Consider the following 144,179-nt stretch of genomic DNA (forward strand, 5'->3'; position numbering starts at 1 on the left):
CGTATCGTGGCGTTTTTGTATCGCGAAATTTTGTGGCACGATATATTGTTACACCCCTATATATATATATATATATATATATATATATATATATATATATATATATATATATATATATATATATATATATATATATATATATACTACACCCCTATATATATATATATATATATATATATATATATATGATGGAGAAAACTCCATTAACAGGCAATTATAATCTACTTTTGACAATAACTATTTACTCTACAACTCTACATAAATGATTCCCCTGACGTGAGTCATGTGACTAATATCAACTTTAGAGCGGAAAAACGAGCTAGCTAGCTGTTTAAGAAAAGAAAATTCATTGCGAAATTGATTTGGTTATTTCATATTTAACGCTAGTTTGACCTGATGGGTAAATTAGGGACAATAACGAATCCTAAAGCTGGAGATTGTAACGTTCCAGCTCGGCCTAACGTTACTCCTTCCACGTCTGACGAGGACAAAGTTTCATCAACCGTAAACATAGAGTTGATGTGCCTTACCAAAAAGCTCCAGTTTGGTCTCATCTGTCCAAAGGACATTCTCCCAGAAGCTTTGTGGCTTGTCAACATGCATTTTTGCAAATTCCAGTCTCGCTTTTTTATGGCAGATCAACTCTATGTTCATAGACTCAAAAACCAAGCATACGAAGAAAAGAACACTGTCCCTACGGTGAAACATGGAGGAGGCTCAGTAATGTTTTGGGGCTGCTTTGCTGCATCTGGCACAGGGTGTCTTGAATGTGTGCAAGGTAAAATGAAATCTGAAGACTATCAAGGCATTCTGGAGAGAAATGTGCTGCCTAGTGTCAGAAAGCTTGGTCTCAGTCGCAGGTCATGGATCTTCCAACAGGACAACGATCCAAAACACACAGCCAAAAACACCCAAGAATGGCTGAGAGAAAAGCGTTGGACTATTCTAAAGTTCCTTCCATGAGCCCAGATCTGAATCCCATTGAACATCTGTGGAAGGAGCTGAAACATGCCATTTGGAGAAGACACCCATCAAACCTGAGACAACTGGAGCAGTTTGCTCATGAGGAGTGGGCCAAAATACCTGTTGACAGCTGCAGAACGCTCATTGACAAATACAGAAATCGTTTAATTGCATTGATTGCCTCAAAAGGTTGTGCAACAAAATATGAAGTTATGGGTACCATCATTTTTGTCCAGCCCTATATCATTAGTTTGTTTTTTTTAATAATTATGTTAATCAACAATTCAAAAGTAACGGCTGATTTTGATTATTTAATTTTCAATACATTATTTATTGTTACTTTTGTAAGTTTCAAGTGATTTCAGTGAGAATTGTGGGTTTTTCCTTCTTTAACTGGGGGGTACCAACAATTTTGTCCACGTGTGTATATACACACACACTCTGGAAAGTACCTTGAGACAACATGTGTTGTAATGGACACTATATAGATAAAATTGAATTGAACTTGGCACAAAAAGCAAGGAAAAGTGTGTTTGGTAGATTATTTCTTGGTTGTAACAATTCTTTAAATGCATTAAATCTTACAGTTGGAAAGCCAGTTTATTTCTCTTTTAAATGGTAACATTTATAAGGATGAGCAGCACAGCTGGGTGTGGGTTGTGCCTACAGAACATTCTCCAAACAGCTTATTTTCCTGTTGCTTCCACTCTTTTTTGAGCTTCTGCTCCCCCAGGTGTTGTTTTTAATCCTTCTCCGTATATATTTCTGTGTCCCGGCTCAGCGTGCTGAACGGCAGGATATCAAACAGCATAGTGACAAGAGTTGACCCTTTCATTATCCACACTGACTAAGATTGCAGACACCAGTGCTGGGTATTCCAGAGCTGACGCGTTGCTATGGACTAATGATCTTCATGGAATCTGTCAAGGTTTCATTTGGGTTTTTTTATGATTCTGTCTGCTTTTCATTCATGGGTTCCAGTAAACTCCTTTCTTCTGCTTCAGGTTAATTTGGTGAACATTGTTGAAGCGCAGGTCTTTAAAAAGAGGACACATCCGTCCACATCTGCATCCTGGTTGGTGAATGGTTAGTGACAGATTACTTTACTCATTATTATCATTTATTAGAAATATGTCCATCACAGACTCCTCAGGTATTCTACCAGGATGTTCCAGCTCTGACTATCATAAATACATCACCACCTGCAGCTGGAGGACATTCTGCTGCCAGATGTGAATTCTAATGCTGGTAACAGGACTGTTGTGTCCAGGGCCGTGTATGAGTGGAGTTCATTTCCCAAACACATCACACAAACAAACAGAATTAGAACATTCTAATTATTAGTGAAGCAACATCTTTTGAATCAGTATAAGTAACAATTATAGAACATTAAAATAGAGATCACTGAAACAGCAGCTGCTGAGACTGATTGTCTGACCTGCTGGAAATGGAAACATAGTTGGTTTTGACTGTTGTTGAATGTATGTTTTTCTTTCTTTTTTCTGTATTAGATCAGTTGTGAAGTTCTAGACTACAAGTGAAATTGTGGGCGGCTTTTCAGACTTTTTGACGACCTCAGATGAATCTTAACTGTGCAGTGTTTTTGTTTTGTTTTGTGTTCTCGTTTCACTGTCTTCATTTTGTGGAATGTCTCTGCTTTTTTTGCAGAGTACTTTTTAATTTGATATTCTCTTTATCTAGTGGAAATTTATTTGGTTTGTTTTTACTATGTTATGTTTAGTACTGTATTATTTTTAAATGTTGGCGGATCCCAGGAAGAATAGCTGCAGTCCTGCTGTAGCTAATGGGGATCCTAATTAAACTATTCATTCATCTTTCTGCTCTTCAGACGTGCGTTACACACCCAACATGAGTGTTTGTAACCCAGTAATTACGACTCACTGACCCGACACTGCCTTTGGTGGACGGCCAGCGGCTCTGGAAACCATGGCAACGGCAAACTCCACCGTAGCAACAGCCATGACCAGGGGTCGGCAACGCCGCCCTAGTGGCTCCTGGAGCTTTTTCAAAAATGTTTGACCTTTTTTTCTTCTTATTTCCTTTCGACTTTTCCCTCTTTTTCCCTTTCGACTTTTCCCTCTTTTTCTTCCTTTTTCCTTTTGACTTTTTTCTTTCGACTTTTTTCTCGACATTTCGACTTTTTTCTCGACCTTTCGCCATTTGTCTTCATTCTAAGGCTGATACAAGACTTTTCATTTTTTAGCATTTTTTGCGGCTCCAGACATATTTGTATTTTTGGTCCAATATGGCTCTTTCAACATTTTGGGTTGCCGACCCCTGGTCCTGACGGCCGGTACCAGCACCACAGCTGCAGTAACGGGTCAACGGGGGATGTGAGCTCACTGAAATCAGTATTCAAATAATAAATAAATAGATAAATGACGGAGGCGTACATCCGTGCAGACAGCTCAGGAAAAGCCTTTTATTTGATGTGCACAGAACTTGCCGAGGACAGTCATAGACTGCACCAGATTCCATAATATTTCACTTAGCTGTACATATTAAAAAAAATACCACAACAACAGAGGTATAACGTGTAACTAATCAACTCATCTGCAAATCTGGACCCTAATAGTGAAATGACAACAAAACAGTTAGAGCGGTGAAAACAGGCCGAAGAAGAGGATTCAGGTGGAGTCCACTCTGACAGCAGCGCTGGATGAATCTGAAGTCTGCAGGAATTTCTGCAAGAGAAGAAGAAACGCCATCAGAATGGGAGATGCACTTTCATGTTGGAAAACTCTCCCCAGTAATAACTGATTAGAAGAGGCCGAGGCGATGGAGACTCCTGTACAGAGCTGAGTCTGCAGCAGCATGAACTCAACTCTCTCCAGCTCAAACATTCATTTACAAGTTTCTCAATAACGGAGCAATCACTGCGTTTACATGGGAAGTTTAATTCCTCTTTAATTCAGAATTAAAATTAAATCCCATTTAAAATGAGTAAAAATGACCATGTAAACACCTAATTCCGAATGAAAGTGGCCATTCTGAATTAAACTTAATTCCGGAGTAAGTGTCTGGTTTATTCTGATTTTAAATCTGAATAGAATAATTCCGTGATCATGTTTACACTCATTCCTCTTTAAATTAATTCCGGTCTTTCTTTCTGCTCGTTCCCTCCCCCGTCTGTCTCCATGACCTTATATTCCACGCTGGGCTGGTTTTCCAAACAAAGTTTCAAGATGCAGCACGCAGTAAACGCTGGTCAAGAGCAGAGACCATTTATTTAATAAATAGCTTGGAGGACCTGGAAATAATTAAAAGAACAGATGGCAGGAATTACTATTTCCATGTAAACTCAAAGGAAAATAGTTTAATTCTGAATTATTTAATTCGGAATAATTAATTCCGAATTAGAAAACATCATGCAACCGTGGCCAATAACGGAGCAATGTTTCTAGAAATATCTCCACACCCACAAAACTTAAAGGGGAGCTATTATGTCATCTAATCTCTATTTTAAACAGGCCTTGAATGTCTTAAAAACAAGCTTTTGATTGTTTTTGCTAAATAAATTAGAAATTCAGCCTCTGATCCATGTCTTTATCTTTCATTCTCTAACCTCATTCTCTATGCAGGATTCTGAGTGGGCGGGGCTATGATAATGAGGCTCTGTGCTGATTGGCTGCCTGAATGACGCGATACACCGCTACGGAAAAATGGAGGAAGCTCCGGCCGGCGGAGTTAGTTGTGGGCGTGGTTTCACGCATCGGAGGCCAACCTATGTAAATCACTCCCGTCGTTACGTAACGTCTGACTCCAACCCCCCGACCAATCGGTGGTCTGTAGTGTGATGATGTCAGATACAGCCGACTCAGCCACTTAGAACCTCGGCAGAATAGTTACAGGAAAGTATCTACTCAGCGAGTTAGACCCCTGGTGGGAAAGAACCAAACCGAGGAGAGGCGAGGCGAGTAGGTACTAGTGGAAAAGCGCCATTAGAGCGGAGCTTGCTTTGTGAATTGTAGCAGGACGAAAGCTGAAGACACCGTTTGTCTTCCTGCCTCTAGACCGGAGCCCTGCAGGAGCGCTGGTGTGGATGGCGGAGCTGCTCACCTGCAGCTGCTCGTAGTGCTTCAAGCTCTTGCAGTGGCTGATCTCGGCCAGCTTGGCTCCGCTGAAGAAGCGACTGCACACCTTACAGAAGAAGCCCGTCTTGGGAACCAGATACTCCAAACCTGTGGACACACCGTCACCGTGAACAAGCACTCGCCTTGGGAAGCTGAATGACGACAAAGGAGAGCGTGTAGTGGGAGCAGCTGGGGACCAATGACACAAGCATCTTACCGACAGCAGTGTGGGGGTCATAGGGGGGCAGGGGCTGCTCCGTCCTAGTGCTGCTGTCCATCCGGGACTCGTCGCAGCGCTCCATCGTCTCCAGCTGCCCTGTGAGACAAAACTGCTTTTAGAATCTTGGAGAAATTAGAAATACCGTATTTTCGCGACCATATGCCGCGCCCCAGAACGGCCTCCCGAACTGAACTCGAGCAGTGTTTTGTTGTTGGACTTCCGTGCTAGTCATGGTGTCCATAACGAACACCATGTTCAAGCATAAGGGTGTCCATCAGTGCACGTGGCACCAGGACACCCTAGGCCGGAGGTCAATGATCGACTTTGTTGTCGTTTCATCTGACCTTCTGCCGCATGTCTTGGACACTCGGGTGAAGAGAGGGGCTGAGCTGTCAACTGATCACCACCTGGTGGTGAGTTGGATGCGCTGGCGGAGGGAGAGGTTGGACAGACCGGGCAGACACAAACGGATTGTGAGGGTCTGTTGGGAACGTTTGGCTGAGCCCTCTGTCAGGGACATTTTCAACTCCCACCTCCGGGAAAGCTTCTCTCGGATCCCGGGGGAGGCGGGGGACATCGAGTCCGAGTGGACCATGTTCTCTGCCTCCATTGTCAACGTGGCGGCTTGAAGTTGTGGACGCAAGGTCTCTGGTGCCTGTCGTGGCAGCAATCCTAGAACCCGGTGGTGGACACCGGAAGTACAGGATGCCGTCAGACTGAAGAAGGAGTCCTACCGGGCTATATTGGCCTGTGGGACTCCTGACGCAGTAGATAGGTACCGGCAGTACCGGGGACAGTACCGCTGGAGTGGCAAACTTGGGTGGTGGTCCCTCTGTTTAAAAAGGGGGACCGGAGAGTGTGTTCCAACTACAGGGGGATCACACTTCTCAGCCTCCCCGGGAAAGTCTACTCCAAGGTACTGGAGAGGAGATTACGGCCGATAGTTGAACCTCGGATTCAGGAGGAACAATGCGGTTTTCGTCCCGGTCGTGGAACACTGGACCAGCTCTATACCCTCCGCAGGGTGCTCGAGGGTTCATGGGAATTTGCCCAACCAGTCTACATGTGCTTTGTGGATCTGGAGAAGGCCTTTGACCGTGTCCCTCGTGCCATTCTGTGGGGGGTGCTGAGTGAGTATGGAGTCCGGGGCCCTCTACTAAGGGCTGTCCGGTCTCTGTATGATCGGAGCAGGAGTCTGGTTCGCATTGCCGGCAGTAAGTCAGACTTGTTCCCAGTGCATGTTGGACTCCGGCAGGGCTGCCCTTTGTCACCGGTCCTGTTCATAATTTTTATGGACAGGATTTCTAGGTGCAGCCAGGGGCCGGAGGGGATCCGGTTTGGGAACCACAGGATTTCATCTCTGCTTTTTACGGATGACGTTGTCCTGTTGGCTTCATCGGACCGGGACCGGTTTGCGGCCGAGTGCGACGCGGCAGAGATGAGAATCAGCATCTCCAAAACCGAGGCCATGGTTCTCCACCGGGAAAGGGTGGCGTGCCTTCTCCGGGTGGGTGGAGAAGTCCTGCCTCAGGTGGAGGAGTTCAAGTATCTCGGGATCTTGTTCACGAGTGAGGGAACGATGGAGCGGTAGATTGACAGACGGATCGGTGCAGCGTCCACAGTTATGCGGTCGATGTACCGGACCATCGTGGTGAAGAGGGAGCTGAGTCGAAAGGCGAAGCTCTCAATTTACCGGTCAATCTACCAACCTACCCTCACCTATGGTCATGAACTTTGGGTAGTGACCGAAAGGACGAGATCACGGATACAAGCGGCCGAGATGAGTTTCCTCCGCAGGGTGGCTGGATGCTCCCTTAGAGATAGGGTGAGGAGTTCCAGGCATGTCCCTCCTCCCTAGGGAGGTGTTCCAGGTAGGGATGTTAATAATTAATCGATTTTCGATTAATTGCCGTTATGAAATTACCCGATTAAAATTAACGATTACAATTAATCTTTAAAAAAAAAAAAAAAAAAAAAATATATATATATATTTTTTTTATTTTTTTATCCCGGTTTTTTCCCCATTTTATCACCCAGTGCTCCTACCTAACAGTCCTGTGCATTGCCATCCTCTACCAACCCCGGGAGTTCCTGCACTGAGCTCAGGTCTCCTCCTTAACCTGAGGAGTGAGCAGGCCGCATCTTTTCACCAGACAGGGTGGGGTTTCTCCGGCCGGACGTAGCGCGTGGAAGGATCACGTTATTCCGGCCAGATCCTCCCCACCCCATCTGTTCCCCGGTTGGCCAGAGGGGGCATGTATAGCCCAGGACTGTGTGCATGTTTTTGTGAGGGTAGCTCCCATTAGCTACCCAAGGGAACACGGGGAGACTAGAACTTAAAATTTGCTTGACACAAATGACACCATTATGGCTGCTGCTACTACTAATAGCCTTGAAGTGCACTTTATATTATATTCCTTGTGGTACAAAAATGTCTTTTTGTTACTTTTGTATCAAATAAATATTTGATTAAGGAATACATTAAAATGTCCTTTGTATTTTATATAAGCAAAAAAAATTATGTTGGTATCTCAGATGGGGGAAAAACGCTGCTTATCAACTAATCGATGATCGATCGATAAGGTTATCAACTGTCAATTAATGAAATAATCGATAATTTGCATCCCTAGTTCCAGGCATGTCCCTCCTCCCTAGGGAGGTGTTCCAGGCATGTCCCTCCTCCCTAAGGAGGTGTTCCAGGCATGTCCCTCCTCCCTAGGGAGGTGTTCCAGGCATGTCCCTCCTCCCTAGGGAGGTGTTCCAGGCATGTCCCTCCTCCCTAGGGAGGTGTTCCAGGCATGTCCCTCCTCCCTAGGGAGGTGTTCCAGGCATGTCCCTCCGGGAGGAGACCCCGGGGAAGACCCAGGACACGCTGGAGAGACTATGTCTCTCGGCTGGCCTGGGAACGTGTCGGAAGAGCTGGAGGAAGAGTCTGGGGTGAAGGAAGTCTGTGCATCTCTGTTGAGACTGCTGCCCCCGCGACCCGGTAATGAATAAGCGGTGGAAAATGGATGGATAGATTGGAACATGATGTTTCCTGAATGATCTGGATGTGACTTAGGTGCCGAAGCCGACGGCAACAGACCCACAGGAACACACGCCTGCTGGGGTTCTGGAGGGCTGGTGCTTCAAGGAAAAAGCTCAGAAATGTGCTATTTATTATTCTCACCAGTCAAAGCATCTCCGCTGGAGCTCCTCTGATCACAACCCAACAACATAGCTGCTGCCTCCACCCACGGTGCTCAAGGGAACAAACGAGTCCTAATGCAGCTTACCTGCGTCTCCATCTGCATCCGTCTGGTCCTTGTTCTCTTCCTCCTGCAGTTTCTGGGACACCTCCGACACCTCCGACACCTCCTCGCCGCTAGCTGGAGTGGGAAGGCTCTTCATTTCCGCTTCCCTCTCAGCAGTCCCCCCACCTGAGGGAGGGTCAGGTGAGGCTGCAGGGCCTGGGGTGGAGGGAGGTCTGTCCTCTGGGGTGGAGTCCCGCGTGGTCGTTTCAGCCGTGTCTGGAAGCACAAGCACAACCAGATGTCAGGAAACAATAACAAGCAGAGAAGGGGTTTAATGATGTGAAGCCTCACCGGGCTCCAGGTTGATGCCAGGCGGGGGGGCTGTCCCCAGGGCTGTGCCTGGAGAGGCGGGCGCAGCGGATGCTGCGGCGTCGGGGTCCAGGCGAGCTGTGGAATCCGGCTCCACCGAACCGCTTGAATCCTCAGCTGCTGCGGTGCTCTGGCCCTCGGGCTCCGACCGCTGCTCGTCACACTCTTCCTGGGGCGTCGGGGCGTCTAGGGGCGCTGTGGCGTCTAGGGGCTCCGGGGCATCTAGGGGCACGTCCTGGAGGCACAAGACCAGAAGAGGAGATGATCTTACCACACCAGAGGAATTCAAGTCTCATGCCCCGTTTACACGTAGGAAAAACTGTGGCGTTTTCATGTGTTTTGGCCGTTCGTTTACACGAAAACGAAGCTCAAAGTCACCAAAAACTATCATTCTTGAAAACTCAGGCCAAAGTGGAGATTTGCAAACACAGTGCATCCTGGTCCAGAAGGGCTGCCTACATAACTGATGTCTGCTGTGTAGGTGGAAGGACATCAACGTCCACCCAATGCTGCCCCGTGAAAGTATGAAACAACATGACATGACAACCAACAACACACAGCGTTTTTGCCCGAAGTTCTCCTCCTTCGTTGTTCTTCAAGACCAACAAGGAAGACAACACGTTTGGTCAAGTTCCTGTTTATTTGCATATAAGGCAATGGACTGAGACCAGTTAAAGGGATCAGGAAAAATCTTTGTGACTTCACTTGCAGGTTTTCTGAAGAGTCCATTTGAAGCCACTTTGTTGTCTTACTGCAGGGGTCGGCAAGTAAGTTTGGCCTCAGGCCAAATTTTTTCGGAGCAACTGAATGGTGAGCCAGAACATCACATCAATCAGGCGAAACATGTTTTTTTTTCTACTAAACAAAACTTTTTTCCCCTTATCTATAGGCTACTAGTATTATTATACTATTATATCTTGTACAAAAAAGTAATTTAAGAAAGTCATTAGTTTAAATAAAGTAACTTGAATTTGCTACAGACTGTTATTAGTGTGTTATTACTGCTTTAGCGCGTCTGTGGCTGCGTTATGAAACCGCTTAGTAACTTGATGATAATAATATTATTTTCTGCCAAGCTACTAACAAATGCAGTCCTTCTTTAAAATACACAGAACGACATTAAACACATGAAAAACCCATGATATGAACAGTAGCACAGTAGTCAGTACGTGCACACGGAGCAGCAGCTCTCTGTGTCTCCTGAAGCGAGTGAGAGGATATGCAAATGAGGCGGATTTTCCGACTTATTTTTAGACATATAATGGACGTTTTACCATTTAAAAGACCAACAGCAAAACTCAAGGTAAGTTATCAGTTGTATTTTTCACAGTTTAAACCACAACAAATCACTTTAAAGCAAGCTAGCTTGCATAAAACGAAGATAGTCTTACCATTTCAACAGCTTCAGGAGTTTTGCCGTTGTGCCTACGTCACTCCTGAATATTTGTGTGCACCTCTAATTAAGGCCCCCCTATGCTACAGGTGACAGGGAACTATACAGAATTGTGTGCGTCCGGAATCATGAAGATTCTACTTTTATTTTATTTTATCTTTTCTAAATAAAGGCTTTGAATTCTCTACGAAATTGTTGTTTTTGTGATAGTAAATAATTAAATTAAAAAAAATAAATAAATAAATAATTATCAGATTTTCAATGTCATCTGCCCGCGGGCCGCCAGTTGCCGACCACTGTCTTACTGCATGATGCCCTGATGGAGGAACTGATGCTCTCCTCCTCAGTTAATCCAAAAATGTGCAAAAAGGTGGAACAGCCACTACACCAACCTCTAGTTTGGTTAACTAACTAACTAACTAACTAACTAACTAACTAACTAACGAAGGAACGGACGGACGGACGGACGGACGGACGGACGGGCGAGCGAGCGAGCGAGCGAACGAACGAACGAACGAACGAACGAACGAACGAACGAACGAACGAACGAACGAACGAACGAACGAACGAACGAACGAACGAACGAACGAACGAACGAACGAACGTCATTGCTCAGAGGTAAACCAGCTAAGGCATCGGTGTATATTCCAGCTAAGAACGTACCTGTGGAGCGTCCTGGCCCGATGACGGAGCGTCCTGGCCCGCTGACGGAGCGTCCTGGCCCGCTGACGGAGCGTCCTGGCCCGCTGACGGAGCGTCCTGGCCCGCTGACGGAGCGTCCTGGCCCGCTGACGGAGCGTCCTGGCCCGCTGACGGAGCGTCCTGGCCCGCTGACGGAGCGCCCTGGCCCGCTGACGGGGCGTCCTGGCCCGCTGACGGGGCGTCCTGGCCCGCTGACGGGGCGTCCTGGCCCGCTGACGGGGCGTCCTGGCCCGCTGACGGGGCGTCCTGGCCCGCTGACGGAGCGTCCTGGCCCGCTGACGGGGCACCGGCCTCCTCGCAGGTCTCCGTGGGAACGGTGGGAAGGTCGGTCACATCTCCTACCTCATCCAGCGTCACAAAGTCACTCATGTTGAAGGGGAAATCCTCCAGGTCGTCCTGGGCCTGAGTCACGGACACATGGGAGAGCAGAACAGATGAGAAGGGGTCGGCCGGCTCCCACCTCTCCTCTCATTAACATTGGAAATAACATATTGATACTGTATGCATGAAATGTATGAAGATGCTTGGTATTTTGAGAAATGTTTGTCCTTTTGTTCTTCCTTCCTCTCATTTAACTCTCTATTATAGCTTAATCTTCCCTCATCTTAATTACTGCAACATTGTTTGGGCTTCGACACGTTCAACATATATTAATAAATTACTGATAATTCAAAAAAGGTTTCTCAGAATGATATCACATGCAAACAGATATGAGCCATCTGCTCCCCTTTTCAGTAATTATTCATTATTATCATCAATCAATAAAATTAACATTTTTCAAACATGTTTATTTATGTTCAAATTTAAAAAATTATATACAAGATCTTCCTTCTTTTCATAATTTCTTTTGTGTTAATTCCGATATTCATTCTTATGCCACAAGGCTCAAAGATGATTTTAATTTACCGTTTTGTAGAACATGGAAACATCAATCTTTCCCCACTTGTGGAATTCACTCAATGAATCTCTTAAATTATCACCATCCTTTGCCAATATTCAAAAAACATTTAAATAACTTTCTTATTGTTTCATCTTTGTAGTGTTTATTGTTTAATCTGAGTTACATTTTCTTTTGTGTTTTTTTACTCCCCCTTGTGTAGATTTTGTCTTGTTTTTTATTCATATATGGAAAGGATTCTATTTAAGCCACCAGGCTTCTTCCTTTCCTTGCATGTTATTTCAATGTTTTTACATTTATTGTTCAATTTGTCTTATATTGCTAAATAAATTAAAGCTGCAAGCAGCGATGAACGGGCCCTCGCACTCATGGCCACCGCCCCATAAGCATATTAGAAATGACACCACCCATGACTTCCTATGTCAAACCATTCAAAAGTTATAGCAGAAAAAAGGGACAACCAATCAGAAGGGGCGGGGCTAATTCAGGCCAATGAAGGTCAAGGACTCAATACCGAGTCCGATGACACCACCTACATGTCTTTCTATCACAACCCGTTCAAAAGTTATGGCAGAGAAAAGTTTTCTAGGGGGCGCTGTTGAGCCATCTTGCCACGCCCATTAATGCAAACCATGAAATATCAAATGTATCGCCAGGCCTGGCTTGGTGCAAAATTTGGTGACTTTTGGGGAACTATCAAATATGGACCAATCAGATGAAGGGTGGGCACGCTTTTTGGCATCTAGCGTCGCCACGGTAACGCTTTTGAAAGAGAAAAGTAATGCGGATCGTCGCAGGATGGAGACGCACATTTTGATGTATAACACATCTGGGGGCACGTTGCGGTTCGGGCCGTATTAACTGCCGAAGGAATGGCATAAATTGCGCCAAAATGACGCGATTAATTCAAAATGTTCAAAATGGCCGACTTCCTGTTCGGTTTCGGCCATGGCGCCAAGAGACTTTTCTTTTAGTTGCGACATGATACAGGTGTGTACCGATTTCCGTGCATGTACGTCAAACCGTATCGTGGGGCTTGAGGCACAAAGTTTTCAAGGGGACGCTGTTGAGCCATTAGGCCACGCCCATTAATGCAAACCATTAAATATCAAATTTTTCACCAGGCCTGGCTTGCGTGCAAGATCTGGTGACTTTTGGGGCATGTTTAGGGGGGCAAAAAGGCCCTCATTTCGTCAGAAGGATAAGGAAAGAAAGAATAAAGAAAGAAGAATTCCTACAGATACATCAGGGCCCTGATAAACTAAACTCTCTTTGCTCTGCTCACCTTGGTGCTGTCCTCCTCCAGGCCGGACCAGTCCTCCCTCCAGGATCCGTGCCTGGAGCCCTCCGACCGCTGGTAAGACCTGTGCCCCTCGCCGTGACCTCTCCTCCTCTCCCTCCTCTCTTTCTCTCTCTTCTCCCACTCTTTTCTTTCCTCCTCTCTCCGTTCCCTCTCCCTCCGGGCCTTCTCTGCTCGTTCCTTCTCCCTCCGGGCCCTCTCCTTTTCGAAGGCCCTCCGTTCCCTCTCCCTCCTCTCCCTCTCCTTCTCCCTCCTCGCCTCCCTCTCCGTTCTCTCCCTGTCCTGTTTCTTCCCCCCCTCTTCTTCTTGGGCGGGGCTCTTGGCCGTATCTTTGGTCTTTTCTGTGGACTTGTCCCCCGGCTCCGGGGCCACCTCCTCCTGCTCCCCGCTAGGGGGGGCCGCGGTGCTGCTGGCGGTTCTGGTTCTGCACTCCACCAGCAGAGCGTTGACCATGGCTTGAGTCATCTGCTCAAAGAGATCGGGTTAAAACTCTGTCATATCAATGTACTGCCAGTTAGGGTGCTTTCACCTCTGTCCCGTTTGGAGCAGTTGTTCCCAAACAGGGAGCGTTTCCCCCTAAAGATCGGTTAGTTTGGTTTATGTGAACACAACAATCACGCTCGGATGTGGGACAAAACAAGCGAGCAGAGATCTCCTAGGAGATTAACAGCTTTGAACCGCTACAGACGGCTGCCTTGTGAACACAAACCCCACAAACCAAAAACAACTATCGATTTAGCCCCTGAATGGGAACAAAGCAAAAGGGCCACAGGTCTGAAAGCACCCTAACTCATCCTGATGAATGTTTTACCTTCGGGAGTTTGGGCACGGCTGCTGCATCATCACCGTCAGACGCTTTTGTCTCCCCGGCAGGAACCCCATCTCCGTCAGAGACACCGACTGCTGGCTTCACTTCTGCCGGCTCAGGCTCAGCTGCTGCTGCCGCCTCGCTGATCTGAAGTGACATTTTATTTGCAACATGAAACAGTAGTGAATACAAAACAAATCAATAATAAATAAATGTAAATAACAAAATAAACAAAAATATAAATAAACACATGCATCCACCATAATTAACATGCTCGAAAAGGAGTAGGAAGAAGTAAAAACGTATTAAATCCTACCCCCTAAATTATATTTCATTATTATCAAAATGAATTTAATTTCTATACAAAAGATGATATATATATATATATATATATATATATATATATATATATATATATATATATATATATATACACATATACATACACACACACACACACACACACATACACACACAAGACTCTGCAAAATGCAAAAATGTCATACATTCTGGATTCATTACAAATCAACTGAAATATTGCAAGCCTTTTATTATTTTAATATTGCTGATCATGGCTTACAGCTTAAGAAAACTCAAATATCCTATCTCAAAAAATTAGAATATTCTGGGAATCTTAATCTTAAACTGTAAACCATAATCAGCCATATTAAAATAATAAAAGGCTTGCAATATTTCAGTTGATTTGTAATGAATCCAGAATGTATGACATTTTTGTTGTTTTAATTGCATTACAGAAAATAAAGAACTTTATCACAATATTCTAATTTTCTGAGACAGTCCTGTACACACACACACACACACACACACACAAATGTTCTATATATCAATACTAACCTCAGTCCCAGGGTGAGAGTCTACTGTAGCACTTGGTGCAGCTGAGGGATCAGGATTGTCCTGCTCTTCCTCCACGTTGCTCTGCTTCTCTCCTGCAGATTCCTCTCCAGCCGTGTCCACACAGCCCTGGGCTCCACCCCCGTCCTGGTCCTGGTCCTGCAGAGGCGGCTCAGAGCTCTGCTCCTCCTGGGCAGCTCTCTCCTCCTCTGCAGCTCCTGCAGGCTGGCCGTCTTCCCCGTTGGCAGGTTTCACCTACAGTCAGGAAAACACCCACATCCCAGGTGTGTTCAGGTGTTCACACACGTACAGCCCTGGGAGGAGACGTGTGGCATCGTTGCTCCATCGCCGCTCGCCTACGTCACTCAGCGCGTTTACATGGGAAGTTTAATTCCTCTTTTATTTAGAATTTAAATTAAATCCCATTTAAAATGAGTAAAAATTACCATGTAAACACCTAATTCTGAATGAAAATGGCCATTCCGAATTAAACTTAATTCCGAAGTAAGTGTCTGGTTTATTCTGATTTTAAATCTGAATAGAATTCCCACGATCATGTATTCACTCATTCGAAAAATAAATAAATAAATAAAATAAAAGATTTTACAAAAAAAATAAATAAAAATAAAAATGAAATAAAACAAATAACATAAAGTAAAAACAATAAATAAAATGAAGGAACATTTTTTTAAATAAAATTTAAAAAATAAGATAAAGAAATAAATAAAAAAAGAATTAAAAAAAAGAAAGAAAAAAAGAAAAAAATGTATACACTCATTCCTCTTTAAATTAATTCCGGTCTTTCTTTCTGCTCGTTCCCTCGCCCGTCTGTCTCCATGACTCTTATATTCCACGCTGGGCTTGTTTTCCAAACAAAGTTTCAAGATGGCAGCACGCAGTAAACGCTGGTCAAGAGCAGAGACCATTTATTTAATAAATAGCTTGGAGGACCTGGAAATAATTAAAAGAACAGATGGAAACAGGAAACATCAAAATTGTGAGCTTTTTTTTTTTTTTGTGGCTAAGTTTAGTTTTCTTCCGGTAGTTTAACTTCCGGTCCCCCCCCTATCCAATCAGAACCTTCCCAACCCCCAGACCTGTAGAGGAATTGGAGAAAGACCATCAAACGTGTTTTCCATGTAAACCTCAATTCTATTTAATTACTATTTCCATGTAAACTGGAAGGAAAATAGTTTAATTGGGAATAATTAATTCTGAATTAAACATCATCATGTAACCGTGGCCACTGACCTCAGGTGAATCACAACACGCTGCGATGACTTTAGTCTGCAGGCGGAATTTGGGGTCCGGCTTGCGGCAGAAGAACAGGGGGTTGTGGTTGATGATGCAGGGGAATGTCTGGAAGCGTTTAAAAACGGAAAAGGCCATGGGGGGGGTGGCCATCTCACACACCACCTGAGCAGGGAGAGACAATAACACACGGGTCTTTACTGGGTTCACCATCCAAACACGGCAGACTCATCTGAGCAGCGGCACGCTGAAAACACGGCAGGCATTCAAAAAAAACACAAAAAAGAACATTCTAAATAAAACAACATATTACACAACTACATGGGTGCAAATGACTGAGAATGTGCAAAGGGTGCAGAATAGAGGGCTGCATTGGGTTCGGGTCCCGCCGGGTCCTGGGTGGTTTGAACTTTGCTGCGGGCGGCTAAAAAAAAACACTGCAGGATCAGGATGTAGTCTAGCGACAAGATGGACATCAATGACGTGGAAAATAAACCTCAAAGAAGGTCTTTACAAAACAAAGACAAAGCAAGTCAGATATTTGGAGAAACTGCATCTAGTGTCTGTGGAGCATTTTGGAAGACACAAGGGATTGGAACCAGCAGTCTGTCACAAACATTCTCTTCCTCCACATCAATGTAATGGCCAAGTGATTCATTTGTTAAATTCATTTGTTTCATACATTAACTTGTTTATTTTATGTTATTTATTAGTGTTATTTGAGCCTCTCAGAGCTACTCTCGTCTCTATAACCTCAATCACATAATTGATGCGTGTATGAAAGGTGAAATAGTTTGTGATGACAGTGATGGATCTGCATCTAACGTTCGGTCAGGTGACCTATGAACTGTCAATTATCCACCAAGCTCCACAATGATCATGTTAACATTAAATCAGATAGATTTGACAGGGATTGTCAGCCGGCAGTCCGCGGCCCTCTGGTGGTCTGTGGCGGTATTGCAGGTGGTCCGTGAAATTGTAAATGGAAAACAATAAGACTCAATTTATTTTCCATTTACTATTCATTTTTTGTGAATAATTTACCCATCCAAATTATTTCAAATGAGTGAGAGTGAACTTTGTAATATTATAAGCCCTCTTGGCTTCCTATTGTTCTTTTTTCATTGACTGTTTTTTGTTGTTGTTTTTTTTATAGCAAAAGGTGCAAATAAAAAATATACACTGATGCAAATAAATAACCTATATAGACCCGTACTCTTATTTAAAAGCAAGGTGCAAAATAAAACAAACAAAAAGCAGTTGGTCCCCGAGTTGCTTCTTGATTATAATGGTGGGACTGGGACAAAACCAGTTGAAAACCTCTGTTTTAGAAGCATAACGTCCTATTTTATGCATTATTATTGTATTAACATTTTTTTCTTTTACCTGCCTTGGGATAATGGGTGCAACTAAGCACCGTCCTCATCACATAAACTACCGTATTTTCCGCACTATAAGGCGCTACAGTAGAGGCTGGGGTTCCGTTCTGCTCCATTAGACCAGGGGTCTCAACCCGCGGCTCTTTCATCCTTATACTGCGGCTCTGAGTGGCTTGCGAAAATAAATTCCAAAAAAAAAAAAACTAAGTATATAATTGAAATGTATTTTATTTGTGTTAGTTCTTTAGAATAAATATATTTTATTGTTTTTCGTCGCTCAAAATAAACGTCATACTCGTGAAAGCCGGTATACCCGCCAAAACGCCATCCATTCATCGCGACTTTCAACCCCAGCAAGGCCAAGTATGGAGAAATGTAAGAAAAAAGAAATATCTGAAGAAAATGGAACATTCAAGGATGCCTGGGCAGATTCATTTGCATTTACCTCTGATGAGAGTGGCCTACCAGTATGCCTAACACCGTGTCCACACTGCATGCGACGCGAGCGAGCGTCAGCATCAGCGTCAAAAACAATTCCATTGCTTTATTTTGTTATTGCACTGTCTATACTGGTTGCATCGCGCCGTTTTAAGCTGGACTTTAGTCGCACTCCCTGTCGCTCACGTTGAAAGCCGGTTGAAAGTTGAAAAAAAAAAAAGTTGAAAGCGCTGTAGGAAACAGTCATTTCAATACAAGAACCTCAATAAAGTGGCAGCTGCTGGAGGGAGATCGCCAGGCTGGAAGGTTCTGATAAGATAAGATATAATAAGAATCTTATCTTAATCTTAGGGCTTAATTTGTGCCGGATCCTGCCGGATTTCTCGTGTCTTCTGCTTTTCCCCCACATCCCAGTAATGATCTGACATGCTGACATGTTTGCTGCGTTAACACCACACGCCGGTCACTCCACGCTGTTCGCTGTTTGATTGCGTCACCATACGCCGTTATTAATTGTTCGGTTTTTTCCCCACTTATTCCACCGAATAATAAGCTTGTTTTCTGTTTAGAAAACATAAACGTAGGAAGATTACAAGTAATCACCAGCGCACGGGCGGTTGAATAAAGGCTGATTCATGGTTCCGCGTAAAGTCGACGGCGTAGCCTACGGCGTAGGGTACGCGGCAACGCGCACCGTTGGGTGAGTGCGCCGCGTAACCTACGCCGTAAGGTCTGCGTTGGTGTAACGCGGAACCATAAATCAGCCTTTTAAAAGGCGAGTCTCAGCTGTCAATCAAAAGAACGTGGTAGAACGTGGGGCCGATAACGCGTTCAGTGTGGACAGAGCACGTCCGATGCCACACAGTGCGACGCGACGGTCGGACGCTCGCATGCAGTTAGGACAGGCTGTAATGTGTGGAGAAAAACGGTCTTACAATAAACGCTCAAATGTCGCAAGACATTTCAACAATACACACAGAGCCTTTGCTGAAAAATATCCACAGAGAGAAGAGACGAAAAAAGCTGTTTGGGAACTGATGCGGAAGGCTGATCTGACGAAAAAGTTCCGGCTCAATATTGATCCATATATTAGGCGCACCGGATTATAAGGCACATAGTCAGCTTTAAAAAAAATTTAAGGTGCGCCTTATAGTGCGGAAAATACGGTACATGAAATGAAACATGAAATGAAACGTGGGTATTCCCTCATGTGTTTCCTGGATTAAGGTGAGCTGTTTGTGTCCGGTCCAGCGGAGCAGCAGAACTCACCATGCCGGGGAGCGCCAGAGTCTTGATGACGGTGCCGAAGCGTCGCACCAGTTTCAGGACCTGGGAAGAGCTGGACGGCGTGTCGGGGACGTTCCTGATCACCAGGAGGGAGTTCCAGGACACCGGGGCCGCGCTCTCCTGCAGGGAGAAACATTCATCTCTGCTCTTTAACACATTCAATATAGTCGTCCTTCAAATCCATTATTCCTTCTGTTAAAACTGTTGACATGTCTTGAATTAGTGGAACCACAGAATTCTGCTAATTATGTGGAAAGATCATAAGAAAATGATGCCAATCAATATACAGAAAAAAATTAAAAAGGAACAGATATCTTTAAAAAAAATAATAATAATTCAGGACAGAATGAATGGAACGTTGTGTTTCTGTAAAAGGTATCAGTTTATGGAAAAATCTGGGTACAGAAGCCAAAGAATGCAAATCAAACATTACATTTAAAAGAATAATAAAAGCCAGTTTGATGAAGAAATATGATAATTGTTAAGTTAGGTGGGTTTTCTTTCTTTTCCTCCCTCTCTTTTTAGCACCACTCATATTTTTTTTCTTTGAATCAAACAATAATACGACTATCTGTGTTTGACGACAGCTATTTTGTGTTATTTTATAACTTTGCTGGGTTTTTTTTATTACGTTTATTGAAATTCGATTTTTTTATTATTACATTAATTGAAATTTGATTTCTTAGGAAAAAGGGACAGATAAAATAAGTTTAGTCTTCTTTCTGTTCCCTTTCATTCAAGGAAAGAGATTTGTTGTAATTATATTGAACTGTTGTGTTTTTCTTTTATTGAATGAAATAGAGAATAAAAAATAAATAAAATGTACTATAATAAACTTGAGCACATGACGAAAACAATATTCAAGTGCTCCTGCACTGCAAAAACTCCAAATCTTAGCATGAATATTTGTCTTATTTCTAGTTAAAATGTCTCATTTTTAGTCCAAAAAATATCATTACACTTAAAACAAGAGTCATTACTAGAAAAATAACTTGTTATTTGACAATGTTCACCTGTTTCAAGTAAATTTTCACTTGAAATAAGTAGAAAAATCCGTCAGTGGGACAGATTTAGATTTATCTTCTCATTACAATCACTGGCAGATTTTTTTACTTATTTTAAGTGAAAATCTACTTGAAACAGGTGAAAATTGTTGTTTTTTTTTCCAGTGATGACTCTTGTTTTAAGTGTAATGAGATTTTTTGACTAAAAATGAGACATTTTAACTAGAAATAAGTAATACAAAAAAAATATTCTTGTTAAGATTTTGAGTTTTTGCAGTGTGCATTTAAAATACCTTTACTTGCTCATCTTGAACAAAATACTGGTCGCAAAACAATCTTAATCAAGCAGTCAATAGATGAGTAAAGGGTTAATAAGGGGTGGACAACCAGGTTATTCTTATATATTGTCCATACTGCACAAAGCAAGAAAATCTAGTGAAAAGTGCACTCACCAGCAGAGCTGTGGAGCCCATGAGCAGGTTGTACAGCGCCACCTGCAGGGGAGACAGGAGAACAACACCACACTCACTCCACATCACAATCTGGAAACTTTGGACAACGAGGGAAACATGGGAATGGTGGGGAACGAGAGCGTACCGGCAGACGGAGGCCGACGTCCTGCTTGACCAGTTCCACCTTCACCTCAGCCCCGTTCACCTGGGCAGGTTTGAAGGCGGTGACTTTCACCATCTCCTGAGCCGTCTCCACGTCTGGCAGGGACACGAGGGCCTGCAGGGACACACACACGATTTGTTAGGGGTCAGAAACAAGGAAGAGTATCAGGGCCAGGCAGGAGAAAAATACAAATAAGATTTTAGAGGAGGAAGATTTTTTTCTTCATTATGCACTTGGAGAAAAAAGGAAAAGTCAGGAAAAAAGTGGAAATGCCGAGATTAATGTTGAAGTACAATTATTGTACTTCAACATTATTCTCAACATTTCAACTTTTTTCTTGAAATTGTCAATGTCAAGAAAAAAGTTGAAATGTCAAGAAAAAAGTTGAAATGTTGAGAAAAAAGTTGAAATGTCGAGAATAATGTTGAAGTACAATTTCAAGAATATAGTAAAAAAGTCTGTGAATAAAGTTGAAATTTTGAGAAAAAAGGCGAAATTTCGACTTTACTGAAATTGTACTTCAACATTAATCTCGACATTTTGACTTTTTTCTCGAAGTGCACAATAAAAACAACTGGACAGATTTTTTTGTGCATTGTTTTTTTAGATAAAGGTTAGTCAAACTGAATTAGTGCAATAAAAAAAACATGTTTTGGTAAAATTAAGCTACATGTCACTACTTTAAAAAAAATAAAATAAAATAAATAACCGGTACCTGAAACTACACAAATACTTATTCTTGAGCACTAAAAGCAATAAAAAAATAGCAATAAAAAAAACATGTTTTGGTAAAATTAAGCTACATGTCACTACTTTAAAAAAAAATTAAAAAAAATTAAAAAAAAAAAAAAAAATTACCGGTACCTGAAACTACACAAATACTTATTCTTGAGCACTAAAAGCTGAATAGATGCATTCTTTGTCATCTAAATCCTTGAATGTGATGTTTGCTACCTGCAGATAAATCAGAGTTCTATCAAATGGTTTCTGGAGGGTTGTTAAGAAAGGAAGTAGCACTATGGCACATCTGCTTTACACAATCCAGATGTTAAATGTTTGGGCTGTCAGTTTCTTTCACTGATTCATGTTTATTTGCTTCTTTTTTTCTCAATTCATTTACAGCAACTGACCACAGGTTTTTTAAGGTCTAATATACGAGGTGAGCACAAATGTGGCCAGTAGGCGTTTGTGTCAACCACGGAACTATGTGCATCAACACTTACTCACACACACAAATAAATCATTGTGTTTGCTCTCAGTTTGGTTTACATCACTCCCATTAGACGTTTTCATTCTCCGGCTTTAAAGTGCAACATTGTGCATTAATAAACTGAAGACTTAGCTCTGAAATTGTGCTAATAATAAAAGGAAATACATTTTTTTTTCTCCCAACCAAAGCTTCTTGTGTGTTTGTTACAAGATGCCAGCAGACAGGAATGAGTCAAACAGCACCTTTATAGCAGATAATCTCACAATATTAAAATAAAAAAAGCGGAATTATTTCACTTTACTGAATTGATCGACAGTGGTAAACCTTTCCATCCCTGAGATGCACACTTTAATGACAAGCCTGCATTTCTGGCTTGGCCTGTCTGGACATTAGAAGACGCCTGGCTGAACTGAATGTTGCTTTTTATTTCAGGAGATAGATATTAACAGACTACGACGGAGTATTAGGGCCAAACTAAGACAAAAAAAATTTGTAAATTATGAGCATGAAAGTCGTAATGTTACGAGCATAAAGTCGTAATGTTACGAGCATAAAGTCGTAATGTTACGAGCATAAAGTCATAATGTTACGAGCATAAAGTCGTAATATTACGAGCATAAAGTCGTAATGTTACGAGAGTAAAGTCATAATGTTACGAGAGTAAAGTCATAATGTTACGAGCATAAAGTCATAATGTTACGAGAGTAAAGTCATAATGTTACGAGCATAAAGTCGTAATATTACGAGCATAAAGTCGTAATGTTACGAGCATAAAGTCATAATGTTACGAGAGTAAAGTCATAATGTTACGAGCATAAAGTCGTAATATTACGAGCATAAAGTCGTAATGTTACGAGCATAAAGTCATAATGTTACGAGCATAAAGTCATAATGTTACGAGCATAAAGTCATAATGTTACGAGCATAAAGTCGTAATATTACGAGCATAAAGTCGTAATGTTACGAGAGTAAAGTCATAATGTTACGAGCATAAAGTCATAATGTTACGAGCATAAAGTCATAATGTTACGAGAGTAAAGTCATAATGTTACGAGCATAAAGTCGTAATGTTACGAGCATAAAGTCGTAATGTTACGAGCATAAAGTCGTAATGTTACGAGAGTAAAGTCGTAATATTATGAGAGTAAAGTCGTAATATAACGAGAGTAAAGTGGTAATTTCTGAGAACTCTAACAGGAAGAGCTTCTTCTCCCAGTGTTAAAATGAGGAATATTGAGCATCTTGTGAGGTTATATTTTGGTATCGGTTTCACAAATAAGGAAATACTTAATCTTTTGGCACATCAGCATCTAATTATTATCAGTATAAGGACTTTAAAACGATTGTGCAAACGACTGCGTCTATTTGGAAGAAGGAACCACAGACTTGGAAGAAACTGCGTCTTTTATGGAAGAGGAAAATCTTTATGATCGTCCTCATTGTTTCCTGAGAAACAACCAAACCTCTTTGAATGGAAGCAGATGGAACCACGCTAGCCTTGCAGTCACTACTACTATACTATACTACAGTTAAAAGCCAGTAAATTCGAATATTTTGAAAAACTTGATTTATTTCAGTAATTGCAGTCAAAAGGTGTAACTTGTACATTATATGTATTCATTGCACACAGACTGATGCATTCAAATGTTCATTTCATTTAATTTTGATGAGTAGAAGTGGCAACAAATGAAAATCCAAAATTCCGTGCGTCACAAAATTAGAATATTGTGTAAGGGTTACATTTTGAAGACACCTGGTGCTCAAAACACCTGCAAAGGGCTTTAAATGGTCTCTCAGTCCAGTTCTGAAGCCTACACAAACATGGGGAAGACTTCAGATTTGACAGCTGTCCAAAAGGCCATCGACACATTGCACAAGGAGGGCAAGACACAAAAGGTTATTGCTGAAGAGGCTGGCTGTTCTCAGAGCCCTGTGTCCAAACACATTAATGGAGAGGCAAAGGGAAGGAAAAACTGTGGTAAGAAAAAGTGTACAAGCGATAGGGATCACCGCGCCCTGGTCAAGATTGTGAAAAAAAACCCCATTCAAAAATGTGGGGGAGATTCACAAGGAGTGGAGCTGCTGGAGTCAGTGCTTCAACATCCACCATGAAGAGACGCTTGAAAGACACGGGTTTCAACTGCCGCATACCTCGTGTCAAGCCACTGTTGACCTAGAAACAGCGCAAAAGCGTCTCACCTGGGCTAATGAAAAAAAGAGCTGGACTGCTGCTGAGTGGTCCAAAGTCATGTTTTCTGACGAAAGCAAATTGTGCATTTCCTTTGGAAATCGAGGTCCCAGAGTCTGGAGGAGGACAGGAGAGGCACAGGATCCACGTTGCCTGAAGTCTAGTGTAAAGTTTCCACCATCAGTGATGGTTTGGGGTGCCATGTCATCTGCTGGTGTCGGTCCACTCTGTTTCCTGAGATCCAGGGTCAACGCAGCAGTCTACCAGCAAGTTTTAGAGCACTTCATGCTTCCTGCTGCTGACCTGCTCTATGGAGATGGAGATTTCAAGTTCCAACAGGACTTGGCGCCCACACACAGCGCAAAATCTACCCGTGCCTGGTTTACGGACCATGGTATTTCTGTTCTAAATTGGCCAGCCAACTCCCCTGACCTTAGCCCCATAGAAAATCTGTGGGGTATTGTGAAAAGGAAGATGCAGAATGCCAGACCCAAAAACGCAGAAGAGTTGAAGGCCACTATCAGAGCAACCTGGGCTCTCATAACAGCTGAGCAGTGCCAGAAACTCATCGACTCCATGCCACGCCGCATTAATGCAGTAATTGAGGCAAAAGGAGCTCCGACCAAGTATTGAGTATTGTACATGCTCATATTTTTCATTTTCATACTTTTCAGTTGGCCAACATTTCTAAAAATCCCTTTTTTGTATTTGCCTTAAGTAATATTCTAATTTTGTGACACACGGAATTTTCATTTGTTGCCACTTCAAATCATCACAATTAAATGAAATAAACATTTGAATGCATCAGTCTGAGTGCAATGAATACATATAATGTACAAGTTACACCTTTTGACTGCAATAACTGAAATAAATCAAGTTTTTCAAAATATTCTGATTTACTGGCTTTTACCTGTATACTATACCAGACAGGTCCTCTTCCACAAAAGACGTATGTGCTCTTCCTGTTAGTTCTCATAAATTACCACTTTAGTCTCATAATACTACGACTTTATTCTCATAATACTACGACTTTATTCTCGTAACACTACGACTTTATTCTCGTAATGCTACGACTTTATTCTCGCAACATTATGACTTTATTTTCGCAATTTTACAACCTTATTCTCATATAATGACTCTATTCTCGCAATTTTTTTTTGTCTTAGTTTGGCCCTAATACTCCGTGGTAACAGACAGACAAGACAATGCAGTTTTTGATGTGATGTCAACATGGTCCACGATGAGAAACAGTTTCCTCACCTTGCCCACGTCTGCTGCCAGGATGACGTCGGACGGCGTCCCGAAGGGCTGGACCAGCTGGACGATGTCCGTCTCCGACCAGCCGTCCTTAGGGAGTCCTGTGATCAACACTTTGCCCTTCTATTGAAAACAAACAATTGATATATGCCACATTAAACAAATAAATAAACTTTACCTGGCGAGCACAATCCCTGCCCTAGATGAGGCTGAATAAGGATGAATACCTGAAACGTGCTCTTCTCGGCCTCGTCTCCTGTTGGAACAAGGTGCAGGGACAACTGTTAATCAGAATGGTTTTTGGTTTTTTTAAACAATATTTTTATTAATTTTTCACTTTTACAGGTAAAGAATGGACACATATTATGACCCACAGAAATAACAAGCAAAGCAGGCAAACAAATAAACAGAACAAAAACAAAACATCAGCTCAGATCCATTTAAATAATAATAATCCCCTGGTTACAGTAAAAATGTTCGGTATGACCCGTCAAGAAAATCCCTGCAACGTGATATTAGAGACATCAGGCTCTACATAGTTCAAGTACGACTCACAAACTTTATAGAATTGCTCTGTTTTTGAGTGTAATAGAAATGTAAGCTTCTCTAATGGCACCAGATCAAACACCGCTAACAGTTGGTACTTTTTCATTGATCCACTGCAATCAAATATTCTTCCTCGCTGCGTAAGTAAGAATCAGCATGTTTTTAATTTCACAATGAGTGCGTTTACATGGGAAGTTTAATTCCTCTTTAATTCAGAATTAAAATTAAATCCGATTTAAAATTAGTAAAAATGACCATGTAAACACCTAATTCCGAATGAAAAAGGCCATTCTGAATTAAACTTAATTCCGAAGTGGCTGGTTTATTCTGATTTTAAATCCAAATAGAATAATTATGCGATGTTTACACTCATTCCTCTTTAAATTAATGCTGGTCTTTCTTTCTGCTCGTTCCCTCGCCCGTCTGTCTCCATGACGCTTATATTCCACGCTGGGCTGGTTTTCCAAACAAAGTTTCAAGATGGCAGCACTCAGTAAACGCTGGTCAAGAGCAGAGACCATTTATTTAATAAATAGCTTGGAGGACCTGGAAATAATTAAGCAATATGCATAAATATGCAATTATAACTGACTATAATTATAATTATAATTATAACTACTTTTTGGGCATAAACAAAAAAATACCAAAAGTTGTAATGTAATGATGGGGGGGGGGTGGGGGGCATAAATAAATCGATCTTTAGACATATGAATTCGATTTTTAGGAATTAATCGATTTAGGATTGGAAAATTGATTTTTTCAACACAGGCCTAGTTTAAACTAAAACCAAACATAAGCGTGGATTTACGGTTAAGGCGACCGAGCAGTTGCTATTGATTAGTCACAGTTGTGATCAGTTGAAGATCATTATTAACAACAAGGCTTATTATTATTATACAGATATCCTACCAGAGTTGTCCTGCTCCTCGCCAGGTCTGTAGAGAGTCAGGAGGGAATAGTTAGGCAGGGAAATTGCTAATGAGCATTCAGGTGTTACAGACACAAAGCTTGTAAAAAACATTTATTTTCACAAACCTGAAATCAGATAATTCCTCAAATTCATGCTTCTGCCAGGAGAAAAAGGAAATGAATACACGTGAAAAGAATGCAAGTTAAATCACATGCATATAAACCAGAAACTAATTTCAACAGCTGGGATTCCTAATACCAGAATACTGCAGCGGGTCTTAATAGGGCTCGGTCGCTAAAAAAAAGTCAAAATTTAGAGAAAAAAGTCGAAATGTCGAGATTAAAAAATGAAAAAGAAAAAAAGGAAAAAAGAAGAAAAAGGAAAAAAAGAAGAAAAAAAAGAAGGAAAAAAAGGTCAAACATTTTTGAAAAATCTCGACTAGGGCGGCGCTAAAGAGCCGCGGGTTGCTGACCCCTGGTGTAAACAAACAGCAGTGTGGTAGCACCAGGTGAACAGACGGAACACAAAAAAAAAAAAAAGTTAAAATGCCGGAAAGGAACTGGAATTTACCGGGATACCTTAAACAAGGAAGCCAGGGACCGGTATATGCAGAAAATAATGATTATTAACGGTTTGGATCCATATGAAATCCCTACTAAAGAGAGTGGAGCTCCGACGAGGACTTACAGCTCTGTGGGACCGGTGTCTTCGTTTGCGGTGTCTGCGCTTACACGTGGTTACCATGGGGGCTGAAGCTGTGATCTCCTGGTCTCGGATGCTCAGGCTCTCAGAGGAAGCCAGAGCCTGAGCTCCTTCAGCCGTCATCATGCAGACAGACGCCTGGAACACAGAACCACAATAACATTCACCAATAACACTCATCAATAACACTCATCAATAACACTCATCAATAACACTCATCAATAACACTCATCATGTGTGAGGGTGGAGAGAATGGCTGCTGTGGGACCTGAGTGAAGAAGACTGCTTAAGGCCCAATCCCAACACACCCCCTACTTTCTTCCACTAGCCCTCCCTCACTATCACTAGCCCTAAAAAAGAAGGGACAGATTTTAGGGCACTTGAAATCTTCCCAATACTCCCACTACTACTTTCAGCACCACCCCTAAAATCAGGAAGCTGAGAGCCAAAAGCTGTTTTAATTTCAGCTGTAGCGCTGTTAATATGCCACTTTATTAAGTTTTCATATTTTTTCAGGCGTAAAAGTAACCGTTAAGATCCCCAACCTGGGCTCGGTTTATCCAAATAACGCCTGTTAAGAAATTTTATCTGATGTTTTCAGAGATGATAAGAGCCGCCGGCTCGGAGCAGCAGCAGCAGCTCACGTACAGGATTGATCGCCAGGTCAACCTGCGCCGTCGTCTCGGGGAGAAACCTGCAGCTCTGTGGAGAATTACCGCTGGCTGAAATAAATCATTTAGGAAGATAAATGTTGGTTTCATAGATGAAATCTAACAGTTGTAGCTACGCCTTTTTTGCTCCGAAAAGTTCGAGATTTCTGCCTGCCGGCTCCGGAGCTGATTTATGGTTCCGCGTTAAATTGACGCAGAGCCTACGGCGTAGGGTACGGCGTGCGTCGCTGCGTAACCTACGTAGGCTCTGCGTTGGTGTAACACGGAACCATAAATCAGCCTTTATTCTGGCGAGGTTTGAAAAAGACTTCGCAACAACGAGCAAGCGAGTGATTATGTACATTCACTGAGTGAATATTATGAAAGTAAAATATATATTTCCCGCTAGAAATGTAATCAAAACGCATTTTTATGCAGAAACTAACTCAAAATATTGATTTTATTCACTAAAAAATGACAAATGTCCGCCATGTTTTTTTTTTTTTGATTCAGTCCGCAAATGACTACGAAAAGCATTCTGGGAAATTTTTCTGGCCCTAGATCAAACTAGTGAGGATCGGAAATCCCTCGATCCGTAGGGACAGATTCATATCCACTACACTAGTTTTCAGAACTCCCCCTAGGTGAAAAGAGGAATTGGGACACCACTACCCTCACGGGAATGCACAAAATTTAGGGGTAGGGATGAAAACTAGGACTAGTGGGGGGATTGGAACTGGGCCTAACTATTTTATCAAATACAGGGAAACATGAGAGAGACAAACGCGATAACTCATTCATTTATTAACGCCGACATTTATTTTATCGCGCATTAACGTATGTTGCTCACATGCTTTTGTTTTGAAAAGTCTTTCGCCGGCTGCTGCAGAACCGGATGAGAGTTGGCGGAAAAACATGCTAAAAACGGACTTGGAGGGCGTTAAAATTACAGGACTGTTATATGAACATTTTCATTTTAAAGTTCTCCCAGACGGCGGATTCCACCCCTGTAAAGGAAATTTCAATAGTGATATTAGGGACATTTGGTGCTGAACATAGACTGTAATGCTGCTCCCCGTTAAAAGTTTCTGCTGTTTCCTCACAAATTGCCTGTTTTAATGTCATGACTTTTTATTTTTCATAAAAAAAACAGGATGACATTAATTCCCTGGCAGTGGCAATAAGCTATATTTTACATTGTTACACTAAATATGTGTTTCTGACAAGTGCTGATGTTTGCACAACAAATGTTATGGCACTTTCATTCATACTTTTATAAGTACTAATAAATACTTTTATACTTCCAAGGTTGTTAACTGTTCAGGGGATTGAAATTGAATTGGTCAGTTCTTATAAATATCTAGGCATTCTGATTGATGACAACTTGTCTTTTAAATCTCATATTGATAACCTTGTTTCTAAGCTGAAACCTTTCTTTTTTAGGAACAAATCATGTTTTTTATTTCGGGTCCGGAAACATTTGATCGAAACAACTTTTTTACCCTTGTTGGACTATGGCGATCTGCTTTTTATGAACGCTCCTGAGCAGTATTTAAAGAAATTAGATACTGTGTATCATTGTGCTTTGCGTTTTATCACCGGTTGCAGCTTTCAGGTACATCGCTGTTTTTTGTTGCTGCTGCAATTGTCCTCCTTTGCCTCCGTAGACTCTCCCACTGGCTGACTTTTGAATGGATTTATAAATCCATTTTGGGACGTCTCCCTACATATTCGTGCGTGCACATGTGTAGAAACGTCAGCCATTATGAACCTGCGCTCACAGAACTTTATTCAAATGCAGGTCCTGAGAGCCAGAACTGAACTGGGTAAAAAGGCTTTCAGGTTTTCTGCCCCGTCAACCTGGAATGATGCGCAGAAGGACTTGAAACTGGTTGATCTAGTATCCTTGGGTAAATTCAAATCCATTTTAAAAGACAGATAAATTAGCTCTCTCGGTTCTTGTGACTGCCCCGTTGTGTAAATTTTACCATTGTTTTACTATTGTTTCCCTGGAATGTGTGACTGACTGTCTGTGTTTGTATGTATTGTTGGATTGTTTTTATGCTGCCATTTTGGCCAGGTCACTCTTGGAAAAGAGGTTTTAATCTTTTTTATAAAAATACATATAAATAAAAGTGCACTTTACACAACTCTTGAATTCATTATTTGATTTTGCATATAGAATGTGATTAATCAGGGAAATCATGCGATTAAAAATCTTAATCGTTGCCCAGCCCTAACACACACACACAGTCCTGAACGTGTACCTTCTGTCCCTGCTCCTTCTCACTCTCCTCCTCCGAACACGGCATGAGGGTGACATTATTGATCTTTCCGAACGATCCCACCAGGTCGGTGAGCTCCTGCTCCGAGGCGTCTGCAGGAATCCCCGTCAGATAAACCAGCCGGTCGTGGGGGGCCGGGATCACCACCACCTTCTTCTTCTGGGGGGGTGGAGCTTTAACAGCCTGGAAACAAACAGCAAAAGGAGCTTTGTGTTCACTCTTGATCAGGTCAGTGACAAGTTTAAATCGCTAAGAGCAGGGGGCGGCAACCCATGAGGCTCTTTAGCGCCGCCCTGGTGGCTCCCTGGAGCTTTTTCAAAAATGTTTGACCTTTTTTTTTTCTTTTTTCCCCCTTTTTTTCTCTTTTTTCTTCCTTTTTCCTTTCCTTTTTAATCTCGACATATCAACTTTTTTCTCGACATTTTTACTTTTTTTCAAGAGATTTCAAGTTTTTTCTCAACATTTAGCCTTTCACCATTTGCCATCATTCTAAGGCTTATACAAGACTTTGTATTTTTTGCAGCTCCAGACATACCGTATTTTCTGGACTATAAGCCGCACCTGCATACAAGCCGCATCCGCTCTATTTAAAAAAAAGATATACAAGCCGCAGATATTTATGTTGTTAGATTAGATATTTACTACATTAACAGAAGGATTTTGAACTGTAAATGATGTACATGTTTGTACCTAAATAGATCCTTTCCTAACAGTGTCTTTTAACACGGCAGCAACTTTGCTGATTAAAACGGGACAGAACCAAGAGAAAATAACCGCTATTTATTTATCTATTTATCTGTTTGAAATCTGCTTCTACTTCTATCTGCTAAAGAAGAAGTAGTGTATTCTTCTTTGCATTTATTTTGTCTTAGTTTTGATTCTAATTCCAGTAAGAGCGCCCCGAGCGCTGGAAGAAAAATCCACAGAACAGCCGCACCTTTGTATAAGCTGCACGGTTGAAAACCTATGAAAAAAGTAGCGGCTTATAGTCCAGAAAATACGGTATTTGTTTTTGGTCCAATACGGCTCTTTCAACATTTTAGGTTGCCACCCCCTGGCTAAAAGTATTTGATGAGGTTTTTTTCCTGTTCAACTGTGACGCAAAACATTCAGCCCTGTTTAAAGAAAATGGTGGAATTAGCTGTGAAATTAAAAAAAAAAAAAAAAAAAAAAGTGGTCTTTTGAGTAAAGCTTGAGGCGAATGAAGTGAAAACCAGGAGCGTCAGTAGTCGTCACTTGCCATCTTGGCTGTTTTGGTTCCGGGCTTGGCCGAGGCTTTGATGCTTTTAGGAAAGGGCTGGGATGCAGAAGCCTTGCTGGAATCATCGTGTGGCCGTTTCACACCCCGGCCAGGCAAACTTCCTGTAGGAATAGAAAATAATAAATAAATCAGACAGGCAGGCAGAAGGTGAGGCAAGGAAATGATGTCATGCTGACAAATGCGTTTACATTTATTCTTGAGTGGTTTTTCCATGTGCACAGTTCAACTGGACTTCACACAAACCTGTTTACCAAAATACTAAATATCAAAATGCTACATTTTAAAGTGATAGGGATCTAAATATAAAAGCAATTTAAAAAGATTTGATTCATTCAAATTAAGTTGTTTAACGGGAGGCCGTGGCAACTTTCTATCCCATTAAACTCCTCAAAAGGGTCTAAATCCAATCAATTCCTACGGAAGCGTAATGCTGCCACCCTAGAAAAAGAAAAAAAATATCAGCATCACGTTATAACGTGATAATTTATTGTTCTAACAATAAACTAGTCGTACGTGGAAGCAAATAGCGTCAGTGAGCCGTTTCCCAGGGCGCTTCCTCTCTCAAGTTCTTCTAGAGAGACTTTTACTACGTCATACAGTCAAAATTGGGGTTCAGGTCAATATTCCGGTTACTGAAATATTGGGAATAATCTGTTTCCATGCGTGAGCAAACAGGCTTATCCCTGTATACATGGTGATTAATCATTCAGGATATCTGGATCAAACCAGCGATGCACGGAGAACATCATGACGTCATTTCCACTACTTCTTCCTGAATCCAAAACAACAACAACAATAACAGCAGCACGGAGGATAATGAACAGTCCATTAGAAGTCGTTTTGTTTCTTGTCCCTGTAGTTCTCCTTTTCCAGCGTCTTCCAGCGGAGCTTGATCTGGTCTGGCGTTCCTACAAGTCCTGCTTCACGCAACTTTACTCCCACCTTCTTGTAAATCTCTCTATCCCGGTACTTTCTACCGTCTACAAATGCAGAAATGTTCATATCCTTCATTACATTTATGAAGTGATTAGTCTCCTCCTGGTCTTGTGTTTCTCCGTGTTTATAAGAACTTCCTGGACTCAAAAGACCAAGATTTTTTGTGAAAAGAACATGTACATAAAAAACATTTTCCTGTTCCTTTTAATGGGGATATTCCGTTAGACTATACATGACCATATATTCGGGTTAGAAAAGGAGTAACCCAGGGGTCATATTCGGTCATAAACAGGAATATGAGCAAATTCCGGTTATTCAAAGGGGTTATTGGTGTTTACATGGCCGTGCGCAACTGGGTTATTGCTAATATTCTTATTGATGCATTGAAACGTAGTCAATGTTGATGAAACTGCAGTCAGCAGCTTAAAGGAGTAAAAAGCCAATGCCTCACCTGCTGATTCGCGGCTGCTCCTCTCCGGCCGCGGGTCCCTGGACGACGCTGCCCGGGGCTTGTAGGGCGGGCTGTGCGATCTGGGGAGCGGGGATTCAAACCGATGGCTCCGCTCTGGGTTTAGCAACAACAGAAACAAGTGAGTTTAGACATGGGATCAGATGCACCGTAACCATGTTCTGGTCTGGGTCTCTGGAAAACACACACAACCTGGGATGTAACAGATGCTATAGAAATAAAACTGAATCTAAAAGGTTTTGAAACATGGAACGTACAGTGAAAGTATTCAGACCCTTTTACATGTTTCCCTCTTTGCAGCTATTTGCTATATTTCAGTGCAAGACATATGAAAGCCCGCATAGAGTTTGTCAAAAAACACACGAATGACTCTCAGATTATGAGAAACAAGATTCTCTGGTCTGATGAGACCAGAGATGATATTTTAAATCCGAATAGAATAATTCTGCGACCATGTATACACTCATTCCGCTTTAAATTAATTCCGGGCTGCGTCCGAAATGCCAAACTTCCACCCTAATGAGTATGCAAAATGAGTATGTGAGATTGTTTTAGTACGTACTCAATAGTATGTACTATCCATACTCATTCTGGAGAAATGTATTAGTGTGGATTGATGGACACTAGCTAAACAGAAACTTCCCACAATGCAATGCAGCGGTGTTTGGTTGCTAAGTGATACGTATATGTCATAAGTATAATATTAAGTATAATAATATTATTATATAATATTAATATTATAATATTTGTATATAATATTATATAATGTCATCTTGTTTCGGCCAAACAGAAAATAGCGGAGCGGAGCTGCTACCGCTGCTGTGACACGTCACTTCCTCCCAACGGCAGGAAGTGCCGTGTGTGCTCTTAATAGTACGTCCAAATTAATCACACTACTGATATTTACTCAAGTTGTGCCGAATTTAACTTTACTTTTTAGTATATACTGTTTAGTATGGCACTTTGGACAGACCGCCGGTCTTTCTGTTACGACCGATCAAACGTGTTTTCCATGTAAACCTCAATTCGGAATTACTATTTCCATGTGAACTCGAAGGAAAATAGTTTAATTGGGAATAATTAATTCCGAATTAAACAACATGATGTAACCGTGGCCAGTGAAAGACTGTTTATCGTGTACTTTTGCCCACCTGGGTAGGGCTGAGGCCGCGGGTGACGGTGGGGGGAGTACGACGCCCCGTCGGGCCGGCGGGGACGGCCGTCCGGCTGGTATTTGCCCCGGGGGGGAGTCGGGGAGCGAGCCAGAGACTGAGATCCAGACTGGAATGGAGAGCCATCTTCTGGATGCCACAGAGCCCGGCTGCCGTAGCGGCCACTCCGGCTGAGGGCGGGAAAACCACAAGAAACGCGCAGGATTTAGAACCGTTTTAGTAGAGAAAAAACACAGCACTGCAAAAACTCTAAATCTTAACAAGAATATTTGTCTTATTTTTAGTTAAAATGTCTCATTTTTAGTCATTACCAGAAAAATAACTTGTTATTTGACAATTTTCACCTGTCTCAAGTAAATTTTCACTTGAAATAAGTAGAAAAAAAATCTGCCAGGGGAACAAGATTTTTTTGCTTGTAATAAGAAGATAAATCTTGTTCCACTGGCAGATTTTTCTACTTATTTCAAGTGAAAATTTACTTGAAACAGGTGAAAATTATTTTTCTGGTAATGACTCTTGTTTTAAGTGTGATGAGATTTTTTTGACTAAAAATGAGAAATTTTAACTAGAAATAAGACAAATATTCTTGTTAGGATTTTGAGTTTTTGCAGTGAGGGCTTCAGGTGCAACCAGTGAAAGGATCTCTAACAGAGCAATAGCAAATGTTAGAAAAAGGGCTGTCAAAGTTAACGCGTTAACTTAACATCGACAATTTTACAATGTTTGTGAAGCATATGGTTCATTGTTTTACTTTGAGCTGCTTAAAAAAACCTAAGTGAGTCTTTACAAGTGTAAAGTTGGGGACTACTACTACAAGCTTTTTTTTGTGGAGAGTTGAATAAACATTGGCATAAAGCAGCATATTTGCCCTTTCTCATGTTGTTAACAGTATTAAAAACATTAAAAAAATACCTTAAGGTAAATTAGAACAGCAGAAAATGTGTGAATAAATGTGCGATTAATCGAGAGTTAACTATGGACAACATGCGAATAAAAAAAAATTAATCGTTTGACAGCCCTAGTTATAAACTATGACACAAAAAAGGAAAGCAGCTTTTGCTATTAGTAATAGACGACTGAAATGCTCACATTGCTGAGGCGACTGACCTTGGCAGATTTGGTTTCCAATCAGGGAACCTTCAGACAAAACAAACATTGTTCAGCAAACACTGCAAGGAATCAACTACCACATTGATAACAGTTTCTAAAATGTTGCCACAAACATATCTAAATAAATGCACCAAATAATCCAATGGATTTTTCAGCTTTATCCGAAGGGTGATGTAAGTGATGTACATCGTTATGATGCTCATCCGAAACAAACAAACTAAATAAATGAGATTAATTCTCATTCACACGACAGAGTATTAGGGTCAAACTAAGACAAGAAAAAAAAAAATCGGAAATTGCGAGAATAAAGTCGTAATATTGCGAGAATATGGTCGTAATATTACGAGATTAAAGTCGTAATATTACGAGAATAGAGTCGTAATTTTACGAGAATAGAGTCGTAATTTTATGAGAATAAAGTTGTAATTTTCCGAGAATAAAGTCGTAATTTTACGACAATAAAGTCGTAATATTACGAGAATAAAGTCGGAATTTATGAGAACTAACCGGAAGAGCACATCCGTCTTTTGTGGAACAGGAGCTGTCTGGTATAGTATACGACTTTATTCTCGTAATATTACGACTTTATTCTCGCAACATTATGACTTTATTCTCATACACTACAAAAACTCAAAATCTTACTAAGAATATTTGTCTTATTTCTAGTTAAAATGTCATTTTTAGTCAAAAAAAATCTCATTACACTTAAAACAAGTCATTACACAACATAACTTGTTATTTGACTATTTTCACCTGTTTCAAGTAAATTTTCACTTGAAATAAGTAGAAAAATCTGCCAGTGGAACAAGATTTATCTTCTCATTACAAGCAAAAAAAAACTTGTTCCACTGGCAGATTTTTCTACTTATTTTAAAGGAAAAATTTACTTGGACCATGTGAAAATTGTCAAATACTCATTTAAGTGTAATGAGATTTGTTTGATTAAAAATGATACATTTAACTAGAAATAAGAAATATTCTTGGTAAGATTTTGAGTTTTTGCAGTGTAATATCATGACTTTATTCTCATAATATTATGACTTTATTCTCATAATATTATGACTTTATTCTCGTAATTTAAATTTTTTTTTTGTCTTAGTTTGGCCCCAATACTTCATCGTACATTCATATTTGTGTTGAATTGTATGTTTTACTTCCGTTTCCTACTAAAGGGCGGCAGGTTAGTCCTCACTTGTTGCGCAGGTCTCTGCAGGCACAGGTGTGGTTGACCGTGTTAATGTGGTCAACCAAGTCCTAGAGTTCCAGAGAAAAGGAAAGACATAGGAAAGGAAATCGTCACTGAGATACAAACGGACACAATCGACCAAAGACAGCATTACAACTCGCAAGTATGGACATTAGGGGGGAGAGATAGACTAAAAAAAAAAAAAAAACAATTAGTCTCATTCTTTCTCAGGCTTGATATATTCAGGGCTCAGTGCTTGAATCTCCCCCAGAAATACAACACAATGCTTCATCTTGCTCAGGTCAAATCAAAAGTGTCCTTTACAGACAAGTTGTATATATCTTTATCTTTAGTCTCAATAGGACAATCTTCACCATTAATACAATATTTATCTCTGTACAGAGAAAAGAAAAGTTTTTTTAACATAAAATTCTGAAGACAAAGGCTCTTTTCCAGGTCTGAGGACATGAATCTTTGCTCATAAAACAAAAAGTTAAGTGGTAATTACTGATGCATAACAATTCCATAAGACAAACATTTTTTTTAAATATTTATAAATATTTTAAAATATGTTCAAAAATTCTAATAATGAGAAGAGTTAGAGCTTTTAAACCTTTAAACAGACCAGAACACACTGCAGGATCGTGGCATAATAAAGATTAGCATTCATTCATAAACTTGCAACATGTTTAGATCATAAAAGAGAAATCAGTCTATTTAAAATGTAAGCAGTGACTTGTAGTTTTATGAGGTTTTGCATATACACTCAACTATTTTGAGTAATTACAAACTATAGTACTGCGATTCTAGGTGGTATGAGCCATTGTAGAAACAGTTATTCTAGCTTAAAGTCAATCACAAAGCCATTCCAGAAGAAACCCTTCTACAAATCCTGGAACCAGAGGGTTGGCTTTTCTGGGGAATTTAGGAGCTTATTGAATAGTAATTATTACCGAAAGAAGAGGACATTTCTATTTTATCAGTTTTTAACATTTTAAATTAGCTGTCCAGTATAAATGTTCAGATTCACATAAGACAAAATATGTGCACCTAAGATTTAAGGAGCTTAAAATTCCATTTCAGCAACATTTAATGCCAATTTTACAAATGGCCTAGTTACAGTATGATTCATTAGTCTGTATAAATAACTAAAAATCCTCATTATCAACCTCCAGCAAAAAAAACATACATCAGCATCATTTTTACAAATGATAACCACAGGATTGTTTTATCATTTTCAACCTCATACCTTTAAGTGCTGGTTATGTCCAAATACAGTTTTTCAGCATCATTAAATTTTGAATTAATATAATGGGAACTTTAAACAGAAGCTTAATACATTACGTTATACTTACCACAGAAAAAAAAAGTGAGTCGTTTCTATAAAACAAGAAAATCTTTGATTCACAAAGCCCTGTCCCCGTCACGTGCTCAAGTAAAACTACTCACCAGATTTACAGATAACTACTCTTTGCTTTGAAACTGTACTATTTGGGGAAAAAGCGTAATTATTGTGGGATTCCAGAAGTTGTGTCTTAGTTAAGGATTATTCCTCCCTGAATTGATGTCTTAGTCTCCCCAACAAGGAAACATGGCTGTGGCATCTCACATCATTCATGTTTTTAGAAGAAACGTTAAAAAACCTGGTTGCTTTTGCTCTCTTAAGCATTCCAAACTGACCAATGGGGAGAAAGACTGAGTGGTGCTGTGGTAGAACAACAATTCAGCAATTATCTAATAGTGATAAACCAAGACTAAAAGCATTCAAATGAAATCTGAATGCCATTTATTACTCTTAATCAGATCATCTAAAATAAACATAGCACAAAAAGTGAGGATGTGTGTGTTTGGTAGATTTATTTGTTGTAACAATGCTCCTTGCCATTAAATCTTATACCGTTGGAAAGCCTGTTTTTTTCCCATTTAGATGGTGCCATGTTTGTGAGGAACATGCATTTGTGGGATGAGGATGTGCCCATGAAAAATTCACCAAATCTTCTCTGCTAATGCCCAACAGCTTATTTTGCTGTTGCTATTGACTCTTTTTTGAGCTTCAGGTGACTCCAGGTGTTGCCAGTCAGGTGCCTGATGCTTTGCAGGACAATATGCAGGTCTCCCGGGAGACCTGCCATGACTGCCGTTCTCCGTCAGACCTGTCTGCATTGCTGTCAGCAACATTTTCACTGGAAATTATGTTCAGTGATGAGTCCAGATTCTGCCTACAGCAGTTGGATTGTAGGGTCAAAGTGTGGAGAAGACACACTATGGCCCAGTCCCAATCCCCCCCTAGTCCTACTTTTCAGCCCTACCCCTTAATTTTGTGCGTTCCCGTGAGGGTAGTGGTGTCCCAATTCCTCTTTGCATGTAGGGCTAGTGGGCATAACGAGGGCTAGTGTGTATGAATCTAGCCTTTCACAGCGAGGGATTTCAGATGCTGACTCGCTGACCGAAGGCCAGAAAAATTGTGAATGTACATAATCACTCGCTTGCCCGTTGTTGCGAAGTCTTTTCAGATCTCGCCAGAATAAAGGCTGATTTATGGTTCCACGTTACCTACGGCGTAGGCTCTGCGTCGATTTAACGCGGAACCAGCTGCTGCTCCCAAGCCGGCAGCTCTTCTCATCCCCGAAAACATCGGAGCAAATTTCTTAACAGGCGTTATTTGGATAAACTGAAAAAATATTAAAACTTAATAAATTGGCATATTAACAGCGCTACAGCGGAAAATTGCTTTTAGCTCTGGGCTTCCTGATATGGTGTGACGTATGTGCAAACGTAACTACGCAGTCGCTTACGTACCCGAACGTAAACCATGCAGTGATGTAGCAAATGGTGTCCGAATCCCTAGGGAAGATTACAAGGGCCCTACGCCTGTGGCTTCATTTTGAGGGTGAAGTGGTAGTGAGTAGGGTGAACATTGGGATTGGCCCATAGACCCCCTACAATCTACAATTTTAAATTTTTTTATCCAAATGTTTTTCCCCATTTTATCCCCCAGTGCTCCTCCCTAAGTCAGTCCTGGGCATTGCCCCTCTACCCAGGAGGGGGCAGGTAGAGTGAGCAGGCTGCTGGGCTCAAGTCTCCTCCTTACTTGATGAGTGAGCAGCTTCTTTTCACCAGACAGGGTGGGGCTTCTCCGGCCGGACGTAGCGCGTGGAAGGATCACGTTATTCCGGCCAGATCCTCCCCACCCCATCTGGCGCCCCGGTTGGCCAGAGGGGGCAGTATAGCCCAGGACTGTGTGCATGTTTAGCTACCCAAGGGAACACGGGGGAGAACATGCAAACTCCACATAGAAAGGCCCTTTCACCAACCCCACCTAGGGTGTGGCCGCTGAAGGCATGAGGGAAACACGCACTCATCGTCCACAGCGTCCCCGGCAGGAATTGAACCCAGGACCTTCTTGCTGTGAGACTATGCTGCAGTGATGGAGTGACATGGTATGGTGGAGGCAGTGTGATGGTGTGGGGCGGCCTCTCCCTCACTGGAGGAACGCGGCTCATCATCATTGGAGCCAATCTGAATGCAGAGATATCAACATGAGATTCTGCAGCCAGTGTCAAACTCCATCCTCCAAGATCAAACCGCCCCCCACCACAGAGCGGGTTTATCAGAGACCACCTCCAGAAGTTGGCTGTGAAATGGATAGAAGGACATGCCAGCAGTCTTCAACCTCTTTGAGGCTGGGATCAGCTTGATTGTGCCATCCCACGGCATGAGGGGGAGGGGCCAGGCTGTCGTGGTTGTGTATGGTTCTTCCACAGACTACTGGGGCTCCTGATAGATATATGGATAATTTTTTTAATTGCCAACATGTCAAACTTCTATCATCCAAACACCAAACAAGAGTCAATGGTAAAATGAGCTATTCGGCATTGGCAGAGAAGATTTGGAAGTTTTTTCATGGACGCAACCCACATACTCAGCTCCACTGCTCGTCCAACATATGCATGATCCTTACAAACATGGCACCCTTTAAAAGAGAAGAAAAGAGGCTTTCCAACAGTATATGATTTGTTGCGAATAACCTAACACAAATTCCCTTATTTTTTGTGCTAAGTTTATATCGCTAAATTCACGTCTAAAGAAACATTTAAAAAGAAGCAGACAGTGGTTTTCTAGCTGCTGCCTTTCCAGTAACAGATCCTTTGCACAGCAGACATCTGGAAATATAATGGCGGACGAAGCAAAAAGGGGATTTTATCATTTTTCTTTTCAGTACCACCCCATTTCCTTTAGCTTTTCTTGACATCTTGTAATTCCATGTTGTGAATTTAATATTTAAGTTGTCTCAATTCAGTTAAAAAAAAAGAGAAAGAAAAGTTCTGCAATTGTGTTTGCTACCTTTCACCATGCTGCTGCCAATAGAGGGAATGTGCATGACGTCACAGATGCGACTTCACAGCGGGTTACGCCCACTGAGTGGCAGAAAGACTGAGTGGCAGCGTAAACTTTCAGTTTGAGCAACTCGAAAACTTCTAAAATGGGAAAGAGCTGTTGTGCGATCGACTGTACTCAAGAAATCTGAGTTATCGTTTTACAGACTGCTGAAAAATAAGCTTAAGAGAGACAAATGGATCACTGCAATTCACAGAAACAACTGGATTCCAGGCACCGAAACGTGGATTTGCAGTTCCCATTTTGTATCAGGTAATGTTGGATTTTTGGGTAGCTAAATCATAAAGTTCAGTGTCCTCATAACTTTAATGTCACCAACAAATCCTGCCTTAAATTAGGAAAAAAAGACTTTTGTATGCCTTCAAGCTTTGCTTCATGTATTTCCTTGGTGTAGAAATTAAGTACAAATATCAGGAAATTCAATTCGTGGTCAAATATTAATGTCCATGGACCACTGGTTCTTGGGGTAACTGTACGGGTCACTGTCAAGTCCAACTGCCTTTAGTTTAAGCCGATAATCTTTGCCGACGTTTTACCACTCAGTGAGAGTAAGGGGGCGTGGTCCAGTGGGAAAGTGACGCCAATGCAGACCCTCTATATGGACACTGGATAATTATTCCATATATTCTTCTACTGTTATGGGTAAAAATGTCTGCTGTGAAAGGGTACATTAGCCCAAAGACAACACCTCAGATGGTCCAACCATATGGAGCTACAACAATCGGGGGTACAACTAAGCTTTCAAAGACACCCAGGGTAAACCACATTGTGCATTAACAGTGCAACTCGATGTTTTTAAAAAATAGATAAATAAAAATCATCACCATTTTCTAGTCTGTTTCAGATTATATTAATGTAGAAGTGTACTGTTGCAAAATCAAAAAAAAAAAATCAACTTGACAACTGTGTGGTGGGAGGTCACAAAACGAATGCTGCACAGGCAGGTGTTGGTACGAGGACTCGTTAACACTCACCTTTTCATCATCACACTGTACGTGGCACAGGGAGCAGGTATGGGGATACACCTTTGGAGGCACAGCCGCAAAATCACTTATCATGGTAGGAGTAGGGAACTTCCTGCTGCTGCCATGTGCTCTTGAGCCAGACGAAGAGAGAGCTGGTCTTGAAGAAGCCTTGTTCCTGGATGCAGATGAGGGCCTTGCTTTGGATCCATCGTGTCGATAGTCCCTGTCCAGATTACGAGATTTAGGCGACGATTGAAATTTTTTCACCGGTGACCTGCTCCTCTTGCGTTTTTCGCTGCTCGTCCTTCGATAATCCCGGTCTCCGTGCTTGTTTGCTTCCTTTTGAACGTCCCGACTTTCAGTTTTATCCACCTTCTGAACCGTTGACAATGACGACGCTGGGTACATTTTAACAGTCCTTTCACTGGAGAGTGGTTCTCTTTTGAATGTCTCTCTAGGGGTACTCTCATCGTTTCCCCGACTAGCATGGCCGTAGTCAATCACTTTTCCTGCAGTCTGTGTTACGGTAAGAAGGCTGGGCACCTCTGGCGAGCGTGAGGGGCCAGAAGGATGCACTGACACATCATGGATGTTGCGGGAAAATGTAGGTGTAGAAGTGGAAGCCACAGTTTTCGGTGTGCCCGACTTGTTAATTTGGATGTCACGGAGTATGAAGGGTAAAGTATCAGGAGTTAACTGATCATCCGGGTAGTGACTCAACACTTCCAAGTCCTCATTTGAAAGTCCAAAGCTGGCCAAGATGCTCCCGGCGCTCTCCGGTGTGTACAAGCCATGGCCGTCTCCTCCACCAGTTCCACCGCCGTGGGACTGCCGAGGTTGGGGCTGCTGTTGTGCAGCCTGATTGCCAAACAGTTTCGCTGGGGCTTGGTAGCCTGACCAGTCTACTCCTTGCTGGTGGCCAGGCTGCTTATCAGCAGTGAGTGACATGGGATTAGAACCACAGCCTCCCTGTTGACCGATCACAGAACCTGAAGCTTGGCCCGGTTGATTCAGATGGTCCATTTGACGGTGGTCCATATCTCTGGACCCCCGGATAGCCAGGGCAGATTCCAGCTCATCGGGGAGTTGAGTGGGACGGGGAAACCGGAAGCCCATCCCCTGCATATTGGAGGCATTTGGAAGTTGATTTGCAGGTGTCTGATGTTGAGAAGGCCTGGGAGCGTTAGCAAAGGGCTGTGACCCCTGCTGCTGAGGGTGTTGGTAATACATGGCAGAAGACAAACTTGGCCGAATGAATGTGGAGTTTTTGCTGTTCGTGTCGCTATTCAATCCCACAGTTGACACCCGCTGTCTATTTAAAAGACTTAGGAGGGCAAGATGAGGAGGCGACACCGCTGCAAGATCACTGCTGTGATACTGGTTGCCAACGATGACAGATGCCAATATAGCGAGCTGCTGGAGAGCGATCTGTGTCTGAGTCTCAAGCTGGGCAAGTCGGAGAGCTGTCAATGCGCCCACAGGTCCAAAAATGAAATGGGTCCCTCTGATGCGGCTGGCGATGGACAGTGTACCACTGTGCTCCGAGTGAAGGGAAGGAGAAAGGTGTGAGTTACTGTCTGTGTGCACGGCGAGGCTGAAGTGGAAAGCAGAGATATGCTATTACAATATACAAGATTCAACTTTTCATTTCAAAAGAAGCTCCCTGATCAAGCATCCTTTTTTCTCAATGCATACTTTTAAATACGCTGTCCGTCTTCATTGTGTTTGTAGAAAGAAATGCAGTCTACTAAGAAAGAGCTCTTTTTCATAGTCGGGACGTGGAAACATAACATCATGCAACAACAATGAATTCATAAGAAGAACCGAAAGCCCAAATTAAATCTTTTTTTTTTTTTTTTTAAATCCCATATTGGAAAAAAGAGGCTTCTTCAGATCTGCTGCAACACAGAGTCCTACATAAGATCCTTCCAGCCTACAGCTATAGCCATCTATACTGTCTCTTTAACCAAACTTTAAAAATGTACTTTTATTGCAATATATAATTTTCCTCATGAGATCAATAAATTATAGAATGGAACTTTCCTAAACTGAAAATACTGATTTAATAGCCAAGAGGACAGAACGCACAAGTCTGAGCCTCTTGATGTCATTGAAAAAAGAAAGATTGATAAAAAACGGTTTCACAGTATTTGTTAACCTAAGATGAACGTTGGAACAGAGTGCATTTTAATCAAATACGACATAAGCCCTAGCAAATCCTAGCAGCAAAACAAAGCCTTTCCACAGATGTATTGCTATTTTCTCATATGCCAAGCAAGCATGGAAAAATTATATCACTCCCATGTTTCCTAATTTTATATCTCACCCACCATGTCTCACAGCCAAAGAAAAAGCAAACTAAAACAACATAACTACAGCTTAATTGTAATTGTATGAAAGCTAGTAAACAACCATCAAATAAATGATGAGTATCGACGACACATTTTGATATAGAGGTCTGCTTGACATAAACAAGTATTGCAGGACGCACAGGAAAAAGGTCAACCGCCCATGGCCAAACAGGAAAAAAGGAGGTCCACCTCTGAGAAACAAGCTTATTTTTATCAACACAGCTCAACATCTTATGTTTTCTCTAAACCTGTACTGAATTGATCAACATTTTGCCTCTACAAAGTCCTCAAAACCTGCTTTTAAAGTGATGATTGGGTATTGTAGATGGTGATGCTAAATACACTCAAACGTTAACGTGACAGGAGAGAGCTGAACATTAGTGCTGGGCGGTATGACCAAAAATGTATATCACGGTATTTTTCAAAATTATATCGGTTTCACGGTATATCACGGTATTTTTTTTTCATGCACAACTGGGTGTTAACCACATTTTCTAATGATTTGGAAAGGAATTGCTGCAGTAAATTGGCTTAGAATGGCCTTTTTTACTGTCATGAGGAGGAAATATTGTAGAAAAACATTAATGTCCACACTAGTATAAATACAGGTTTGCATGGCCTCACGTGTGCCTGGCGCTAGGACCCCGCGGACGCATGGTGTGTCGTTAGGCTGTGTTTTCCTTCATGCTTCCCTGCAGCGTCACATGCAAACACAAACACAGTACCTGGCAGAAAGATTTCTTTACATCATGTTGTCTGTCGCCCGCGATATTTTTTCTTTTTTTGGCCAGCGCCATAGTTGGCTGGCTACAAACTATATACATCCCATAATGTATAATAATATGCCCGCGCTTGCAGCAGCGGTACTCGCATCGTTAAGGCTGATTTATGGTTCCGCGTTACACCAACGCAGATCCTACGGCGTAGGGTACGCAGCGAGCGGCCGTCACACACACACACACACACACACACACACACACACACACACACACACACACACACACACACACACACACACACACACACACACACACACACACACACACACACACACACACACACACACACACACACACACACACACACACACACACACACACACACACACACACACACACACACACACAGCATCCTCCAAGTCTAGTGGCTACAGAGGTGGGCTTGGGTCTGGAGGACCCAGGTTCAAGCCCCAGAATGGCAACCAAAATAAACCACCTTTGGCCCCTGAGCAAGGCCTTAACCATAATTCTAGAATATCTATCTATCTGGGCTCCTGGTAGATAATTGGATACATTCTTAAATTGCCAATGTGTGTTGTTTCTTCAAACTTCTACCATCCAATCCACTAAACAAGAGTCAATGGCAAAATGTTTTTTAGCATTGGCAGAAAAGATTTGGATGTTTTTGGTTTTTTTTCCAATGGACGCAACCCACATACTCAGCTCTGCTGCTCACCCAACAAATGCATGATCCTTACAAACGTGGCACCATTTAAAAGATAAATAAACAGGCTTTTGAACAGTAAAAGATTTGCTGCAAAAGCATTGTTACAACTACCAAACACTAATTTCCTTTCTTTTTGTGCCAAGCTTAGATATTATCATTTAGATGTTTGCATTTAAAATGTTTTCTATCTAGTGAAGGGACAATAGTAGTCCATTTAGACCTTTTGTCATAAAATGACCTTGTCCCATGTTAAAGCAGAAGAAGCATGTTTGCAGCATCCTGTTTCATGAATATGACCAGCCGTGTCCCTCTGCCACTCCTGCTGTTGTGTTTGTTGAACACGAGGAACTTCTTTCTAAGGCTCTTCTTTTTGTCAGTCACCAGAGTTTTGTGTCTTGCAAAGCTGCAGCCTGACATTTTAGTAGCCAGTTGCAGATTACTGTTCTGTAATATGCTCATTTATGAAAACCACTGCTCAGGAGATGAGGAGCTCACAGAATTCCTCGTCATAAACAAATCACACCCATGACCCGCAACTCCACGTATTCTCTGTTTACATTAGTCCTGGCCCGCGTTTAAGTGTACCCTCAAAGGGGCGTTATTCATATATCCATCTAGCCATCCCTTTTCCACCGCTTATCCGGAACCGGGTCGCGGGGGCAGCAGTCTCAGCAGAGATGCCCAGACTTCCTTCACCTCTTCCGAGGGGAGTCCGACACGTTCCCAGGCCAGTAGAGAGGGTCTCCTGCCGGTGGGACATGCCTGGAACACCTCCCTAGGGAGGAGGGACATGCCTGGAACTCCTCACCCTATCTCTAAGGGAGCGTCCAGCCACCCTGCGGAGGAAACTCATCTCGGCCGCTTGTATCCACGATCTTGTCCTTTCGGTTACTACCCAAACTTCATGACCATAGGTGAGGGTAGGTGCGTAGATTGACCGGTAAATCGAGAGCTTCGCCTTTCGACTCAGCTCCTTCTTCACCACGACGGTCCGGTACATCGACCGCATAACTGCGGACGCTGCACCGATCCGTCTGTCAATCTCACGCTCCATCTTGCCCTCACTCGTGAACAAGACCCCGAGATACTTGAACTCCTCCACCTGAGGCAGGACTTCTCCACCCACCCGGAGAAGGCACGCCACCCTTTTCCGATGGAGAACCATGGCCTCGGTCTTGGAGGTGCTGATTCTCATCCCTGCCGCGTCACACTCGGCCGCAAACCGCCCCAGCACATGCTGAAGGTCCCGGTCCGATGAAGCCAACAGGACAACGTCATCCGCAAAAAGCAGAGATGAAATCCTGTGGTTCCTAAACCGGATCCCCTCCGGCCCCTGGCTGCGCCTAGAAATCCTGTCCATAAAAATTATGAACAGGACCGGTGACAAAGGGCAGCCCTGCCGGAGTCCAACATGCACCGGGGAACAAGTCTGATCTACAATGCGAACCAAACTCCTGCTCCGACCATACAGAGACCGGACAGCCCTTAATAGAGGGCCCCGGATCCCATACTCACTGACCCCCCCACAGAATGGCACGAGGGACACGGTCAAATGCCTTCTCCAGATCCAGAAAACACATGCGGACTGGTTGGGCAAACTCCCATGAACCCTCGAGCACCCTGCGGAGGGTATAGAGCTGGTCCAGTGTCCCACGACCGGGACGAAAACCGTATTGTTCCTCCTGAATCCGAGGTTCAACTATCGGCCGTATTCTCCTCTCCAGTACCCTGGCGTAGACTTTCCCGGGGAGGCTAATAGCTGTGCTTCTTGTTTTTTCTTGGATATTTCAATTTTAGCCAGGAATTCTAAAGAGCAGCAAAGAAAGTATAATGTAACAAAAATCGATCAATATGGAAAATAAATGCTGGTTGACTCTTTTTGCCGTATCTCCCAGCCCTACGGGGTTCACTGAACAGCCTGCAGGTCATGACGAGGCACAGAATGGCCCAGGGTTATCACGTTTTCAGTAACTTCATTCTCAAACTAAAATACTTTGATGTTCTACCACACATCAAAAAGGACATCCCACAATGAAGGCAGTGGCAGAATTGTTAAAAATGCTGAAATTAGTTGCACAATTGCATATAACAAGGACAACAGCAGCACTGGCTCTTCTGTGTCAAAACTCTTGCTTATACCGATGCCGCTTAAAAAGTAACAGCCATTTTACAGTAATGATCATATCACATACGGTCAATCAGGAAGAGACCAATAGTGCCTCGGAAGAAAAATGAAATTCCATCTGTGCAGATGCTGAGTATCATTGTTCCTAAAGGCTTTTGATTTTCTCCATACATATTAGGCTGCAGCTGTATTTACAAACTGAAACGGCCTCTGTCACAGACCAAAAATGTTTCTAGAGCCCCATCCACACGAAGACATGCAAAAGTATTTGATAAAACCAGCGTATCATCCATACAAAGCCGGCATTTTGGGGGTCTGTAAACGATCATTTTGGAAACCAGGTTCCAGAGTGGAAAGATTTCACGTGGACGCACACATTTACTGACACATTTCTGTCAGGACGTTTTTGAAAGTATAATCAGTTCATCTTTGAGTGGATATAGTCTAGGGGTCAAACTGATTGGGGTAGTGTGGACACCAGGCATAGACGTAACAAAGGTTTCACACTTTTACTGCGTTATGGCGCTTTTCCACTAGTACCTACTCAGCCCGACTCGACTTTACGCCTTTCCACTAGGGGTCTAACGTGCCGAGTAGATACTTGCCGAGGTTCTAAGCGGCTGAGTCGGCTGTATCTGACATCATCACACTACAGGCCACCGATTGGTCGGGGGTTGGAGTCAGACGTCTGAGTCAGGATGTGACATCAGCGAAAGAGAGACTCTGACGGAGTTTCTTGTTTATTTTATTCCAGCAGCAATGGCAGCAAAAGTCTGTTTCTGATCCAACTCTGAGGGTCAGATGTTCATAAACCTGGTGCTGAGGAGAGAATTAAAAAAGGGATCTAGACGGAGATAAGGAACGACCAGATCTACCAGGAGCTCTGTCTCTTCATAGCTGCTCACGGCTCCAGCTGACTTTTCAGCAGCGCAGAGACAAACTAACAAAAAAAAAAAAAAAAAAAAAAAATCGTTGCTCGAAGCTTCTCTCACTCTCATTTTTTAACTTGATATTGAACACAATTCACAGACCCAGCAGCACATCTATCATCTCCTCCAGGTGCTGAATTGTTATGGAAAAGAAACCAGGCTGAGTTGAGTCGAGCCGGTTCTAGCACCAAAAGGTTTCACACTTTTACTGCATTAGAGAGTCCATATGGCCTCAACTCATTTGACTCTGAGCTGGTTAAATGTACTAATATCAGCCATGTCATGTGCACAGCAATGCAGGCAGTAAACTCTCAGCAACACTTCTGCAGCCCGGACATTTCTGAGCGCATCTTGAGGAGGTACAAAGTTTATACAAGAAAAGAAAAAGGCAGGCAGTCCTGGGTCATGATTCAACAGGATCTAGCTGCAATTCAAGTTGAGTTGGACTTTATTGCAGAGAAAAAGGAAATAAGAAATTTGCACAAGCCACTTATACTAATTTTTGCTACTTGTTATTGTGACTGTAATGGGTTATTAGATTAACATATCGCTTGGTTATGATTTTCTGCAGAATGTAGTAGTTGTAATTGTTGAGGTCGACATTTAAATTGTCTTCAATCACTGCACCAGGCTGAGTTCTGACTCCCCTGAAAAACAAACCTAAAGGCTGAATTATTGTTCTGCGTTAAATCGACGCAGAGCCTACGGCGTAAGGTGCGCGTCGACGCATAACCTACTGCGTAGGCTCTGCGTCGGTGTAATGCGGAACCATAAATCAGCCTTGAGCCCTGCAGGGCTCGTTCCGTGCATTGGGCCTCGACTAGTCATGCTGATCTGGGACATATCCTTACTTATACATGCATTATTCCTCATTTGCAACTCTTAAAAACCTGCTAAATACAAATACGCAAATCACTTCATCCACGGGAAGATATCTATCTCCACAACACTTGATTTAGCCACTTGTGCGCAGCCGCCAGCAGGCCGCCTAACGTCAGCCGCTGCTAAGAAGTGCGCTACGTGCTTTTATCAGCTGTATCTTTGTTCATTCCGCATTGAATTACTACCTTTACGGGAGGCTGAATCGAGTCTTTGATAACTGTGGATGCTCCCGGCGGCTTTTCAGCGCGTCGTGATTAGCACCGGAGCTGCGCGTTCCGCCATCACCGTCAGCAGGAACCGCTTCCGGGACGGGTTTTCAAAATAAAGTTCAGCATAAATTCCGCCATCCCCGTCAGCAGGAAACGCTTCCGGTTCTGTTTTTCAAAATAAAGCTCAGCCACGCAACGCCAACGGATTTCAGACTACCAGAGTTCATCAACACCTCGCAAGGAGCCCTGATATTGAGGATTTTTTAGTGCCATAATTAAATAAATAAATAAATACTGAATTAATTAATTAATAAAAATGGGAATTAAATATATAATTAATTAATTAAATATGTCATTAATTAATTAAAATTGGAATTAAATGTGTCATTAATTAAATGTGTCAATAATTAATTAAATACTGAAATATTTAAATACATTGTTTTACTTAAAATGAATCGTATTTTAATTAATTAATGACATATTTAATTCAAATTTTAATTAATTAATGACACATTGAATTAATAAATGACACATTTTTTTTTTTTTTTTTTTTTTATATATGTTTTTATTGGCAGATTGTTTCCACAATACAGAGCAAAACAGATGAACATACCTTTTTTTTTTTTTTTTCTCCCTCTCCCCATCCCTCCCCCCATGGTTATCATCATTAAATTTCCTTTGGGAATAGCAAAAAATAAAACAAATAATAACAATAAAATAAAAAAAAATAAAAAATAAGTAAATAAATAAAAATAAAAAAATACTAATACAGTGACATAAAAGTAGTAGTAGTGCAATGACTGTAAACTTAAATAAGAAAATAAAGTGAGAACGAAACAGAGATGGGTTATCTAGAGATTAAAGTTATATACCAATGTAATTGGGCTGTTACTATTTTTAGGGGTAGAAAAATGAAAAACAACAAACAACAAGAAACAAAGACATCAGCTCAGTCCTTTGGAAGTACCCTCAAATTTTCAAAATAGGTAATAAATGGTTGCCAACTCAAGAAGAACCTATCTAATGAACCTCTAATTGTGAATTTTATTTTTTCCAATTTTAAGAAATCCATAACATCTTTGAGCCATAAGGTAGTAGAAGGAGGCTTTGGGGATTTCCACCCCAACAATATTCTTCGTCTTGCTATCAGTGTGGTAAATGCTACCATTCTAGACTGTTTTGCGGTCAAAAGTCCAAATTCCGGTGGTATTCCAAAAATGGCTATCTGGGGTGATGGCTCCAAACGAACATCAAATACATCAGACAAAATCTTGAAAATATTTGTCCAATAACCTACTAGCTTGGGGCAAGACCAAAACATATGCGTGTGATTAGCCGGAGAGAGGGCACACCTATCACATTTATCTTCAACTTCGGGATATATCGTTGCTAGTTTAGATTTGCAATAGTGAAGTCTATGAAAGATTTTGAATTGGATAAGGCCTAGCCTAGCGCACGACGTTGATGTATTGATCTTATCAATAGCTCCATCCCACCATTCGTCCAGAAAAGTCTCGCCCAACTCTGCCTCCCATCTAGCTCTACTTTTCATCACAGGGTGCTCATTCAGTCTCATGAGAGATCGATATGTTACAGAAATGTGGCCTTTTTGTCCAGGATGCAATATTAGAAGGTTGTCCCATGGTCTATCTGCCGGTTTTTCAGGATAGGAGGGAAATTGCTTTACAACAAAATCTCTAATTTGAAAATATCGAAAGAGATCATTATGGGGTAGATCATATTTCGTACGGATCTTATCAAAACTACAGAATACATTTTTCTCATAAAGATCTGAAAATTTGATAAGACCCTTACCCTTCCATTGTTCGAACACAGGGTCTGATAAAGAGGGAAGAAATAAATTATTGCCAAGTATAGAACAATTTATGGAGCCATCTATAAATTTAAAGTGGGAGCGTAACTGTGACCAAATCTTAATGGAAGCAATCACAACCGGATTTTGGGTAAATTTAGTTGGTGAAAGGGGTAATTTAGAGTAAAGTATCGCAGGGAGAGAGACCGGGCGGCATGATTTAAATTCCAGCACACACCAGTCAGTCTGAGGAGAATGAAACCAGAAAGCCATTTTCTGAACGTTGGCTGACCAATAATAGTAAGTAAAATTAGGTAGAGCTAGACCCCCTTCGTCACGGCTCCTCTGTAAGGCAGAATTTTTTATTCTGGGCCGTTTACCACCCCATATAAATGATGAAATCATCTGATCTAAAGATTTAAAAAATGATTTAGGTAAAAATAACGGAATACATTGAAAAAGGTAAGAGAACTTTGGGAGTATGGTCATTTTGACAGATTGGATTTTACCTGTCAAAGACAGAGGCAGACTATCCCATCTTTGGAGGTCTGATTTAATTTGCTCCAGCAAAGGCTTGAAATTAGCTGAAAAGAGGGAGGAGAATGAATCGGTAACCCGTACACCTAAATATTTGAATCCTGAGGTCGAGATATGAAATGGCAGTTTTGACTGCGCAATACGTTTAGCACTGTCATTAATTGGATAGAATTCACTTTTTTGATAGTTCAGTTTAAATCCAGAAAATTGACCAAAATCCTTAAGAATAGAAAGAACATGAGGGATAGCAGAAATCGGGTCAGATAAATATAACAACAGGTCATCAGCGTACAGAGACACCCTGAATTCTATACCCTCCCGCACTATACCACGAAGGAACTGTGACGTTCTTAAAGCAATAGATAAAGGTTCGATGGAAATAGCAAATAAAAGAGGGGATAGTGGGCAACCCTGTCTCGTACCTCTCGTCAAAGGGAAATACTCCGACCTCAGATCATTAGTACAAACACTCGCCCTAGGGTTGGTGTATAACAGCTGGACCCATGAGATGAAAGTCTCTCCAAAACCAAATTCCTTAAGTACCGCTAACAAATAACCAAATTCGACTCTATCAAAAGCCTTTTCAGAATCCATAGAGATGGCCGCTTCGGGGGTATTCGGAGAGGATGGGGAGTATATAATATTCATTAACTTTCTGATATTCGAGAATGAATGGCGGTTTCGAATAAAACCAGACTGCTCCTCTGAAATGATACTCGGCAGAAACTGTTCTAATCTGGCAGAAAGTGTTTTTGCCAGTATCTTGCTGTCAACATTCAGCAGAGATATAGGCCTATAGGATCCACAATTGACCGAGTCTCTACCTTTTTTATGAATAACAGAAATAGTAGCCTGTGTCAGAGTGGGGGGGAGAGAACCGTTAGTCAGGGATTCATTGTACATATCAAGTAGTAGGGGGGCAAGTTTCCCATTAAAGACTTTATAAAATTCAGTAGGAAAGCCGTCAGGGCCTGGAGATTTATTACTTTGCATTGATTTAACGGAATCTACTAATTCAGTTAGCCCTAATGGTTCGTCCAATTTTGTTGCTGCGGTCAAATCAAGCTTAGGGAAGTTAAGATTTGAAAGGAAGGCGGTCATACCAGATGTGTCAGCTGGGGATTCAGACGTATACAGTGAAGAGTAGAAAGAGGCGAATGCCTGATTAACCCCAGAAGGAGTGGTTTGCAAAACGTTGTGATTGTCATTAACCTCTGGAATAAGTCGTGTAGCAGCTTGTCGCTTCAACTGATGCGCCAAGAGACGGCTAAATGACACATTTTTAATGATATATTTAATTCCCACTGCACATCCCTGCTGTGTAGCGTCAGTGCTAACCACTGCACGACCTGCTATATAGCGTCAGTGCTAACCACTGCACAACCTGCTATATAGCGTCAGTGCTAACCACTGCACAACCTGCTGTGTAGCGTCAGTGCTAACCTTTCTACAAAGAAATTTACGTTTTACGTCTCATTAATTAATTCACACACGCACTAATATACTTGGGAAACAGTTATGCACCAAATATAATATATTTAATTTTATCAGATGGCAAAAATAAGAACTTTATTGATCCCACATAGGAGTAATTATGTAATTAGTAATTATGCTACCTGATGGCTGCCCCCCTGAAGACCTCCCTTGTGTACACATAATTTGTTTGTGAAAATTCAATAAAAAAAATTTCTTTTTAAAAATCAGGATCATGTCCTAGTATTTAAATATATCACTTAATCATCTGCTGTTACCCTCCGCCTAATTTACCTGACATCAGTTGAATAAGGGGAGTACCGGCACTTATTTTTGTCCACTTAAAGCACTTAGCAGGAACCAGCATCACCAACCACGTTGTAATCCCTGCGCGGCACTGAGCATGAAATGAACACCTTAGGTACTCTGTACGTCACCATCTGGGGCTGTACTGTCGGTGTGGCGTGTTCTGCTTGTGTTTGTCTGCTGCAGAGCTGCACTGGGGAACTGGGCGGAGCCTGCAGGCTCACAACCAGGCACCTGCTGCAGGCTGATAATCAGCCCCACTGCCTCCTCCTCCTGCTCTGCACTCCCCCAGCGATTACTCTCCACCCGGCTCTCCACTCAATTCTACCCTTCGCTTCAGCAGCTGTGAACCTGTGGGGTTCAAATAAAGAACCTGGTCTGCCCTACTCCAGCCTTGTGTCCGCTTTTGGGTTCAACCCGAGACTCTTGAGCGTAAGATTTTGCAACAAATCACGAAAACAAACGTATTATCCCTAACATTTCTGTGCCCCTTTCAACAAAGCACCAACCTGAACTTGAAAAGTTGTTCCATGAACAGAAATGCGGACAAAACAGCAACAGTGGCGTACCATCTCCATTTCAGAGTAATGAGAGAGGTTACGTCTTAAAATAAATGAATAACTGTCATCTCTTCTGTCATGCTTTTTTCTGCACATTACCCAAGTGTTATTTATCTACCTACTTAATTTAACCGTTGGTGCGCTGCATGCACCGAACCATAAAAACCTTCATGCCGAACATGCTTCGGAAAACAAGTGAACCCTTGACCACACATTATGAGATCACCTGTCAGTTCCGTCCCAAGAGATGTTTGAAGGGTATATTGTTTAGGATAAGGGAAGACTGTGTATACCAATAAATCTAGATTGTCCCGACAAGTGGTTTAGAAAATATGAATTTATGTGACAGACATTACGACGAGATAGCTCCCTACGTATATTTTTGTCCCATATGGATGTATTGAATTGACTTTTTTTTTTATTTGAACATGAAACAGTGGTGAATACAAAACAAAACAATAATAATTAATAATAAATAAATGTAAATAAGAAAACAAAACAAAAATATAAATAAATACATGCATCCACCATAATTAACATGCTCGAAAAGGAATAGGAAGAAGTAAAAACGTATTAAATCCTACCCCCTATCTAGTTAAAATTTCTCATTTTTAGTCAAAAAATCTCATTACACTTAAAACAAGACTCATTACCAGAAAAATAACTAATTATTTGACAATTTTCACCTGTTTCAAGTAAATTTTCACTTGAAATAAGTAGAAAAATCTGCCAGTGGGACAAGATTTATCTTCTCATTACAAGCAAAAAAATCTTGTTCCACTGGCAGATTTTTTTACTTATTTTAAGTGAAAATTTACTTGAAACAGGTGAAAATTGTCAAATAACAAGTTATTTTTCTGGTAATGACTCTTGTTTTAAGTGTAATTAGATTTTTTTTGACTAAAAAATAGAAATTTTAACTAGAAATAAGACAAATATTCTTGTTAAGATTTTGAGTTTTTGCAGTGGAGGTCTCAGAATTGATGCATCAAATATGATCCATCTGGCATTATAGGGTTGAACATATGCTAAATGCTTTTGGGACTTATGCTGCCCCAGAATATACTGAAATAACCATGTAAAGTGTAATTATGTAATGTGTGTGCTACATGAGAAAGAAAGAGGAGCTGGTGAGAGGGTGAGAACAGAATGTAATCAGACGGCTGCTATGTGGTCGTGTGCTACTGTAATTAGTTTGCACTGCTGCTCCCTCTTAACCTGAAGGTCAGGGGTTGAACTTTATTTGCGAGTGGCCATTGAGCCAAGCGCACAGGTATGAGTGTATGTTTCATAGACAGCAAGACAGATTTATTCTTCTTTAACTATGTCACCAAAGGCTAAGCTTTTTTTATATCAGTCATAAAAAAACCAAACAAAGTTAAGCTGTAAGTTGTCAGACTCGGAGCTGCTGCAGCAGCTGAATTCCCCCTCTGGGGATCAATAAAGGACTATCTTATCTTCTCTTATTTTGCAACGTGCTACTGTTTCACAAGGGTTCCAGGTGTCTGATCAAACTTCATCACATCATACATATATGTACGGAAGAGTATTAGAGCCATGCAGGAAAAAAAATATTTGAGAGGGGAAGATTTTTTTTTATTGTGCACTTTGAGAAAAAAGTCGAAATGTCGAGAAAAAAGTCGAAATGTCGAGATTAATGTTGAAATAACAATTTTGAGAAAAAAGTTGAAATGTCAAAATTAATGTTGAAATACAATTTCAAGAATAAAGTCGAAATTTTGTGAATAAAGTCGAAATTTCGTCTTTTTTCTCAACATTTCAACTTTATTCAGGAAATTTTGACTTTTTTCTCAACATTTTGACTTTTTTCTCGAAATTGTACTTCAACATTAATCTCGACATTTCGACTTTATTGTGCACTTCGAGAAAAAGGTCAAAATGTTTAATGTTGAAATGTTGAAATAAAATTTCAAGAATAAAGTCAAAATTTCGTGAATAAAGTCGAAATTTTGCCTTTATTCTCGACATTTCGACTTTTTTCTCACAGTGCATAATGAAAAAAAATCTTCCTCCTCTAAAATATTATTTTTATTTTTCTCCTGCCTGGCCCTAATACTCTTCTGTATATACTGTATGTGCTCATCGGTGATGGACTTGTAAAAGTACTTTAAAAGTAGCCTTGCGTGTGACTCCCTTTGTGACACAAGATGTTTGATTCATTTTGGAAATTCGGTAACACTTTAATTTTTTCAATTCAATTCAATTTTATTTATATAGCGTCTAATACAACAGAGTTGTCTCTAGACGCTTTACAGAGACCCATACCCAGAACATGACCCCCGAGCAGTTATTACATAAACAATGGCAGGTAAAAACTCCCCTAGTGGGAGAAAAACCTTAAGTAGGAAAGGAAAAGGAAAAACTCCCCTTTAGGAGGGAAGAAACCTTGAGCAGGACCAGGCTCATAAGGGGGGACCCTCCTGCCGAGGGCCAGACTGGTTGGTCAGGGATGGCAACAGCACAGCAGGCAGGTGGAAGCAGCAACGGGATGACCAGGGGTGGGGACCGCAGGCAGGTGGAAGCAGCAACGGGATGACCAGGGGTGGGGACCGCAGGCCAGCACGCAGCTCCCGAAGCTCCGGCCCAATCAGCAAGTCCCAGGTTGGGGTGCAGGGTCAGGAAAAGACTTGTGCTCCTTTATAATAACTATCCGTTATAACTAGTTAATAGATCATTAGTAAACAGTTAATTAATAAGCTATTAAGTATTTGTTAACAGTCTGTTAATGATTCATAATGATGCCTTATAGATAGTTAATAGGTCATTAATAAACTGATAGTTAATGAGTTATAAATTACTTGCTAAATAACAGTTAACAGTTTGTTAAGGATTTATAACTGTGCCTTATAGATAGTCAATAGATAACTTACAAGCTGTTAGTTAACGAGTTATAAATGACTTGTTCACTGTATGTTAATGATTTATAACTATACCTTATAAATTAGTAATAGATCATTAGTAAATTACTTACTAATGACTTGTTAAGATCAGTTTATATATGTTATTGGGAGGTTATTCTAAAGTTGCAACTATTCCTGATTTATTAACTGTTAGTAAATGAGGAATAGTTGCAACTTTAGAATAACGTCCCAATAACATATATAAACTATTAACTGATACTTAACATGTCATTAGTCTATAAAGCATAGTTATAAATCCTTAACAAACTGTTAACTTAAAGTCATTAATGGCTGCCTTTACATGGGAAGTTTAATTCCTCTTTAATTCAGAATTCAAATTAAATCCGATTTAAAAAGAGTAAAAATGACCATGTAAACACGTAATTCCGAATGAAAATGGCCATTCCGAATTAAACTTAATTCTGAAGTAAGTGGCTGGTTTATTCAGATTTGAAATCCCAATAGAATAATTCCGTGATCATGTAAACACTCATTCCTCTTTAAATTAATTCCGGTTATAACGGATAGTTATTATAAAGTGTTACCGGAAATTCCATCTGGTAATAAACTGGTGCATGTAGAGCAGGTGTGAGTGTGTATCCACTGGATATGACAACTGTGGGAAAACTCAACATCCAGGACTTTAGCATCATTTGAAGCTTGACTTGCCAGTCTCTAAACTGGCCAACTGATCAACTGACTAATTGAGCAACATATTCAGGAGGCGCAGAAGTCCGTCCAGCTCTCTCTGGGCAAAAGGCAGAAGTACAGGAGACCAGTCAGCAGTCTTAGGCCCCGTTTACACGTAGCAAAAACGGTGGTGTTTTCATGCGTTTTGGCCGTTCGTTTACACGAAAACGAAGCTCAAAGTCACCAAAAACCATCATTTCTGAAAACTCAGGCCAAAGTGGAGATTTTCAAAAACTCAGTTTTCACGTTTGCTTGTAAACAGAGGGAAACGCACATTTAAGCTTCAGAACATCACAATATGAGACAGAAACATCACCACACTGCAAAAACAAGAATATTTAACAAGAATATTTGTCTTATTTCTTTTAGTCAAAAAATCTCATTACACTTAAAACAAAACTCATAACTGGAAAAAAGTGAAAATGTACTTGAAACAGGTGAAAATTGTCAAATAACAAGTTATTTATCTGGTGATGAGTCTTGTTTTAAGTGTAATGAGATTTTTTGACTAAAAATTAGTCATTTTAACTAGAAACAAGACAAATATTCCTGGTAAGATTTTGAGTTTTTGCAGTGCAGCGTCATGTGCTCGACCTGTGTTTACAATTTGTTTGGCCACCATCAATATTTTCTTGTGTTATATTCTAACGTCACACTTTTTTTTTTTTTTTTTTTTTTATATTTTTATCCCGTTTTTTTTTCCCATTTTTACCACCCCGTGCTCCTACCTACTGACAGTTGGCATTGCCATCCTCTACCAACCCCGGGAGGGCCCTGCACCTGCACTGAGCTCAGGTCTCCTCCTTAACCTGAGGAGTGAGCAGGCCGCATCTTTTCACCAGACAGGGTGGGGCTTCTCCGGCCGAACGTAGCGCGTGGAAGGATCACGTTATTCCGGCCGGATCCTCCCCACCCCATCTGGCGCCCCGGTTGGCCAGAGGGGGCATGTATAGCCCAGGACTGTGTGCATGTTTTTGTGAGGGTAGCTCACACTAGCTACCCAGGGGAACACGGGGAGAACATACAAACTCCACACAGAAAGATCCTTTCGCAAACCCCACCCATGGTGTGGGCACTGAAGTCATGGGGGAACTAACACGCACTCCAGCACCCACAGCGTCCCCCGGCGGGAATCGAACCCAGGACCTTCTTGCTGTGAGACCGCGGCACTACCAGCTGCGCCACCGTGCCCCCCATTCTAACGTCACACTTAAAAGTAACTCCACTTCTCTGTCACTCCAAACGAAAGACTCTTGTTCATCTTGGAAGTAACTGGAAGTTACTCGTGTCATTTGTTGATGTTTTTTTTCCAGGATTCTGATCGGCTAGCATGACTTTATCTTCTCGTTACACTGCCCCCTGTAGGTTTGGCTGATCATAGCACCTTAACAGTATTTATGCGGGTTTGTGTAAATTATTGTATTTTTCAAAACGTAGAGGGGGAAATATCAGTTTCTGTGGAAAGGTGGCCTTACAGTTCATTACTAATTAGAGAGCTGGAACATTTGAACTTTTTAATTAAAATTAAGGTATGAAAGAAAATAATTTAGTGATTAAATTCAGATGACAAAGTGCACAAGAACAACAGATTGTGCAGCAGAGAAAACTAAAACTAAATGTGTTAAAAATGTGCAATTTTTGCAATCAAAATGTCTTCCCGGCTGTTCCAGTTTCGTTAAGGACGTTAGCAAACATTACTAAATACATAAACTAACAAAAGTCTGCAAGGATTCAACCTTGAATACCTGAACTTTTATATGTCCAAAATGGCGTTTCTTTCTGTAGCAGTCACATCAACTTTACTTGAGGAGACAGGTGGCATGATGTCAGTCGAGTGCAACTATTTTCAACGCCAGAAACACTCGTACAATATTCTTAAGCAGCAGATGCCAGGACTATAACGGTGCACTTTATGCACTCGTCGGATTCATCTACCATTCAAGGCCAAATTATGTGAAAGCTGCTTTTCAAGTCGTCTACTTGTGTTTCCATGATATATTGACCATTTTATTGCTGGTATTTTCTCTGCAGGGCCAAGGCCGAAGGGTTCTCAAAAAAGACTTGGAATGTGTTTGATAGTGTTGTCATTTGTCAGCAACGTAAGAGTCACTTCCATATCGGTCATTTCTTGGTTTGTTGGTTGGTTAAGGAGGATATGGATTGGTGAGAAAAATAACAGGATTTTAGGAGTTAGCCACTGCTTGATTCAGAGCAACCTTTTTGTTTTTGTTATTTGTTTTTTGTATAATGATTAGATTGATAGAAAGTTACGATAGAGTATTAGAGCCAAACAAGACAAGACAAAAAAAAGGGAAATTACGAGAATAAAGTCATAATATTATGAGAATTAAGTCGGAATATTACGAGAATAAAGTCGTAATATTACGAGAATAAAGTCGTAATATTATGAGAATTAAGTCGGAATATTACGAGAATAAAGTCGTAATATTATGAGAATAAAGTTGTAAAATTACGAGAATAAAGTCATAATGTTGCAAGAATAAAGTCGTAATATTATGAGAATAAAGTCGTAATATTATGAGAATAAAGTCGTAATATTACGAGAATAAAGTCATAATGTTGCGAGAATAAAGTCGTAATATTATGAGAAGAAAGTCGTAATATTATGAGAATAAAGTTGTAACATTACGAGAATAAACTCGGAATATTACGAGAATAAAGTCATAATATTATGAGAATAAAGTTGTAAAATTACGAGAATAAAGTCATAATGTTGCCAGAATAAAGTCGTAATATTATGAGAATATAGTCGTAATATTATGAGAATATAGTCGGAATATTACGAGAATAAAATCGTAATATTATGAGAGTAAGGCCCTTGTACTCGTAGAAAGTCATCCAACATAACAACAATAAATGTGTGTGCTACTGTTTAGTGCACATGCGATGTGGAAAAACAATCCAATACCTCTGTATAAACCCATTTTAACCCCTCAAAGTGACTGCAATACCTGAATAAGACTGGTAATGACACTTTAAAATAAAGACTCTCAATATGGCTCAAATTTGTGAATGATATTATTATCTTTTGCATGCAAAAGAGTCAAAACGTACTTCTCAGTTTTCAGAGGGATTGGAAATGCCCAGCACAATTCCCCACTTTTTCTTTTCTGGAACTAAAGAACCTTCTGCCTGCAACACCAACTGATATCTACAGAACAGTATTAGGGCCATGCAGGAGACAAATAAAAATAATGTTTTAGAGGAGGAAGATGTTTTTTTCATTATGCACTTCGAGAAAACAGTCGAAATGTCGAGAAAAAAGTCGAAATGTCGAGAATAATGTTGAAGTACAACTTTGTACTTCAACTCTTTATCAAGCTGTCACAGTGTGGCAATGAAGCCCTCCTGCATCACAAATCAGTCCAAGATTCCTCTCACACTCTGGTCACTACGGTCAGTTATCATTAGGTTTGCTTTTCACTTTTTGAGGTTTTTGTTCAATCACGTCCAATACATTTATGCCAAAAAACAACAACATTGTGTTACAAACAACGCTTCAGAAAGTCCTTCCTCAATAACTTTACAATAACGACCTTATGTGGCGGTTCACCACACCTGCACACCTTGCCAGAGTTTATATTCTTCTGTTAAATTATCACCAATATTTTTCTTTTAGCAACTGTATATGTGTATATGTATATTATTCTACTTTAGGTTTTATTTCACTTTATTTTTATTATAAATTTTGATTATTTAAATTGATTTGCTGCTATAACACTACCTACCCATCCACCCATCCATCTATTCATCCACCAATCATCCATCCATCATCCGTCCATTCATCATCCATCCATCATCCGTCCATCCATCATCCATCCATCCATCCATCCATCCATCCATCCATCCATCCATCCATCCATCCATCCATCCATCCATCACCAAATATTAATGTCCATGGACCACTGGTTCTTGGTAACTGTACCAAATATTAATGTCCATGGACCACTGGTTCTTGGTAACTGTACCAAATATTAATGTCCATGGACCACTGGTTCTTGGTAACTGTACCAAATATTAATGTCCATGGACCACTGGTTCTTGGTAACTGTACCAAATATTAATGTCCATAGACCACTGGTTCTTGGTAACTGTACCAAATATTAATGTCCATGGACCACTGGTTCTTGGGGTAACTGTACCAAATATTAATGTCCATGGACCACTGGTTCTTGGTAACTTTACCAAATATTAATGTCCATGGACCACTGGTTCTTGGGGTAACTGTACCAAATATTAATGTCCATGGACCACTGGTTCTTGGGGTAACTGTACGGGTCACTGTCAAGTCCAACTGCCTTTAATCTGAGATGATAATGGACTGTTATCCCGTCTTCTCCACTAGTTGCAGCTGTTTTTGCCACTCAGTGCCAGTAAGGGGGCTGGTCCAGTGGGGAAGTGACGTCAATGCAAACCCCCTATAGTCAAATCTCAGCTTTTGTTAACTCTATATTATCCCTCTTGTACAGACTTTGGAGATTTGGAAAGTGTTTATTGACATCCCAAGAAACCATGCTGTCAGACACACAAGCCCACAAGCTGAATATGTGTCAGGTGAAACCCTGCCGGGAAATCTGTCTCATGACCGACATCCAAGCTGAAGCAGGACACGCCTGGACCGCTGCTCGTCGTAAAGCTGTCTGTGATTTGTGGCAGCAGAATCACGGTGAGCCGCCGACCAACATTTAGCATGAGACATATGATATGACCAGCAGTAGCGGGTTTTAATAAAGACAAATGGCTTGCAGGGCTTGGTTATGAGGCCATATCAAATTTTAGAGCCAGCCGGTAGGCTATATAATAGTTTTATAAGCACATTCCTGATATCGTCTAACAAAGGACTCGTGCAAATAGTCACAGAGCCGATTTTAGGTGGAGGTGGATTCAGCAGCTGCTGAGGGCACCACAACCGGAAGAATGAAAGAAGGACCCATGTCGGATGTCTCATCCATAGTTAAGGGTCACAAAATTGATCTCTGCACCACACACTTGTATAAATCTAAACAACTCTTGAAATCTGACCCAGGAACCCATCGCTGCTGGCTGGGTTGCTCTAACACAGCGGTCGGCAAATAAAAAACAAATCTGGAGCCGCAAAAAATGAAAAGTCCTGTATAAGCCTTAGAATGAAGGAAACACATGCTGCATGTATCTATATTAGTTAGAACTGGGGGAATTTTTTTTTTTCATTACGCACTTCGAGAATAAAGTCGAAATGTCCAAAAAAAAGTCGAAATCTCGAATTTATTCACATTAGCATCAATTAAAGGGGAACAGCCAGAGCTCTTGAGGCAAAAGGACCTACAAACATCTTCCAAACTCTCATAAACACTGCATAATTTATTTAAAAGAACAAAGTTTACTGCCAAGGTCCGGTTAGATGCTTGGGAAACAGAGTTCTTGGGACCTTGGTAGTTTGGTAGTTTAGCCGGGTGGCTTGTGTGTGATTAAGAAGCAAGTGTTATGTGGAAATAAAAATGTGTAATTCTCCAAGACCAACTAAGTCAAGTTCCTGAACGACAGGGAGTCACTGGGAGTTTGACCTGACGTGACATTTGTGGAGCCACAAAGACTCAACAGACGATCTCCACCTTCACATGGTTGCATCAGAAATGCCGCTACGCTTCATGCCATGCCCACACGTCTGCGCAGAGATGCTTGAAATGATGACACACAAAAACACATGTCACATCCCAAAATAGAAATGATGGCAGCGACTAGGTAGGAAGCATGCAAGACTAGACAGTCAGGTCTGGGAGCCAGGAGGGAAGGGGGGGGGGGGGTAGATCACACATCGTGCTTCCCGCCTGTCTTTCATTAACAGTACTAAAGCCGAGTCGTGGAAGGAAGTCAGGACGGTTCAAATATCTGTTATCTGTCGACCACCAGGTTTTTAAACTGAGAGATACATTTAGCATATGTACATAATAATTGGCAGCACGGTGGCTTGGTGGTTAGCACTGTTGCCTCACAGCGAGAAGGTTCCCGGTTCGACTCCCTGGCCAGGCGGGAGTCCTTCTGTGTGGAGTTTGCATGTTCTCCCCGTGCTTGCCTGGGTTCCCTCCGGGTACTCCGGTTTCCTCCCACAGTCCATTTTGGTGATTCTAAATTGCCCGTAGGTGTGAGTGTGTTTGGTTGTCTGTTTATATGTGGCCCTGTGATGGACTGGTGACCTGTCCAGGGTGAACCCCTGCCTCTCGCCTGGAAATTAGCTGGGTTAGGCTCCAGCAGACCCCTAATATGTCAAGCACAATGTTTTTCCGGCCGGAGGTACAATTCTTTCAGACCACAAGGTAGGAGAGAAATGCACGACCTTTTCATGAGTCCAGTTGAATTTATACTAAAAAAGGGAGGTGTTCTCTGTACCTGAATCTCATTGGTGGAGCCAGCTACGGGAAACACCCCCGAACATGTCCAGCTCTACATCTCCTTTGATTGTCTCCCACCTGGGGTGTCAACCCAGATCACAGATAAGACCCCCAAATGCTAAACATCTGTTTCTCCCCATTGTCTTCTCTTAACAAATGGTAGGTGTATTTGTTATTTAACCCCTACATCTAAAATATTCTAGCCGTAACACAGGTTGACTCCGTGACTAGATGAAAGCAGCTGTCCTGCTGAATACGAGGTTACTTTGCATATAAAGAGAAAACCCACCAGTGTTAGAAACTCTTTGAACTCTTAACAATTTCATGAAACACCCTTGTGACCCTGCAAAGCATATAGCGGGTATAGAAAACGGATGGATGGATGGACAAAATATTGATATAGAATATTGCTATTACATGTGCGGTAAACGTTAACGTACAGAGCGGCTTTACCAAACTAAGGTAGACTGTGTTTGTTTTTAGACTTGCCTTGATTAAAACGTTGCAGCGCGCATGTACTGCATATGGAGAACAATACATCAAAAACACAGCAGCAGAAAAAGCCAAATGTTATCAACAAACAAGAGGATACTATTAGGTGAAAAACGTCTACAAGTTGACAACGACTAACAATCACATTTGAACCCTTCCTCACTGGTGTTGGGAATTTATGGCTCATCCAGTTCGAGACTAAGGCTGCTTTCAGACCTGTGGCCCATTCAGGGGCTAAATCGATACAGTTGTTTCGTTTTTCGTTTGTGGCGTTTGTGTTCACAAGGCAACCGTCTGTAGCGGTTCAAAGCTGTTAACAAATGCCATGAACCAACTGTTCTCTCATTGGTCAGAAATGAATGCGGAAGGAGTTTCCTCTTCCGTACCCCGGGGAAAAACAACAACTATGGAGCATCGTAAGTGAGTTATGAGTGAGTTGTGTCGGTTGCTGTGTGGATTATGTTCTCACTGCAAACAAACCGCTCCAGGTCTGGAATGCGAGCTGAGACCACCTCTCCTAGAGGATCTGGGCTCGCTTGTTTTGACCCACATCTCCCCGTGCTTGGGTGTCCTCCGGTTACTCCGGCTTCCACCCACAGTCCAAAAACATGCATAGTAGGTTAATTGGGGATTCTAAGGCCACGTTTACACATAGCCGGGTATTTACAAAAACTGATATTTCCCCCTCTACATTTTGAAAAATACCATCATTTTCACGAACCTGCATAAATATCTGTTAAGGTGCTATGAGCAGCCAAACCTACAGGGGGCAGTGTAACGAGAAGATAAAGTCATGCTAGCCAATCAGAATCCTGGAAAAAAACATCAACAAATGACACGAGTAACTTCCAGTTACTTCCAAGATGAACGAGAGTCTTTGGTTTGGAGTGAGAGAGAAGTGGAGTTACTTTTAAGTGTGACTTTAGAATATAAAACAGGTAAAATACAAGAAAATATTGACGGTGGCCAAACAAATTGTAAACACAGGTCGCACACATGATGCTGGTGACGTTTCTGTTGCATATTGTGACGTTCTGAAGCCTAAATGTCCATTTCTCTCCGTTTACAAGCAAACGTGAAAACTGAGTTTTTCCAAATCTCCACTTTGGCCGGAGTTTTCAGAAATGATGGTTTTTGGTGACTTTGAGCTTCGTTTTCGTGTAAACGAATTGCCAAAACGCATGAAAACACCACCGTTTCTGCTACGTGGAAACGGGGCCTAAATTGCCTGTAGGTGTGAGTGTGCATGGTTGTGTGTTTATATGTGTCCCCGCGATGGACTGGATACCTGTCCAGGGTGTATCCCTGCCTCTCGCCTGTAATTAGCTGGGATAGGCTCAGGCAGACCCCCGTGACCCTGCAAAGGATAAAGCGGGTATAGAATATGGATGGACGGCTTGAGGAGACACAGGTGCAGACAATCAGGGCAGATAGGAACAAGGGAAGTCAAGACAGAACTGAAACAAAGAAACGGGTTTCAAAATAAAACAGGAACTAAATACCAAAACTGTGACATCAACTCAAAGGTAATACTTTCTTACAAAGCTGCAACAGTCCTGCTAGCTCAGTGATGTTTGTAAAGAGTGTGAAAAACCAGATCATAAAACTTGGATGAGTTGAGGTCGTGATCGTTACGGGGAGTCAACAAATTTTCCAAAACTTGCCAAGATTGAGCAGGATTTAGCAAGCAATCAAATGATTTTGTGTACTTTTGTACTCTTCAGAAAAATGACCGTCACTGTCATCGTCACCCGTCTTTCTCATACTCTTCACTGTACTAATAATAAAAAAAAAACAACTGTATCTTTAGAGAAGAAAGTCCTACATGTTCCCAATATAAGGTGTTTCGCAGATGCTTGAATTAATTGCACTGGTGAAGTTGTGTGTTGAGGCCAGTGTTGTGCATGAACGCGTTCAAACGAACGCGTTCATTGAACACGTTCATTTCTGTGAGAACGTTGAACTGTACGCAACATATTTGCAAATAAAGAACTTGAACTTGTTCATTCTGCAGATCAGGAACTGGAATTTGAACCGTTCAGATTATGTGAGTTTCAGCTTCACTGTTTAGGTCCAATTATTACGGAATAATCCTTCTCATTTCACCAGCGGGCGGCGCCCACATTTAAAATACTGGACGAGACGACGACTTTACACTACATTACCCACAATGCAGTGCACACTAGCATAGCAACGGGCACCAGCTCCATGGCAACGGTGGCCCGAGCCCGGTGCATCTTTACATGACCAGTGAAGAGAGAGACGTTGCAGACGCAGCGTCAGCGAGCCGTCAGATGATGATCCGCTTATGTTTATCTGCAGGAATTTTACACATCGTCTCCCAAAGAGTCCGACAGTAAAAATCTAACATTTCTGTGCAAATTATGTCCACCTGCACTGAGAAAACAAGTCAGAGCGTCTGCCTCGTCAACTTCACATTTGAAACGTCATGTGGAGTTAAAGCATCCGTCCAGTGGGAGGAAATATCTGCTAGTCCTTGACATTCAAACAAAAGCCCCTTTCACACAGCCAGTTCGAGGCGGGAACGTTGCGCCTTTAAGCCGCCTCGCTGTTCTGTGTGAAAGTCACGGAGACGGAATGGGGGGGCCAAGTGGCCCCACCAATAAGCCGGCAGCGGAGGTAGTCACAGAGCCGAAACGGGGTCTGTGTGAATGACACAGCCGGCATGCCGGCATGCCACTAGACGCTGACGCTGTCGTCACGCCTCTGATTGCGGAACGCCGGCATGCTGTGTGAATTTACAGACGGGAGCGGCGTTATGCCGGCGTTGTATGGTTCTGTGTGAACCAACAAAGGCGGCGTATTGGCAGGACTTCTTTACACCAATATTGCGGAATCTCTGTGTGAAAGGGGCTAAAGTCATCAGGAAAGACCAAGAAGACCCAACAACCCCGAACGACCCCAGTCCCACTGCTGCTCCTTCAGGGTTGATTTACCTGCAACAGGTAGACACACTGATCATGGACTACATTGTTGGAGATTTACAGTCTCTGAGGAAAGTTGAAAAACCACTAGGACTATATATGATTGTACAGTGGACAGTTTTAGGACAGGGTGGCGTTTCATTCGTACTCACCTAAAAATATTGAAATTAACTGAATTTGAACTAGTTCAAAATGAAAATGGTGAACTATGAATGTGAACTGTTCATTTTTAAACTATGTGAACGGAACTTTGAACTAGTTCATGAGAAGTATGAACTTGCACAACACTGGTTGAGGGAAACCATGAAAACAGCGTGGAGGCTGAGGGAATAAGGTTGAGGCAGATGTTGAAACGAGTGCAGGGACGTGTCACAGCTTCCCTCACTCCTCTCGTGCACAATTCCCAGCTCGGCTAATGGGGTGAGAAAATCACAGGCGCCTCTTCCCTGAGTAGTAAACAACGTCACATGTCATCATGCGTCGGCAGCTACGGTTAACTGATCCAGAACCACGACAACATGGAAGGACATTCCTGCTGCTTTTAGCTCCGCGTTAGCAGGCTCACATACTACTGCCTCCATTAGCCGTTCTGGTAATCACATCAACGGACAAACGGACTGCTCTGTATGCACACTGCAAACATTTGGCCAACAACCTGTGAAGTTATCAAGACTGGTGTTGAATGGGCGGGTTATGGCAAGGCAAGGCAAGTGTAGCACAATTCAACACAAGGTAATTCAAAGTGCTTTACATCAACATTAAAAGCGGCAAAACACAATTAAACAGTAAAAAACTAATAAAATGATAAGAAAAGAGGTGAAATAATACAAAGTAAGGGCAATAGAGTACAGCAGGTACACAATTCATTCTTAAAATGGCAAGAATTACATTTCTATATGGTCAAAACGTACTTGTGCCTAAGAGCACACACACACGTCTGTTAATGTTAAGGTGTTATCTGGGCACCGGGGTGAGATGGGAGGTGACATAAGTGCCGTGTTTCCTTAAGTGATACATGTGTGAAAACTTCTGATGACAATCCGAACTGATGTATGTGCCTGTGCGTGTGGTACGCTGACAAGCAGGGACTTATGGGCTACGCCGGGAAGATGAAGCTGTCTCCACCGGATGAAAAACGATTCCTCCCCCCTGAAACAAACCCCCTTAAAGTTTTACGGACAAACTTAAGCGTAATTGAATGTGGAGTGCTAAAAGGTACATATATACATGTCAATTCTACTAGCGCGTTAATTCAAAGTATAGCCAAAGAACCACTGGGTAAAAGGACATTAGAAGTTCTGCAGGTTCACCAGAATCACAGAGATGGCAGAAATGAACACCTCACACTAGAGCACATATCACGACCTGTCAGGGTTCAAGGGTCAGAAACCACAGAGATCATGTGTTTGGAGCAGGCCTTCGTGGTGGAGATCTAAGGGAATCTAAGGGAACACACAGGGTTCAGGGAGGATGAGGGATTAAGATTAAGAAATCGGAGCGAGGTCAACTGATCTGTCTCTGGACATGAGCTCCTCAAGTTCAAAGCAACACTGAATCAGCACGGATCCAAAAATGTTCCTCCATCCCGTCTGGTGCCACCTTGGTCCGGCTGCTGCGTTTCAAAGACGGTGGAAAGAATCAAACACACGCACGTTTGGTTGAGAAAGGAAGGCGTACAGTGCTCACACCGCAAAAACTCTAAATCTTACCAGGAATATTTGTCTTATTTCTATTTAAAATTTCTCATTTTTAGTCAAAAAAGAATCTCCTTACACTTGAAACAAGACTCATCACTGGAAAAAACAACAATTTTCACCTGTTTCAAGTAGATTTTCACTTAAAATAAGTAGAAAAATCTGCCAGTGGAACAAGATTTTTTCGCTTGAGAAGATAAATCTTGCAGATTGGCAGATTTATCTACTTATTTCAAGTGAAAATTTACTTGAAACAGGTGAAAATTGTCAAATAACAAGTTATTTTTCTGGTAATGACTCTTGTTTTAAGTGTAATGAGATTCTTTTTTGACTAAAAATGAGACATTTTAACTAGAAATAAGACAAATATTCCTGGTAAAATTTGGAGTTTTTGCAGTGCAGTTCATGGTTCTATGTCCCCTTAAGACTTTGATAAACGCTGTATTGCAGCTTTCCTGTCCTTTTAAGAGCCGCTTGACAGTTAGTTGTTCCTGTAGATTTGCATGAAGTTTTACGGTGTTTAATAACAAAACCCAGCCACGACGGCCTTCCGATTACACTCGCTTATTGGTTTTAAAACGTGAACACTGTCTGCAAACGTTTAATCGGAGTAATAAAACAGAACAAAAGCGGTCAACAACAATGACCTTACTGGCCTCTCTCCACCACAGTGCAGGTGATTGGCGATCACCGTGGCAACCGGATCAAACCAATAGAAACCTGAATAATCAATGTATGGCTCCTACACGCTGTCAGAACCACTTTCATGATTCCATAAAAGAGCCGGGTTTTCAGCCCTGTTAGCTTTAGAGCAGGGGTCTTCAACCAGGGGTCCGCGACCCCTAGGGGGGCCGCGGAGGAATGCAGGGGGTCCTCCAACTAAAAAAGAAATAAAGGCAATTTTAACCAAAATAATTTGTATATGATTGAGAAAACTCCATTAACAGTCGATAATTGTCTACTTTTGACAATAACTATTTAGTCTACAACTCTACATAAATGATTCCCATGACGTGAGTCATGTGACTAATGTCAACTTTAGAGCGGAAAAACAAGCTAGCTAGCTGTTTAAGAAAAGAAAATTTGTTGCGAAATTGACTTTGCTATTTCATATTTAACGCTAGTTAGACCTGATGGATAAATTAGTGACAATAACGAAGCCTAAAGCTGGAGATTGTAACGTTACAGCTCGGCCTAACGTTACTCCTTCCACGTCTGACGAGGCCAAAGTTTCATCAACCATAAACACATGTAGCTAATAACCCAGTCAGGAATTGGTTAATAAGGTGATATAAGCAGAATAAAACACATTCAAAAGTTATTATAAGCCAGGCTTAAAACTTGACACGTTAAAAAAAGGGAAAAACTAAGAATTCCAAGCGGTGTTCCCTGCTCTGTTTTTCTCTCATCCAAGGGTTCCTGGGCTAAAAAAGCTGCTTTAGAATATTACAGAATACAGGACATTTAAGCAAACACAAGTATCCCGTAGGCACAGTAAAGGATCCCAGCTCTGTAAGAACGTTCTCCTGACCTGACTTGACCCCGGCGTGCGTCTTACTCACTGATCTTTTGTGAGGTTACCGCCGGTCCAAGAGAGACGCTTCTTCTTGCTGGTCTTCTGCATCTCCGGGCCACTCTGGAATCCAGGACCACAACCCCTTAAAGATGCAGTGATAACACCTTGAAGAAGAGGATGAAAAGCTGAGGAGATCTAGAATCTTGGACTTCCAGAGCTCCGGCGAACGACACGAGCTTGAGAGTTGTGTGTGAAAGCCTGCGTGCTGGACGCTCCTCTGCGGACAGGCAGCCGTTTGGATCGTCCGGACCTTCCTCGCTCTCATTTTCCCCTCCCCTCCCTCCCTCTCTGGCATTTCACACACCCTCAAATCCAGCATTACCCCTCTCTGTGTGTCACACTGACACCGAACCAGAATGAGGGATTTCTTAATCACTCCCCCCCCAAACTGTAAGAAATACTTCCACCATCCTCATCAAGTGTCCGAATGGCTTTGGTTTTGTGGTGCGAGTGAACAGACTAACTCATTGGAGTCTTATTTGTTGGTAGTGGGTCGGTTCCTTGATTCCTCGTAAGTCCTGGCAAGTCTTGGAGCAATTCTCTTTCTAAATTCATACACTGTTCAAATGCTTTTTTTTTCTATTTGTGGCATTTCTGCATCCAGTCGGGGTATGCATCCAGGGATAGCCCTCTTTTACGGGGTGGTAGAGATTACTGGGTCACAAGTCACGGCTTGGCCGTCTCCGGTTACGCCAGACCGCTGATTCAGAGGGCTGACGGGAGATTTGCAGTGATGTAAAGCAAGAGAGCAACACGGGAGAAAAGGACTGGGCTAATGTGTACCGGGTTCAGGGTGTGGGTTGGGTCGCCAACCGTCCCTTGGAAAATACACTGCAAAAACTCAAAATCTTAACAAGAATATTTGTCTTATTTCTAGTTAAAATGTCTCATTTTTAGTCAAAAAATCTTGTTACACTTAAAACAATTTTCACCTGTTTCAAGTAAATTTTCACTTGAAATAAGTGGAAAAATCTGCCAGGGGGACAAGATTTATCTTCTCAAGCAAAAAAATCTTGTTCCACTGGCAGATTTTTCTACTTATTTTAAGTGAAAATCTACTTGAAACTGGTGAAAATTGTCAAATAAGTTATTTTTCTGGTAATGACACTTGTTTTAAGTGCAATGAGATTTGTTTGACTAAAAATGAGACATTTTAACTAGAAATAAGACAAATATTCTTGTTAAGATTTTGAGCATTTGCAGTGTACTCTTCCGTAGTGGGAGGACCAGAGAAAGACACCCAAACATGATCATAAGCAGCACTAGGTCCACTGATAAAAAATACTTTGTCCATGTCAGGATATAAAAACTCAAATCAGCATGTGCGGTCTCTGCGCCGGTCACAATGACAGGTTTCAGTCAAGACTTCAGTGTAACTGTCATGTCTGATGCCGACTTTATTTCTTAGTATGTAGGAGTATTTAAAAGGAAACAGCTTGAGCGAGATGAAGTGTAAGTGTAATGTTGTGTTTGGGGCCGGGGACAGTGAACGTGCAGGGCAGCGTTACGGCAGCCCAGGCAGGGCGTTAGAAACACGGAGCGGGGCTGATATTCCCTGCCAGGAGCTCCCGCCCCGCCGGCGCGCCGGCCCCTCGGCCGCTCACCCACGAGCACATTTTGCATTGTATAACGCAAACTGTTAATTTGTCAACATCAGAAGCAGTGTAGGGTTTTGAAGGGGAGCATTCCTTTGCTAATGCCCTTTCAAACTCAGCTCAGCTGAAGTATTTTTAATGAGCCACCATAAAAAGGGTTGAGCATAACTGTCTACTAGCGTCTAATATTAACACTTGGCTGCTACAAGTCCGTGTTGAAGCCAGGTATTATGAAAGGAAACGGAGATACCTGGGCCTGCTGAGGTGAACCACATGGGGCCAGTCACCCACTGAGCAATAAGCAAACCTTTTACTTGCCACATGCTGCTGTGAATAGTTGCTCCATCAATGTCCTATAAATAAAGTTCTTATTTTAATCATGTGCTAAAGCGTGTTTTGGCCGCGTCTCCCTGTAAACCAGCCTGCGTCTCCTCAGGAAACCGCAGAGTGAAGAGTGTTGATTGATGTGAGTGTCGGCGTCTCCGCTCTGATTTAAGGTTCAACTCCTCCAACCTGGGCTGATTCAAGGTTCTGTGTTAAACCAACGCAGAGCCGTCGTCGTGAACTCTTCGGACTTCTCCGTCACTCCATTTCTCCGCGGTGCAATCCCCCCCCCCCCCAGAGCACTACTTGATACTTTTGTTTAGCTTCCGGTTTCTCCGGTCACAGTGAATCAAAGAGATAAGGACAACTATTGTGCAAAAAACCAAAACAACCCAAAAAAAAAAAAAAAAAATCACACACACACGAAGAAAATAGCGCTGAAAGTTCACGACTGCTTCACGAACCGGAACCGGAAATGCGTTGCTACCAAGCGAACCAATCACAGCCCTCTCCGTCTGCGTTGGGTGGTAGTTCCATTTTTTGGGAGGTGCAGGTCAGGCTACGGCGTAGCTACGGAGAGACTCCCGCGTAGCCGCGTAGGTGGGTAGTAACCAGTTACATTTACTCCATTACATTTACTTGATTAAGTTTTGGGAAATGTTGTACTTTTAGGAGTAGTTTGAATCACTATACTTTTACTTACTTGAGTAGATTTGTGAAGGAGAAACTGTTACTCTTACTCCGCTACATTAGGCTACGTTGAGCTGTTACTTTTCTTTTATCCCTTTTATCCACGTACGCGTCAATCTCATGACATCACTGGGTGATTCTTTGTGGAAAATTTGTTTTTGCATGTTTTGTCACATTTACACAGACTCAAACACACACAGAGTTTCTATGAGTTCATGTTTGTTCTAATTCTGCCTGGTTAAAAAAGAAAAGTACGAAGGCTTGAAATTTTGTGCTTCTTGTGCTTAATTTATTTTTTTATTCTGTTTTATTTATTAAAGTACTTGAATTTACTTTAAGATTATTTTAATTTAAGCTATTTTTTTATGTTTTATTAATTTTAATTTATTTTATTAATTTAATTTGCCTGAAGATTATTATTTTGTACTTTTGTCTGTTTGAATGGTTGTGTTAAAAAAATAAATCCAACGTTACTCAACAGTTACTCAGTACTTGAGTAGTTTTTTCACCAAGTACATTTTTACTTTTACTCAAGTAATTATTTGGATGACTACTTTTTACTTCTACTTGAGTCATATTATTCTGAAGTAACAGTACTTTTACTTGAGTACAATTTTTGGCGCCTCTACCCAGCTCTGCGCGTGCCCTACGGCGTTGGTTTAACGCAGAGCCATAAACCAGGCTTTACTTGAGTTAAGCCCTTTGCTCCTCTAGGGTGCATGGGCCCTTGACAAATGTCCTCCATTTCCCTCGGCTTTTAGCTGTTCTTTGGAGATCTCCCCAGTTGAGCGCGCTCCCTACCATTTCTACCTCGGTGCTTTTTCTCCAGCTGTTCCTGGGGAACCTCGTCTCCTCTTTCCTTTGGGGTTCCACTTCAAGACTTGTTTGGTGGTGTTTGTCGCCGGTTTCTGAGGGTGTCGCTAATCCAACTCAACTTTCTCTTCCGGATTTGTAAATCATTGAGTGCGTTTACATGGGAAATTTAATTCCTCTTTAATTCAGAATTAAAATTAAATCTGATTTAAAATGAGTAAAAACACATGGAAAACACGTTTGATGGTCTTTCTCCAATTCTTCTACAGGTCTGGAGGTTGGGAAGGTTCTGATTGGATAGGGGGGGGACCGGAAGTTACGTCTACCGGAAGAAAAACTAACTTAGCCGCTACAATTCAACTCACAATTTTTATGTTTCCTGTTTCCATCTGTTCTTTTAATTATTTCCAGGTCCTCCAAGCTATTTATTAAATAAATGGTCTCTGCTCTTGACCAGCGTTTACTGCGTGCTGCATCTTGAAACTTTGTTTGGAAAACCAGCCCAGCGTGGAATATAAGCGTCATGGAGACAGACGGGCGAGGGAACGAGCAGAAAGAAAGACCGGAATTAATTTAAAGTGGAATGAGTGTAAACATGATCGCAGAATTATTCTATTCAGATCTAAAATCAGAATAAACCAGCCACTTACTTCGGAATTAAGTTTAATTCGGAATGGCCATTTTCATTGGGAATTAGGTGTTTACATGGTCATTTTAAATCGGATTTAATTTTAATTCTGAATTAAAGAGGAATTAAACTTCCCATGTAAACGCAGCCATTGACAGTTATTTCAAGTTGTGAATGAAAGTTGAATAACTCACAAGTGAAGGAAGAATTTTTAAGTGTTTAGCATTTAATGAATAATCACAAAAATAAAAAAGGCTTTGTGTTCACAACTTTCAATATAAACATTGTTGACTTGAACCGTTACATTCTGAGCTCGTTTACAAACATTTAGGTTTCAATTTCATAAAATGGCACAAATTCAGTGGATTTCATCAGCCTTTCCATTTGGATTGTCACTAGATGGATTCCTCTCACATTTGCCCCACATTAAATAAAAGTGAAATATTAAAAGTCATTTCTGTTTCATTCCGTGGTCGGAGCCAGCGACGCTGAAGAAAAGGTTCAACTCTACACTCCAGCGAGAGGGAACCTTGGAAATGAAGAGCCGTTTCCTGCACATGATCTTCCTTTACTTTACCAACACACACCGGATACACACTCTTTACCTGGAAACAAAACATGGAATAACGCAGACACGGCTGGAAAACATGATTTTTAAGTCCCACTGCAGAATATTGAGTCCTGGGAGGAAACACTCGAATTTGCAGATTGAAACTTCAAGATTTAAGTAAATATCAGATTTTACGAGCAAACAAGTATAAGCAACACACTGCAAAAACTCAAAATTTTACCAGGAATATTTGTCTTATTTCTAGTTAAAACGTCTCATTTTTAGTCCAAAAAAATCTCATTACACTTAAAACAAGAGTCATTACCAGAAAAATAACTTATTTGACAATTTTCACCTGTTTCAAGTAGATTTTCACTTGAAATAAGTAGAAAAATCTGCCAGTGGGACAAGATTTAACTTATTTTAAGTGGAAAATCTACTTGAAACAGGTGAAAATTGTTGTTTTTTTTCCCAGTGATGAGTCTTGTTTTTAAGTGTAATGAGATTTTTCTGACTAAAAATGAGACATTTTAACTAGAAATAAGACAAATATTCTTGTTAAGATTTGGAGTTTTTGCAGTGCAAGCACGATGACATAAAAAGTGTGAATCGCGGTCGGTGACGAGAAAGGTCAGGATCTACTTTGAAATAAATTCAAAGTTTACAGATTCATGATGAAAAGATACAAAACAAATGTAAAAAGGAAGTATCAGATTAACCTCTGTGAAAATACTGTTATGAAAACTTCATAGTGGCTGGGAAAAAAAAACTCAAATGCATCTGGGATCCTCTGGTCGTGCACACACCAGCGTCTGATCCGTCAATAAAAACAAGCTTCCAACACAACCGTGTTACTAAAAAATGCTCTTGAATTCTGGCTTCAAGTGAGGTGACTGACATCATCACGTTGGCTGGAATTAATGGCACTAAACTCAGGCCCCAGATCTCTGATGCTAAAGAGAAAAGTAAAGAAATGGTTTGATTTTAGTTCATTTTAGTTGGTGCGGGCTCATTAACAGCCTAGGAAGTCGCCGACTACGACAAACATCTCCCTGAACTCTGGATCCAGGGGACCCGGACCCAATCCAGGGCCCCGGCAGGACGGCCAAAGGAGCTCTTTTCATTCCATTTTCTAAAGCTAAATTAAGGTGGATTAAGATGCCGACTTCCTGATAGGTCAGCGGACTACACTGCAAAAACCCAACATCTTAACAAGAATATTTGGCTTATTTCTAGTTAAAATGTCTCATTTTTAGTCAAACAAATCTCATTACACTTAAAACAAGTGTCATTACCAGAAAAATAACTTGTTATTTGACAATTTTCACCTGTTTCAAATAGATTTTCACTTAAAATAAGTAGAAAAATCTGCCAGTGGAACAAGATTTTTTTGCTTGTAATGAGAAGATAAATCTTGTCCCACTGGCAGATTTTTCTACTTATTTCAAGTGAAAATTTACTTGAAACAGGTGAAAAGTTATTTTTCTGGTAATTTCTCTTGTTTTAAGTGTAATGAGATTTGTTTGACTAAAAATGAGACATTTTAACTAGAAATAAGACAAATATTCTTGGTAAGATTTTGAGTTTTTGCAGTGCAGGAGCAAAGAGGCGCTTGGCTTGCATAAAAAAGTGAAAAAAAAAAAAAAAAAAAAAAAAAGACGCCCGTTTGACCACATACAGCATCAGTGAACAAGCAACATGCTCATAACCTGCAGGTGGAAAAGGACAAATATAAACCCCCTGAAGCGTCTATATTATACATGTCCAAATATCTGCACATCTAGAATAGAAGTGTTTATATTTATGGAATAAGGTGAGAGTGGCAGGCTGTTTGGGCTGGTCCGGGGTGCTAACACCCACAGGATGTCACTGGGGGGGTGGAGGGGGCGGGGGAGGAGGAGGGGGAGGGGGGAAGTCGGAGAATGGGACAGAGCCGGGCCGCCACAGGTGTGCAGAGAAGGCAGGGTTGAAGAAGGATGGAGGGAGTGGATGATGAGCATGAGGATGAGGATGAGAATGAGGATGATGAGGATGAGGATGATGAGGGGGCGGGGGGTAGAGGGGGTAGTTGGGTGGGGGTAGGTGGTGTGGGGGCGGGGGTGGGGGAGGGGGAGGGGGGGTACCGGTAGGAAGGGGGGAGGTACAGGGCTGGGGCAGGGGCAGCTGAGGGGTACCGGTGAGCGGGAGGCGGCTGCTGCTGCTTCTCTCTGGGCTTCTGGTGCCTGGCCCGCCCCCCTGCCCCTGCCCGTCGGCCCGGGAAACCCCGCCCCCCGGGCCTCTCCTGCTTCACGCTGGGGGAGGAAACAACGGCCGCAGGGATATCTGAGGAAAACAAGACAAAAAATGTCGAGATTAATGCTGAAATAACTATTTTGAGAAAAAAGTCGAAATGACGAGATTAATGTTGAAATACAATTTCAAGAATAAAGTCGAAATTTCACCTTTTTTCTCAACATTTCAACTTTATTCAGGAAATTTTGACTTTTTTCTCGACATTTCGACTTTTTTCCTCAACATTTCGATACCAGGTCTGATACCAGCTGGTCCCGGTCTGATACCAGCTGGTCTGATACCAGCTGGTCCCGGTCTGATACCAGCTGGTCTGATACCAGCTGCTCCCGGTCTGATACCAGCTGCTCCCGGTCTGATACCAGCTGGTCCCGGTCTGATACCAGCTGGTCCCGGTCTGATACCAGCTGCTCCCGGTCTGATACCAGCTGGTCTGATACCAGCTGCTCCCGGTCTGATACCAGCTGGTCTGATACCAGCTGCTCCCGGTCTGATACCAGCTGCTCCCGGTCTGATACCAGCTGGTCTGATACCAGCTGCTCCCGGTCTGATACCAGCTGCTCCCGGTCTGATACCAGCTGGTCTGATACCAGCTGCTCCCGGTCTGATACCAGCTGCTCCCGGTCTGATACCAGCTGCTCCCGGTCTGATACCAGCTGGTCCCGGTCTGATACCAGCTGCTCCCGGTCTGATACCAGCTGCTCCCGGTCTGATACCAGCTGCTCCCGGTCTGATACCAGCTGCTCCCGGTCTGATACCAGCTGCTCCCGGTCTGATACCAGCTGCTCCCGGTCTGATACCAGCTGGTCTGATACCAGCTGCTCCCGGTCTGATACCAGCTGGTCTGATACCAGCTGCTCCCGGTCTGATACCAGCTGTTCTGATACCAGCTGGTATCAGACCAGCTAGTATCAGACCCGCTGGCGCTGTTTCCTTTGCCGAGATCGCAACCAAAGCAATGTTATAATCTCCCCTTCATCCAATATTGTCATGTTAACTTGTTCATTGTTCTAATCTGCCGCTGCTACTACCTCTACTACTAAATATTTAATCACTTTTCCAACTGTTGCTCTGCTTACTGCCCCCTATCGGTCACCGCCGGTACGACCCGCTCTCCTCGTGTACTACGTGAGCGACGTTGCAGTTGGTGGTGCACGTGAACGGACGCGAACGCAAGCACCAACAGCAAGTATATATCAGGCTTTACTCTCACTGAGTGGCAAAATATCAGCAAAAACAGCTGCAACTAGTGGAAAAGACGGGATAACAGCCGATTATCGGCTTAAATTAAAGACAGTTGGACTTGACAGTGACCCATACAGTTACCCCAAGAACCAGTGGTCCATGGACATTAATATTTGGTACAGTTACCCCAAGAACCAGTGGTCCATGGACATTAATATTTGGTACAGTTACCAAGAACCAGTGGTCCATGGACATTAATATTTGGTACAGTTACCAAGAACCAGTGGTCCATGGACATTAATATTCGGTACAGTTACCAAGAACCAGTGGTCCATGGACATTAATATTTGGTACAGTTACCCCAAGAACCAGTGGTCCATGGACATTAATATTTGGTACAGTTACCAAGAACCAGTGGTCCATGGACATTAATATTTGGTACAGTTACCAAGAACCAGTGGTCCATGGACATTAATATTCGGTACAGTTACCAAGAACCAGTGGTCCATGGACATTAATATTTGGTACAGTTACCAAGAACCAGTGGTCCATGGACATTAATATTTGGTACAGTTACCAAGAACCAGTGGTCCATGGACATTAATATTTGGTACAGTTACCAAGAACCAGTGGTCCATGGACATTAATATTTGGTACAGTTACCAAGAACCAGTGGTCCATGGACATTCATATTTGGTACAGTTACCAAGAACCAGTGGTCCATGGACATTAATATTTGGTACAGTTACCCCAAGAACCAGTGGTCCATGGACATTAATATTTGGTACAGTTACCAAGAACCAGTGGTCCATGGACATTAATATTTGGTACAGTTACCAAGAACCAGTGGTCCATGGACATTAATATTCGGTACAGTTACCAAGAACCAGTGGTCCATGGACATTAATATTTGGTACAGTTACCCCAAGAACCAGTGGTCCATGGACATTAATATTTGGTACAGTTACCAAGAACCAGTGGTCCATGGACATTAATATTTGGTACAGTTACCAAGAACCAGTGGTCCATGGACATTAATATTCGGTACAGTTACCAAGAACCAGTGGTCCATGGACATTAATATTTGGTACAGTTACCAAGAACCAGTGGTCCATGGACATTAATATTTGGTACAGTTACCAAGAACCAGTGGTCCATGGACATTAATATTTGGTACAGTTACCAAGAACCAGTGGTCCATGGACATTCATATTTGGTACAGTTACTGTACTACATGACTGTTGTGTGCTGCTGACGCCCCCCCCCCCCCCCCACCTCTGGTCATCCCGCTGCTGCTTCCACCTGCCTGCTGTGTGCTGTCGACGTCCCTGACTCCCCCAGTCTGGCCTTCGGCAGGAGGGTCCCCCCTTATGAGCCTGGTCCTGCTCAAGGTTTCTTCCCTCCTAAAGGGGAGTTTTTCCTTGCCACTGTTTGGCTTAAGGCTTTTCTCCCACTAAGGGAGTTTTTACCTGCCATTGTTTATATAATAATTGCTCGGGGGTTTATGTTTATGTTTATGTTTATGTTTATGTTCATGTTCTGGATCTCTGGAAAGCGTCTAGAGACAACATCTGTTGTATTAGACGCTATATAAATATAAAAAAAAAAAAAAAAAAAAAAAAAAAAAAAAAAGTTACCAAGAACCAGTGGTCCATGGACATTAATATTTGGTACAGTTACCCCAAGAACCAGTGGTCCATGGACATTCATATTTGGTACAGTTACCAAGAACCAGTGGTCCATGGACATTCATATCTGGTACAGTTACAAAGAACCAGTGGTCCATGGACATTAATATTTGGTACAGTTACCAAGAACCAGTGGTCCATGGACATTAATATTTGGTACAGTTACCTGAAGAACCAGTGGTCCATGGACATTAATATTTGGTACAGTTACCAAGAACCAGTGGTCCATGGACATTAATATTTGGTACAGTTACCAAGAACCAGTGGTCCATGGACATTAATATTTGGTACATTTACCCCAAGAACCAGTGGTCCATGGACATTAATATTTGGTACAGTTACCAAGAACCAGTGGTCCATGGACATTCATATTTGGTACAGTTACCAAGAACCAGTGGTCCATGGACATTCATATTTGGCCACCAATCCAGTTTTCTGATATTTATATGTACTTAATTTCTACGCCGGGGAAATACACGAAGCAAAGCTTGAAGGCTTACAAAAGTCTTGACGCTTGGTCCGATTTCAAGGCAGGATTTGTTGTAGAAATTAAAGTGATGAGGACACCGAACTTTATGATTTGACCGTTTAACGTTAGCTACCCAAAAATCCAACATTACCTGATACAAAATGGGAACGCAAATCCACGTTTCGGTGCCTGGAATCCAGTTGTTTCTGTGAATTGCAGCTAGGGATGGGAATTGAGAACCGGTTCCCAGTGTTTCAATTCCTTGGAATCGTTTGCCTTTTTCGCAAACGATTCCCTTATCGATTCCAGTGGGCGCGAATGACGTCACCAAGCACGTTGCGCAACGTGCGCATTCGCGGCCAGCAGGAAAACACGGGGACAAAGCCGCATAAATGCTCAAAAGTTTGGTTACATTTTACCAAAAAGGATGACAACAGGGCGACAATACTTGCAATGTGGACATTTCGACAAAAGGGGGGAAACTGTTAGGACTCGGCCGGCTGATGCGCGGAGTCAGCCGGCGTGTGGTAAGGCTTATTTATGGTTCTGCGTTACACCAACGCAGAGCCTACGGCGTAGGGTACACAGCGACACGCACCATACGGCGTACCCTACGCCGTAGGTTCTGCATCGATTTAACGCGGAACCATAATTGATGCTTTAGAAGAGCTGCGCGCTCGGCCACGTGGACGTGCCAGGCACTCCTGACACAGCTGCAGCTCGTCAGCTCATCTATGGGAGAAGTTAAAGAGCATCTACCGCTAGCTTCTCCTTTCATCAAGGCAGGGAAGAATATCAGGCCAGAATAGATGAATGTCACCAGCAGTGACTAAGTTTGTGGTGTTGAACATGTTAATGGACAGTCTTGTGTAATTGCCATAAAATAATTTGTTGTATTTAGTTAATTTCTACAGAAGAATATTTATTTTATTATTTTATATTACAAATAATTTTGTGGGGAACCCCTGGCACCATTGAGGAGCCGGAGGCTGGGGGCGTCTTAAGACCTCACTTATATTTTTTTGTTCAAAGATATAAAACAAAGTTGATACTAAAATTGTTTGTTCTCCTATGAGTACAGTCGATCGCACAACAGCTCTTTCCCATTTTAGATGTTTTCCAGTTGCTGAAACTGAAAGTTTACGCTGACACTCAGTCTTCCTGACACTCAGTCTTCCTGACACTCAGTCTTCCTGACACTCAGTCTTCCTGACACTCAGTCTTCCTGACACTCAGTCTTCCTGACACTCAGTCTTCCTGACACTCAGTCTTCCTGACACTCAGTCTTCCTGACACTCAGTCTTCCTGACACTCAGTCTTTCTGACACTCAGTCTTTCTGACACTCAGTTGGCGTAACCCGCTGTGAAGTTGCATCTGTGACGTCATGCGCATTCCCTCTGTATTAATAAAACTGAACTGAATCAAGCCTACAACTCCCCAACATGTGACAGGTCCCCCCTGGGCTGGACTCATCCGAGCCAGCGTTGGCCAGCGTGAACTGTGAGTACCTGTGTTGCCGGGGTCCTTCTTCTTCTTGGCATTCTTGAGTTTCCTCTTTGCTTCCTGCTCTTTCTCATCGTCACTATAATCCAAAGCCTGGAGGAGAGAGGGAAAGCAAAGGAGAGGGATTATGGAAGGCACAGCATCGGCGTGCTCAGCATCTTCCTTCGTGACTCGGGCGGAGCGTTTCCGCGCAGCGCCGCGGGATTTTAACTCGCAGTGAGACGTCTGCACCTGCAGACGGGGTTTTTTTTCTGCTCCAGCCGTAGAGACTTGTCAGAAGTGGAGGCTTAAATACTGAGGGGTGGCCCTGTGGAATAACATCTCCAACCTGGTACCTAGCACTCCGTCCCTCCTTGTTTTCAAAAACAGATTAAAAAACAAACTCCTAGCTGAGATGTAACAGCTGCTGACCCAGAACCATCAACGTCTCTACATGTACATACAAGTACACGGTACACTGTATATACTAGATATCCAGATGCTCTTTTAAAAATCACCATAGCCGGCAGTTTCTGTCCATCAGCGTGGCAGGAGAGCACAAGAGTAAATACACTTTTCATACCCCGTTGTGCTGCGGATCCCGACCGCGGCGGTCCCGGGTCCCGCTCCGCTCCCCCCCCCCGTGCTGGACCGGGTCCCGGGTCCCGCTCCGCTCCCCCCCCGCGCTGGACCGGGTCCGCTCCCCGTCTGCTCCCCCACGGCGGTCCCGGGTCCCGGGTCCGCCCCCCGCCCGCGCTGGACCGGGTCCCGGGTCCCGGTCCGCCCCCCCCGCGCGCTGGTCCCGCGGCGGTCCCGGGACGCGGGCTCACACACGCGCTGTCGGGGAGCCGGTACCGGGTTGTATCCGACAGGAGCTCCGCTCTGCTAATTCAGCTGCGCCAGTCCGAATTTCCAGACCTGTCTCAGCCACTTGATCATCATCCCTTCATCCAGCCCCCCCTTTTCATTCGTCCTTATAATGACTCCGGCTGGAAACGTCTTATGCAAAGTTTAGGTTTCTGTCCATCAGCGCGGCAGGCAAGCGCCACATAAATGAGAATCTGTGTGTTTCGCGCCGCGAACACACACACGCAGATGTCGGGGATCCGGTACCGGGTTTTTAACCGACAGATTTGGCTGCAAATCTCGGAGGGGGAAGCTGATCTGACCTGGGACAGACCCCAGAAATCTCTGCTCGCAAAGCGGGCGGGAACCAGGTCGATCGGACCGCTTTGGGAACCAGGAAGTCGGGCTGCAGCAGCGCCCATCACCGCGGCTTTAACCGGGGAAAGTGACCGGTTCCGACCGGCCGGGGCCGGAGGAACCCACATGGACTGGTAGTAGGGGCTCCCGGGGAAAGAGCACCGGCATTTCAGCCGGATCTGCCCCGGGGAACCGGCGATCGGACCCGCAAACCCACGGCAGGTGCATGCTCGGTTCCGACATGCAAAACACACGCGCGCTGCAGAACACACTCACACAAGTGTGCTTATTTAAATAGAGCGGAGCAAAACTTAGTTTGATTGTATTTTATTTCACTTTACACATCAAGCAAATCCTTAAAAGTTTTCATCATCTGTTTCCGCATTAAACAGCTCAGTGGAGTCTCATTCACGTCGCAACTCACGGGGGCTTCACCCGCCCCCTTCTCCCTTTACCGTTCTCATGGTGGCCGGCCTTACATTACCGTAATTCAGGTAATAGACACTGCGCACTGTTTCTTAAGGCGCCCGGCACATTTAAAAAAAAAAAAAAAAAAAAAAAAAAGTTGCGCCTTATGGTCGCGAAAATACGGTATTTAATCATCTTGTGTTTTTTTTTCTGAAGTATTTCTTGTTTTACTGTCTGAAGTGCATCATAGAGGGCAGGCCACTCCATAAGCCTCTCAGGTTTCTGACCTCTCCTTTTCTTTTATGTTGTTGGGTTTTTTTATTCTTTTTTTTAATTTTCTCTAAACACGTTCCATTGTATTTTTTCTTCTTTCAAAAATGTGCGAATTACGGAAGCGTATTGCATTCACTTGAGAAAAAAAAAATCTGCTCTTGTTTTTCTGAATTAACGAGTTAATTCATAATAATAATGATAATTTGTGTTTTTTCCAGAGAAGAACATAGTTATGGGTCGTTGTTGTTGCTCTTTTTTTCTTCTGGGCAAAAAGATTCTTATAAACCGACATGCCACCATGGATTATATCTGAGACTGTAACGATTCACCAAGGGTCCCGTTCTTCAGCTGCTGCTGAAGCTCATTGGCCGTTCTCAGCTTGTTGCTAAGCAACCAACGTTATTGACACAGGAAGTGAAGAAGCGGGGAGACTGTTCAGCCAATCAGAATGCAGAACACAACCCACAATGCAAATCCGTGAAGCAGCGAGACGTGAAAGGAGAACCGTGTTATAGCTAGGGATTACTGTATTACACAACACTTATTTATTTTCTATCCAAATAATTCTATTTATGGCACTGCACTTTTTATTTTATTTATTTCTATTTTTGTTTTTATTCTTATCTTTATTTAAATGTTTTATCTTGTCATCTTGATATGGGTGTTTGGTTTTTGGGGTGTTTGATTTGTATGTGACAGTTTCCCCGAGGGAACCTCCCAAAGGGATTAGTAGAGTCGTCTGAATCATGAGCCCCCGTTTACACGGAGGAAAAACGCTGGTGTTTTCATGCGTTTTGGCCGTTCGTTTACACAAAAACGAAGCTCAAAGTCACCAAAAACCATCATTTCTGAAAACTCCGGCCAAAGTGGATTTTAACTAGAAATAAGACAAATATTCCTGGTAAGATTTTGAGTTTTTGCAGTGCAGCGTCATGAGTGCGACCTGTGTTTACAATTTGTTTGGCCACCGTTAATATTTTCTTGTATTTTACCTGTTTTATATTCTAAAGTCACACTTAAAAGTAACTCCACTTCTCTGTCACTCCAAACGAAAGACTCTCGTTCATCTTGGAAGTAACTGGAAGTTACTCGTGTCATTTGTTGATGTTTTTTTCCAGGATTCTGATTGGCTAGCATGACTTTATCTTCTCGTTACACTGCCCCCTGCAGGTTTGGCTGCTCATAGCACCTTAACAGATATTTATGCAGGTTCGTGTAAATGATGGTATTATTCAAAATGTAAAGGGGGGAATATCCGTTTTTGTAAATACCCGGCTACGTGTAAACGTGGCCTAAATGTGAATGTGAACACGGTCCTCACCTCTGCTGGCGGTTCCTGGTCGTTCTTCCAGGACGCGTCGGATCCTCTCATGCTGCAGGACAGAAGATTCACTTGAATGCACTTGCAGCGTCTACAGCACCCACTGACATGATGGTACTGCTGGTGTGTGTGTGTGTGTGTGTGTGTGTGTGTGTGTGTGTGTGTGTGTGTGTGTGTGTGTGTCTGTCTGTCTTACGCCTTCAGCTGCTGCGTCAGGATGTACTCCGTGTACTCCTTGATGGTGGGGGTGTAGTACAGAGTCATTCCCTCCGTCAGCCCCTTGCTGCTGATTTGCTCCGCGGAGTTAAACCGCAGGACGTAGAAGGGACTGGACACGGGGCCGAACACCTCAAACACCTCACACACATCACACACATCCACAACACGGTATTACAATGAGAGGATCAGCACACTCAACTAGGGCTGCAGCTATCCAATATTTTAGTAATTGAGTAGGGCTGCAACGATTCGTCGACGTTGTCGACAAAAATCGATAATCAAAATTGTCCACAATGAATTCCATTGTCGACAATTGTCGCCAGACGTGTTTTTCCAACGGAGTGAGGCGTCTCACTTCAATACAATCTCTGCCAAGTCGCGCATGCACGACTGCGTCTCAGCGCAGCTGCGGGTAATAAAACTTCAAAATTTTGGGAGCATTTTAGCCTCGATACGGTGAATAAAAAGATTACTTGCAAGGTTTGCAAAGCCGACGTTGCTTTTCAAGGGAGCACGTCGGTAATGCGTTTGAAGAGAAAGCACGTCGGAGTGCTGAACGAAACGGCTTGGTAAGATATTAAGCGTATTTTGGCTTTAAAAGAAACCTTTAACATTATGCCTGACAAAGTATTAAATTAAGTCAGATATTTGGAGAAACTGCGTTTAGTGTCTGTGGCGCATCTTGGAAGAGAGACGCACGGGACCGCGGTCGGTCAGCAGCATTCTCTCCTTCCAATGCAATGGCCAAGCGATTCATTTGTTAAATTAATTCGTTTCATACTAAACTTTGTTTATTTCATGTTATTTATTAGTATTATTTGAGCCACTCACAGCTACTCTCATTGCTATAACCTCAAATCACATAATTGATGCAGCGCTTTCAGTCAGGTGCCTATGAACTGTCAATTATCCATCAAGCTCCACAATGATCATGTTAACATTAGATCAGATAGATTTGTCTGGACTTTTCTCTTGCGGGACGGGAGAAGACACTAAATCAATGCATCTTTATTGTGCGCTGTGCGGGCATGAATTCATGAGTTTTGCGGGAGGGGCACACGCGGGAGGTGCACACGTTGTAACACACGTTGCAGGCGGTAATGGTCAGAAATTCAGCGGGAGCGGGATGAAGAAAACAGTCCCGCTATCGCAGGGCTCTAGTGTACGGAGCCCCTCTGGTGACATTTGAAAAAAATAAAATAATGCGTGGCCACGAGTTATTAATGCGTGGCCACGAGATAATCAATGTGTGGCCACAAGTTATTATTGCGTGGCCACGCATTATTTTATTTTTTTCAAATGTCACATGTTATAACTACACTCACCATGACAATACTCTTGCTCTTTAATATAAATAAACTATAATTACTGTTATTAATGATGAATAACCATCCCACCAAGGAAGTTGCATCCACGGAGTCCAGACAGTAGGTTATAATGCCATCCACGAGTAAAATAATGCGTGGCCACGCATTAATATCTCGTGGCCACGCATTAATATCTCGTGGCCACGCATTAATATCTCGTGGCCACGAGTTATTAATGCGTGGCCACGCATTATTTAATTTTTTTCAAATGTTACCAGAGGGGCTCCGTACTAGTGCCATCTTTCTTGTGTTTATTATCATTTGCCACATAATTAATGCAACCTCATACTAAATTTAAATTTGTTTTACTAATTATCCGATTAGTCGACTAATCGTTTCAATAGTCGGTGACTAGTCGACTATTAAAATAGTCGTTAGTTGCAGCCCTATAATAGAGTATTCTACTGAAAATTCCATCGATTAATCGGATAAAACATATTTTTTAGTTAAAGAGTATTTATAAATATACATAAGATGTTGGATGTTAATTGACATCACTAAGACTAAATTATATAATACAGTAGGTTCATGGCTGTGCATTTAAAAACCCTGAACTTACACCAGTCGACCAAATTCACTGATTCACTCAAAAAACTAAGGATCTTACCAAGAAATGTTCTTATTTCTAACCTAAAAATGCCATTACACCTGATAACACACATCACTTAAAAGGTTAGGTGTTTTCCCCACGTGTTTCAATTGAACTTTCATTTGTGTCAAGCAAATTTTAAGTTCTAGTTAAGTTTTAAGTTAAAGTCTTTAAGATTTTGAGTTTTGGCAGTGTTCAAAATAAAATTCTGAGACCTGCTGTATTGGAGCACATTTTCTTTTAGTTAAAACTGTAGCGGGAACAGATGTTTAGAGGAACCTATGTGTGTACTGGGTTAGAGGGGGAACATATAGGAGAACAAACCAGAAGAATATAGCGTGGATTGAAAATAAAAGTTAAGCACTGAGCTACACGTGTCTCCCGCCTGAGCACGGCATGTTACTAAAACCAAACATACGACTCTTTCTTCTTCCTTAACGTGCGCGGCGTCAGCACGTTGTGCCGCATTAAACGTAGTCTGGGTGAAATATGATGCTTTGAGCTGGAGAAATTAAACGATTCCTTGAGGCAGAGAAGATTCCTCCATCATTTTTTGTAATGGAATTACTTGAATTATTGGAGGAATCGTTTCAGGCCTACACTCAAACATGACACTCCTCAGGTCACGACAGACAGAAGTCTTCAGTCCTCTCACCTTTCCTACGGCTTCCCTCTCAGACGTGAAGATGATGCTGTCGTCGTTCAGAGGAGGGGCGTCTTTCAGAGACTGGACGATCACTGGAGTCAAACACACAACACAGCAGCCGTCAGAGTCTCCATGTGGGGAAGACTTTTGACACAATCACACTTTGAAACATTCCACACCTTTATAAACCCCATGAGAGCACATTTTATTTGATTTCACTGGTACTGTTATGTTGTAACTCAGTTATTTGTGTGTGTGTGTGTGTGTGTATGTATGTTTACCGAGCTGCTGCAGAACACTGGTGACGGTTCCTACTGGCTGCAGCTCTGCTTCTTCTGGTAGAGTCACACTCACTTCCTCCACAGCTGGAAGCTCCTGAACAGACACGGAACATTTCACCACGTTAGAACCTTCAGGAGCACCGCGTTATCAATGAGCAGCTCCGCTTTCATCCACCAGGCGCACCACGTTATCAGGAGCACGATAAACATATATAAAGCAAAACAAAACAGCCTGGTAAGTCGAACTCTATTCAACTCATTCACAATAACTCAGAATATCGTTCAGTTGTTACTGAAACAGAAAAATACACTCACATCTTAAATCATCTGAAGTTAGTGTGAGGTTGGAACAACCTTGTATTCCAACATTTGATTATAATTTGATTATGATACCTATTTGAAAATTGGGTTTACTCTAAAAACCTAACGCTGCCTTGACGTTTAATTCTAGTCAGGTCACATGGACTAGATGTTGGATGACGGCTGCTTGCAGCGCTACGTAGTTAAGCTTGAGTTATGGTTCTGCGTCAAAACGACGCTGTGCCTACGGCGTGTGGTTTGCGTCGACGCAGACCACACGCCGTCACTGACGTGACCTCCGGAAAATTGTAACTACGCGTCGAGGCGACGCAGACGAGGGGGCTGTGATTGGTAGCAACGCATTTCCGGTTTCTGGTTTGAAGCAGTCGTGAACTTTCAGCGCTCTTTTCTTCGTGTATGTGTGATTTGTTTTGTTTTGATTTTTTGCACAATAGTTGTCCTTATCTCTTTGATTCACTGTGACCGGAAAAAGACGGATAAACCATTCAGAAAAAGATAGCAAATTAGCGGTCACGGGGGGTACTGCACCGCGGAGAAATGGAGTGACGGAGAAGTCCGAAGGGTTCACGACGGCGTCACGGTGACGGCATGTGCTCTGCGTTGGTTTGACGCAGAACCTTAATTCAGGCTTTAGTTGTAGTCGGCAGGAAAGCAGTGGGACTGAAAGGCCCAGCCTTGTTCATGCCGTCAACCAGCTGTTTTTTGAAGAACGATTCTAATCCAAATCTGATGAAGTACCTGGATTTGTCCGTACCGCACAGGAACGGCCTTGGGACGTCAGAGTCGGGAAACATTTCTTTACATATCTCTGCAGTTCCTTCATGGGAGTTGGATGAGCGGTGTTTAACTGCAGGGTTCAGTCACCCAGAGGTCAGACATGGAGCTGGAGCTGGAGCTGTAACGTTGGCCTGTTAAGCTGCTTTCACATAGGACGCGGTTTGCGCCGCGCACACCGCCGGGTGGGGGCGCAGAGTCGGCGCAGGGCAAGGCGCGCATCGCGTACATATTTGTTGCAAGTTGCTTGGCGACCGAATAAAGTTTTTCCGGTCTGGCGCCGTTTTCCCACTCGTTTGGACGTACAGTAGCTACAGCTCGGTTTGAAAAATATATCAGTCCCTGCTTCAAAGAAAAGCCCTGGCTATAGTTCTTCTGAGGAGGACGAGACGAGCAGCAGCAGCAAGGAGGGTCCATGAAATCCTCATGAAGACAGGATTTGAGGGAATTCAGGCTCGTTCCACTTTTAAACACACCTGGTATGTCCAAATTGTGGGAGATTTCTCTCCACTTTTGTCCCTTCTTATTGAGGTCATGATAGTCCTGCGGTCTTGTGTCCCACAGCTCCTCACACAAACACAGACAAGATCATCTTTTCCTCCATCTTGATCGTCTCTGATTTACAACCTGCAAGTTTTTTTTCACCTTCCACCACCTTCTCTCCTATTGGACGCGCTGAGATGTTGTCACAGCACGGCAAAATTAAAAAATTTAAATTCGGGCGCAGGCAGGCGCCCTCTTGCGCACTGCCGAGGTCCCGGCCCCCCCCCCTATCCAATCAGGAAGGTTCTGATTGGATAGGGGGCGGACCGGAAGTTACGTCTGCCGGAAGAAAAACTAACTTAGCCACTAAAACTTTGAAAAGCTCACAATTTTGATGTTTCCTGTTTCAATCTGTTCTTTTAATTATTTCTATTTATTAAATAAATGGTCTCTGCTCTTGACCAGCGTTTACTGCGTGCTGCCATCTTGAAACTTTGTTTGGAAAACAAGCCCAGTGTGGAATATAAGCGTCATGGAGACAGACGGGCGAGGGAACGAGCAGAAAGAAAGACCAGAATTAATTTAAAGAGGAATGAGTGAATACATGATCACGGAATTATTCTATTCAGATTTAAAATCAGAATAAACCAGCCACTTACTTCAGAATTAAGTTTAATTTGGAATGGCCATTTTCATTCGGAATTAGGTATTTACATGGTAATTTTTACTCATTTTAAATCGGATTTAATTTTAATTCTGAATTAAACTTCCCATGTAAACGCACTGAATAATTGGGATTATGGATTGGGAATATTTGCCAGTGTTCAGAAGGGACTGTTAGTTTGATATTGTAATGTACGACAGCTGGCACTGCCCGCTACGATGTCATGTAGCTCAATCAAGAAAAGAAAAAAACTAGTGTGGATGCAGTTTCATTTTGTTTTAAAACAACATTTTAAAATGAATTTATGTGCATTGAGCCTTTGTTATTTATATGATACAAGTATTAAAATACAAGTTTTTTTTTTTAAATCCATCACAGACTTACCTCCAGTACGACTTCATCTTGGGTTTTGATTACGGTTGGTTGGCTGAATCCTTCATCGTCATCCTCTTCAAGCAAGCGGACGGAGGGAGAAGAGGAGGATGAGGAGGAAGAGGAGGAGGAGGAAGAGGAGGAGGAACTGTCACTGAATATGGGAAAGAACACTGCAGTCAGTTTTCATTCATTTGCCACTAGCTGTTTGCAACATTTCATAAACTACTCTGCAGATTACAACAGAAACCAGGTCTGTTGTGCTGGTCTGCCCCCCCACTTTCTCTTCTGTGCCTGTTTGCAGGCCGGAGCTTCAGGAGCTGCATGTTGCCCTGCAGCCCCCCCCCTGATCATCCCACTGCTGCTTCCACCTGCAGCCCCCCCCCCCGATCATCCCACTGCTGCTTCCACCTGCAGCCCCCCCTCTGATCATCCCACTGCTGCTTCCACCTGCCTGCAGCCATATAAACACACAAACCATGCTCACATCCACACTCACACTTACGGGCAATTTAGAATCATCAATTAACCTAATATGCATGTTTTTGGACTGTGGGAGGAAGCCGAAGTACCCGGAGAAAACCCACGCAAGCACGGGGAGAACATGCAAACTCCACACAGAAAGGCCCTGCTGGGCCTGGGAGTCGAACCGGGGACCTTCTTGCTGTGAGGCAACAGTGCTAACCGTGCTGCCCTCGGAATTAATTATTCCAAATTAAATCATTCAGAATTAAACTACTTTCCTTCGAGTTTACATGGAAATAGTAATTCCGAATTACGGTTTACATGGAAAACACGTTTGATCAGCTTTCTCCAATTCCTCTCCAGGTCTGGGGGTTGGGAAGGTTCTGATTGGATAGGGGGGGGACCGGAAGTTAAACTACCGGAAGAAAAACTAACTTAGCCGCTACAACTTTGGAAAGATCACCATTTTTATGTTTCCTGTTTCCATCTGTTCTTTTAATTATTTCCAGGTCCTCCAAGCTATTTATTAAATAAATGGTCTCTGCTCTTGACCAGCGTTTACTGCGTGCTGCCATCTTGAAACTTTGTTTGGAAAACCAGCCCAGCGTGGAATATAAGTGTCATGGAGACAGACGGGCGAGGGAACGAGCAGAAAGAAAGACCAGAATTAATTTAAAGAGGAATGAGTGTATACATGATCTGGAATTAATCTATTCGGATTTAAAATCAGAATAAACCAGACACTTACTTCGGAATTAAGTTTAATTCAGAATGGCCATTTTCTTTCGGAATTAGGTGTTTACATGGTAATTTTTAATAATTTTAAATCAGATTTAATTTTAATTCTGAATTAAAGAGGAATCAAACTTCCCATGTAAACACAGCCATTGTTTATGTAATAATTGATCGGGGGTCATATGTTCTGGGTCTGGTAGTAGACTCTATATAAATACAATTTAATTGTGTGTGTGTGTGTGTGTGTGTGTGTGTGTATACCTGTCCGAGTCTGACTCCTCGTCGTCATGGTCGTCGGTGGTACAGACGCCGTCTCCAGCAGGTCCTGCTGCTGTCAGGTGTGTTTGCTGGGCGTGTGTTGTCATGGTAACCTCCATCTCCTCTTCCTCTTCCTTTGGTGCTGATAACTCACTTTCCTCTGGTTGGTTGTTGTCCATCTGAAAAACTATTGGCAGTTAGATTATTAACAAGCAGATAAAACCACTTTATGTGCTTAAATCAGAAATTAAGAGGGATATTATTCTGACTAGGTTGTAAGATTAATAATAATCAATTTTATTTATAGAGCGCTTTTAAAAGATCTCAAAGACGCTTCACAGACAAAGATAAAACATTGAGATCAAGAAATTAAAAACCACAGGATAAAAAAAGATAAGAGATAAAAGATAAGATAAAGGGTAAGAAACAAATCACAGATTAAAAGCTGTTCTGAAGAGGTGAGTTTTGAGATTAGGAGAATTTCATTCAAATTAAAGAAATTGTTCATCTTGCTCAAGTGTAATTTACCGGGTGTATGAAGACTAAACTAATTGCACCAACTTAGAAACTATTTTCAAATTTAACAATAGTGACTATTATAGAATATAAATCAATGAACAGTTTCATGGCTTTAGTATTTACCATTGCAAAATTCAGGGAGATATTTTATTAGTTGCTTTATTTAAAAAAAATAAAAATCTGAACATTAGCTACGACAAAAACCAGATAAGCCAACAAAAAAGGCAAAAAAGTCAAGCTAAAAAAAAACAACGTAAATATCTTTACACATTCAAGCTAAAGCCTAAATTATGGTTCCGCATTAAATCGACGCAGAACCCTACGGCGTAAGGTACGCGCCGACGCGAACCCTACGGCGTAAGGTACGCGCCGACGCGAACCCTACCATCTGCGTCGGTGTAACGCGGAACCATAAATCAGCCTTAACATGCATACGTAGCTTGATCAGCTAAGATGCTAAGGAGCAAAAAATAAAGAGTTCAGCAACCTAGGAGGACGTTTTCCCTCCGTTATATCCATCAACACCAAGTTAAAAAGAAGAAAAAGAAGAAAAAAAGACTAATGTACTGAATCCCGTACCGGTCTGGAACACAATCCGCCTGGAAATGGTTGAAATCACCTCCAAACAACCAAAACAGCGAGAGTTTTCATTCATGCACCTAAATCACTTCCGTTACTCACCTTCAAAATAAAAGCTTTCAATACGCAGAAGCGCCAGTGAGCTTACAAAGTACACAAAAAAAACACATATCACATGCTCTGTTGGGGGAAAATGAAATTTCCTTGGGGGTTTTTGTTTGTTTGTTTTCGTGGGTTTCTTTTAGAGCAATGACCTAATAGACCGGTAATGGGAAGCGTTGAATTGTTTGGTGAGTGACTTGTTACCAAGGTATCTTAACCGAGTCAAGAAAAAAACACCCCCTAATAATATTTTAAATAGTGTACATGTTAAAAATGGCCCATATTCAAATAAGTGTACCCTCATTCACACAGAAAATAGGAACGTGCAGCTCCCGGGGCGAAGAACTCGGATTTATTGTTGTGAAAACCAATGACTACATCCGCTGAACGTGTTCCTGTGCGGTAACTTGACAGAGCGGGAGACACGTGCAGAACCCGCCGCACGTGGCTCTGTTTTTCCGCGTATGCGCACAGACTGTGCGCGGTACATTGGTCTGTGGGTAGTGGGAGTTTAATGTGATGTTATGTGTGAAGTGAAAATCTACTTGAAACAGGTGAAAAGTGTTGTTTTTTCCAGTGATGAGTCTTGTTTTAAGTGTAATGAGATTTTTCTTTTTACTAAAATGAGACATTTTAACTAGAAATAAGACAAACATTCTTGTTAAGATTGTGAGTTTTTGCAGTGATCGATTTTACTTATCCTGTGAAGGACAGAGTCATATTGATAAGTTCAGAAAACTGTTTTTATTGTTGTGTTTTGATGTATTTGATGTAAGGCCAGTGGATATTTAAAGCTTACAGAAGGCTGCATTTAACTGCTGCTATGTCATTCCTGCAGTATTTCTGCAGGTGTTTTGGTCACTGCTATTATTTGTAATATATTATATTATTTGTAATCAGCACAAATTATCTGTCCCCGGTGGGCAAACATGTATTTAATCAGCAACCAATTGTGCAAGTTCTCACACTTAAAACTGTAATTTTCATCATAAATTCACTTCAACTTTATGAGACAGAATGGGGGGAAATAATCCAGGACATTGCATTGTAGTATTTTTAAAGAATGTATTTACAAATTATAGTGGAAAATAAGTATTTAGTCAGTAACAAAAGTTAATCTCAATACTTTGTTATATACCTTTGGTTAGCAATGACAGAGGTCAACCATTTTCTGTAGTCTTCACAAGGTTTTCACACACTGTTGCTGGTATTTTGGCCCGACAGAAGACAGAAGCATATAGATGACTCCGGAAATGTAAAGAAATATATTGAATGCTCTTATTTTGCCCAAAGGCAAAAAAGTCAATTTTATGTTTCACAGTGTAGACAGGCAATTATTCAAAGTGTGCTCTAAAGCAAGATATATATATATATATATATATATATATATAATAATGCTGTATACATATACAAGATGCAATACAATAAAAATAATGAAAATAAATCAATATACTACTACTACTACTACTACTACTATTACTACTTCTTCTATTATTATTATTATTATTATTATTATTATTATTATTATTAATAATAATAATAATAATAATAATAATAATAATAATAATAATAATAATAATAATAATATTTGTTGTTTTCTTATTTGAAACATTCAAATAAAGACAGTGTGCTTATCGTTTAAAGTCTGGAAAGCGTCTAGAGACAACTTTTGTTGTATTAGACGCTATACAAATAAAATTGAATTGAATTGAATTGAATAAAATCCACCATCCCCCCTGATTTTTTTTTACAACTCTATAAATATATATATATATGTGTATATATATGTTCAGCAACCTAGGAGGACGTTTTCCCTCCGTTATATATATATATATATATATATATATATATATATATATATATATATATATATATATATATATATATATATATATATATATACATCTCACATACATATATATACACATACATACATATATATATATATATATATATATATATATATATATATATATATATATATATATATATATATATATATATATATATATATATATACATATTCTAAAACTAATTTGAGATGGTATAGTAAGCTAAAATATACATGAATAACAAAAATAAATAGAAAAGATAGATAAAGACATTTTGATACACTGTACTGGACAACAACACACTGGAAATTACAGTTGTGTGGAAGTGTTTGCCCCCTTCCTGATTTCTTATTTTTTGCCTGTTTATCACACTTAAATGTTTCAGATCTTCACAAAATGCAGTTTTTAAGGTTTTTATTATTAAGGGGAAAAAAATCCAAACCTACATAGCCCTGTGTGGAAAAAGTGATTGTAAATTAATTGTGGTTTATCACATCTTTGGAAAGCTGATTTCAATTCCTCCATGATCCACACCCAAGCCTGATTACTGCCACACCTGTTCTCAATCAATCACTTAAACAGGACCAGCCTGACAAAGTGAATTAACCAAAAGATCCTCAAAAGCTAGACGTCATGCTGCGATCCATAGACATTCAGGAACAAATGAGAAACAAAGTCATTGAGATCTATCAGTCTGGAAAAGGTTCCAAAGCCATTTGTCCACGTGACCACTAGATGGCAGCGTAGCCCCTTTTAATTTCTCTTGGGCTATGTTAGTACTGTGTGTCTAAATATGGAAAATCTGCTGATCACATGTTTGATGATCAGGTTATACTATAATAATTATGATGGAGGTTATAAGTCCCCAGTAAGTCTTATGATTTTTAATTGCATACTATAAAAAAAACAATTACACAGGGATTCCGTCCTGCACATTGATGGATGTTAGGATGCAGGGTTTGTCAATGTAAGTTCCTGTATGGCTGACAAAAGTTTCAATCCAAGACATGTGTAAAAACCTTTTGTTTTTGCAGGGTTTCTGGTTCAGGACAGCCAAACCACGGTTGACAGTTGTATCAGTGTCTCAGTTTTCTCAATATCCCTTCTTGACCCCTTCTGGCCTGAACGTCTTCAAAGGCCTCTGTTATGAAATGTTTCTGAAGTTATAATATTTCTAATTATACTTTTTTTTCTTCTTTTTTTTAACAGCTTATCTCAAGCTAGAAAAACAAAAGGAGCTTTCAAGACTATCATTTAAAACGCAGAACTGACCCACACATTGTGAGTGAATTTCCCAATCTCTCCCAATCTCTGTAAACTGCAGGGTCAAATAAATACTCCATCAAATCAGGAGATCCTGGCGGATGAAAGGCTGTTTTGTTACTGAGATAATCGGCTGGCACCAGCTCACTCTGTTGGCAACACTCGACAGCAACTCACACATCAAAAAAGTCTCAAGCACTCGAAAGCACGGGTGCTTTACAACAGAAAGTCTTTCATTTGGGGGACAAAATGACATAAATGTCCCTTGTCACCATTCATGACCTCCACTACTAAGAATAGCTGCACATGAAAGGCAACATGATTGATATTTGTGCTGCCCTAAGGAGCTCAGAAATATGCTATTGTTGCCCATGTGTGTGACTCGCCTCGCCAGAATGCTAGAATTGTGTTGAACCTAAAAGAAGAGGAAGTTGAGTATCAACACATCTTATTGATATAAACTACCCGTGTAACCTTTGATATTGCCAATGACATCAGTGAAAATGCTGAGCTTCCAACTCAGACTCCCGTCGTCTCACAGAGTAGGACAGAAGGCAACCATCATAAAGGCTGAATTATGGTTCTGCGTTAAGCCTACGCCGTAGGGTACGCGGCTACGGGGGAGTCTCTCAGTAGCTACGCCGTAGCCTGACGTGCACCTCCGAAAAAAATGGAACTACGCGTCGAGGCGATGCAGACCCAACGCAGACCCAACGCAGACCCAACGCAGACCCAACGCAGACCCAACGCAGACCCAACGCAGACCCAACGCAGACCCAACGCAGACCCAACGCAGAACAAGAGGGCTGTGATTGGTTTGCTTGGTAGCAACGCATTTCCGGTTCCGGTTCGTGAAGCAGTCGTGAACTTTCAGCGCTCTTTTCTTTGTGTGTGTGTGTGTGTGTGTGTGGTTTTTTTTGGGGGGTTGTTTTAGTTTATAGTTGTCCTTATCTCTTTGATTCACTCAGTACGTTTACATGCAGCAAAGAAATGGGATTTCTGATGGTATCAGATAAACATCCAGAAGACCCGATCACTTATCTGAGTTTACATGCTGTTCAGAGAATCGGATAAATGTCCAGAGCATGGCTGACTCCTATGTGGCGCTGTAACCATGGTAACCATGGTAACCATGGTAACCATTTCAACAAAGAGCCACTTCCGGTTGACGGTTGTTTTGTTTGGCTCCAATGTTACGCCTTCCGTATATTTTTCCACTTTATTCTGATCTGCTCCGGTGTCCTGATGAAGCTTCTCCCATCTCTTTCACAATCTTTTTAAAAAGGTTTTTAAACAACTATTTAACACACGCCGTCTCCTTTCACTTCCGGGTGAAGCCCCAGAGGAAATTCTCCAGCATGCGCAGACTGCAATATCCGATGTCTCCGTATACATGGAGTTAACATTCCGACTGTGAACGGGTTATCTAGGTGTTGCTACCCGATTACTAAATGTCCGAAATAAGTCCGAAGTAGATCGGATTGAGGTGTTTACATGCAATTTAAAAGTCCGAACGATGTCTTATACGATCAGAAATCCGATTGAACTGCTGCATGTAAACATGCTGACTGTGACCGGAAAAACCGGAAGCTAAACAAAGTATCAACTAGCGCTCTGGGGGGGGGGTTGCACCGCGGTGAAATGGAGTGACGGAGAAGTCCGAAGGGTTCACAACGGCGTCACTGCAGCGGCGTGTGCTCTGCGTCGGTTTTATCGCAGAACCTTAAATCAGACTTATGACAGAAAGCAACCATCATAAATGGGTCGCGCTAGCTCAAAGAACCCTGGCACCCTTTATGTGCTACATATCACAGTCTTTTTTCTGGTAAACAGCAATTGGATGCCATTTATCCATGTGGCATTGTTCCAAGTCTTGGGGTTTGTTCAGAAGCAGTTTCCCAAAGTTCACTTGTACTTCAATGGCGCTTTTCCACTAGTACCTACTCAGCCTGACTCGATTCGACTCGCCTCGGTTTTACGCTTTCCCACTAGGGGTCTAACGTGACGAGTAGATACTTTTCTGTATCTACTCTGCTGAGGTTCTAAGCTGCTGAGTCGGCTGTATCTGACATCATCACACTACAGGCCACCGATTGGTCGGGGGGTTGGAGTCAGACGTCTGAGTCAGGAGGAGGAAATCAGAGAAAGAGCGACTCACGGCTTTTTGTTCATTTTATTGGACAGGCAATGGCAGCGCAAAAGTCTGTTTCATGATCCAACTCTGAGGTGCAGATGTTCATAAACCTGACACTGATGTCACATCCTGACTCAGAAGGCGAACAAAATATGCGTCTAACTTGGGCAATTTGGCTTTTTCTTGCTCCTTTTTTTCTTTTTCTTTGTGTTTTATGGCTCCACTTTTGTGTTTCTAACTCCCGCTCATGTTTAGGCTGTAGGATTACTGGTCTCTGTTGACAAGTGATCCATGATGACGTTGATAGACAGCTGTTGATGACGAACAATTTTACCCAAAATACATTTGGAGATTCACTTGCAATGTTTGTTTTAATGTTAACTGTGAGTGTGAAAATCTCAGCACAACATATTATACAATGCTTTATACCTAATATGAACCAAGTGGTGCCACAAAAACAAAAACAAAAAAATCTGGTGGGCGGGGCCTGCTGCCTCAGGGGCAGACCCCATTGGGCCCCGGGCCCAATGGCCCCCCCCCAGCCCTCCCTGAAGCCCCGCCCCTGGTGGTGAGGGTGTTTGCGTTGATTACACACTCACGAGCGTGAAAGTGAAAAGGATTTGATTAAGTGATTTCTAATCAGATTAGACTTTATCGTCCGTTGTTTTAGATAATGATGACGGATCATTGAAAAAAAATCCCTTTCTTTTCGGGGTCACTATTCAGTTATTCTCATTCGTCACTTGTCACTGATAACATTAAATATCTTCAGAAGATGCAGCATAAACTGTAATCTAACACGTTATCGGCCAGGATAGAACTTACCTTTTCATGTCTCTAAAAGCCTCTGGTAAATAATCTTAATTTTCTGAGCCTTTGACTGTATTTGAGATGGACCATAAGGTCTGTATACGGAGCTTGGAGGGTTTGGTGCTGCACCACCAAGGTTACTTTTATATATGTTCAATGTTTTCTTCCTTAATTTTTTTGTCCGATTTATTATAGTGTTTCTTACGGAAGAGTATTAGGGCCATGAAGGAGAAAAAATATTTGAGAGGGGAAGATATTTTTTTTTATTGTTCACTTTCGAGAAAAAAGTCGAAATGTTGGAATTAATGTTGAAATACAATTTCGAGAAAAAAGTCGAAATGTCGAGATTAATGTTGAAACACAATTTCAAGAATAAAGTCGAAATTTTGCCTTTTTTTTCTCGACATTTCGACTTTTTTCTCGAAGTGCATAATGAAAAAGAAATCTTCCTCCTTTAAAATATTATTTTTCTCCTGCCTGGCCCTAATACTCTTCTGTAGTTTCTCAACTTTGTAAATGCATATTTAAAGAAATGCAGTTTTGCATTCCAGATCCTGTCTGTTTGTGTGGGGCGGATGTTCCACGATGAAGGAAAAGCTCCTGCTGGTTAGATGTAAAGAAGTCAGGTCTAACGATAAATCCCATGACAGACACCAAACCTGGCAGAGTTTCAAAGTAACGCGTTTAGCTGGAGCTTTCTCTTGAGCCGCAGTGACACTTTGAACTTTAAGCAGACAAAGTTGGATTTATCACCCCTTTCACCCCTCCCTGACAAAGTGAGCTCTACGTCAGACGCCTGATGTTGCAAGGGGGTCTCTTTTAAGGCATGTAATGATGTGTAAAATGAAAGAAAACACTCGTCTGGATAGGAAACAATCGCAGATGTAAATATTTTGGAGGTTTGACCACTGCAACCTCATCTGGCCTCCAAATGCAGAATTAGTCACTTTTCAGCTTCTTTGAAAAAACACAATCCTGCACACACACACACACACACACACACACACACACACACACACACACACACACACACACACAGTGAGAGACAGAGAGAGAGAGCCTATCCGCACAAATCCATGGATGATGTTTTCTGACAGTTTCACCAATTATTCTTGAGTCAGTGTTGGAGAGAAAAAGCAGTTTTCCCTCTAAATCCGAAGCCACATTCTGCTGTGTGGGTTAAGAGGGAGGACCTGCCAAGTGAAAGGCTGAAACAACACTGAAATATTCAACTGTTGTGGTGGAGAAGGAGCTGACGTGCAGCCCTAACTCCGGGCCTTTGGCCTGTACCTGTGGTCTGCACGAAATGCATCTCACCACAATGACCGGCACAAAAACCTCACTGACCACAGAAGATGTGTGGAACTGCTTTTGTCACCATTTTTTGTTCTTCATCACAGAAAAATAAAGTCAAAGATACAGCTGTCGCTGACATTTTGATCCTTCAGGTTGGGTTGTTCACATAATGCGGCGATGGGAAGGAGCCCTCTGTCGGTGGGGTTGGTGGGATGTCACATGGGACGGGGTCCACCCGGCCTGCACCATTGTTCCAAACAAACAAACATATTTCTCTTTTTGTTGACGTGCATTCAACCCAAGGTCCGTTCGTCTGGGAACTTGTGCTTCTGCACACGTTGACCAGTCGTAAAGGCGGCAGATGTGTGCGTGTGTTTTATTTCATTGTCTTACCCACTCACACAAACACAGAGAGCAGGTGTTGTTTGCCAGTGAGCATTCATGTCTTTAACGGTCCCAGTGTCACTCATTGTGTCACTCGTGACAAAAAAACACAGTCGACAGCATTCCTCACAGAGAAAAACACACATTCCTTCGCACAAACGGAATGAAGTTACCACATACCTCTTTTGTTGGTTTGTCTCTTCAACATTTCCCCCATGGCTAACACGTCTCAGCTGTTTTTAGGAACTATAAATAAAAAGGTAGCTGGAAAATCCCACGGAAGGACAAGGCAGTTATTTAGATTTGAAAGTTTGGACAAGTTACTGTACATGTCCGATCATTTGAGATCATCTACATTTTCTTGTTTAAGTAAACATCCACTGAATTAATTAGTGGATAGTGGTCGTAAAACGGTCACTGTCAGAGTTAGGGTCAGAGTTAAGGTTAGGGTTAGCGTTAAGGTCAGGTGTTAGGGTTGGGGTTGGGGTTAGGGTCAGGGGTTAGGGGTCAGAGGTTAAGGTTAGGGTTAAGGTCAGGTGTAAGAGTTGGGTTTGGTGTAAGGGTTGGGGTTAGTGTTAGGTGTTAGGGTTAAGGTTAGAGGTTAGGGTTAGGGTCAAGGTCAGGTGTTAGGTTTGGGATTGGGGTTAGAGGTTAGGGCTAGGGGTTAGGGGTCAAAGGTTAGGGTTAGCGTAGGGGTTAGGAGTTGAGGGTTAGGGTTAGGGTTAGGGTCAAGTGTTAGGTTTGGGGTCAGGTAGGTGATTGCGCCGCCCCTGAGGTGAACCAATACGCTTCTGCCTCCTTTGCTCGTTAGCGATCCAGAGATTGCTGAAGGTAGTGTTGCACTCTTGCTCGTACATCCAGTTTGAGATCCGTATGCACTAAAGTACTTTGTCAGTGGCGTATGGTGTGGTATCTCTGAGTGAGTTTCAGAGCTTTTGTTTTGAGATGTGCTGTGTGGTGTATTAGGATCACTGGGTATCCCTTATGAGTGTAGATTATGGAGGATGTAGGGTTATGGTTAGGGTTAGGGGTGAGGTTGGGGTTAGGGTTAAGGTTAGGTAAGTAAAATAAACCAGCCCTTCCGAAGGAGGACCGGAAGTGCACTGTCCATCCGGCTGTTGGTTACTGAGCCCCTCCTCTCTCCTTAGACTCCTTTTTATCGATTTTTTTCTTTCTGATGTTCCCATACGTCCTTATAATTAGTGCTTTTTTCTTGTCTTTATTTGTCCCATTATTTTTTCTTTCTCTTGGGTTCATGCATGACGTTTCGGCTTATTTTAGCCTTCTTCAGGTGTCTTTTACTGTTAATCCTGTTTCATTCTTAATTTAGCTTGGCCCCCCCCTGTTCTTTTTCCCTTCATGTCAATTGTTTTTAATCGTCCAAATTATAGTACAAAACCTTGTTCATTTTCCCCTTTCCCTGCAATGCCCACATTTCCCCAATAGACATTGACCGTTGTTGGAGTGGCGCATATTTCATTTAGTTTCATGTTGCTATTCGAGCCCTTCTGTAAAAATGAGCAGATCAAAGAGATGGAAAGAGGACAGTGAGTGCCGAGTATTTAATAAGGAGTGGACAACAAAATACTTTTTCACTCAAGTCCGATCAACGGCTGTATGTCTGATATGCCAAGAAGCCGTTGCGGTTTTCAAAGAGTATAATAGCCGTCACTTCGCCACAAAGCATGCAAACTACGCCAGCAAGCAGTCAACACAAGAGCGGGCGGATGCTGATCAGAAGTTGGCAGCTAATTTACAGACTCAACAGAAATCGTTTCACTGACAAACTACGATCCGAGAGTCAAGTACCAAGGCAAGTTATTTGCTGGCTTTCAAATTAGCAAAAGCCAGCAAGCCTTTCTCCGAAGGCGAGTTTTTGAAAGAATGCATGGTTGAGACAGCAGATCTCTTGTGTCCGGAGAGCAAAGGCAAGTTTGAAAAAATACGTTTATCACGCAAGACAGAGACTCGCTGCATGGAACTGATTGACGTAGATATAGTCAGCGAGTAAAAAAAAAAGGCAAGAGAGTCTTTTAAGTTAAATTCACTAGATGGATGAAAGTAACGACATAAAAGACATTGCTCGTCTCTTAATTTTTATCCGAGGCATTAACGACAGTTTTGAGATGACATGGAATCACTGAAGGGGAAAAACGCGAGGAGAGGATAAATGAACAGGTGTCTGCTGCCATTGAGAGAATGAAGCTACCTTGGAGTAAACTTACCAATGTCACCACGGATGGATCGCCAAATTTAACTGGAAAAAACGTTGGGCTGCTGAAAAGAATTGAGGATAAAGTGAAAGAAGAAAGCCCTGATCAGGATCTTATTTTTCTCCAATGCATCATTCATCGGTAGTCTCTGTGTAAGTCTGTATTGTAGCTTCATTATGTCGTGGATCCAGTTGTAAAACTTGTTAACTTCATACGAGCAAGGGGACTTAATCATCGTCAGTTCATTAGTTCAGCTCCTGGAAGAAACCGATGTGGATCACCAATTCAATTCAATTCAATTCAATTCAATTCAATTCAATTCAATTCAATTCAACTTTATTTGTATAGTGTCTAATACAACAGATGTTGTCTCTAGACGCTTTCCAAAGACCCAGAACATAAACATAAACCCCCAAGCAATTATTACATAAACAATGGCAGGTAAAAACTCCTCTAGTGGGAGAAAAGCCTTAAGCCAAACAGTGGCAAGGAAAAACTCCCCTTTAGGAGGGAAGAAACCTGGACCAGGACCTGGACCATAAGGGGGGACTCTCCTGCCGAAGGCCAGACTGGGGGGTCGGGGACGTCAGCAGCACACAGCAGACATCCACGCAGGCAGGTGGAAGCAGCAGCGGGATAACCAGAGGGGGGTTCCGCAGGCCAGCACGCAGCTCCTGAAGCTCCGGCCTGCAAACATGCACAAAAGAGAGAAAAGGGGGGCCAGCACAAGAAACTACAGTAACGATGGACATGTGAATGTGTTCAATCAACGCGTTCATTTGAACTCGTTCATGCACATCACTGCCCTCAGAGATAGGTTGAGAGACTCCGTTACTGAAACTCATAGACTCAGATTAAAGTTGCTGCCCCCCCGCATCGGGAGGATCTTTTAAGGTGGTTTGGGCACAACGTTAAAATGCTCCTTCAACACCTCTCTGGAGAAGTATTTTAGGCATTTTGTACTGGGAGGAGGGCCTGGGGCAGACCAAGGACACGCTGGAGAGATTATTCTCGGCCGATTTGGAATACCTCATCGCGCAGCACTGAAGAACTGGAGGCAACAGTCTGGGGTACTCTCAGCTCAGGTCACTGTAGTTGTAATGTGTTCATCATGTCTTCAGATTGATATTCTATGTTTCTTTTTTTCAGACAAAGTCCAGACTTCTTACCTTCCGTCTGACAGTTCGGCGGATCTCCCGCCTTCGTCAGAGTGTCACGGGGAATGTCATGGGAAGTGACAACGTCCTTATCAGCTGTTGTTACTATGAGGGCGTGGCCAACCTGCCAGGTTTGACAAAGCCAGAGTCATCCGCACTGAGGACAAAAGACACCAGCGCTGGATTTTGGAGGCCATAGAAATAAGGAAACAAGGACAACAAACGATGAACAGGGATGAGGGAGCATACATGCTCTCCCACACATGGACCAGCATCTTGGAGTGGCGGGAGGACAGCGGGGGGCGTGGCCTACCAGCGGGTGCGCGGCCGAACTGTCAAACCTGACAGGTTGGCCACGCCCTCATAGTAACAACAGCTGATAAGGACGTGTCACTTCCCATCACGTGACACTCTGAGGAATGCGGGAGATCCGCCGAAACTGTCAGACGGAAGGTAAGAAGTCGGGACTTTGTATGGAAAAAAGAAACATAGAATATCAGGTCACTGTTTCTGCAGCCCAAACTTTGATGAGAGGAAGTTAACGAATGGATGGATGGATGGATGGATGGATGGATGGATGGATGGATGGATGGATGGATTGATTAAAGGATGGATGGATGGATGGATTAAAGGATGGATGGATGGATTAAAGGATGGATGGACGGATGGACGGATGGATGGATGGATGGATGGATGGATGGATGGATGGATGGATGGATGGATGGATGGATGGATGGATGGATGGATGGGCGGATGGATTAATGGATTAATGGATGGATGATGGATGGATTAATGTTAAGATTTTTTTGTACCGTACCTACCAAATAAGCAAATATTTGACTGTTGTTATAAAACACGCTGGACGTTCTCATACTGAAGATTCTTGGATATCATCAAATTTGAATTACAACAATTAAAAAAAAAAGTAACTGGAAATTTAAATTCAACATACTGTATGAATCCTTGAAGGGAGATGAATTGTTCCAACAGTCATGATTTTAGTCTCAGAATGGTTGTAAAGGTTTATATCTGAGCGCAGGAAGAATGTCTGGTAGCGTCTGTGCTTCAGCAGGTCTGAACCTCAATCAGTGCGCTGGGAGAGGATTTTCAGGGTCGTCCATTATCTTTATATAATGAAGATTTCTCCTTTGCAGAGTCAGCTCCAGGACCATCCTCAGAACCGAGCCAGCCTTTTTTATGTTTGTTCAGTTACTTGACTTCACCTGCTCTGATAATACATATCAGACATATTACCCTTTGACATTTAATTTTTGCTCCTGTGAACTGTTTGTAAAGTTGCAGCTATGTGGGAAAGACCAATCAGTAAATCTAGATTTAGTTTAAAGAAGTTTAATCAAAGCCAGGTTGGACTCCCCACAGACTACAGCGCATTGTGCACAACACTGAAGAGCTACTGCATGTCCACCTGCGGAGAGAAACTGTGGAACAGCCTGAGCATGGAGCTAAAACAAAGTCAAAACATATCACAATTTAAAAAAGGATACAAAGAAACTTTTTTTTTTCAAAATACAGATGTGAATAAACATGTAGATATGTACATTTATGAATATATGTAGATATATAGATGTATATTATAGATATAGATATGTTATATGTAGGTATGTATATGGATATATTGAGTTGTATTATACGTACAGTATTTGTGTATCTATATCTCTATTAATGTATACTGATTTATAGTTATATGTAGATATGTCGATATATAGATTTATAGTAGTTTTTATGTATATAATTGGAGGTAAATATATGAACCAGTGTATATAGCATATCTACTCTTTTATAGTTATATAAGAGTAGTATATTGTTATACCATTGCTGTCTATTGTTCTCTATTATATTGTAGTATTATAGTAAAGTGATGATAATGTAATACTATGCATTATAATTACTTCTATTATAACATACATACATAGTAACACAACTAAATGCTGGGCGTTTGTTTATATATATATATATATATATATATATTTGTATTCAATTTTTTTACTTTTTTTTACTCTTTTCTAACATGCATGTTCGAAATAAAATCTTCGAATCAAATCAAACATGCTGGGAAGGTGATCAGCTGCAACTTACTACTACTACTACTACTACTACCACGCCCGCCGATAAGGGGGGACAAACGGGTCTGTTGTCCCAGGCCCAGGGTAGGGGGGGGCCCAGAACTGAAAAAAAAAAAAGAAAAAAATTATTCTCATTAAATTATGGAATCATTTTTCAAAATGTTTCAAAATATTCCTATTTCATTTAGTTCATTTATATTATAAAAATATGTAGTATTTGAGTTACATAAAAGCTTGTTATTTGTTTTCTTCCTAATTGTCCTTGTGGTCAAGAACCCCCAACACAAAAATGGTTTGGCCGCTGATCAAAATGTGATGTTATCATTTAATTCAACCATTAGAATGGTCAAAATGTCCGGTCAGCACAAGTCCGGTGCTCAGAAAAGAAGAGAAAAGAGAAGAAGAGAAGAAGAAAATAGAGGCCTCAGAGATTCTCTACACAAATATTTTAAAAAGGTGGTGACGGTGAAGCTGGAATTAATAAAGTCAGCATAGAGCAAGGTAAGAAACAGCGCAGCCAACGATTACCAACCTTGTAACTTAACAAACTGGCTAGCTCTAATGTTAACGTCCATTAGCTTGTATAAAAACCTGAAGAGCAGAGGGAGAGGAGAGGAAGAGGAGAAGGAGAGGTCCGGGCGCAGGGGGGCCCATCTTAGATTATTTTGTCCGGGGCCCCGGCAAGACTGTCAGCTGGCCTGAATGCTACTACTAATACTACTACTACTACTACTACTACTGTCATTGAGCAGACGCTTTTATCCAAAGCGACTTACTTCTGAGTGAAGAAACACACCATTTCACCCGAGGAGCAATCAGGGCCTTGCTTGGGGCCCCAAGGTGGTTCATCTTGGTTGCCAGAACCCGGGTCCTCCAGATCCGAGCTCACCTCTGTAGCCATTAGACTACCGCTCCCCTTCCCCAGCCTCCCATCTGTACAGGTACAGGTACAGCTCCAGGCCTTCAGGCTGTGCAGGTGGTATTGCGGCTGACCCCTCTCACCCTGGACACAGTGTGTCCACCCCCGTCCCCTCAGGCAGGACGCTGAGGTCCAGCTGTACCAGAACCTCCAGCCAAAACAACAGCTTCTTCCCCTCAGCCATCTCACTCATGAACAATAGTTAAATACGTCTGATTTAGCACAGCCACTCTATAAACCTGCAACTTATTTTATTTTGCCACACTTAGTTTATTTATTTATTCCTTTTATTTGCCCTCCTAATTATTATTTTATTTTTTCCCATTTTATTGGACTTTTTCAATTTTTTCATTTGATGTTATGTTTGCACCATTCCATCAGATCAATTTCCTAATCTGTGAATCTGTTTCACTGATAATTAACATTGTTGTGATTCTAAATTTGATTTTGGTTTAATTTCTTTGTTGGGTATATATTGCAAACATATCAGCTCCATGCCGATAAGGACCCCCTGTATACATATGAGACCAAATCTTTTTTTTTTCAGCAGTTCTGGTAGTTAAACAGGAGATTTAATTTCATTTTTATGTATCTATTTATTTATTTATTTATTTATTTATTTATTAATAAGCATTTTCTAAATATCAGATCCACCTATTGTCATGGTTTTGGGTTTTGATTAGTTCCTGTTTTATTTTGAAAGTCTGTCTTTAGTTTGCATTAGCCACGGTTACATAATGTTTTTTAATTCAGAATTAATTATTCAGAATTAAATATTTCCGAATTAAACTATTTTCCTTTGAGTTTACATGGAAATAGTCATTCCGAATTGAGGTTTACATGGAAAACACGTTTGATGGGCTTTCTCCAATTCCTCTTAAGGTCTGGGGGTTGGGAAGGTTCTGATTGGATAGGGGGGGGGGGGGCGGAAGTTAAACTACCGGAAGAAAAACTAACTTAGCCAAAACAACTTTGAAAAGCTCACAATTTTGATGTTTCCTGTTTCCATCTGTTCTTTTAATTATTTCCAGGTCCTCCAAGCTATTTATTAAATAAATGGTCTCTGCTCTTGACCAGCGTTTACTGCGTGCTGCCATCTTGAAACTTTGTTTGGAAAACAAGCCCAGCGTGGAATATAAGCGTCATGGAGACAGACGGGCGAGGGAACTAGCAGAAAGAAAGACCAGAATTAATTTAAAGCGGAATGAGTGGATACATCTTCGCGGAATTATTCTATTCGGATTTAAAATCGGAATTAAAGCTGCAAGCAGCGATGAACGGGCCCTCGCACCCTTGTGCACGTTCAGGCTGCAGTGGAAGCTTGTATGACTTGCATGTAGATTCTTCAGGCCTGGACATTTAGCAGATGATACCACCCACAAGTCTTTATACCAAACCATTCAAAAGTTATGGCAGAAAGTAGGAACTATCAAATGTGGACCAACCAGAAAAAGGGGGGGCACGCTTTTTGGCATCTATTGTCGCCACGGTAACGCTTTTGACTCAGAAAAGTAATGTCCATCGTTGCAGGATCTAGACGCACATTTTGATGTATAACACACCTGGGTGCACGTTACGGTTCTGGCTGCATTATTGGCCGAAGGAATGGCATAAATTGCGCCAAAATGACACGATTTATTCAAAATGGCCGACATCCTGTTGGGTTTCGGCCATGACTTTTCTTTAAGTTGCACCATGATACAGGTGTGTACCGATTTTCGTGCATGTACGTTAAAACGTATTGTGGGGCTTGAGGCACAAAGTTTTCTAGAGGGCGCTGTTGAGCCATTAGGCCACGCCCATTAATGCAAACCATGAAATATCAAATTTTTCACCAGGTCTGGCTTGTGTGCAAAATTTGGTTACTTTTGGGGCACGTTTAGGGGGGCAAAAAGGCCCTCATTTCGTCGGAAAAATAACGAGAAAAAAAAAAAAGATCCTTTTGTATCCTACAGATACAAAAGGGCCTTCGCACTGTCAGTGCTCGGGCCCTAATAAACCAGCCACTTACTTCGGAATTCGGAATGGCCATTTTCATTTGGAATTAGGTGTTTACATGGTAATTTTTTCTCATTTTAAATCAGATTTAATATCAAATTCTGAATTAAAGAGGAATTAAATTTCCCATGTAAACGCAGCCATTGACCTGTTACTTTTCTTGCAACAATCCTGCCTGATCATTTACACCTCGTCAACCCCCTATGAGTGTGTCTGCATAAATTGTATTGTATTGTCTTGTCTTTCCCTTCCTTGGTGCAAGTCCATACTGTGTCCTGCTCTGGTAAATTGTTTAAACATGGGCTTGAGCACACATCAACATACTTAAGGTCATTCCTAACTAATTTGTACACTGGTGACTTTCTTACCCAATTTAGTTTGTCATCTAAGGAGACAAAGCAGAGGACTGGGGGTGTTTGAACCAGGGAGGCTGAAGTCCAAGCGTTTATCCCCATTTAGAAAACAGGAATATGCGTGTGTGCGAGTGTAAATAATTGAGATGATATGTTGCATCATTCTGATAGGAAAACACAGTCTTGGGAATTCACTTGGACACACATTGTTGCACAATACTTGTAAAAAAACAAAATCTTTGGTGGATGTATTTGATGATGAGCCATTCAAAAGCAGGCTAAGGTAGCAAGTTATATTAGTGGCAGTGGTGTCCAAATACAATTATTAAAATTCTTTGCAATTTTGCAACGTTTCTAAAATGCAACATCAGGGGTTTCAAAGTGTTAAACATGTCTACTTTATTGTTATTTTCATTTTTGCCAAACAGCTGTTTTGTGTTGTATGTGTATAAACACGAAAGAGCCCAAGAGCTGAAGCATTTCTTTGTGGACAAGTTTACTGTGATTACATGTACAAAATATTTACTTTCCTTTAACGGCCTTGTCAGATCTTGACGATTTAGCCAGTGCATGACGACATGTCAAAATTCCCCATAAACGCTGGTCCAAGTTGAACTATCAATGGTCTTTTTAAATTTTGGGAAAATACTTGGTGTATTTGTAATGAGTTGGAAGTATACACAACATATTAGTGACTTACATAAAATGCATCAAAATGCATCAACATCACTGTCATGCCGAAAGTATTGAAGAAAGCTGCTAAGAAGTCTCCTGGCCATGGGTGTGTGCATGGATGCAAGTATCCATGGGCACCCACACCCTCACACCCGCGCTCGCCCTCTGATGGAGACGATGCACCGTCAGTGGCATCGTTGACTACGTTTACATGCAGTCACAATTTGGGTTACGGTCAATATTCCAGTTACTGAAACATTGGGAATAATCTGTTTCCATGCGTGAGCAAACAGGGTTATCCCTGTTTACATGGTGATTAATCATTTGGGATATCTGGATCAAACCAGCGACGCACGGAGAACGTCATGACGCAATTCCCGTCATTTCCGCTTCTTCTTCCTGTATCCAAATTCAAAACAACAACAATAACAGCAGCACGGAGGATAATGAACAGCCCAGTAGAAGTCGTTTAGTTTCTTGGCCCTGTAGTTCGCCTTTTTCAGCGTCTTCCAGCAGAGCTTGATCTGGGCTGGTGTTCGTACAAATCCTGCGTCGCGCAACTTTTCGCTCACCTTTTTGTAAATCTGTCTATCCCGGTACTTTCTAGCGTCTACAAATGCAGAAATGTTCATATCCTTCATTACATTTATGAAGTGATTAGTCTCCTCCTGGTCTTGCATTTCTCCGTGTTTATAAGAACTTCCTGGACTCAAAAGACCAGGATTCCTTGCGAAAAGAACAAATTCCTGTTCCTTTTGATGGGGATATTCCGTTAGGCTATACATGACCCAATATTCCACCAAATATTCGGGTTAGAAAAGGAGTAACCCAGGGGTCATATTCGGTCATAAACAGGAATATGAGCAAATTCCGGTTATTGAAAGGGGTTATTGGTGTTTACATGGCCGTGCGCAACTGGGTTATTACTAATATTCCTGTTAGAAAAGGGTTATTGATGCATGTAGACGTAGTCAGTGTCTACGTCCGTGGCCTCCACCTCCCCTAATCCAGCAGAGTTTCATCATAAACTTGTGTTGCATGCCAAACTGCTTCCTTCTCCTCTGTTCACCTCTTTTTCTTCTAGCTCTGTTGGCAAGCAACTGGTACGGTGTCAAATTGATGAGGTCATTGCTGATGTTAAAGGACAGCTAGAACATTCTTGTCTCAGCCTTGTCAGATCCTCCATCTCTCAGATGGACATGTGCTCACCACAGATTCTTGAGGGTTAGGGTTGGGCACTGTTGGGCAATCTAAATTACACATAGGTCCAAAGCACATAGGCTCATAGGTTAGAAATAAGTTTTGGGTTGTAAAAACTGTCTTTATATGGTTCAAACATGTGTCAAAAATCACATAACCTCTGGCTTGGGTATGTGGGACGTTGGAGCCACATGTCAAGACATTTTGTGTAGACAACGTCACCACACTATGACATATGCCAGTGTGCTTGATGCCACTGAATCTGCCAAATTTTTCACATGTCAGCATATGCTGGCTAAATCATCAAGGTTTGAAAAGGGTCAAACATAACCTGTGGAAACCTGAATGAAGCGCTTCAAATCAGTCAAAAACACTTAAGTCGCTGCCTCAAATAGTTAGATGATACGGTAGAAGCTAGAAGCTCTGAAAGAGATGCATGCCTGACCTAACAGACAAGGCAATGCAAGTTTATTTGTGCAGCACGTTTTGATGTACAAGACAATTCAAAGTGCTTTACATAAAACGATTTCTATGTGAAGTTAAAAGATAAGGGGATAAAGGTGTACCAGGTTTACATAATGATATCGCCGATGAGTGTAGTTGAGAGACTAATGTGCTGCAGGACCAGGGGAAGTAGACCAGATTTGTAGCAATCTTGACAAGTTATGTCAAATCAAAGCAATTCCAACCACATGTATTTATGTAAAACATGTGAAAACAACAGGAAATAATCCAGAGTGTTTTTCAGTCAGGACAAATGGATTACCATTGAGGATATGAAAGAGCACATTAAACGAAACTAAAGAGACTGGCAGATTGAATAATGTTCTCAACAGAGGAGCAGCTGAGGAACATTTATCATGCATGAGTTACTGCAGCAGCCAGGAAGCAGAATATATATATATATATATATATATATATATATATATATATATATATATATATATATATATATATATATATATATATTAGGGCTGTCAAACGATTATTTTTTTTAATCGCGATTAATCGCAGAATTTCAAAAGTTAATCGCGATTAATCGCATTTTGAATTGCATGTTTAAAATTCTGTTATTTCGCATTTCAAGGCAGTTTTAAGCCCATAATGTAAATCATTTCTTACCATTGTGTCTAAATTGGGAATCAAATGAACACAAAGAAAGAATTTCCTTTTTGACCTTTTGTATTTTCTTTCAAAAAAGTGCCATGTAGACCAACTTAAAACACTGTCTACTTCAAATACAGTTTTTCAAATTAAACAAAGTGCCATATAGACAGGGCTGCACATAATTATTTTGGTCTGGTGCTCAGAGGAGCCCCTGGATATGTGACTTGGGCCTCCAAAAACGCGGTGACCCGTCTCGCCGGATCGATAAAAGAGGGATGCAGGAATAAGTTATAGGCAAAACGATATTTATTCACTTATAAAGATGAATGGCTCAATATGGTCCTTTACAAAGTTAATTTATTTCAATAATTCAACTAGAATATGGTGTAACAGTTAATTTATTTCAATAATTCAACTAGAAAATGGTGTAAAAGTTAATTTATTTCAATAATTCAACTCGAATATGGTGTAAAAGTTAATTTATTTCAATAATTCAACTAGAATATGGTGTAAAAGTTAATTTATTTCAATAATTCAACTAGAATATGGTGTAAAAGTTAATTTATTTCAATAATTCAACTACAATATGGTGTAAAAGTTAATCTATTTCAATAATTCAACTAGAATATGGTGTAAAAGTTAATCTATTTCAATAATTCAAATTAAAAGGTGAAACTAATATATTACCTAGTCTTATTACATTCAAAGCAAGATATGTTAAACCTTTATTTGTTATAATTTTGATGATGGAATTGTTTATTGATTTCATAAAATATTCTCAAATGTATTTTTTATTTGGGGTTTTCAGAAACTTTGAGCCATAATCAGAGAGCAGCATCTTGCTGGCGCAGGTAACTGCTGCACGCAGTGACGGACGCTGGCTGATTTATGGTTCCGCGTTGCACCAACGCAGAGCTTACGGGGTAGGATACGCGGGAGCGCGAACGTACGGTGCGCGTCGCCGCGTAACATCATGCAGCCACTTCTCGGCAAACACACGTTTTCTGTTTCTATCCACGGGTAGTGGTTCAGTTAGGCGTCTCTTTGTAGTTGGTGGTGGTGGAAGTTTACTTTAGGAAACAGCAAACATGGCGCTACAGAGGAGTCTTCTTCTTCTTGAGGTTTATTGACGGTTGGCATCCAGTTTTTTCCGGTGCATTACCGCCCTCTTCTGGATCATTACAGAAGAGTCGACTACGGGTGAGTAGAAGGGACAAAAAGGTTTGCGATTAAAATGCGATTAAAAAAAAAAAACGCATTATGGATTGCATTAATCTAATCACGATTAACGCGTTAACGCTGACAGCCCTAATATATATATATTCCACTTTTTTTTTTTTAATTTGCAAAACATTTACAGTGCAACAGTTGAATAAAAAAAGAGAGGCAAGAGAGGGGTCTTGGTGAAGGAGAGGCTATGTACTGACCTCAGAAGACTCACTCGGCTTCCTTTACCCAAAGTGGGTTGGTCAGCGGCAGGGGCTAAGGGAGGGAAGTCACATGCATCCCTACATGCAACGTCTCACTAGCATGCTGCACAAGACGCATCACTACACCCTGCGGGCAGAGCCGCGAACACACACACAGTTACACAGACACACACACCTGCTCACTCACCAACATACTCACTCTGCAGTTTTGGGGGACAGATAATCGCAGTAGCCTAGTCTTGATTCAGTCTCAGGGACCTGAAATGGTTGCTGTTTGTGTCTCTGCCTGTTCTCGTGTCTGTTTGTTTTTTCTCTTACAGATTTCAAAGGCTCGTGTGCTCGTTGTGCGTTTCCCTGTGTTTTTCTCGTTTCAAACTAGCAGCAGATGTCACCCCTCACACCCACCCCCACCGCGACCCCCCCTCCCCTTCACATTTGGAAAAAAAATAAAAAAATAAAAAATAATATATATATATAAATACAAACAATATATATGATATATTCAAATATATATTATATTAAAAATGCATATATGCCTTAGGTTTTTTCCAACTTGATATTAATCATTAATATATATGCAGACAAAAAAAAATATGGCTAAGACACAGAGATCCTGTAGTGGTTCCTGACATCTTACTGCCAGAAAAAGATAATAGAAACACACACCCTCAGCCAATCGGAGACATTTCCAAAGTCCGGTCAGATTTGACCCAGAACCTCACCACCACGGGGTCACAAGTCTGCGTTCTCTGCAGTGCCAGTCCCCAGTCTGCAGAAATGGGGGGGGGGGGGGGGCTATGTCTGCAAGGGCATCCAACCTAAAACCTCACGACAAATTCACATGCAGAGGAACACAGTGGCTGCACCTACAGACCATAAAAACAACCCGAACAGATTTAACACAGATTCAAGTTTCTTTTTCCATGATTAAATCTTTTAATTGTGTTCTGAAATAGAATAGGGCGCTTTTATTTAACATTCATGCCATAAACTATTGTCTGGAGGAAAGGTAATCCTTTTGGTTATTTTCACATTATTTTAACTTTCTCTTTGAGAAAAAGCACACAGACTTATAAACTTTTGAAAAGGTTCATTGGCGAGGTTCAGTAGCTTCCCAAGGCTAGTTAGACATGTGTAATGAGAAGTCTGATTAGCACCAGTTACTTTAAAAAGCAAATGATAATTTTAGCTCCAAGTTAAAGTTTTTGCAGCAGCCTGTTTTTTAAAAAAAAAAAAGAGAGAAAAAAAAACATCCTGTGGGCAGGTTATAAAGAAAAGTCTTAGTGTCAGTGACGGGGCATAATGTGTTCCATTTCTGCCTGTGTGAGAACACACTGCTCGTTACAACATCTTATGAAGCCAAAGTGAAGCAATTATTTTCATATCAGCTCAAATTCCACAGGCGTCTGTGATTGCATGACAAAAAGCATAGCATTCCAATTAGGGAGCACAAAAACACTGAGGCACAGAGGAAGGAACACACACACACACACACACACACACACACACACACACACACACACACACACACACACACACACACACACACACACACACACACACACACACACACAGCCACAAACAGAGGGAGAGAGAGAGATTAGCTGTCAGTGCATCGGACCTTGACCTGGTATTTCTGGGGGGTCTGAGCTATTAGTGTTTAGACTTTCGGTGTGTATGTGTGTATGAATTCTAAATTAATTGCCTAACCAAGAGGTCATCGTTGAGCCAAGGATTTGTTGTTTATATAACTGAGATCTGGAGAGTTGTAGCGACAGAGAGCAACACAAATTTAATTTCCCCCAGCAGCTCTGTAATTGTAACACAGAAATAGTTATATTAAGTTGACAGGCCAAAATATCTCTATTAATAATGCTAAAGAAATTCAAGTAATCTCACTCTCAGTTTTGAAAACAATAGTTAATTTTAAGTAAAAAAAATAGAGAAAGAAAAAGTATCAAGGAAAGGCTTGAATTTCAGCAACACATTATGTGGTGGTTTTAGTTGCCTAACAAAGACTGGTCAGTTCCAACTCCAAGACTTACATTTGTTTGAATATGTCTCTATTAAGATCCCAAAATATCTAACTTTTCTTTTTTTACAGCAGCTTCATTTGAGTTTTCAGTAAGTCCATTATTGCAGTTTACTATAGGCCTTTCACCTAAAGTTGAAAAAGGAACACTTTTGCCACTTTTTCATGTTGGCATGTTTTTCTCAGAACTCTTAAGGCAGTCTGGCATTAAGGATATCAAACTATTGTATTAACAGAGGACCCTTGTCTTGGACGGAGCAGATGCGCCGGTTTGTGGCCACTACATTGTGTGATGCTGTGCATCCCTGTGAATTGTGACACGAAAGGGCCCTCCCCCTTATTTGGAAAATTCTGCAGACCTTAAAGGGAACCCTGCGTATTAAGACATGTAGGTCTTAAAAGATAAATGTTGGTATCAATTATAACAATGTGATATAAAAAACCTTTTTGATGTCTTCGTTTTTATAAAATTTGAAAATATAATTTATCTCGTAGGTCGCCATTGTTGTTTACACCGCAATGCATTCTGGGTAGTGACGTCACACGGTTGCACCTGCTGGCCCCCGAACACTGTTGTGACTGTTCAACGAGATAATCCAGAGGATAAACATGTCATCTGTTCAGCCGTTTCAATTTGAACCCGAGCACAAGGTCAATGAGGAAGACAACACTGAAAACATATCTCAAAACGAGCCAAATGAAGACCAAAAAAGACGGGATGAGGCGAGAGTGGGACAAAATCCCAGCAACTGCGTCTCAATGCAAACAGAGGAGGAGAGCGTTTGCTGTCAAGAGCTCGTGTTTTTGTCAGCAGCTGTTCACTTTAAGCTATTATGTGATAAAACGTATTCCACTATCAATAATTTTGGAGATTATTGGAGATGCGCTGACACCATGTTTGCATCTGTGTGGAGGTGCGCATAATAATGTCACTGTAGCGACGAGGCCACAAATCAACAATAACTCAGTTACTTGCTCTTAAACTTCAACTTAAACAAGGACTTAAACCTTAAACTAAATAGCTGCTGCTGCCTGGCGTCCTCTATGGACTTAAGAAATATTAATAAGTGGATACCCAGCTAAAGGAACTAAAGTAAATGGGGAGGGCAAGGGTTAAACAATAATCACTAATTTAATCTCACACAAAATATATACAAATTCCAAATAGATAATTTCTTATTATTAGCACAATAGAAACAACACACAAATGGATTTATCTAATCTAAACCTTATGGAAATATACAATACCGAATTAACCCTATTTAATCCTATTCTAATGTCGACATGTTGCCCGGGGGTGGAGCTCTGTGTGATGGAGGTGACAGGGATGCAGAGTCCCGAACACAGACGGGAGGGGTGAGCAGGGGGAGGGGCGTCCGAGCCCCGCTGCTGTTCAGACGAAGGGGAGGGTGGAGATGTCCGCGGTCCTGCGGGATGCGAAGGGGGCGTGGCGGGCTGGTGAAGGCGGTCGGCAGGCAGGTGGTCCGGTCCTCAGGACGGGGGGACTTCTCCAGATTGTCCGACGTCGGAGTTTCAGCCGTGAGCAGGAGGATGCGTTAGCATGAGCTAACGCAGCTAACTGGCTGACTAGTCCAACTTAACTAGTCAGAATGCCCCGACGAAACTACTGTACATGAGACAGTACAATCTTTAGGAAGTGTCTTCCTCTTTATGTCGATAAGCAACGTTACTTATCGACATGAAACCACAACTTAAAGGACCAACAGTCCTCTGCTCGACACGACGTCGACTCCTCTCAGCTGTTCTCACTCAGCTGTTCTTGATCTCAACTGCTCTTGCTGTCAACCGCCGATGCGCGCTCCCGCGGGCTCCCGTTGGAACCAAACGGACCGTTAACGCTCTCCCCGCGTGCACGCACACACACACACAATAAAATACATGCTGCCTGTCACGTTCTCTACAATCACACAACACAGCATAACATAAAATGCAACATAAAACGTATGTAATGCATTAATATAACTTTTCCATGCACTAGACATGAACCAAATATAACAAATAAACTAATAATATAAAAATAAGATTTTACAGGGGCTGACTCTGGCTGGGCTTCAATACAGTCACCATGTGTAGTGCGCCGTGCGCACTTTATCCAATTTGTCACTGCAAAGTTTTGTTTGAGGAGAAAAGATCTTTGAAATACTTATTGAACACTGAATAGCCAACCAACCTATCCTCTCCCTAATGGATAGTGTAATATTCAGGCCAAGTGAGACTCTGAAATAGAGCAGTGGACGGACTGTTTCTGTGCCTATTACGAAATTGAATCCTGGCGGCGCCACTGTCCTAATGATTTATAAAGCATAGGACAGCGGTGGATGCTAATAATCTCCAAAATTATTGATATTGGAATACGTTTTATCACATAATAGCTTAAAGTGAACAGCTGCTGACAAAAACACGAGCTCTTGACAGCAAACGCTCTCCTCCTCTGTTTGCATTGAGACGCAGTTGCTGGGATTTTGTCCCACTCTCGCCTCATCCCGTCTTTTTTGGTCTTCATTTGGCTCGTTTTGAGATATGTTTTCAGTGTTGTCTTCCTCATTGACCTTGTGCTGAACAGATGACATGTTTATCCTCTGGATTATCTGGTTGAACAGTCACAACAGTGTACGGGGCCAGCAGGTGCAACCGTGTGACGTCACTACCCAGAATGCATTGCGGTGTAAACAACAATGGCGACCTACGAGTTAAATTATATTTTCAAATTTTATAAAAACGAAGACATCAAAAAGGTTTTTTATATCACATTGTTATAATTGATACCAACATTTATCTTTTAAGACCTACATGTCTTAATACGCAGGGTTCCCTTTAAATGCCAAAAAAGGTTTTGCATTTTCCATATTGTCATGACTTTTTTCTGATGTGTTTTTGTTTGGAGACATACAGGGGTGTGGACACCCAATTCCCTGAGAAATATTTTCTGTTAATAAAAGGTCCCACACCATCCTCATTGACAGATTATCTGTCATTGGACTATCCGACACACCCCTGGAATGGTTCAAATCATATCTCTCAACTGAAAACATTTACATCACAACCTGTCCCCCTCTCCTCTGGTGTACCCCAAGGATCAGTGCTTGGACCGCTCCTTTTCATCATCTACCTCCTCCCCCTTGACAGTAGTTTCCGTAAATATAACATCCATTTTCATTGCTGTGCAGATACCTGTCCACCAAATAAAATAAATACTGCATCACTTTTAAAATTCTTCTTCTCACCTTCAAGGCCATCAACAACCAGCCCCACAGTATCTTGCTGAGCTCCTTCATATTAACATCCCCACCCGTTCTCTCAGGTCCTCCTCTTCCATCCAACTCACCCTCCCATCTGCTCCTATCCACCATGGGGTCGAAGTTGTGTAAAACACAGCAGCAGCAGATATAAGTGGATAATAATATGACTATGTTCTATAGTCTTATACATAATAATAAATAATAAATAACTTTATTTATCCGTTAGGAACTTAATTTGTGTAAAAGCATCAGCATCAGTGCATGTACAGATAAAATATGCAACAGAACAGTACAGAAACAAACCAAACAATCAATATAAAGCAACATACATTGGGCAATCACAAGTACTGCTGGACTTAGATGCCGTAAACCATAGCATAGATAAAATACAAGAGAAAAAAGAGATACAAAAAAAAATAAGTCCCCCATTAAGTGCGTAATAAATACAATGATTTTAAAAATATGTATAAAAGCGGGTACAAAAATAAATAGGTAAAATCAGCTGTTTATGAGTCTGATGGATGAGGGCACGAAGCTTGACATGACTCTGTTTGTCCTGAATTGTAGTGATCTGTATCTGTGACCTGAAGGGAGGAGCTTATACTGACTGTAGAGTGAGTGTGTGATGTCTGAGGATATTTGTTGTCCCTTTCCTTTAGTCCTTCTGTTATAGATGCCCATCAGTGATTCCTGCTTCTGTCCAATTATTTTGCTGCTCAGTGTAATAATTGTATTTAATGGATTACGGTGAATATTAGATAAGGATCCGAACCAAGCTGTTATGTTGAAGGTTAAAACTGATTCAATAAAACACTTATAAAATGCTGTCAGGACTGATTGGTGGACTTGAAGTTGTCCCCAAATATCTATATGAGTCAACCCTTCAAATAGGCTGATTGTTGACAGAGATAGTGGGGATGTAGGATGGACCTCTCCGAAAGTCAACAACCAGTTCCTTAGTTTTAGTGGTGTTGAGGTCCAGACAGTTCTGCCTGCACCACTCTGCAAACATGTTCATCTCAGCCTGCAGCCGACCCTCTGAGTTGGTAGTGTCCACAATAACAGTGTCATCAGAGTATTTAATGTATGTTATGCCAGGGCTCGTGCTCCTACAGTCATTTGTGTATAAAGTGTAAAGTACCGGTGAGATAACAGAACCCTGGGGGGCTCCTGTGGAAAGTAATTTTGATGAGCTGAGGTGACCATTGACCCGAACCCTTTGATGTCTGTCTTTTAAAAATGAAAGGACATGTGTGGGCTTAATTACATGACTGTGAGAGTGCAATTGTTTTAAACTCAAGAAAGATAGATGGGGACATTTAAAAATACAGATTTTTGATCTCTGATCATTAGACCTCGAGCTTAATAACAGACAAGATTTTATTGGTGCAGGACACAGAAAATAACGTATGAACATGGAATAAAATGTTTTTCTAGTTTTGTTCTAAAGCACAATAATGGGCAAAGACACAAACAATTTCATTCAATTTCATTGATTTCACAAAATAATTTCTCATGTCCTTAATGGACACATCTCTTAACAATCAAAATGCTGGAGTGAAAAGTAAATGAACCAAATAAGTTAAAAGCTTGTCAAATCTCCTTCAGCAGCAATGACTTGAGTCACCTTTGTTGGCTGTGGCTCAGATGTGCACAGATGTGCACAGGAGGAATTTGTGGCCACACATCTTTACAGAACGGTTTCTACTCTGACACCTTTTAAGGATGTGATTCTCTTGAAGTCAGGGTCAGATTTCCTTCTTCTGAAGCCATTCTGAGGGGAATTTACAGTGACTTTGGATCATTGAATCATTGTCCAGCTTCTACTTGTGTTCTTCTAGCCTTTATTTGTGACGCGTGGTTTCATGTTTACCTCACTGAGGCTTCTTTATTGTGCCTTTATAGTCCTTTTGGCTGGGGACATGTCTTGGAAGAGTGGCCATAGTGCTAAACTGTCTCCACATATAGGCAGTTTTTCTAAATGCCTAAACACTTTGATGTCACTTTGTATCATTTTCCAGCCTCATGCATATCCGCTACTCCATCCAACCATTTCACACCACTTATCCGTAACCGGGTTGCGGGGGCAGCAGTCTCAACAGAGATGCCCAGACTTCCTTCACCCCAGACACTTCCTCCAGCTCTTCCTCCAGCTCTTCCGAGGGGAGTCTGAGACGTTCCCAGGCCAGCCGAGACATAGTCTCTCCAGTGTGTCCTGGGTCTTCCCCGGAGTGACATGCCTGGAACACCTCCCTAGGGAGGTGGGACATGCCTGGAACTCCTCCCTAGGGAGGAGGGACATGCCTGGAACACCTCCCTAGGGAGTAGGGACATGCCTGGAACACCTCCCTAGGGAGTAGGGACATGCCTGGAACACCTCCCTAGGGAGGAGGGACATGCCTGGAACACCTCCCTAGGGAGGAGGGACATGCCTGGAACACCTCCCTAGGGAGGATCCGGTACAGATGCCCAACCCACCTCAGCTGACTCCTCTCAATGTGAAGGAGCAGCGGCTCGACTCCGAGCTCCTCCCGGGTGACCGAACTCCTCACCCTATCTCTAAGGGAGCGTCCAGCCACCCTGCGGAGGAAACTCATCTCAGCCGCTTGTATCCGCGATCTTGTCCTTTCGGTCATTACCCAAAGTTCATGACCATAGGTGAGGGTAGGAGCTTCACCTTTCGGCTCAGCTCTTTCTTCACAATGACCAAGACCCCGAGATACTTGAACTCCTCCACCTGAGGCAGGACTTCTCCACCCACCCGGAGAAGGCACACCACCCTTTCCCGGTGGAGAACCATGGCCTCGGTCTTGGAGGTGCTGATTCTCATCCCATATCCGCTACTCATTAACCAAACTCCAGGTGTGCAATACTGACTCCAATTAGCTTTCAGAATAGCAAGTAGCCGACCAATTTTAAGCTCTTTTTGTAGTGCCATTAAATTATTCAGACAATTTATACACATTGTACCTTGGAATTATAACAATAAAATGGTGTGTCCACGTTGCTTCATTGTTGCAATATTAAACTTGTTCTCTTGGCAGGCATCAGGTGCAGAAAGGACCTCTGGCACTTAATGGCCTTGTTTCAAGGCCATTTGTGTAGTTTACAACATGGCTATTTTAAACTCCTTAACCCTTAACGAATAGGTGCAGAATCTTATTGGCTCGTAGATCCACATCACACTGGACGGCTCATCCGGGCGGCTGTACAGACACTGCAGAATTTGGTTGCTTTCCTCCTTCTCTGAGTTGGCAGGCTGAGGGGAGAACACTTTATATATGTTAAAGCAGGAGAAAACCTGTTTTTCATAATAGGTCCCCTTTAAGTACAATAAATCACAGTTTCTTTGGGGAACTCCTGCCTCCTGGTCTCCTGCATCTGGGTTCTACTCCAACTATTTCCTAACACGTATGATGTCATTCAATTCAATTCAATTCAATTCAATTCAATTCAATTCAATTCAATTTTGTTTATATAGCGTCTATTACAACAGATGTTGTCTCTAGGATCTTTCCAGAGACCTAGAACATGACCCTAGAGCAATTATTACATAAACGTAACATAAACAATGGCAGGTAAAAAAAACTCCCCTTTAGGAGGGAAGAAACCTGGACCAGGACCTGGATCATAAGGGGGGACCTCCTGCTGAAGACCAGCTGGGCAGAGCAGGAAAAGAGAGATAGGAAAGAGAGAATGAAGAACAGAGAAAGGAGAGACACAGACACAATGGCTAACTGGTGCACTACAGGGATTATAAACTATATAAACAGAAGTAGACAGCAGAAACTGGGGTGGTCAGAGGGGCGGCAGGCCAGGATGTCAGCAAGCATATAGCAGAAATCCACACAGACAGGTAGAAGCAGCAGTGGGATGATCAGAGGGGGGACTGCAGGTCAGCATGCATCTCCTGAAGCTCTGGTCTGATAATTAATAAAAAAATGGAAGAGGAGAAGAGCAGAAGGGTGATGGGTCCCAGTGGATCATGTCGGTGCCCCCCTGCAGCAGAGGGCTATAGCAGCATATCTACCATGAAGCTATGTTTGAGACTAACTATTATAGTCTTGTTCTATAGCTGCAACTATGACTACTGACTCTAATACACTAGAGTTTACACTAACTAGAGGTTTACTAAACAGAAAGGTTCTTGGGGTAACTGTACGGGCCCCTGTCAAGTACAACTGCCTTTAATTTAAGCCGATAATCGGCTGTTATCCCGTCTTCTCCACCAGTGTGAGTAAGGGGGCGTGGTCCAGTGGGGAAGTGACGTCAATGCATACCCTCTATAATCACCATAATTTGTTTTTACTTTTTCACTTTCTCCTCAAAGGGGAGAGCATATATAGGAAATCAAAAATCAGAACCTAGTCCAACTGAGGTGGATGTATGGAATAAGATGGAGAGGGATTTGAAATCATGTAGAACCTTAACCTTATTTAAAACAACATTGATTTCTCTATATCAAAGTAATGAGTGGTGATGCAGTCATACTTATCTCTTACTTCTTTCTTTATTTCATTACTTTAAATAATCGTTTTGAGGGTAGGCAATGAATAAGCTTTGCTTCAGCCTACACCTTTTTCAGTCTGGATGTTATCTGTATATTGGAAACTTTCTTTTGTAATATTTTCTTTGAACAGTGTATTTGTTTCCTTGTTGTCATTTTATTAGATTTTTTTGTCATGTCATGACAGAAAATAAACTGAACTGAACTTTAAATTGTAAAATTTTGCAGTATTAAGCAAAGTGAGGGTGTTTTCCATTTCACAGTCCACATACAAGCAATACCCCCACCCCCACCCTCCACATGACACACACACACACACACACACACACACACACACACACACACACACACACACACACACACACACACACACACACACACACACACACACACACACACACACACACACACACACACACACACACACACACACATTCCCACACACATTCACAGTGACAAATAAATAGATTACCCTGCCCATTGTTGTTTAGTTCCGGGAGACCAGAAATTCCCACAGTTGGACTGGTGAGTGGGCACACACACACACACACACACACACACACACACACACACACACACACACACACACACACACACACACACACACACACACACACACACACACACACACACACACACACACAAATAGACACACTAATATTGAAATATATGGTATCTATTTGTCTCCACCTCTACTTTTTTCACTTTTTACTTTTTTTTTACAGTTATGACCCTGAAACTGAACATTACCATTTGAAAGATAGATTTCCTTTTCAGGGTTAATCCCCATTTTAGGCTCGATAACTTTCATTGCATAATAATAGCCCTCCAAAACATTATCTTTTGCCTTTCCTGCTTGATTTTTGTAACAATAGACCAGCAGACATTTGAATCAGCTCCGTGTGACGTAACTGGCAGTAGCCAAAAATCTTTCTACACCCATGCGCAACTCTTTATCAACTGCTTCTTTTTGGTTATATATTTAAATATAAACTTATCAAATGACAGCTTGGATACAAATGATTCAATAATTATTCCAATTATCGTATAAAACGAATTATCTTCTTAAAAGAAAAATTGAGAGATTAAAAACAAACATTTATAGTCATTCCCCATGACTTCCTGCAAATTCAACCACCTGAAGTCCCCTGTCATTAGTCTGCACAAATGGAGAGATGTACAGAATGCAGTCACAACATTAACAAGCAGCATCTACTTCTTCTTCCTTGCTCAGATTGTTGAACAGCCTGAACACATAATGATGCAGGGATATGCTACTGTGAATATGCCACGGTTCCAGCAGTCCAGCGTGGAACTGCTTAACTTAAAAGTACTGGGTGTACCACTGCCTTTTACCGAAAAAGAGCTGGCCAAAAGATCCCTGTGACCAGAAATAGGTAAGTGGGTGTAGTTAAAGTTATACCAAGATCTGTGTGAATACTCCATTCTGATTGGCTGGCAGGTGTCCATTAAAAGTGTTAATGGACACCTAGAAAACAAGTTGGGTCAAATTGCCTGGTAACTTTAATATCATTGCGCTGGAGATTGGCAACGGAGATTCAGAGAAGAAGAGCCGGCTACCGCAGGACGGAGACATGAGTGATTTTGTAATTTCTTTTAATTTATTTGTAGCTTAATGAAACGTTTATTTTTTGAATGGTTGATCATATATGTAGCTTAATAAAACCATTTAGGAAACTACCTGTGGATTTGATTCTTTGAAACAAATGTATTTCCTGTTTGTTACTGCAGCATAGCTGAGCGGAGCTGAGTGGACTAGAATATCTCCCGTTGCTGAGTCGTATCTCAGGTCCGTCCTAGTTACTGCAGAATCAACACTGTGTCCATTAAGGACCTTATGGGACGGTAGTGATTGTTCCAGGTATTAGTCAGACCCTCAGGTGTTACCAAGGAAACTGAGTTATGGCTTGTTAAAAAACTTCAGCTGTGGCTTGTTATAAAACAAATGATTTCAACTGAAAACACATTAAAGCATGAATAACTGATTTAATATTGATGTTTTTTGATAAGTGACCGTGGTATAAGCGGGATAATGCCCTTCGAGATGTCCATTATCATAAATATATGGACTTCGCGGAGGCAAACCGTTCACGCCCCAGCGTCGTCCATATATTTATGTTAATCGACACCTCGTTGGGCATTATCCCTTACTTAATGGATGAAGAATAGTTACACTTCTTGAAGTCAAAACACATTCTACTATTCTTGCTTGACGTAGGAATTACGTTTTGACATGTGGACAGGCATCAAAACACTAAATTGATGATAATTTAACAGCAAACTTCTCTTCCTGAACCCCATGCCCATGCCTGATCCCTTTGCTTCAACAAAACAATATAATACCAGCATCCATGGTATCTCCATGGATTATTCTCAGCCCCCCTATGTTTAAATGATCCCCATATCATCACCACTGCGCTTGAACTGTGCACTGATAATGAGCAGTTTTTGTCCTCGTGGTTTCCACCCACATGTTATCTAGTAGGGGATCTCAGGAGGCTGCAGCCGATAACAGCTGACATCATGGGTGTGGGCTAAACGCTGCACAAACTGCCAGTCAATCACAGACTAAAGAGACACACAGTTATGCATGCTCACACGTACAACTAGTTTCAAATCAATTATTAACCATGCAGACCTACAGACTGTGCGAGTCTGGAGTCTCACCTGTGCTGATGGGACAAGAGCCCACATTTAATCATTCATTCCTGAAACCTAAAGCAATGTCAATATCAGGCCCAAGTGACCCTGAGACAATAATGTTTGAGACCCTTAAGAAAGTCTATTTACACATAGCTTCATATATCTGTTTTTATTACTGTTACATATTAGTTACAGAAGTGTGTGTGTGTGTGTGTGTGTGTGTGTGTGTGTGTGTGTGTGTGTGTGTGTGTGTGTGTGTGTGTGTGTGTGTGTGTGTGTGTGTGTGCACCCGCGAGGAGTGAAAATACTGCCTATGCTGAAGGATTTCATGTATTTTATGTTCCTTGAATGTCTGCAGAGAGGCCTCTTACATGAGCACAAATTCTTCAATAACAGAGTCTCTTCTAAACTTGGAAATGAAAAGAGAAACCCCACAGTACGAACTTTCCACTTCACCAGTGCATGCGTGTGTGCGTCAGTCTTTGATTTCCCCTAAAGGCATCTTCAATAACTCTGTCACTTCGCCTCTCTTTGCAACATGCCAAGTTATTTCAGCTGAATCTTCTCACACTATGGATTTGATTCACCCTAATATCCAGCGGTGAGTGCTGGAATTCTCCTCTGGTGTAGTCCGCTGTCGAAAACATATAATCAGCAATTCATCAATTAAAGTTATAACCCCATGACAGATATCTGCTTAAGAAGACATGAAATGGAGTCTCCTCTAGCCGATTATACATTTTATAAAAAATGTAACCATACTGTCAGCTCCTTTAAATCAGGCCTACAAACATTACTGTTTACTGAAGCGTACTCTTAAGTTAAATACTTACCTGCTGTACTCTACTGCACAACTTGTGCTTTTTATTATTTTACCTCTTTTCTTATGATTTTATTTAATTATATCTGGACTCCGCTTTTAATGTTGATGCGCACTTTGAATTATCTTGTGTTGAATTGTGCTATATAAATAAACTTGCCTTGCCTACTGTTAAACTTAAAGTCTGCACTTTGAGAAGCCTCTTTGATGGTTTGTTGTAACAGTTTAAACAAGTACAAGTGAAGTGCCTCAAGGACAAATATATGTTTTCCTTATTTTTATTCTTGATTTGTTTTATTTATCTATTTTTTTGGGGTGGGGAGGGTGTTGTTTCTCTGATAGAAACTGAGGTGACTTAACTATTGTCGGGAAAATCAGCCACATTACTCTCTGTTGCAAATGTACTTTTCTTTTAAGGTTGGCATAAAGAACTTTCATGGTTCAAGGGTTTTGTCAAGGTGTGGATGTGCGTATGTATACCAAACATGGAAAAGACATTTTCACTGTGTCGACAAATGGGTGTCTTAATAGCTATGGTTATCTTGGCTTTCATTGATAGCCAAGATAACCATATGGGCAAGGGATTACTTTGGAAAACCATTGTCTATTTATCCTTTCTACCATCCACAAACTCCTACTTATCCAGGTTTGCATTGTCTGGAAAGCAGACTAGGCAGAGAGGCCCAAACTTCCCTCCGCCCCAGCCACCTTCCCCAACAGGACGACAACATGGCATTCCCGGGCCAGCTGGGAAATGTAATCTCACCACTGTTTCCTCTACTTGCTTTGATGCCTTCTCACAGCTGAACATGCCCGCTTCCTTGAAATGCCACCTGATTGTGGTGGAGGTGTTTGTGTGTCCAAATGATCGTAGGAAGTATGTTGTCCAGGGCAGGTGGTCCTGGTAGAGTCTCCCAAGGCAAATTGATCCTGGGAGGCGGACCATACTAAATGCTATTGCTTAGATCGAAACCACAAAAATCAAGAGCTTGATACTCCAGACTGGGGTTACCAACGACGAGCCCCAAATATCGAAAAAACCTTTGATAATGAGTGCAAAACATGTCTGCTTTCATAAATGCCACTCAAACTGCTATTATGTAAAAAAAAAAAGCTTAATATATTTAAAATTCTCCTCTGACAAAAATCTAGCTTTCAACCTTTTTAACAGTCCACATGCAGTAACTTGATTTCTATTAGTTATATGTGCCGCAAAATAGCCTTCAGTGCAATGGCTGGACATTTTAACTTGTAATCTTCGGAACACAACCTTCAGTTTTAGAAAAATAGGGTCAAGCAGGCCATGTGATCTACAGAGAAATTTTTAAGTAGGCAGTCTTTTCCACTTTACCTATATATGCCTCTTCACACTTTACACCACCGACTTCTTGTACAGGTGGAAGTCCTGTCATGAAGAAATACTCAGATGACTCTGCAGTTGTGGGATGTATCAGTGATGGACAAGAAACTGAATATAGAGAACCGGGGGACAGTTTTGTGGCATGGTGTGGGAGCAATCATCTCACCTTGAATACAAACAAGACAAAGAAGATGATTACAAGTGATGATGAGCGGAGCAAGGATAAAGTCAAATAGTTTCATCATTATTCGAGAAGAACTGGAGGCAGTGGAGTATAAATATCTTGGTGTTCATCTGTATTATGTTTTTCCTAAGGTCTATATGCCTGTACTTGTACATACAACAATAACCCACTTGGACACTCATTGCTGCTTTTTCAGTGGCCTAAAGACAGCCACCAATCTTCTTTATTGTTTCCTTACAATCTTCTTCTTGGACATACAGTAAGCACCACTGCATTTCTGATAAGCGCCACCTAGTGGTAGTTGATAACTTATGTAGCCCTCCCAACCAATTCTATTCTATTTCAGCTTAGTCACGGCAAAATCCCTTATAGTTAGTGACACCTTGATGCATGGGAGCTGAATTGGAGGGAGCCCACGAAAATATGACAGTTTAACTGAGTTTACTTAACCTTAGAACGTATGACTCTTACTAGGGTGCAGAGAGGCCTGGTTAGCTGATCCAATAGCTACATTGTCATAATAAATACTCCCATGCTCGGGAGGTTCGGGAGTTCGGGAGGGGGGGTCGGTGTCAAATCGATACTTGGCCCTCCCCCTCCCTGTTTTTATGGCATTAATCACATGCACTCAACACCAGGGGCGGGAGGGGGTCCCACATCACCCGCGTTCCCTCGCCGGCCTGGGATAGGTGGGTCGGGATACCCGGGCCTGGCGGGGCTCGCCGTGCAGCCTGGGGTGCCTTCTGGCGGTGCTGGACCCCCCCGGGGAGGGGGAAACGGTGCGTGATTGTGTGTCTGTGTCGGTGAGAATGCGGTGTGGAAGGGTCCTGCCATGGAGGATCTGAGCCTCCATTGGCAGGACATCAAAACTTAATAATTTATCAATATTATATTATACAAAGATGGTTATTATTATTATTATTATTATTATTATTATTATTATTATTATTAGTAGTAGTATTATTAGTATTATTATTAGGTATAGTATATCTTATTATTATAGTATATCTCATTATTAGTATAGGTATAGGATAGTTGAATGGATGAATGAATGGGATGCCTGGGTCTGGGGCCCTCCGTTGTCGGGCCTGCACGGGTGTCGCCTTGTTGGGGGGTTCCCTCTCTCCGGGCCCGTCTCCGGTCCCCCCCGCTGCCTCTGCGGCGGGGCGCCCCTCTGGTCTTGGAGGGCCACTTCGTGGGGGCGGGTGCGCCTGCCCGCGTCGGCGGCCAGGGCGGCTCTGTCTCTCCGGGCAGGCTGGCCCCCTGCCGGGTGGGGGTCGTTGGCCTGAAGGGTGAGGGCCTCCTGGCCACGTGTCCGGCCCGGACCGGGTGGCCGGGGATTGCCTGGGTCGCGGTCCGCCGCCGCGGGATCCCTGGCTGCTTCCTTCCGCGCCGTGGGGGCCCCGCCCGCGGGCCCTCTCGGCCGCCGCCGGGGGGGGGGGGGACACCTTGCAGGCGGTGGGTTGCCTCCCTCCTACTTCTCCCCTCTGTGGGGTTGCTGGTGGCCTGGGTTCCGGGTTCTTCCTTGTCGGCCTCTGGTCTCGCGGGTGGCCGGGTTGCTCCCCCTCCTCCCCCACTATAAGATACACTTCAGGTGGAGCTTTGTTTGGTTTATTACACACACACACACACACACACACACACACACACACACACACACACACACACACACACACACACACACACACACACACACACACGCATGATCATATACATACATGCATACACACGCATAGACATACACACTGGCTTGTTCACCTGCATGCTTGCTCTGTAGTTTTTGGGGTTAGGTAGCGGTAGCGGTAGCTTAGCTCAGACTGCGATCAGATCTCAAGATTTGGGTCGATTGCTGTTCATGTTTTGGTTGGCTCCGTGCCGGTTTCGTGTTTTTGTTTGTGGTTTTTTTGTTGCAGATTTCCAGTGCCCGACGTGTGTTTCTGTGTGTTCCTGCTTCCTGGATTGGCAGTGGATGTCGTCACCCCCACCACCCTGATGACCCTGATGAAGAACCCGAATTCCGCCGTCACATCCCCATACAGCAGCAGCAGCGCGGTCCTCCTGGCGATAGCGTGGTTCCTGAGCGCCCTCTACAGCAACAGCAGCTCAGCAGCAGGCAGGCGTGCAGGGTGTAGACACACTAAACATCAATTTTACAACGCTAATAAACTCACTGTTCGTCCTCATACCTTTCCATATTGTAACCTGACCAAGAATGCTCATACTCACTCAGGAAACTCGGCGCACAATATTTCTTCCTCACACACACACGCGATATCCTCCCAGTTAGCCAAGGCGCGGCTAACGTTAGCTCTACAAGCACGATAATGGCGTCTCGGACATGCGGTTCACTCTCCCGGCTCTATCAACTCTGAACTTGCTCACGTGCTCAATGGGTACCTATAACACTCAAAACAGATCCTCCGGCTTAAGATGTCAATAACCCAGTAATTTTAAACGGTCTCATTAAACCTCCAAACACTTTTAATTGTGGTTTTCTCTTTTCCTCGTCTCATCACTGTCACCAGCCTCCAGTCTCACGTTTCTCTCACGTCTCTTTCTCGTCTTTTTCTAGCCCCGCCCCCTTCGAATCCAGTAGGTAGATTACACCCATCTCTGACAGGCACAGATTGGCTAAACACCAGATTGATACCTGGCTAATCAAATGACAAACCCGAAACATCATGAGACAATCACAGACCATGGAAAACATGGAACATTTCACTACCTTACCCAAATGAAAAGGTACTTATTTTTCTCTCCATTAGTTTACACTTAGTTCACCATGGGACTCATTTAAACAGCAGTATCTCATCATATACTGAATATCTGTACACTCAAACATCATATAATTTATAGCAGGGCACTACACTTACATCAATACATAACACCCTGGACACCAGACTGGACTGGAGAACCAACACTGATGCTGTTTCAAAGAAAGGAAAGAGCAGACTTTACTTCTAAAGGAAGTTTAGGTCCTTCAAAATTTGCAAGATGTTATATATCTTCTGTAAGTCTGTGGTCTTATATGGGCTTATGTGGGCGTGCACAGGAACATTACGGCATTGTCACACTTTACGGCAGTGGGACGCTCTATTAGCAAGGCAACGAAGCAGAGAAAATTTACAAATCATTCACGTTTGCTGGAGATGAGGACCTTAAGGACTTTGATGTTGTGATAAGGAAGTGGGTTGATATTTTTTTTCTCACAAAGGAACATTATACAACAGAGAGCATGTTTTCACCAGCGTGTTTAGCAGATTCAGGTCATTTGGAGACATTGCCGTGTTCCATCAAAGCTACTCCAGAGGAGTACCTTCAGCAGTATTAATCTTTTGGGGGAACATTAAGTCTATGATACTTTAACTTATACCACGGTCTGTGTGAATACTTGATTCTGATTGGCGGGCAGGTGTAGGTTAAAAATGATAACCTACACCTAGAAAACAAGTTCGGTCAGATTGCCTGATAACTTTAATATCATTGCGCTGGATCAACTGCCAGGTGGTAACCACGGCAACGGAGATTCAGATAAGAAGAGCCGGTTACCGCAGGACTGTCAGGGTTTTGACATTTCCCCCAGTTTTCAGTTCTGTCCCTCCTGTTTCCCATCTGCCCTGATTGTCCGCACCTGTGTCTCGTTATCCTCTGTGTATATCTAGTCTTGTCTTTCCCCTGCTCCCTGCTGGTCCGTACTGTTTGCTCCCTCCATGTTCTCCTCATCAGTTTTTGTTGTTCATGTTCCTGGTCCTACTTTGATCCTGCTCAGCAGCGCTTTTGGTTTTGGTTTTTGTTCAATAAACCCAGTTTTTGGAACTCCTGCCTCCTCCTCAACAAACCTCCATCGGGATAAGAACGGTAAAGAGCAGAAGTAGGGCAAATCTTAATATTTATATCATATATGTAGCTTAATAAAACGATTTAGGAAACTATCTGTGGACTTTAATTCTTTGAAACAAATATATTTACTGTTTGTTACTGTAGCATAGCCTAGCGGAGCTGAGTGGACTAGAATATCTCCCGTTGCTAAGTCGTATCTCAGGTCCGTCCTAGTTACTGGAGAAGTCAACACTGTGTCTATTGCATAAGGATCTTATGGGACGGTAGTGATTGTTCCAGGTATTAGTCAGACCCTCAGGTGTTACCAAGGAAACTGAGTTATGGCTTGTTAAAAAACTTTGTAACTTACCGGTTTACAACGGCTGCAGACGAGAGATTAAATAGTCGCTCAGCCGCTCAGCTGTGGCTTGTTATAAAACTAATGATTTCAACTGAAAACACATTAAAGCATGAATAACTGATTTAATATTGATGTTTTTTTGGTAAGTGACCTTGGTATAAGCGGGATAATGCCCTTCCAGGTGGACATTATCAGAAATATATGCACTTTGCGAAGGCAAACCGGTTCACATATTATATATGAGATGAGATAGGGCCGGTGGTAGTAAAATGTCAGGGTTTGACAATTCCCCCCCAGTCTTTGAGTTTCTGTTTTGCCCCGCCTGTGTCCCATCTGCCCTGATTGTCTGCACCTGTGTCTCGTTGTGTCTAGTTATCCCCTGTGTATATCTGGTCTTGTCATCCCCTTGCTCCTTGTGGTTCCGTACTGTGCTTTCCCCCATGTTTCCGGCTTTTGCTCTAGTTTTTGATCCCTATTCCTGTTTGAGTTTTTTGATCCTGCCAAGCAGCGCTTTTGGTTTTTGGTTCTTGCCCTTTTTGTTAATTAATCCTTGTTTTTTGAGAACTCCTGCCTCTGGCCTCCCACTCTCTCTCCTGCATCTGGGTCCTCACCATACCAGCCTGACAGAAGGCCTGAAATAAAATAATGCTGTGATCCTTTGCACTCTTATCTAGAAATGTCCTGCTTCCTGTGTAGAGTTTGTGCGTTGTTTCTTTGGCAGGTTTTCTCTGTGTACTCGGAGAATTTTCTCCCACAGTCCAACAGCATGCATGACTTTTCAGGCTGATTGGCTGCTTGGTCATTCTTAATTGAGTCGACTTCAAATTCAATTTTATTTATATGGCGTCTATTACAACAGAAGTTGTCTCTAGGCCCTTTCCAGAGACCTAGAACATGACCCCCGAGCAATTATTATATAAACATAACATAAACAATGGCGGGTAAAAACTCCCCTCGTGAAAGAAAAACCTGAAGCCAAACAGTGGCAAGGAAAAAAATCATGTATCTTAACGAAACATTTCAAAAGAAACCAAACTAGCAAAACAAAATTTACCACTGAATGTAAAAACCAGCCACTTGGTTTTACCCTGCAGTTCCATCACTGACATCACCAGCACCATAAAAGACAGGGAATGCTGTATCAGTCTAGATTGATGAATTAGATCCACATCTAGAGAAATGAAGAGTCGAAAACAGCACCAACGGTTACTTATCAAACTGCTTTTGCCCGCAGTTGGCTGGTGCTACGTCCAATCAGAGCAACGAACAAGACGATGTATTCTGAGCTATGAAAACGAGTCAGTGGGATAGTATGCTGTGTAGAAGGGTTTGTATGGAGCTAGAACAGTCTCATAATTCACAAATGCACAGGACAAGTTTTACAAATGCACGGACCGATTTGCAAATACACACACCGTTTCACACGTGCACAGGACAAGTTTTACAAATGCACAGACCGATTTGCAAATACACACACCGTTTCACAAATGCACAGAACAATTCACACGTGCGTAGGACAAGATACACAAATGTATTTTTGATGCACACACAAATATAACCTGATTTACAAATGTTTTTTTGTCTGTGAGCTGTGCTGGATTTGTGTGTGAGTTTTGAGACTCCCCTGACGTGACTCGATGCACAAATAGGTTTTTTTTAACACGGAAGGATCTGCAACCAATCAGATTAAAGGGGCGGATACACCTGCTGTTTGAACTGCGTTAGCGCTGTTCACATAGAAAAGTGATTAATATTTCAAGTTGGTGCAGTAAAGATAAAAAACAGTTATAGGAGATAAAAAATAAATAAACAGGATGGAGAGGAGATCACTGCTGCTTTTCTTGTGATCCCGGTAAATAAAACAGGGCGATCAGAGATGGTTTGTGGGACTGTTCAACCAGAGCCATCGGGACTGGAGAGCTCTTAGTCCTGCCGGTGCAGCAACTGATGATGAGAAACAGCGGAGAGAAACAGAGCAAATCCACTTTGTCACAACATAGTTTTTTCTTCTTCTTTCTTGAAAGCACTGAACATATCAGGATCAGAGGTTCTTCTGATGACTGGTTTAAGCCATATTTATGTGGTATATTCCTGTTTTTACAAAGAGATAATATGTCCTTTACGGATACATTGATCAGCCATAATATTATGACCACTGACAGCCTATACAAACAGAGTTCATCTTCTTGCAGTGCTGTGCTGTGGTGGGAAAACATGCATAGTCATTCAATTCAGTATTATTGTCTCACTTGCCAAACTACCTCAAATGTCTTTCACATCAAGTATGCCTCCCAACATGGCAACATAATTCCCCTAGAGTAGCTGTCTCTCCCAGTCATCAATTGTCCCTCTTCCCCTCAATAGAGGGAATGTGCATGACGTCACAGATGCGACTTCACAGCAGGTTACACCCACTAAGTGGCAGAAAGACTGAGTGGCAGCGTAAACTTTCAGTTTGAGAGACTCGAAAACATCTAAAATGGGAAAGAACTGTTGTGCGATCGACTGTACTCATAGATTTAGCAAGAAATCGGAGCTATCGTTTTACAGACTGCTGAAAAATAAGTTTAAGAGAGACAAATGGATCGCTGCAATTCACAGAAACAACTGGATTCCAGGCACCGAAACGTGGATTTGCGGTTCCCATTTTGTATTGGGTAATGTTGGATTTTTGGGTAGCTAACGTTAAATGGTCAAATCATAAAATTCGGTGTCCTCATCACTTTAATTTCGCCAACAAATCCTGCCTTGAAGTAGGACCAAGCGTCAAGACTTTTGTATGCCTTCAAGCTTTGTGTATTTCCCCGGCGTAGAAATTAAGTACATATGAATATCAGGAAACTCGATTTGTGGCCAAATATTAATGTCCAGGGACCACTGGTTCTTGGGGTAACTGTACGGGTCACTGTCAAGTCCAACTGCCTTTAATTTAAGCCCATAATCGGCTGTTATCCCGTCTTCTCCACTAGTTGCAGCCGTTTTTGCCACTCAGTGTGAGTAAGGGGGCGTGGTCCAGTGGGGAAGTGACGTCAATGCTTACCCTCTATATGACCCACCAATTTTTGTCCTGGCCCACCCAAAAAAATATTTCTGCCTACGCCGCTGTTGTAGACTCTTATTTTGTAGGCAGGCGCCCTTGGTTTTCCTGGAATTGTGCGCCTTTATGCTGACGATTAAAGCCCCAGATATACTTGCAGTTCAGAACGCATACGCATCATGGCTGCCACACGTATCTTGCATTCATTTGACGCGTCAACGTGCACGTTCTCAAAAAGACACTGAACGTGTACGTGACCTGCAGTTCTCGCACTGCCCACGAGTGGCGCTGGTCCCGGTCAGATACAACAGCTGATTCAACCGTCTAACATACCATCTCTGATGGCGCTGGTGCCGTTTCCTTTGCCGAGATTGCAACCAAAGCAATGTTATAATCATCCAATGTTGTCATGTTAACTTGTTCGTTGTTCTAATCTGCTACTGCTACTACCTCTCATTAATCGGTTGTTATCCCGTCTTTTCCACAGTTTCCTCACTAGTTGCAGCCATTTTTTCCACTCAGTGTGAGTAAGGGGGCATGGTCCAGTGGGAAAGTGACGTCAATGTATACCCTCTATAAATCATTTCAGAAGTGTTCAAAGAACACAACAGAGTTTGAGGTATTAAAATGTCCAAACTGGTCTCCCAACTGAAATCAGGTCTGATTGGAACTGAGATCCCACGGCAGTACCAGACACTCCAGGACACTGAGATGTTCTTTGTCCAGACCAGGGCTGGCCAGAGCTCTGTCGGGAGCACAAGGTGAACCTGCTCAATATTAAGCCGGTGGTCAACGCTACAGCTGGCAGTGTACCAGAGACTCCTGAGGGTATCAACAGAGCTCAGGACTTGCCACCATCATAAGGAAACCAACATTGCAGCCACGGAGCAGGTGGTTCATAGTGATAATGACTAAGCATGGATGTGATTCTAGATGGGTTTGTATGTTACTTCAACATTAAACATATTAAAACACAGCAGCTACATGGCCAAAATGGCGCCACAGCCGCCAGCAGCTGCCATTAAATGAACACTGGTTACCTTTTACACTCCACTGTCAGGCTTAAATCATTTCATCACCCTGAGGGATGTTCCCTTTTACAACATCTAACATCAACATCTGACGGCATTTTCATATGCTGTTTCCAATTTACTCAAATATTAATTAAAAAAAAAAAATATATATTATTTAAAACAAAATCCATTCATCAAAAACCTTCAACCGCAATTAGTTCGCCCCAGACTATTCATCCCATGGCCTCTCTTGGAGTTTTTAAATAGTGAGGAAGCATTTACCGAAACACCCGGGAGACACAGAAATGATACATTTTGCCAGTCAAACAGAAGTCTGTTGTTACATGCAGCAGATTCTTTGTCGTTGCTGTCAATACATTGTTTAATGTATTGACAATGTATTGACAGCAATGGATGATAGTACTACATTAAAACAATTAAGTTACTGAGTCAAATCCTTGTCCAAAACAATTTTAGAAGCAGACAGGTTGTGTTCAGAGTACTTTGAGGCCTTGTAGATGAGGTACATAATGGACTACACAGGCTGTACCAGTGCTGTAACAACATACTGAGACATTTGAGGTGTGATCCATTATTTAGCCCTGTTTTAAATTGACAGATCAGCCAGTGTTTCACTGCTACCAGCAGCCTCTGAGCCCCACACACACTGCAAGAACAGAATGTGAGGTGGGTACTGAGGTTAGCCATTCTGGCAAAGGCAGCTGGATCTGATGGAGTCCGGAGCAAAGTGCTCCCGGCATGTGCTGACAAGTTTACTTTGGGGACATAGCGGAACGCCGAAATATTAGAATTTTCAAGTGCTGCACCATTCATTTACATAGGGTGGCTTGTTTTACAGCATGAAATCATAACAACATGTACAATTTGAGTTGTCACTCAGATTTATTATTTTTATTGTTAGAAGCAGGAGGAAAATCTCCAAGAAGAAATCAAAGCCGTGGCACTGAGTTGTATGTTAAACGTCCAACATTTCCAAACCCAACTGAGCCCTGAACGAGAAATGCATTTCACACTTGGCAGCTTGTGTTAGCTTGATGTCTTATCTGACAATATCCTCTTTACCTGTTTTTTAAGGACACATACTGATCTATTCAGTTTGTGCTTAGAATTATCCAAATATTTATACACATTAGGTGTGCCTTTGTAATAAGTTGTATCTCTAATTATTACTGCTGCAAGAGTCTAATATCTGACGTTTGACTTTGGATTTGGAACTTTTAATCGTATTTTTTTTAACCTTTCTGCGTTTTCTTCTTTATAGCTGCTTGTGACTTTACAATGTTCCAGTTTCAGGGAAAGTTGGTGAATCTGACTTACACAATCATCACCATTTTTCAACATATCACATGGAAACATTTGTTTTCACAAATTGTGTGCTGTAACAAAATATTTCAGAATCATTCAGGGATATGCTTTGGGTATATTTGAGAATGCCCTGAGGTGACAACACTTATGGTCTGCTGCTATTACATATGTTGACAAACTGCCCCTGAGGACCTGGATATGACCATTGACCAGTGATTGGTCTGGCACTAGCTTTCATTTTCTCTCTTTCTTTGTTGCTTTATTTCATTTAAAATAAAAATCCAAATCAGTAAATGTTCTCACAGTTTTATCAAGAAATTCCTTCCCATGTTGGTGCTCTGACTGACAGCTTCACCACAAAGACAGAAGAACTTGCATTTCACTTCGAGAAAAAATTTGAGAATACTTCTCTTCACAAAAATGTGACAGAAGGTCCAAATCTTTTAAGATTCTTGGGAGTCGTGTCCAAGGACCTCTCCTGGCCAAGCAACACCACTACAACCGTCAAGAGACCACAATTAAGGCTTCACTTCCTGAAAGTGCTCACCCACACACAGGGGAATCTGCTGGTGGCCTTTTACCGCCAAGTCTGATCAAGGGTGTACCTTCGCTAAATGTGGTTTACAGGCTACCATGCTCTAGACCAGTAAAGCATTGCAAAGATTTATCGAAACACCTGTCTGCTACTCTCTATAGTGGATAAGATCATTGAATACCCCACACATGCACTTATAGACTGAGGAGCTGCTTTCCATGGCCATTAGCACACTAAACCAAACCAAATGGAGCACTCACTCATTTTTGCTGCAAACCACTATTTCAAAATAATTTAGCCGCATTGAAATTTCTAGCATGATTGTTTAATAATAATACATTATCTTGCTGTGTTTTAATACTGCATCTGCATCAAAGGGATATGCAGCTTCCATTCAGCTGTATGAAGAGGGCTTTTTGTTCTTTAAATTATTTGGATTGTTACGCAAGTTTTACAGTATTTTTAATAAACTTGGCATCTCACTTTTCCTGTTGTCGAACATCAAACCCTTTCAGGCACGCTGAAATGTCACCTGAGCATTTTCAATGACATCCTCGGTCAGATCTCTCCGTTGTGACCTGTAATTTGGTAGCAACAGAAAGACAAAGGTCATTATGTGACTATGTAGTCTATTTTGAATCATTCAACGTTTCTGAAGGTTCTGTAATCTGGTGGCATTTTTTAATATTTATATTTAACTTTTAGACTTTTTTATTTTACCCTTTTTTGTCCTGCTTGAGGTTTGAGTTACATTTTTTTCTGGCCATAATATGATACTTGAAATAGCTTGAATATGCTATGTTGGTTTGACTAACATGGCAACATTTCTGCCTAATTTATTGCATAAGACCAAACTTTTAAGACCAAAACATATGTTTGTGACTACTCGTGTTGCAATTTATATGACAGCAGACAAGAATGAAAACATCAATCACTCTTGAGAGCCTTTATGCTTTCCCATGCAGGCGCTTGTAGACTCTTATTTTGAAGGCAGGCACGCTCCGTTTTCTGAAGGTTCTGCAATCTGGTGGCATTTTTTAATATTTATATTTAACTTTTAGACTTTTTTATTTCACCTTTTTTTGTCCTGCTTGAGGTTTGAGTGAATTTTTTTCTGGCTGATATGATATATGATACTTGAAATAGCTTGAATATGCTATGTTGGTTTGACCATGATGGTAACATTTCTGCCTAATTTATTGCATAAGACCAAACTTTTAAGAACAAAACATATGTTTACGACTTCATGTGTTGCAATTTATATGACAGCAGACAAGAATGAAAACATCAATCACTCTTGGAAGCCTTTCTGCTCTCCCATGCAGGCGCTTGTAGACCAGGAGCGTAGCCAGTAATGGGCCTGGGTGGCACTGGCCACCCACATTACTCACTAGCCCTCCCAGCCAACTTTGATCAAAATACATGTTTCACATAAACATATTCTAAAAAATTACATGAGAAAAGGTATAAATAGGCTATAAACATGATTTGTTGTTGACTTGTGTTCAGCCTTTATTTTTTTTCTTCTGAATAAAACTGAACTTTTGAAACAAGTTGTAGGGAGCCTCGGGACATAATCAATTGCTCTGGTTCCGACAGATTGAGCTGCCTGTAGTCAGCAAGCTAGCTGGCGTTGCAGCCGACTTTATCGCCACAACAATGGCTAAACAGAGCTCATTGATTAGTTATTTAAAAAAAAAAAAACTTGAAGAAAACACGCCACTGCCAGTGCTGGGGACTGAGTCCCACATTACATGCGCGATTCCTCTCTGATGTAAGCTATGTCATGCAACATGTTAACACCTCTGCTATTTGGGTTTATGTTTAGTTGCCTAAACATTTGGAATATTCTGTTAACATGGTAATTAATCATTCGGGATATCTCGATCAAACCATCGACGTGCGGAGAACGTCATAACGCAATTCCCGTAATTTCCGCTTCTTCTTCCTGTATCCAAATTCAAAACAAATGTTGCTTCGCGCAACTTTTCGCTCACCTTCTTTTAAATCTCGCTATCCCTGTACTTTCTACCATCTACAAATGACAAAATGTTCATATCCTTCATTACATTTATGAAGTGATTAGTCTCCTCACTCCAAAAGTGTGGCGTGGTCTTGCGTTTCTCCGTGTTTATAAGAACTTCCTGGACTCAAAAGACCAGGATTCCTGCGCAGAAAACAAATTCATGTTCCGTTTGATGGGGATATTCCGTTTGGCGTTTACATGACCAAATATTCGGGTTTTAAAAGCAGTAACCCAGGGGTCATATTTGGGTTTTTAAAAACCCGAATATGAGCAAATTCAGGTTATTCAAAGGGGTTATTGGTGTTTACATGGCCGTGCAAATTCGGGTTATTGCCAATATTTGGGTTTTATAAGGGTTATTGATGCATGGAAACGCAGTGTTTGTTAAACTTTTAATAGATGGTGTTATAAAATAAAAATGCACTCAAAAAAAGGACTTTCCAAAAGCCAAACCTACGTACTACGCGAGCGACGTTGCAGTTGGTGGTGCACGCGAACGGACTAGGCTCTTATTTTGAAGGCAGGCGCACTTGGTTTTCCTGGAATTGTGCGCCTTTATGCTGACGATTAACGCCGGCGGCCGCCGCTGACCCCTCGGTGTGTGTGTTTCCATGTGAGCGCGTTTTCATCCGCAGCGGGGTCACACACGCTGCAGGCGCTGTACGGGGACGCGGGCAGGGAAAGGGACAGGGACACAGGGACACAGGGAGGGATATAGAGGGGTAGACACGCACACACACACGCACACACACACACGCACTTTCATCCGCAGCGGGGTCACTCACTCTGCAGGCGCTGCACGGGCACACACACACACACACACACACACACACACACACACACACACACACACACACACACACACACACACACACACACACACACACACACACACACACACACACACACACACACACACGCAGAGGGGGAGCGAATGAGAGCGCGCTTCCAGAGGCAGCAGGATAGGACGGCGCAAGCACCGGGGAGGGTTTTTTAAAATTCCCCTCTTCATGGTTCTCGGATCATAAACTCTCGAGGACTTTCATATAAACATGCACCTACTGGGAATATCTCTTTTACTGGCATATCTGCTCTACTTCAACCGCGCCAGCGACCTCCGCCACAGCCACCACCATGACTACGCGCTGGAGCCGGTGGAGACGGACGAGCCGGTGAGTGTGGAGCGGTGAAGCCTTAATTATGGTTCCGCGTTAAATCGACGCAGAACCTACGTAGCCTACGCCGTAGGCTCTGCGTTGGTGTAACGCGGAACCATAAATCAGTCTTGAGCGCAGAGCGCACGGTGCTCCAGGGGGCCACCTGATCCGGCCGGGCAGGGGTCCACCCGGGGCCACCCGGGGCCACCACACTCCATAATGTGCTCCTGATTTATTTCACTGGAATTTCCAGTTCTGGCGGGTTTAAACACGTTTGGTGTTAAAGTTTTTACTGCTGAATATTCGATATTTGTGAGTAATAAGTTTACTTTTGATAACGTTTGAAAGAACAAACCAAGGAGGACTATGAGATTATTGATTCCCGACATTTTGTTTCTAGTAAAGATTTGTTTCTATTTTGTTCTGTTCTTCTTAGGAATTATTTGTTTTTCTATTGGCATCACTTCAGTCTTTCACAACACCAAGGAGAGCATTGGTATGTGGATTTAAACAGACCAGTGAGTCAATGAGAGCCTTTTTC

General features: G+C 41.9%; 3 protein-coding genes across 5 annotated transcripts in view; 1 reads left to right on the top strand and 2 right to left on the bottom strand.

Moving 5' to 3' along the window:
* Positions 1–3,384: 3,384 nt before the first annotated feature.
* LOC133447198 (uncharacterized) lies at positions 3,385–71,534 on the bottom strand. 3 transcript variants are annotated; one of them, XM_061725757.1, is made up of 26 exons: positions 71,376–71,534; positions 42,061–43,585; positions 36,695–36,756; positions 35,482–35,529; positions 34,372–34,562; positions 33,203–33,316; positions 31,795–31,916; positions 30,537–30,737; positions 27,605–27,757; positions 27,043–27,074; positions 26,917–26,942; positions 25,689–25,717; positions 25,465–25,584; positions 20,789–20,920; positions 20,644–20,685; positions 19,170–19,307; positions 16,084–16,248; positions 14,836–15,087; positions 13,984–14,127; positions 13,158–13,637; positions 10,936–11,376; positions 8,862–9,114; positions 8,553–8,786; positions 5,275–5,373; positions 5,044–5,165; positions 3,385–3,668 (listed from the first exon to the last, which is right to left on the bottom strand). In XM_061725757.1, the coding sequence occupies exons 1-26, from the start codon at positions 71,435–71,437 to the stop codon at positions 3,612–3,614; spliced, it is 5,244 nt and encodes a 1,747-aa protein (XP_061581741.1). In that variant the 5' UTR covers positions 71,438–71,534; the 3' UTR covers positions 3,385–3,611. The 3 variants fall into 3 exon arrangements, with proteins under 3 accessions (XP_061581741.1, XP_061581732.1, XP_061581724.1); XM_061725748.1 differs by having other exon boundaries at positions 35,500–35,529; positions 42,061–43,645; XM_061725740.1 differs by having other exon boundaries at positions 42,061–43,645.
* A 6,028-nt stretch (positions 71,535–77,562) lies between these two features.
* Positions 77,563–94,632, bottom strand: naf1 (nuclear assembly factor 1 homolog (S. cerevisiae)). The gene is made up of 9 exons (XM_061733132.1): positions 94,581–94,632; positions 93,486–93,669; positions 92,037–92,178; positions 89,411–89,504; positions 89,139–89,221; positions 86,505–86,665; positions 86,309–86,360; positions 83,130–83,217; positions 77,563–78,311 (listed from the first exon to the last, which is right to left on the bottom strand). The coding sequence occupies exons 2-9, from the start codon at positions 93,659–93,661 to the stop codon at positions 77,839–77,841; spliced, it is 1,269 nt and encodes a 422-aa protein (XP_061589116.1). The 5' UTR covers positions 93,662–93,669; positions 94,581–94,632; the 3' UTR covers positions 77,563–77,838.
* Positions 94,633–143,244: 48,612 nt separating this feature from the next.
* Positions 143,245–144,179, top strand: part of vegfc (vascular endothelial growth factor c) — a 127,824-nt gene continuing 126,889 nt past the window's right edge. Inside the window, exon 1 of the mRNA XM_061733135.1 lies at positions 143,245–143,653. Coding sequence (XP_061589119.1) covers positions 143,534–143,653 — 120 coding nt within the window. The 5' untranslated portion in view covers positions 143,245–143,533. The remainder of the gene's footprint in view (positions 143,654–144,179) is intronic.

The sequence above is a fragment of the Cololabis saira genome, chromosome 1 (genome assembly GCF_033807715.1).
Source record: "Cololabis saira isolate AMF1-May2022 chromosome 1, fColSai1.1, whole genome shotgun sequence".
NCBI classification, from domain to species: Eukaryota; Metazoa; Chordata; class Actinopteri; order Beloniformes; family Belonidae; genus Cololabis; species Cololabis saira.

Excerpts from the sequence above, each read along its gene's own strand:
- LOC133447198 (XM_061725740.1), bottom strand. The coding sequence starts at position 71,437 with ATGCAGAAGACCAGCAAGAAGAAGCGTCTCTCTTGGACCGGCGGTAAC. Across the intron at positions 33,317-34,371 it reads GCGGCCTCAGCCCTACCCAG|AGCGGAGCCATCGGTTTGAA; the intron begins GTGGGCAAAAGT and ends TGCTAAACCCAG. Across the intron at positions 13,638-13,983 it reads CCGTGCCCAAACTCCCGAAG|ATGACTCAAGCCATGGTCAA; the intron begins GTAAAACATTCA and ends CTCTTTGAGCAG.
- naf1 (XM_061733132.1), bottom strand. The coding sequence starts at position 93,661 with ATGGACAACAACCAACCAGAGGAAAGTGAGTTATCAGCACCAAAGGAA. Across the intron at positions 92,179-93,485 it reads GAGGAGTCAGACTCGGACAG|TGACAGTTCCTCCTCCTCTT; the intron begins GTATACACACAC and ends TCCCATATTCAG. Across the intron at positions 86,666-89,138 it reads AGAGGGAAGCCGTAGGAAAG|GTGTTTGAGGTGTTCGGCCC; the intron begins GTGAGAGGACTG and ends GATGTGTGTGAG.